This window comes from Dipodomys spectabilis, unplaced genomic scaffold (assembly GCF_019054845.1).
Source record: "Dipodomys spectabilis isolate Male_0828 unplaced genomic scaffold, ASM1905484v1 ptg000002l, whole genome shotgun sequence".
In the NCBI taxonomy this organism is placed as follows: Eukaryota; Metazoa; Chordata; class Mammalia; order Rodentia; family Heteromyidae; genus Dipodomys; species Dipodomys spectabilis.
The window spans coordinates 50,461,254-50,598,932 of record NW_024870679.1 but is presented as its reverse complement, the minus strand read 5'-3'; the positions used below and the strand labels follow the sequence as shown (position 1 = coordinate 50,598,932).

The 137,679-nt window shown below is 50.3% G+C and overlaps 8 protein-coding genes across 15 annotated transcripts in view; 1 reads left to right on the top strand and 7 right to left on the bottom strand.

The window, feature by feature from the left end:
• The first annotated feature begins 19,397 nt into the window (after positions 1-19,397).
• Positions 19,398-53,698, top strand: Slc6a9 (solute carrier family 6 member 9). Its single transcript, XM_042682645.1, has 14 exons — positions 19,398-19,640; positions 27,436-27,551; positions 40,847-41,003; positions 41,518-41,649; positions 42,082-42,352; positions 47,551-47,683; positions 47,865-47,999; positions 48,089-48,192; positions 48,667-48,904; positions 48,985-49,119; positions 49,233-49,332; positions 49,419-49,519; positions 52,183-52,353; positions 52,462-53,698. Exons 2-14 carry the CDS (start codon positions 27,522-27,524, stop codon positions 52,654-52,656), a joined length of 1,902 nt encoding a protein of 633 aa, XP_042538579.1. The 5' UTR covers positions 19,398-19,640; positions 27,436-27,521; the 3' UTR covers positions 52,657-53,698.
• On the bottom strand, positions 53,162-57,684 carry Ccdc24 (coiled-coil domain containing 24). 4 transcript variants are annotated; one of them, XM_042682651.1, is made up of 8 exons: positions 57,369-57,684; positions 57,003-57,190; positions 56,752-56,868; positions 55,766-55,843; positions 55,012-55,066; positions 54,535-54,604; positions 54,351-54,429; positions 53,162-54,261 (listed from the first exon to the last, which is right to left on the bottom strand). In XM_042682651.1, the coding sequence occupies exons 1-8, from the start codon at positions 57,651-57,653 to the stop codon at positions 53,988-53,990; spliced, it is 1,146 nt and encodes a 381-aa protein (XP_042538585.1). In that variant the 5' UTR covers positions 57,654-57,684; the 3' UTR covers positions 53,162-53,987. The 4 variants fall into 4 exon arrangements, with proteins under 4 accessions (XP_042538585.1, XP_042538590.1, XP_042538597.1 ...); XM_042682656.1 differs by having other exon boundaries at positions 55,766-55,840; XM_042682663.1 differs by having other exon boundaries at positions 53,942-54,265.
• A 432-nt stretch (positions 57,685-58,116) lies between these two features.
• Positions 58,117-70,704, bottom strand: B4galt2 (beta-1,4-galactosyltransferase 2). Of its 2 annotated transcripts, none has more exons than XM_042678502.1 (7): positions 70,610-70,704; positions 68,745-69,100; positions 68,300-68,535; positions 63,876-64,066; positions 63,536-63,658; positions 63,324-63,428; positions 58,117-58,991 (listed from the first exon to the last, which is right to left on the bottom strand). In XM_042678502.1, the coding sequence occupies exons 2-7, from the start codon at positions 69,046-69,048 to the stop codon at positions 58,841-58,843; spliced, it is 1,110 nt and encodes a 369-aa protein (XP_042534436.1). In that variant the 5' UTR covers positions 69,049-69,100; positions 70,610-70,704; the 3' UTR covers positions 58,117-58,840. The 2 variants fall into 2 exon arrangements, with proteins under 2 accessions (XP_042534436.1, XP_042534437.1); XM_042678503.1 differs by lacking the exon at positions 70,610-70,704 and adding an exon at positions 70,096-70,126.
• Positions 70,705-71,744: 1,040 nt separating this feature from the next.
• On the bottom strand, positions 71,745-74,811 carry Atp6v0b (ATPase H+ transporting V0 subunit b). The gene is made up of 8 exons (XM_042682435.1): positions 74,646-74,811; positions 73,951-73,999; positions 73,691-73,774; positions 73,491-73,568; positions 73,254-73,323; positions 73,068-73,119; positions 72,651-72,841; positions 71,745-72,053 (listed from the first exon to the last, which is right to left on the bottom strand). The coding sequence occupies exons 1-8, from the start codon at positions 74,710-74,712 to the stop codon at positions 72,027-72,029; spliced, it is 618 nt and encodes a 205-aa protein (XP_042538369.1). The 5' UTR covers positions 74,713-74,811; the 3' UTR covers positions 71,745-72,026.
• Positions 74,812-77,448: 2,637 nt separating this feature from the next.
• Dph2 (diphthamide biosynthesis 2) lies at positions 77,449-80,531 on the bottom strand. Its single transcript, XM_042678328.1, has 6 exons — positions 80,257-80,531; positions 79,921-80,033; positions 79,469-79,692; positions 78,611-79,288; positions 78,355-78,531; positions 77,449-78,275 (listed from the first exon to the last, which is right to left on the bottom strand). Exons 1-6 carry the CDS (start codon positions 80,401-80,403, stop codon positions 78,151-78,153), a joined length of 1,464 nt encoding a protein of 487 aa, XP_042534262.1. The 5' UTR covers positions 80,404-80,531; the 3' UTR covers positions 77,449-78,150.
• Positions 80,532-83,812: 3,281 nt separating this feature from the next.
• Ipo13 (importin 13) lies at positions 83,813-106,256 on the bottom strand. Its single transcript, XM_042681006.1, has 20 exons — positions 105,432-106,256; positions 102,963-103,699; positions 95,798-95,938; positions 95,551-95,692; positions 95,287-95,453; positions 94,959-95,079; positions 94,726-94,873; positions 93,917-94,098; positions 93,809-93,835; positions 93,463-93,597; positions 93,175-93,318; positions 91,744-91,824; positions 90,380-90,517; positions 90,125-90,221; positions 87,039-87,091; positions 84,882-84,948; positions 84,735-84,793; positions 84,497-84,586; positions 84,064-84,245; positions 83,813-83,980 (listed from the first exon to the last, which is right to left on the bottom strand). The coding sequence occupies exons 1-20, from the start codon at positions 105,513-105,515 to the stop codon at positions 83,884-83,886; spliced, it is 2,892 nt and encodes a 963-aa protein (XP_042536940.1). The 5' UTR covers positions 105,516-106,256; the 3' UTR covers positions 83,813-83,883.
• A 930-nt stretch (positions 106,257-107,186) lies between these two features.
• St3gal3 (ST3 beta-galactoside alpha-2,3-sialyltransferase 3) overlaps positions 107,187-137,679 on the bottom strand; it is a 193,256-nt gene continuing 162,763 nt past the window's right edge. For 2 of the 3 annotated variants that reach the window (XM_042681871.1, XM_042681883.1), the window contains 3 exons: positions 127,582-127,728; positions 127,222-127,368; positions 122,434-123,444 (listed from right to left, as the gene is read on the bottom strand). In XM_042681871.1, coding sequence (XP_042537805.1) covers positions 123,355-123,444; positions 127,222-127,368; positions 127,582-127,728 — 384 coding nt within the window. In that variant the 3' untranslated portion in view covers positions 122,434-123,354. Of the gene's footprint in view, positions 107,197-122,433; positions 123,445-127,221; positions 127,369-127,581; positions 127,729-137,679 lie in introns of those variants that run through there. The other variant, XR_006147704.1, reaches the window with a different exon arrangement.
• Positions 117,127-119,646, bottom strand: Artn (artemin). 2 transcript variants are annotated; one of them, XM_042681904.1, is made up of 4 exons: positions 119,537-119,646; positions 118,189-118,253; positions 117,683-117,821; positions 117,127-117,605 (listed from the first exon to the last, which is right to left on the bottom strand). In XM_042681904.1, the coding sequence occupies exons 2-4, from the start codon at positions 118,249-118,251 to the stop codon at positions 117,127-117,129; spliced, it is 681 nt and encodes a 226-aa protein (XP_042537838.1). In that variant the 5' UTR covers positions 118,252-118,253; positions 119,537-119,646. The 2 variants fall into 2 exon arrangements, with proteins under 2 accessions (XP_042537838.1, XP_042537830.1); XM_042681896.1 differs by lacking the exon at positions 119,537-119,646 and having other exon boundaries at positions 117,683-117,848; positions 118,189-118,327.

Genomic DNA, 137,679 nt, shown 5'->3' with positions numbered 1-137,679 from the left:
TCATTAAGGCCACTGTTATCATTTGAATGGCTTTGTGTTCAGAATTGGATGGATAAATGCCATTATCACAGATCAGGTTAATCATCAGAGAAGGGAATTAGTTATCCTAGGAATGGGTACATGGTAAAGGAACAATTCACATGAAATCATTTGTTATATATAAGACAGTAAGAAGACCCTCACCAGATGCAACCCCTCTATCTCAGGCTTCCCAGACCCTAGAACAGCAAGCCAAACATTTCTTTCATTATAAATTACAGTCTAAGTAGGGTGCTGGTGCCTCACTGTAATCTGAGCTACTCAGGCACCTGAGATCCAGAAGATCAAAGTTCAAAGCCCCAAATCCTCAAGAGTCCATCTCTGATTGACCAGCAAAATACTAGACTAGATGCATAACTCAAGTGGTACAGTGCCAGCCAGGCATGCAAGCTGAGGGAAGTATGAGGCTCTGAATTCAAGTCCTGGAACTGGCCAAAAATAAAATAAAAACATAAATTACTAATCTGTGGTATTCTATTACAGCCATCCCCAAATGGCCTAGATTAGCCACTCAGTTAGTGATGTGGCCAGTGGTAGCCCTAGAAAGTCTACTCAGAAGAGCTAGGGTACAGTTTGGTTAGAAAGGGGATAGGCCAGGGGATGGGCTTTTGAATGATGTATGTTGATAGCAGATCAGCCTCTCTGGCTTTCTTTGTTTCCTGTCTGAGGTGAGCCTCATTTTACTACCTGCTCCTGGCCATGATGTTCCACCTCACTGCAGCCCAGAAACAATGGAGCCAAGTGACTGTGCTCTGAAACCATGAAACCAAGAGCCCATATAAATGCTTCTTCCTTTAACTTTTCTCCAGTGTTTGGTCACAGTGATGAAAAATCTAAGCCATGCATGTTCCTAAAAGTCAAATTTCTGTATCTATGCTTATACAATTAGACAAGATTATTGTTTTCCAAAATGGTGGTTCAATTTACACACCCACCATCAATGTATAAGAGATCTTTACCATTTTCATTGGAAATGATTGTCACAGTTGTTTGTTGTTTGTTGTTGTTTTATTTTGGGGGGGGTGTTTGTTGGCCATAGGGCTTGAACTTAGGGCACTGCCCCTGAGCTCTTTTGTTCAAGGCTAGTGCTCTACCACTTTGAGCTACAGCTCTCCTTCCAGTTTTCTGGTGGTTAATTGGAGATAAGAGTCTCAGAGACTTTCTTGTCCAGGTTGGCTTTGAACCACAATTCTCAGATCTCAACCTCTCAAGTCACTAGGATTACAGGCGAGAGCCACCAGCGCTCGGCAGTCAGAGTTATTTTTTGCCAGTTTAATGCATGTAAATGGTACTTTGTTCTACTGTTCATTTGCTTCTTTGATTATTAATAAAATGGAACTTTTTCATCGATTTATTAATCATACGTGTTTCCTTTTCCAAGACTTGTCTTTTGCCAGTTTTTCTATGAATTACTTCCTTTTTTCATACTGTTTTATAGATGATATTTATATATGCTAGTTATTAGTGCTTTATTGGTTTTATGGTTGTAAATACTTCTCCTTTCCTGCAACTTGTATTTTTATTTCTTCTAAGGGGTTATAAATAAACAGGACCAATATAGCCATTAAAGATTATTTTATTGATGCTATGAATACTATTATGCCAGACAATTTTATAAAGATCAGAATTATGATATACTATGATCACCAGTATTCTGATTTACATTATTCAAATTGTAATAAACACTCTTCTCTTTAAAATAACACAAAATTCTTCTTAAAATATCTAAATACCTACTGAACATGCTTTCTCTTAAAAATCCCATGCACTAGGGCATGTAGCTCAGTGATAGAGTACTTGACATAGCTCAAAGTCTTGGATTAAGCCCCAAACCAGATCACATTTACTTTAAATACAATAATTTTATATTCAAATATTCTAAAGTTCTGGTTCAATGCTTTTTTTTTTGGTCAGTCACGGAGCTTGAACTCTGGCCTTGGGCACTGTCCCTCAGCTCCTCAGCTCTTCAGCTCAAGGCAAGTGCTCTACCGCTTGAGCCACAGCACCACTTCCTGTTTTCTGGTGGTTTATTGGAGATAAGAATCTCATGGAAATCTGGGTGCAGGTGGCTCACGTCTGTAATCCTAGCTACTCAGGAGGCTGAGATCTGAGGATGGAGGTTCAAAGCCATCTCAGGCCGGAAAGTCCGTGAGACACTTACCTCCAATAATCCACTAGAAAACCAGAAGTGGCGCTGTGGCTCAAGCGGTAGAGCGCTTACCTTGAGCTAAAGAGTGCAGGGACAGCACCCAAGTCCAGAGTTCAAGCACCATGACCGACCAAAAAAAAAAAAAGAATCTCATGGATTCTTGCCTGAGCTGGCTTTGAACTGTGATCCTCAGATCTCAGCCTCCTGAGTAGCTAGGATTACAGGTGTGAGCCACTGGCTCCCAGCTTGACTCATTGCTTTTGTGCACACAAATAGCAACTTTTAAATAATCATTACGATAGCATTTTACTTCTGAACTATTAAATATATGGTTAAGCTGCGGGCTGGTGGCTCATGACTGTAATCCTAGCTACTCAGAAGGCTGAAATCTGAGGATCCTGGTTAAAAGCCAGTCTAGGCAGACAAATCCATAAGACTCTTTAGCTCCAATTAACCAACAAAAAAACAGAAGCAAAGATATGGCTCAAGTGATAAAGCACCAGCCTTGAATGGAAAAACTAAGGCAGTATCTAGACTCTGAGGTCAACCTTTAGCACCAGTACAAAACAAAATATTATTTATTTATTTATTTATTTATTTATTTTGGGGTCCGGTCGTGGGGCTTGAACTCTGGGCCTGGGCGCTGTCCCTCAGCTCTTCAGCTCAAGGCTAGCGCTCCACCACTTGAGCCACAACACCACTTCCGGCTTTTTTCTTATGTGGTGCTGAGGAATCGAACCCAGGGCCTCAGGCATGCAAGGCAAGCACTCTACCACTGAGCCAACTTCCCAGCCCCACAAAACAAAATAAAAACAAAAAAAGGGCTAGGGTCATCCATAAATCTAAATGACTACACATTGTACACTAATTCTGATTATATGAAGTTCAAAACTAGGCAAAACTCCTGTGTATAGTTAAAAGTCAGGTGAGCAGTTGCCTAGGGAAGAGAGGGAGGATAGTGGTTGAAAGATGATACTAGAGAGGCATCCATCATTCTGGATGATTATTGCTAGGAACTTCCCAAAGCATGCATGCTGAGGCCTGTTCCCCAGTATGATCGTATTAGGGAATAGTGCCATTGGGGTGTAAGAGGTTACATGAGTTCATGAGGGAGGCCCTTATGACAGCATTAGTGCCCTTACACAAAGAGGCCCAGTCTGCAGGGCTTGCTCATTCATTGCCTTTGATGTTTGAAAACCCAATGAGAAGGTAGTTGTAAGCCGAGAAAATAACTCTCTTGCTCCAGGACCTAGGCTTACAGGCACTTGATGTTGGGACTTCCAGGCTTGAGAACTGTGAGAAGCAAATGCCTGTGGTCAGCCATGGGGCTTGAACTCAGTACTTGGGTGTTGATCCTAAGCTTTTGTGCTCAAGGCTAGAGCTCTACCACTTTGAGCCACAGCTCCACCTCTGGTTTTGGGGTAGTTAATTGGAGGTAAGAGTCTCATGGACTTTTCTGCCCAGCTGGCTTCGAACTGTAATCCTCAGATCTCAGTCTCCTAAGTAGCTAGGATTATAGGTGTGAGCCACCAGCACCTAGCCGTGTTATTTAAGCCATCCAATGAAGGCATCTGTTAAAGTAGCCCCAACAGACGAAGATAGCTAGGTTTATTCAGATGTGTCCAAGTTGCAATGATGCATAATACGTATGATTAATGTCCTTTTCTGCATGAATTATTTACTACAATATAGTTCATTAAACTAAGGTCCTCCTAAGTTATTTGCACACAAAATAAAAAGTTCCCTAATCACAATAAATCAACTTTTTAATGTGTCTAATTGGAAGATAAATCTTACTGTGATTCATAAATTAAACACATTATATCTGACCAAACATCTAGGCAATTTTTCCAAGAGAAATTTAGGTTAAGGAAAATGCAATTGCTTTTAGGTACTTAGGAAAAGTAGTCCAAGCAAACCCCTGATACTAATTTTTAACCAACTGCCTCTAATTTTTTTTTTTTTTTTGGGTCCGGTCGTGGGGCCTGGGCACTGTCCCTCAGCTCTTCAGCTCAAGGCTAGTGCTCTACCATTTGAGCCACAGCGCCACTTCCGGCTTTTTTCTTTTTGCTTATGTGGTGCTGAGGAATCGAACCCAGGGCCTTGAGCATGCAAGGCAAGCGCTCTACCACTGAGCCACCTTCCCAGCCCCTCTAATTCTTATCATATCAAAGAATATGATAAAAACATTCACCATTAACAAGAAACCTTTAACTCACCCGTTCTTTTGCTCTTTATCCCCTGAGCTGCTGGGGGATCAAATCCATGACTGCTAAGCTACAACCAGCCTTTTTGTATGTATGCTGATCCTGGGGCTTGAACTCAGGGCCTAGGTACTGTCCCTGAGCTTTTTTTTTGCTCAAGGCTAGTCTTCTAGCACTTATGCCACCACTCTATTTCTAGCAGTGTGTGTGTGTGTGTGTGTGTGTGTGTGTGTGTGTGTGTGTGGTTAATTAGAAATAAGAATCTCACAGACTTTCCTGCCCAGGATGACTTTGAACTCTGATCCTCAGACCTCAGCCTCCTGAGTAATTCACAGGTGTGAGCCACCAGCGCCCGGCTAAACACCACATTTGGGGAGGGAGCATTCCTGGGGCTTAAACTCAGGGCCTGGCTTGAACTGGGCACTGTTCCTGAGCTTCTTTTGCTCAAGGCTAGCATTCTACCACTGGAGCCACTGCACCACTTCTGGCTTTTTCTGCGTATGTGGTTCTGAGGAATCAAAGCCAGGGCTTCATGCATGCTAGGCAAGTCTGCCACAAAGCCACATTCCCAGCCATCACACAGCATTCTTTTTTTTTTTTGTCTGTCATAGGGGACTCTGGGTCTGGGCGCTGTCCCTCAGCTCTTCAGCTCAAGGCTAGCGCTCTACCACTTGAGCCCCAGCCCCACTTCCAGCTTTTTCTGCTTATGTGGTGCTGAGGAATTGAACCCAGGGCCTCATGCATGCAAGGCAAGCTCTCTACCACTGAGCCACATTCCCAGCCCCTTACAGAGCATTCTTATGAAACCGTTTTCCACTCTATTTTATTGACATATATTAGTTGTACAGAGAAAATTTCATTGTGGTGTTCTGCTTTCCTCTCTAAATGCCAAGTTCCTGGTAAATAATGTTCCCTTGGATTGGTTCAGCCTACCATAATCTGCCTCAGCCTGATTGATAATGCCTAAATTCTCAAAGCCTCCATGAGAGGGCACTACAATCCCATGTCTAACACCAATTGGTGGCAGAATGGGTCTGAGCACTCCCCTAGGGAATCTTCCTCTTCCTGTCCAGCCTACCCACATGTTTCCAGATGATTATGGCTTCTACTAGTCACCTAAGAAGGAAACAGGTGACACAGAAGAGGAAGGAAGTAGCACCCTATCCAGTGCCCTCCTCCCCTGCCCCCGACCCCAGGGCAGGATGTTCCCACGATCTAGGCATTCTTTCATGATCACAGATGTGATCATGGCAGATGTGTCAGTGCAGTGGATTTGATGGCACTAGACCCTGCTAATGCTCCGGGGAAAGTCTCAAGGTTGAGTTGGATCGACCATGGCAGCCTCATCTCACGATCAGGTCTTGTGTAGATCTCTCTCTCTCTCTCTTTTCTCCCTCTCCCTCTCCCTCTCTTTCCATCCCTCCCTCTTCTCTCTCCCTCTCTCTCTTTCTCTCCCTTCCTACCTCCTCTCTTTTCTCTCCCTCTTTCCTTCTCCCTCTCTCCCTCCCTCTGCCCCCTCTTCTTTCTCCCCTTTTTCCTCTTCCTCTCCCTTTCTCCTTTTCCCATCCTTCTCTCTCTCTGGTCCAAGTCTGGGACTTAAACTCTGCCACCACTTTTGCTCCTTGGCTGACCCTCTACCTCCTCAGCCATGCCTCCAACCCTTAGACCTACTTCTCCTGGCTTCATCATCTCTACCTCTTCTCCTCTCCCCTGTCCTCTTCCTCCCTCCCCACCCCTACCATCCTTCCCACCCATCCCACCCTGGGACCAGCTGTTACCACTTTCATTCCAAGGCTGTTATATCAAAGGCATCATTAATCTCCGGTTCAGCCACTGTAGGGAATGGCATGGGGGCTCAATGCTTTCAGCATAGCTACTTTATCTTAGGAAAATAATCCATATGTCAAATACAAATAACCCAGTGTTCCTCAAACCCTAATTCAGCCACATGCATTGCCACTTAGGTCCTGTGCTATCTAAAGTCCCACATCACCTACCAGTCTGTGCCCTCAAGACTATCAACCATAGCCCTGACATCAAGACTTCTGTGATCTATTGTCTAGTGGTGGCCATGCCTCTTGGTACCCACAGTGTCTTCACAGAGCTGTTGGCAGAGACGGGAAGTCAGAGAGAAGTACAGAAGCATGTACTTAAAAGTAGAGGGAGTTGGAGGGCTGGGAAGGTGGCTCAGTGGTAGAGCGCTTGCCTTGCATGCATGAGGCCCTGGGTTCGATTCCTCAGCACCACATAAGCAGAAAAAGCCGGAAGTGGCACTGTGGCTCAAGTGGTAGAGCGCTAGCCTTGAGCTGAAGAGCTGAGGGACAGCACTCAGGCCCAGAGTTCAGGCCCCATGACTGAAAAAAAAAAAAAAAAAGTAGAGGGAGTTGGAAAGCCCACGAAAACAGACTCACAGGCACCAAGAAGACACAAAGGGCTGACTTCCCATGGCCACCACTAGTTGTGCTAAATGGGTCACCAGGAACCCACCAAGGCAAGGCTCATAAGCTGGCTGTTGCCTTCAGCACCCCCCCCCCCCCTTAGATTAGGCCTGGGAGGTAGAGACGCTAGATTCTGAGGGTAAGGAGCTTAGATCCAACGTGACAGCTAATCACTCACACAAGGTCTTTGTCTAGGTCACCAAGCCCTGAGCACCCAACCCCCACTCACCCCCTGTCTCCTCTGTTCTTCCCACCAGGTACTCAATGGACAAATCCCTAACCCAGTAGACCACCAGGCCCACAGCCTGGGGTGAGCAGAGGAACCAGTATAGACTCTTCCAGACCCTCTCATCACCACCTACCAGAATGGTAGGAGAATACTAGGAGGTGAAAGACATCCAGCAGGGGCTAGGATGTCAGTTGGCTCTGGAGGACTGGAGAAATTGAACTTCCCATTAGAATGTCTGAGGAAAGCTCTGTCTGATGCCAGAGAAACATTCTCTTCCTTGAGTTGGGAGGCTTCGTAGGGGACAGTGGTCCCTCTTTCTCTGGACAATCTAATCTATATATAGGACCCCTGAGAGTTATCAAGAGAGAATCAGGACGTGTTTTGGAGTAATAAAAAGACTCTAAGAAGCCCAGCCACACCCTCAAGCTAGCCTGCGTGGTTGCCATGGGGACACCCCAGCGCCTCCAGAGGCAGCTGCTGAGCTTTGAAGTAGGGATGGCCAAGGCAATGATCCTTACAGCCAGGCGGGTTGGGGTGAGAGGTCAGGGCTATGTGGGAACATTCCTATGTGGGAACAGGGCTGGGGGCTGATGGCCCTGAGTTCTCTACTCCCACTTGCCTGGCTCACCCCTGACTCCACCACTCCCTGGCTCTCCCTGGACAGAGTCAGTGTCAGGAGCCAGTGGCACAAGTAGGTAGGATCCGCTTGTTCCCTCAAAGGAGGGCTCACGGAGGTTCTGGTGAGGGGGACAGGTGTGAAGATTTGGTTTCAAAGTTCTGGTGGGGAAGAGTCCACACTCAAGTGTAAGGGTGCAGGTTTGTCTACCCTAAACATGACATGAGGCTTTAGTGGGGCTAAGGAAGTAAGGACCCAAAAGTAAGGGCTCAGGTAGAGATTCAGCTCTAAGGGACTAGGGATAGTCCAGATAAGGGTTTGGGATCTGTACTGGTGTCTACCATTAGTGATGATTTATTACTAAGAACAATTGTTAAAGTACTAGGCTTCACATGAACTTCCAGGAACTTTGTGTGTGCTAGTACTGGGGATTGAACTCAAGGCCTAGGTGCTGTTCCTTAGTGTTTTCATTCAAGACTAATACTCTACCACTTGAGCTATAGCTTTACTTTTGACATTGGAGATAAGAACCTCACAAACCTTCCTACCTTGTCTGGCTTTGAACTGTAATCTTCATATCTTAACATCCTGAGTAGTTAGGATTACAGACCACCAGCACTCAGCAATGAATAACTTTTTAATGTATAAATTCAAAAGGATTTGAAGCTGCCTTTACTTTTTGTTTATTAATTAAAGAAGACTTATGATCAATTACTTTCTGACTCACCTCTTGAGAGGTTGGGTTTTTTTGAATCTATAAAAAAGGATATAATAATAGGATCTAGCTCATAGTCATTGTGAGGATTAAATGAGAAAAGAAATGTAAAGTTTTTAACATAGAAAGTACTTGTTAAATAATAGCTTTCTAAAAAGTAGGCTTAGAGGCCAGGTGCCAGTGGCTCACACCTATTAATCCTAGCTACTCAGGAGGCTGAGATCTGAGGATCACAGTTTAAAGCCAGCCCAAGCAGGAAAGTTAGTGAGACTCTAATCTCCAATTAACCACCAAAAGGCCAAAAGTAGAGCTGTGGCTCAACTGATACTAGCCTTCAGCACAAAAGATCAGGGAAAGTGCTCAGACCCTAAATTTAAGCCCCAGGAAAGGCGCACACACACACACACACACACACACACACACACACACACACACACACACACACACACACACACACACACACACACACACACACACACACACACACACACACACACACACACACCAGAAGAAATAAAAGGAGGAGGAGGTGGAGGAGGGAGGAAGGAAGGAAGGAAGGAAGAAGAAAGGAAGGAAGGAGGGAAGGGAGGGAGGGAGGGAAGGAAGGAAGGAAGGGAGGGAAGGAAGGAAGGAAGGAAGGAAGGAAGGAAGGAAGGAAGGAAGGAAGGAAGGAAGGAAGGAAGGAAGGGAAAAAAAGAGATAGGCAGGGTGCCAGTGGCTCATGCCTGTAATCCTAGCTACTCAGGAGGCTGAGATCTGAGGATCTTGGTTAAAGCCAGCCTGGGCAGGAAAGTCTGTGAGACTTTTTTTTTCTCAGTGGTGGGGCTTGAACTCTGGGCTTGGGCACTGTCCCTGCGCTCTTCAGCTCAAGGTGAGTGCTCTACCTCTTGAGCCACAGCGCCGCTTCTGGTTTTCTAGTGGTTTATTGGAGATAAGAGTCTCACGGACTTTCCTGCCCAGGCTGGCTTTGAACCGAGATCCTCAGATCTCAGCCTCCTGAGTAGCTAGAATTACAGGCATGAGCCACTGGCACCTAGCTACTGTGAGACTCTTATTTCCAATAAACCACTTAGAAAACTGGAAGTGGGCCGGGCGCTGGTGGCTCATGCCTGTAATCCTAGCTACTCAGGAGGCTGAGATCTGAGGATCGCGGTTCAAAGCCAGCCCGGACAGGAGAGACCGTGAGACTCCTATCTCCAATAAACCACCAGAAAACCGGAAGTGGCGCTGTAGCTCAAGTGGTAGAGCACTCGCCTTGAGCTGAAGAGCTGAGGGACAGTGCCCAGGCCCAGAGTTCAAGCCCCACGACCGACAAAAAAAAAAAAAAAAAAAAAACAGAAAACTGGAAGTGGTGCTGTAGCTCAAGAGGTAGAATGCGAGCCTTGAGCTGAAGAGCTGAGGGACAGTGCCCAGGCCCAGAGTTCAAGCCCCATGACCAATTAAAAAGAGAGAGAGAGAGAGAAAACTAAGCAAGATCACCAGGAATTACATAGAACCAGTGACCAGCCAGCCAGTGTATTCTGTTCAGGACCCAGTGGCTCTTCAGGGATGGATCTCCTTCTTCCTTAAGGGCTGTATGGGGAGAAGGAAACATTCCACATGGGAGAGAAAGAGAGGATGCTGCCCATCACACTGTCTCCATGCTAAAAGCCTGCAGCTCTCAAGCTCTGTAGTATAAGCAGTAAAATCAATTTGTTCCTTAATTTTGTGTATTTGTTTGTGTGTGTCTGTCTGTCTGTATGTGGGGGGAGGGGTAAGTATGTCTGTGTATGTATTTTGTTGGGTTTTTTTTATTTTAATTTTAATTTTTATTGTGAAAATACTGTACAGAGGGGTTACAATTACATGAGCAAGATAATGAGTACATTTCTTATCAAGCATTGTAGCCTCCTCCTTTGTTTCCCCTTCCCATCCGTTCCCATCCTTCCCCCCCCCCCCGAATCCTCCCCCCCCACCCCCACCATGTGTGTATGTATTTTGTGCTGGTGCTTGGGCTTAAACTCTGGACCTGGGCTCTGACTCTTGACTTTGTCACTCATTCAAGACTTGAGCTCTACCACTTGAGTTATGATTCCACTTCTGGCTTTAGTGGCTAATTGGACATAAGAGTCTTATAGACTTTTCTACCTGGGAAGCTTCTAACTGGGATGGTCTAATGTGCATATCTGCTTCTACACTCAGGCTGTGAGATATTTGTTTTGTTCTGAGATATATAAAAGAAATTTAGGGGCTGGGAAGATGGCTCAGTGGTAGAGTGCTTGCCTAGCATGCATGAGGCCCTGGGTTCGATTCCTCAGCACCACATAAACAGAAAAGGCTGGATGTGGTACTGTGGCTCAAGTGGCAGAGCGCTAGCCTTGAGCTGAAGAGCTGAGGGACAGCGCCCAGGCCCAGAGTTTAAGTCCCACAACTGACAAAAAGAAAAGAAAAGAAAAGAAAGTTAGCTTCATAATATATGTAGTTGGAAAGGTAAGTAGCATTAACAGTGATTTCACTTAATTGTAGGTTTGGGTTTTGGGGGTTTTTGTTGTTGTTGTTTTTTAACAGGTCCTGGGGCTTGAACTCAGGGCTTGGGTGCTGTCCCTGAGCCTCTTTGTGCTCAAGGCTAGCACTGTACCACTTGAGCCACAATGCCACTGCAGGCTTTTTCTGAGTAGTTTATTAGGGATAATAGCCTCAGGGACTTTCTTGCCCAGACTGGCTTTGAAACACAATCCTCAGATCTCAGCTCCCTGAGTCTCTAGGATTACAGGTGTGGTGCAAGTAAGGAATGTAGTTTCTTCAAGATCAGTTATAGTATTATTGACTTTTCATATGCTATTACATTAAAATCCATTGGTCTAGATAGGTGTTTTTCAAAAGAAAAACACTATTGATCTGTCTTGCATGTTGTTATTTCTTTTTCTCCCTTCCTTTTTTTATTTGTGGGCAGCATTATAACTAGCTCTTTGACCCAGAAATGATTTTTTGATACCATGTATTGGTCATTTGAAAGCTATCAGTCTAGCCGGGCGCTGGTGGCTCATGCCTATAATCCTAGCTACTCAGGAGGCTGAGATTTGAGGATCGCAGTTCAAAGCCAGCCTAGGCAGGAAAGTCCATGAGACTCTTATCTCCAATAAACCACTAGAAGACCGGAAGTGGCACTGTGGCTCAAGTGGTAGAGCGCTCACCTTGAGCTGAAGAGCTGAGGGACAGTGCCCAAGCCCAGAGTTCAAGCCCCACGACCGACACATACACATACACACAAAGAAAACTATCAGTTTATTGAGTTATGAAAATCTTTCAAATGCTAACACTCATTATATAATAACAAAAAAGTGCATGCATGCATGCAATAATGTCATTACCAATCTCATCAAAATCAGCAGATAAACTTTTTCTAATTCTAACTTTTTACTAACTTACAACGAATATTATTATTATTACTTGGTGCTGGTCCTGGGACTTGATCTCAGGACTTGGGTAATGCCCTTGGACTTCTCTGCTCAAGGCTAGAGCTCTACCACTTGAGCCACAGCACCACTTCTAGCTTTTTCTGCTTATGTGGTGCTGAGGAATCAAACCCAGGGCCTCATGCATGCAAGGCAAGTACTCCACCACTGAGTCACCTTCCCAGCCCCGGCAAAATTTTTTTTGAACTTTCAAATTTACTTGATTCATGTTTGAGAAAAGGTTGTTGGGTATGATGGTGTATGCCTTTAATCCCAGAATTTAGGAAGCAAGGCAGGAGGATTGCAAGTTCAAGGTTAGCCTGGACTATAAAGCCAGATTTTGTCTTAAAAGAGAAGGAAGGATAAAGGAAGAAAGGGAAGGAGTGAGTCATATACCCAAGTCTGAATAACTACAACTACAATTCAGTATTTGTTCTTTAAATAAAACTGATGTTGGGCTGGGAAGGTGGCTCAGTGGTAGAGTGCTTGCCTAGCATGCATGATTCCTCACTGCCACATAGAAAAAGCCAGAAATGGCGTTGTGGCTCAAGTGGTAGAGTGCTAGCCTTGAGTAAAAGAAGCTCAGGGACAGTGCCCAGGACCTGAGTTCAAGCCCCAGAAATGGCAAAAAACAAAAACAAAAAAAAACCCTGATGTTTTGAGAATTCAACTCATGACACAGTAATGTGTTTTCCCTTGAGCTAAAGCATACTTCCCATTTTATCACACAAAATATTAAAAGGAGTGGATGCAGAGTTAGCATAGCTAATAGTTTTGCTGCTTTATCAAGGACATCTTAGAGAGAAACTCTCCTTTTTGTTCTTTTCCCCCTGTTCATTACACAGTGGCAGAGGAGAATACAAAGACTACAATGCACAGAGCCCTGCTTAGATGCCAGCAGTTTTGCTCAGCCACTCATGTCATAATACAAACAACAGGTAAAAATGACAAGCTAATGCTGTTGGCTCAGGCCTGACATATGTAATCCTTGTAATCCTAACTACTCAGGAGGCTGAGATCTGAGGATCACTGTTAATCAGGATGGTGGCCATGGGGGTGGTAAGAGGTGATTAGCTCAGTGATAAATTTTTAAAGTACAGCAGTAGATTGGACAAAAGAGAACCAAGCAGAGCGCTGGTGGCTCATGCCTGTAATCCTAGCTACTCAGTAGGCTGAGATGTGATGATCTTGGTTTGAAGCCATACTTGGATATCATCAATTAACCAATAAAAAAATCAGAAGTGGAGCTGTGGCTCAAGTGGTAGAAGACTAGCCTTAAGCAGGGAAAAAAAAAAAAGCTCAGGGACAGTGCCTAGGTCCTCAATTCAAGCCCCCAGGACTGGCAGGAAAAAAAAAAAAGCCAAGAGGGAACACCCAGGCCCTGAATTCAGGCCCTAGTATTCACACAAAAACAAAAACAAGGAAGGAAGGAAGGAAGGAAGGAAGGAAGGAAGGAAGGAAGGAAGGAAGGAAGGAAGGAAGGAAGGAAGGAAGGAAGGAAGGGGAGAAAGAATGAAAGAAAGAAGGGAAAAAGAATGAAAGAAGGAAATAAAAATAGATAAAAAGTATTTTTTTTGCCTTGTAAGAGTCTTAGTGATCCTGAGGAATCTGCAAACACCTTGAGATCTGATGTTCAAATTAATGAATTACCATTTCGTGTTTATTTATTTTAATTTTTTCTCTTTAAATGACACTTTCTTTTTAGACATCCCTCAAAGGCATGTAAAATACTTTCACAAATATCTCATGGAAAAAAACAAAGACCAACTCCATCTGTAGTACTATTTGCTTTATTTCCTCAAAAACTTACAAGGGGGAGGGGAGAATGGGAACTGAGATGGGCCCATGGGAGTGTATCAGGCCTGTGAAATCATCCATCATTCGGGTCATGGTGAGCACACAGTCCTAGGGCAGCAAAGGCCAGTGGCTCTGGGAACTCAGGGCCCTCCATCACCCCCCAAGTCCCATTAGCTACAGAACCTCCAGAACACAGACAATAGTCATAGTTTCTCTCTCTCTCCCTCCCTCCTTCCCTCCTTCCCTCCGTCTCTCTCTCTGTCTCTGTCTCTGTCTCTCTCTCACACACACACATATACATACACACATACACACACACACATACACTGACATGGTTAATCTCATAGGACAGCAGTAATGAGCCTAACCATGGGTACATTCACATAACATTCACATAATACAATCATACAGCCACATTTAAATCTACAAAGTACAAGTAGTATTAACCAAAACTTTCTGGTACCCTAAACCAGTTCTCATTATTATTTTATAGTCACAGCTGGAGAATCTCAACAGCCACACACTCATTCATAGTGACATCCGAACTAGCAGTATGGTTCCTATGGAAGACAACTACAGGGCCAAGTGGCCACATACACACACATCCTAAGCCGCCTGTGCATACTATGAGAAGAATAGGAGCTTAGGTTTTGGAGACATGCCAACCTGGGTCCAAGCTCTACTACTGATTAGTTGCATAATGGTTTAACATGCCTAGCCTTAGTTCTAGAAAATGGAGATAATCCCTATCTTATACATTTGATATGATGATGACATAAAATAACCACATGACAGCGACTTGTCTGACCCAATATGACCTAGGGAACCAACTGTGACTGCCATGTATAGCTTCTGTCACCAGAGGGCACCAGGGTTCCAAGGTGTCTGTGGGTGAGGAGTGTTGAAAGAAAATATACCAGAAAGACTAGGATTCCTGAAGGATTTAGGGTTGAGTGTAGACTGAATAGATATAGGAATGTCTGGTGTTAGGAAGCCTCTGGAAACCCTAGCTATCCCCAATATCCTGGGCAGGCCAGTATTGCCCATATACCAGGCCCCGTCTGGGACTATTTCACACACAGTAAATCCTTTAATCGCTGCACAATACCAGGACTGGTAGTCACTGTACTCCTCAGGAAAACCATGGAAACCTGTTCCCAATTTCACATTCCTATGAAGCAGAAGACCTGTGATTACAAAGCAAGAAGCCTGGCTTCAGTGCCCAGGCCCGCAACCACCACCTTAACGTCATGGGTTTTCACAATGACTCCCTCACCCCCCTACCTACCCATTCCTGGGGTTCTGCCAGCATTCTCTGACCCTGGCTGTCTTCCCTGGACCTTAGCCAGCCCCAGCTGGCCCTTTCCCCTCTTCCAGCTCCCACCTGTTCCCTGGACCAGACCATGCTAAGAGGCTTATCAGCCTTGTGTGGGGACTAGATAAGGCAGGGCCCCCCACAAGGCTTATCTGGCCCTGCCATCCCAGCTGCTAGGAGTTGCAGGGAGCTGCCAACAGATAGAACCCCACCCACCGAGGCAGCAGGCCACCATGCCTCACCTCCTCAGGCCCCTGGTATCTTTCCTTGGGGTGTCATCCTTCCCCAGTGATGTCATCATCTGTAGTGACATCATTGCTTTGTCCCTCTTTCCAGTCCAAGAGGACAACTCAGTCAGGAGTTGGGGAAGTGGAGTCAGGGAAGAGGCCCATCCAGGCTCCTGGTCAGCAGCTGGAGTGGGATTCTGGAGAGGTGTCACAGGATAATCCCCATGGCAGATAGCTATTTTTGGTATTGGCTCTTCCTCCTCATAGTCACCCCTCTTCCTGTCTTCCCAATCCAAAGAAGCTCTGGATCCATCCGGGGTAAGGGCAGAGGAAGAAACCTACATCCTTCTGCAGGGCAGCTCTAGGGGTTAATTTTAGACCAGATCCAAGATAAGAGCATCAGTAAAGCAAGGCTACTGCTGCCAGCACTGTCCCAGCCCATTTCAGTCGTGGCTAGTTCTGAGATCATACCAATTACTGGAAGGATCTTGGTCATGCTGAGCTGCCCCTCCCCCCTCCTGCCCAGTGAATTAGGACACTGATGCCCTGAAAATTGGATATTAGAAGCACTGACTGGTCTAGATGTTTGGCATCCTAAGCATTAGGCCCCTTGAGAGTTGGGCACTAGAGACTCTGGACACTGGCAACTCTGGGTTTTGAGTTCTCCATGGTGTTAGAAACTGGCAGTGTTGGCTTTGGGAATCCTGGACTTCACAATAAACTCAAAGGTATTTAGGAATCTGGACGATTGTACTGACGATTGCAACAGCTCCCCAGGCAAAGCCAAAGTCATCGCGTCCTGTCTGTCTGGCAGGTTACCGGGGAGGGGGGCGTCTCTGAAGTCCAGCCTGGATTAGCTTGTGCTAGGAACACTAAAGGATGAGGCAAGATGGCTGGAAGGACACTTAAAGTCCCAGAGACAACTGTTGGATCTGATACCAATCTAAGCTACTGCCCTGTTTTGGGTTAGGGAAGGGAAAGTGTCAAACACTGACCATTGGGTGCCAAGTTCAAGAAAGGGGGAATCTGAGAAGCAAGCCCAGGCAGGGCATTCCTAACAAGGCTTCTGGGCCTCTAAGGCTGGGGCTCCAAGGAAGTGGAGATCAGGCCAGGTTCCAGTTCACCCAGCAAAACCTATCTTCTCATAATTTCTCAGCACCCCTCTAGTCAGGTGCTCTGTCAAAGTGGTTCAAGTTTGGCATTCTTCCTGCTCCCACACCTGACTCTCAGTCTCAACACTGAGGACTTGATCCTGCTGGCTGATGAAGACAAAGGAGGGAACCCAGCCAGCACTAGGAGATCTGATGTTGGGCACAGCTCTCCCAGGAAATAGCACTGTAACTAGAGGCTTCTAAGACAGGCCTCAGCCAGCAGTGGGTGGGCCCAGTGGCTGCCTGGCCTCTTGCTGTGCTGGTCCTGGAAGACACAGGCCAGCTGGAATGTCTGACCCTATCAGTCCTCCTGTCTATCTTCAGACTTGATCTCCCTTCATTCCCACAGTGGCACAGACTGACTATATTCGCTCTCCTTGTGGGCCAACTGCCCAAGAGGAAGCTCACAGCCAGGCATTAAGGCCATCACAGCTCCGACCTGGGCTAGGCCCAGACCTGCCTCCCCTGGGACTTCATTCTAATGGGGAGGGGGGGGGGGGACAAAACACAAGCCACTCCAGTTCCTGTCTATAGAGACAGCTTTTCAAATCAGAATCTTTGTCACAGCCTCTCCTCAAGACTCACTCACTAGGTGGCTACCTGATGCTCTTTATAGATGAAAGTAGGCAAAACTTATATAGCTATTAACTTGTGTACACTAATCACTTTGTGCTATGTCACTATTAGGCTAGCAAAATCCTCATGGTCAACTGCTCCAATTTCCCCAAACACTCCAAGGACTATCTTCTCTTTTCCCTACTTTATGAGCTAAAGTCTTAGGCTGCCTCCCTATCCCCACATGAATCTCAAAACTGATGGGGGAGAGGGGGCAGCTCAACTCTGAATACCTTTTCTTTCTTTTCATCCAATCTCCCCAGGCCCTGAGAGCATCCTGCCCCTGCCTCAGTTCACCTGGATTCCTTAGAGTAATTAGAAAGTTCCACTTTCCCTGGGGCATGAAAATTCTCCAAACTTTTGCTGAGTGTTCCCAGAACCTTCCTAGTGCCTTCTAGGCTCACCTCTACCCCCCTCCCCATTAGAGGGGGGGTCTCCTCCTCCCACCCCTCTCTGTCATCCTCTTTTTAATTCCCACTCTGCTTAGAGGCTAGTTCCAACAGCCTCCACTCTGCCTTCCCTGGGAATGGAGCATCTTTTGACAGGGAGGAGGAAGGGAAGAACAGATCAGAAACAATTTCTGGGAGGAATTTAATCCTGGCAGGAAAGATGAGGAGGACTTGGATCCTACCTGCTCAGACCCAGAAGTTGGGCACACATACAACTACACAGGCCTGCTAAAGTATCTACAGTCATTCCTCTGGATGAACCTGCATACACTCACTGTCAGGAGCCACCAGCACAACAGATTGCCCAAACACCCACATAAGGTTCACAGAATATTAACCTGAAAGAGATTGTATTTGATGAGAATCTCAAATGATGGGAATCTGCTTTGTCCTCATAACTCAATGTTGCTCCCAAGGCTTGGACCCCCTTCCCCAGGGGACCTTCCCAAAATTCTCCAGCCTAGAATCTTAATCTATACATGAAAGCCCACTCCTTCACCACCACCACCCCCAGGTAATAAGCACCTGAATTCCTCTAAGCAGATACAGCTGAGGACTAGCTCAAACTATAGGTTCCCCAAGCCAGACCTGTGCCCTAAACTTCGGAAACTCTTTGCACTCTCCAGCAACCTGTGCTGCGACCTTGCCCACAACCATTATCCTTCTTAATTCCCTCCACCCCTGCTCCATTACACCTCATGTCTCCTGACTCTCCTCTGGTCACCGAGGCATCCCTCTTCTACTTTCCATTGATCTCGTCTGTTGAGTTCACTTTCTGCTCTTTCTTTATTCTAATACTCTCATGACTAACACTATTGTCCTAACAGTATTGGCTAGGTTTAAGGACAAAGTAAAAAGGGGTATAAGTGTCTTTGCAGAAGACCTGATTGTCTCCAACAGCGACTAGGTTATGAGTTCTAAGGCAGTGGAGAGCTGTCTGTGTGAACTGGAGCTGGGGAATAGACAGAGAGGGCACACATTACAGGAGGTGTCTGGGCAGGACACCTGTTATCTTGTTCAGGGCCTCTGACTATAAATTAATAAAGTAGAATCTCATTCCTTGATTGGTCTTGTGCAGTTTTGACAGGGATGCATCTGCTTCTTCAAGGCTGAGTGTCCCCAGAGGAAAAAATAAGACTAGTTTCTTGGCCATGGTGGTGAGGATGCTGTGGGCACAATGGAGTCAGCCTCTCCAGCCTAGGGTGTTCCCTGAGTAGATAGATTGTCCCACTCAGGCTGGAACAACAACAACAGTTCCTGTTAACAGTCCCTTTCCTGGAAAGGTGGCTATCTTCAAATAAGCAAATATGGAGGGCCCATTCCAAATTCCAGGCCCCACTAGCCAGCCAGAGAATAGGTAGGCATTTCCTTAACTAATCCTCTCCATTTCAACAGGCTCCACAAAGCAACTCGTAGCCAAGCCTCCTTTAACTGGGATTGGGGGCCCCTTGTCTGTCTCCCCACCGAGGGACTTAGGGAGCTCACGCTGATGTTTGTAGCAAGGGGGCGGGGAGGGGAGTGTACTGGAGAAAGGACTCCCCCAGCTCTCCAACTCCAAGGAGTAGGTCCCAGGCCTTACCCAGCTGGGCCCAGTCTCTAGCGGCGCAGCTCCAAAGGGAACGGAATTTGCTTTTGACTTTTCTCTAGGGGGAACGCAGGCGCAGAAGGCCAGGGGCCCGGGCGGCTAACTTCAACCCCCCCCTCACCCCCCCTTCATGTGCCCCAGGCCTTTTGGCTTCGTTCCAGCCTAGCCCGAAGGGAACTACATCTGCTTCTTTCCAAGGGCCCCAGCTGGAGGGTAGCAAAGGCCTGGGCGGAGAATTGGGGTTACGTCGACGAGCCCCACTCTCAGGGGTTTGCGGGGATCAATCATCTGAAAGCCGGAGCGACTTGTAATTTTATTCCCTGGGAGGAGGAGTCTGGGAGAAGTCGGCACGCGGGAGGGGAAGGGAGAAGGGAGCGGAGGGGAGGGGACGGGGCGGGGGGAGGGAGGGCGGCCAGGGGAGCTGTTCGGGGAGAGGAGGGACTTGGCTGGGTCTCTCCAGCCTTCTTCACTCTTCAAACTTTCACCAAACTCTGAGCCCCCGCCTCCCCGAAACCAAAACACAACAAGCTCTGGAGGAGCGGCGAGCGGCGCGGCGGGGCGGGCGGACTCGCGGCGGCTCCGAGCCTCGGGAGGCTGATGCAACTTTCCCTTTAAGAAAGCCACCTGGGCGCACGGCGGTGCGGACCCGGCACGCCTGGGCCGGGGGCTGCAGCATGGTAAGAGGGGGCTGGGGGGCCGGGGCGCTGCGGTGCTCGCGCCGGCGGGTCCGGGCCGCGGGGCTGAGCCCCCGGGGCCAGCGCGCGCGTGCGTGTGTCCGTGTCTGTGTGTGTGTGCGGTGTTTGCGATCGCGCATGCATGCGGCATCTGGGGCTGCGAGTGTGGGTGCTCGCACTGGGATGTCTGTCTCGCCGCGGAGGTCGGGGTAGGTGCGCGCGTCTGGGTGTCACCGCTGTCACCAAGGAGCCGAGGCGGGCGGGAATCGGGAGGTGCGGGGACGGGGGGGGGGGGGTGAGGGAGAGAAGCGGCGCCGGGAGTGGAGGGGGGTGTGCTGCGTGCCGACGCCGGCTCGGTCGGGGGCGGCGGGAGGTGCGGGGAACGCCGGAACCGGAGCGTGTCGCGGTCTGTCTGGGGCGCCGGTGGGTCTGTGCGTGCGGGGATGAGGGGCCCCCCGCGGGGCGCCGGGCCGGGCGCCGGGTCCCGCACCCCTCGCCGCCGGCCTGGCGGCCGCTGCCGGTCTATCTGGCCGCTCCAGCCCGCGGCCTCCCTCATCTGCCCGCCCACTCGCCCGCCGGGTGCCGCGGGTTCCCGCGCGCCCGCGGGTCTCGGGAAGCCGTGGGAAGTCACGGGGCCCTCCGGATCTCTTTGTCCACGGGCTCCCGAGGCCACGGCTTTGGGAAGGGACCGCCAAAGAGGGGAGCTCTTTGGGGGTAGGTGGGGGGGACTATTACCTTGGGGGAGGGGGATAAAAAAATCTGCGCCCTCACCACCGGGAACCTGGTTCCGGGAGCGCCGAGGGCGAGCCCCGGCGGCCGCAGGTGAGACCGGGGGGCCTAGCAGCCCCGCGGCCCCCCCCGCGGCCGGCGCCCCGCACCCGATCGTCTCCGCGGGGCCGCGGACGGCTGCGGGGCCGCGTCGCGCCGGGATGGAGGTGGGGGGGCTCGCCCCGAGCGCCGGGCGGGGCCGCCGCGGCCCGGGGGCGGGGCCCGGGGGCGGGGCCCTCGGCACCCCGGTACTTTTCCACCGCAGGGGCCGGGGGCGGGGCCGCCCGCTCCACGCCAGCTGAGAGGCCCACACGTGGTGGCTGATGTAACGCCTGCCCCCCACCCACACACCTCGCACCCCGATTAGAGTGGACACGTCCCGCTTCAAGGAACCGGGACGCTCCGGGAGGCACCGCAGATAGCGGGGCGACCGCGCCCCTACCCCGCCCGGCCGCCCACCCGGGGCCCGAGCGCTGCCCGCCGGCCGCTACTTAAAGGAGCCGCACCCCCCCCCCCCCCCGGTCGGGCCTGCACCCTGCAGGCCACGCCCCCTCGTTGATCATTCTTAAAGGAGCCGCGCACCCAGGTTTTTGACAGCTCCCCTCACAAAGCCCAGTCTGTTTCTTATCTGAAAGACTGCTAGGAGATAAAGAATAGAGGGTTGAGGAGAAGGAGTGGTAAAGGAGAGAGGAACCTAAAAGGTGTCCCTAAAGAGAAGGGGCAATAAAAGATTGGAGAGTACTGGGTGAGGAAAATAGTTCTGGGACCAAGGAGTAACACTGAGCATGCCCATGTTCCCAAGGACCAGAGAGAAATCCACACCCTTATTCTCGAGGACTGTAGAGATACCAGCGCTGAGGACATGGAAGAAGCACACCTGTGCCCTGGAAGAGCTCTCCAGCTAGTGGGGGAGCCAGACTTGGACACCAACAGACAATCATGCTGCAATGCTACCTGTGACTAGCATACTAGAGCACACCGTGTGCTTTAAGGGGTACCACAGAAAGACTGCCAGCAACTGGGAGGACACAGGAAGTCTTGAGGACAATGGCTTTGAGACAGGTTTTGAAGATGTGTAGGTTATATATATAGGTGGAAGTGGGGACAAGTGATCAACGAAGAAGGACCTGCTGGGAATGCACCTGGGTGATGGTCCCCGGTGGTATCCTGGCTTCAGGCAGAAGGAAGCCTCTCTGTCTCCCACTGCTCCTCCAAACTCTCCATCACAGTGAACCAAGATCATACTTCCTTCTGTATCTTCCCAACAAACTGTGAAGTACTAGCAGTGAGACCATAAAAGGTGTGTACACCTGCCTGCTAGTACCCCCAAGCCTGCTAGTCAACTGTAGCTTGCCCTCTCCCCTCCCCAAAACTACAATAGCACTCACTTTTTTTTTTTTTTTTTTTGCCAATCCTGGGGCTTGAACTCAGGGGGGCTGGGCTTTGTCCCTGAGCCTCTTTGTGCTGAAGGCTAATGCTCTACCACGTGAGCCACAGCACCACTTCCAGCTTTTTCTGAGTAATTGTCAGAGATAAGAGTCTCATGGACTTTACTGCCTGGGTTGGCTTCTTACCACAATCCTCAGATCTCAGCCATCTGAGAAGCTACGATTATAGTCCTGAGCCACCATCACCCAGCTCAACCACATTCTTTTTTTTTGGGGGGGGGGTCCGGTCCTGGAGCCTGAACTCTGGGCCTGGGCACTGTCCCTCAGCTCTTCAGCTCAAGGCTAGCACTCTACCACTTGAGCCACAGCACCACTTCCGGCTTTTTGCTTATGTGGTGCTGAGGAATGGAACCCAGGGCCTCATGCATGCAAGGCAAGCGCTCTACCACTGAGCCACCTTCCCAGCCCCAGCTCAGCCACATTCTTGTGTCTGAGATTGCTACCAGCTTCTTCCCATTTCACTAACAAAGCTTGCCCTTCTCTAGTATCCTATGTATTATCAAGTCCTACTGTGCTGCCTTCTAAATTTCTCTCAGATCTGTGCTCCTTCTCTTGCTCCAACATTATCTTCCAAGCCCCCTTCTCCTCTGGCCTGACCCATTCTCAGTTTATTTCTTCTTTACTACTCTCACCTTCCGGTCCTTTCTCCATACTGTGAATAGGATGATCCTGTCCTGCCTTTTTTTTTTCTTTCTTTCTTTCACAGTTCTGTTTAGAGGAGGGATCTCCTTATGTTGTTCAGGCTGATCTCAAGCTTGTGGACTCAGGTTATTCTGCCACCTCAGATTCCCTCTGAACTGGACTGCAGGCCCACACTACCTTACTTAAGGAGGGATGCTTTCAAAAAATATTTCCGTTAATCCATTCTCCAAGTTAATCGTCTGCTTAAAAGCCTTTAATAGCCACTATTGCCGTTAGAATAAAGACCAAGGGCTGGGAAGGTGACTCAGTGGTAGAGCGCTTGCCTTGCGTGCCTGAGGCCCTGGGTTTGATTCCTCAGCACCACATAAGCAAAAAGAAAAAAGCCGGAAGTGGTGCTGTGGTTCAAGTGGTAGTGCCTTGAGCTGAAGAGCTGAGGGACAGCGCCCAGGCCCAGAGTTCAGGCCCCAGGACGGGACACCCTTCCCCCCCCCCCCCCAAAAAAAAAAAAGAATAAAGACCAAAATCCAGAGCCTACAGGCCTTCCTTGTTATGGGTCTGCCTTCAACTTTCTCCTGGGCTACCTGAGCTTTCCTTTGGATTATTTTGACTTCCTGAATGGCCCCTTCTCTTCCTTACTATTGTCACTTTGTGGAATTATCTTCTTCTGATTCTTAAACACCTCTTCTAGGACTTTCAACCCTGCTGTAGAGCATAAAGAGATCTCCTTCATACTATTTATCTCAGTCTGTAATTATTTGGTTTGACTCATCGATCTTACTCTTTTCCTCTCAGTTTATGGGCAGGTCTAGAGAGGGCAGAGACCTTTGAGTACTTGGTGCCTGGCACAGATCTGGCCCAGACCAGACCTGTAATAAGTATTTGTGGAATAAATGAATCTAGTTGTAGGCAGCCTGCTAAGCAAGTTAGGTCATATATCCTTTTGGCTGTGGTAGACTATCAAGAAGACTCTTAAGTCTCTGAAAAGGTTAATGGTGTGGAAAGGAGAAAAATGTGGAGTCAAAAATTAGGCAGAAGCCGGGCGCCGGTGGCTCACGCCTGTAATCCTAGCTACTCAGGAGGCTGAGATCTGAGGATCGAGGTTCAAAGCCAGCCTGGGCAGGAAAGTCCATGAGACTCTTATCTCCAATAAACTACTAGAAAATCGGAAGTGGAGCTGTAGCTCAAGCAGTAGAGCACTCACCTTGAGCTGAAGAGCGCAGGGACAGCGCCCAAGCCCAGAGTTCAAGCCCCGCAACCAACCAAAAAAATAAAATAAAATTAGGCAGAGGGCTGGGAATGTGGGTTAGTGGTAGAGTGCTTGCCTAGTATGCATGAAGCCCTGCGTTCGATGCCTCAGTACCACATAAACAGGAAAAGCTGGAAGTGACAATGTAACTTAAATGGTAGAGTGCTAGCCTTGAGCAAAAGAAGCTCAGGGACAGTGCCTAGACCTTGAATTCAAGCCCCAGGACTGAAGAGAGAGAGAGAGAGAAACCTCAGGGTTTATGAGAAAATTACTCTTAGCTCCATCTTCCACATAGAGAAAAATCACATTCAAAGAGATTAGGCATTGCTTTAGAATCATGTGCTTAGTGAGTAGCAGAGTCAGAACCCAGCCTAAGTCTATCAGATCCCATAGCCTGAGGACTTCATATATGCTGAACTGACCTGCTGCTTGTAAATGGTGGCCTATCTATGGATTGGGACAGGCCCAAGGCCTGAATATTATGAGCCTCTGATACTTAGAAGAGGGACTGGCATAGTGTTGTGGGCTTTTTCTGTTTTTGTGCTGGGGATTCAACCCAGCATATTAAGCTAATGCTCTATCACTGAGCTATACCCTAGCACTCAACTGGCACTTTTTATTAAAAAAAATTCTTTTTTTTTTTTTTTGGGTCCGGTCATGGAGTCTGAACTCTGGGCCTGGGCACTGTCCCTCAGCTCTTTAGCTCAAGGCTAGCGCTCTACCACTTGAGCCACAGCGCCACTTCCGGCTTTTTTCTTTTTTGCTTATGTGGTGCTGAGGAATCGAACCCAGGGCCTCAGGCATGCAAGGCAAGCGCTCTACCACTGAGCCACCTTCCCAGCCCTTAAAAAAAATTCTTTATTGAGATTGATTACATAAATTTCACAATACTGTGGGATAGGGATACTTAGCTAAGTCACAAACACATTTTAACCTTCACAAGGTGAATTATCAATATCATGGTCTATAAAATTTGTGAACTCTACAAACCTTCACAACACAACTATTTCTTCCAAATCAGGTGATATGTACATTTCTTTCCTTTAACTTGGTGTAAGCAGTTCCCTCTTTCTCTCATTCTCCCCTCCCATTGCTGCCCTTGAGTTGCTTAGTTCACTTTCGTCAACGTCCAGTGCAGCTAATGGACCCCTCTGCTGTATTTTTATCACCTGTTTCCTTCTGATTCTGTCAACTGGCACTTTTTGATTGGATAGATAGGGCCGTTACACAGAAAGGCAGGAGAAGCAGCAGAGAGTTAAACCAACTCATTCTCCTGGTCTAGTCACTAAGTGTTCTTGCTCTAGTAATCCATAAGCCACCTAAAGGCAGCTAGCACTGAGGATCTAGCTGAGAACAGATTCTGGTGACTGCCTGATTATAATGGCTTGAGTCAGAGATGTCAGAGATGAAACTTGCTCAGTACCTCCAGGCGAGGCATTTGGCCTGGGTTGGTCTTTCCACTTGGAAGCTAGATGAGGAACTCTGAAATGACCTGAGTGAGAACACTATGTAGCTTCAGTCCCAGGACACTGTCCTCAATTTACTCACCTGACTAAAGGGAATAATAATTTCCAGCCCCTGAGGTGGCTCTTAATAACACCATCTGCTGTTATTACTATCATCATTGTCATTATTACTCCTCCAATGACAGGTTTAGGGAAGTCTGATGGAGAGTATACTGCTAGGGAGGGGCCACAGGCAGTGCCAGGGGTGAGAAGGACTAGGATACAATCCCTTTCTGAAGGACATAGCTTCCTTCTGTAACTAACTGTTACCAGAAGACCAAAGATATGAACAGAATCTTGTTGGGAGAAGACACTGAGGGGCAGAGGCAAACCCTGACCACTGGCAAAAGGAAATGGTGCTCTTCCTTTCCCATCTACCATCTGGTAGTGGGACCACTACCAAGATGCAGATTTTCACAAGGACTCTTACAGGGAAGACTGCCATGTTTGAGGTTGAACCCTTGGGTACCATGGAAAATGTAAAGGCTGGGCACTGGTGGCTCATACTTGTAATCCTTGCTACTTAGGAGGCTGAGATATGAGAATTGTTGTTCAAAGCCAGCCTGGGCAGGAAAGTTGGTGAGACTCTTATCTCCACTTAACCACCAGAAAACCATAAGTGGCGCTGTGGCTCAAGTGGTAGAGCACTGGCCTTGAGTTGAAGAGCTGAGGGACAGCGCCCAGGCCCAGAGTTCAAGCCCCATGACTGACCAAAAAAATATATATATAATAATAATTAATAAAAGAAAGGAAGGAAAAAAGAAAAGAGATGAAGGAAGAAGAGAGAGAAGGAAGGAGGAAAAAGTGGTTCACATAGTTCTTCACTTACTTGTTTTAAAGAGACAAGTCCTATAAGAGATCAGATGATTCAAGGCAAAGGGCTTAATGAAGTCAAGGGCTTATTTGCAAAGGTAGTTTTCTTGCTTCTCCCTTATCCTTCCGGGGATTTCCTGTGGGTGAGAGGTAGTAACTTTCATAGGTAACTTGGGTGAGGCTGAGTGACCCGGAAGAGCTGTGGCAGTGAAGTTTGCTCAGGGAAGGTCTCAGAAGCACAGCCAAATCAACCTTAGGGTAGGGCACTGTGGAGTTTGAACCTCTTCATCTATCTGACCCAAGACTATCCTTTCATGAGAGAGTTAAGGCTCTCTGAAGGTTGATTTTTCTCCTAAGGCCTGTCAGAAATGATTCCTTTTTCATCTCTATTATTAAACCTATAATGCATGAGCTTTGCCACGTGGCTTGATCCTATCATTTATCTGCACACCTTTCCAACTCATCTGGCCCTGAGGGCTCTTCGATGTTTCCTCGGAGATCCTATGCTAAACCAGACCTGAATTCCAGGCCCCTGTCCCATTGGTTCCCCTTCATTTCGACCATTTCAACTATCTTATTAGCTCCAGCACAGTGTTGGGTGCTAGGCCCAGAAGAGTAAAAGAAAGCCAGTCCCAAGCCCTCAGGGAACTGGCTTGTGGTTGATGGACTTCTAGGCAAATATGTCTAATATGAGATGGTGAGGGCACAGGTTGAAGTCTGCATGATCCAGAAAGGAGGAAGCAATTTGTTCATTCTGGCAGTGGAGTGCTAGGACAAGCTACAGAGTGAAGAAAACAGGTTAAAGGACTTGGTTAAAAGGACTTGCAGAATTTCACCTAGTAAGCCTGCTGTAAAACCAGGAAGGCAAAAAGATTTGGCTACACCTGGTGAATCTGGCATGTGCAGAGCAGCAGAATGGCACCAGAATGGGGCAAGACCATCGTGGCTGGTTGGGCTGAAGTTGGGGAGCATGTGCTGATCCAAGCTGACTCCCCTCCTGGGCAAAGGCTGTGGCCATTCACACAGACGATGAAGGACTTGGACTCTGTCCCAGTTCTGTGTTCATTTTCTGTCTTTTATAGGATTGGGCATCTGGAGAGTCAAAAATAGACCTTTGCCCATTGGGACAGGAAGCCTGGAGAATAAAGGACCCAGGAGAGGGGTTGGGGGAAGAACTTGGAAGGGGCTGGTCCTCCAGGGTCATCAGAATTGAGCAGGATGCAAAATGGCCAGGCTGAAGGAGTAGGGGGAAGAGGGACACAAAGACCTCCCAGCTGGTAGTGTGGGGCTCTGTACTACCTGTTCTGGAGAGTTCTGAGGGCCACTCCTAGCCTGCCTGGGCCTAGGTCTCACCTTACTTTCTATTTTCTCTACAGCTCTTGAGGTCCGTTGTCTGAAAGGCACTGGAAGCAGAGCCTGCGAGTGTGATCCAGGTCTCCAGAGCCCCCCACCCACTGCCACCATGGTAGGAAAAGGTGCCAAAGGGATGTTGGTGAGTACAGGGGCCAGGATGATGGAGGTAAAGGGCACACACAGCCCTATATGATGTCCTACCAATTACTTGCTATGGCACAAGGGAGGGTATAGGAGGCTCTATTAGACCAGGGCTGGCACTGCCCAATTACCAGGGCTCTCCCAATCCCCAGGCAGGCAGCCCCTCACCCAGCAAGTGAGACAGCACCAAACTCCAGGCTCACAGCTGGGCAGGTTCCACCAGAAACCCTGCTGGAAGGCACACTGCCTGTCCTGGTGATAGGTGCTCTGGAGAGGACACAGCTCCTCTTGTTAGGAGGAGAGGAGAACAGCCAGGACTGTGCCATGGCTGCACCTGGGCAGCTCCTACCCACCCAGTGCTGTGCCTTAGGGCACATTCAAGTATGTGCTCATCAGGGATTCTCTGACACTGGTTTTTCTCTACTTCTCTGGTGCTTTCTCATGCAAATTTCATTAAAAAAAAAACTTTTGGGAAGCTGGGATGGTGGCTCAGTGGTAGAGTGCTGGCCTTGCATGTATGAGGCCCTGGGTTCGATTCCTCAGCACCACATAAGCAGAAAAAAGCTGGAAGTAGCACTGTGGCTCAAGTGGTAGAGCGCTAGCCTTGAGCTGAAGAGCTGAGGGACAGCGCCCAGGCTAGAGATCAGGCCCATGACCGACCAAAAAATAAAAATAAAAAAACAAGAAAACCAACTTCTTCTGAAATCTCCTCAATAATCTTCCTCCCCTTCTCCAAGCCATGGCCCCTCCTTTGTCCTCTACTTCAGAGCATAGGAGTGGTGCTGGGAAGGCCCTTCAAGAAACAAGAGCCTGGGGAATGGTCTTGAGGGAACAAGACTCATTGATGGATGGAGCAGGTTGGCACCGGAAGCAGGAAGCAAGAGAAAGAAGCCAGAGCCTATCCTGAGGGCTATGGTTGTATTTTTTGTCTTAGAATCTTGCTTCAGGGACAAGCCAGACTGGACAGCTGTCAGGGGAGGAAGCCAGTGACAGAGGACAGCCCTCCCTCAACAGCTCCCTCCCCACCAATGCCTTCTGTTGCTTCCCTCATTTAATGAAAGACTAGTTGGCCTGGGGTCTCTGCTAAGCCTTCTCTTAGCTAACCTAGTCTCTCACCAAAAATTTCTGGGATTTAGAGAACGTGGTTCAGAGGAATGGTTTGGGGAAAGGTATGGGGTGATTCTGCTTCTGTCCAATCCTATTCTGAATCTCTAGCATCCAGCTCTTCAAGGAGTCTGAATAAACCAGACTTCTGAAAGGATTTTTTTGTTGTTGGTGTTGGTAGTGGTGGTTGTGGGGCTTGAACTTGGGGCCTGGGCGCTGCCCAAGCTCTTCAGCTCAAGGCTAGCAATCTACCACTTTGAGCCACAGTGCCACTTCCAGTTTTCTGGTGGTTGATTGGAGATAACTGCCTCCTGGACTTTCTTGCCCGGGCTGGCTTCAAACCATGATCCTTAGAGCTCAGCCTCCTGAGTTGCTAGGGTTACAGGCTGAACCACTGGTGCCCAGCTGAAAGGATTCTTGAGCCAGTCTAGAATCAGTTGAGATGCTCAGGTTAGGCACAGATAGAGAGTTTATGATATTAACTCTTGCTGGGAGGTAGATCTTGTGTTAGAACCTAAGCAGGACCTCACCTTTTCCCTGGGAAATCTCAGTCCTCCCCTCTCCTTCCCTTGAGACACTAAGCCCTGTGAGCCCCTTCAAGCACTTCATGGTTCTTCTCTGGAGTGACCCTGGCAGGGCTGGCAGGCAGGAGAGCTGGCAAGCACGAGAATTGGGGTACCCATGTGGGCAGCTCAGAGAGCCTGAGTTACTAGGTCCCAGCTGAGCTTCCTGGACCGGTGCTATGCCTTCCAGCCGCCCGTGGGAGGGAATGCTGCCTTGGGACTCCCGTTCCCAGCACCAGGATGGCCTAAAGATAGCTGGGGCTTGCCCTCTGCCCTTTGCCTTCTACCCACTGCTGTGTTTGAAGCTCATAGCATCTGTCCCATGGGTACCCCCGGTGGTTACTCAGAGATTTCTATTCCTGCTTCTTGTTCAGTTTTGCTGATGACCTTGGGCTACTCTATTCTTGGGTCCCAGTTTGGAACTGAAGCTGCTCCATTCAGAGCTTGTCTCTAGGATACAGCCAGCCCCTGCCAAGACCCATCCCTGCTTACTAACATGGAGCTAAGTCAGCACTTGCTAGGTGTTTGTGTCTTCCTAAGGCCCAGTGGCTGAGGAAGTTCCTTCCAAATGCTACATCACTAGATGCCCTCCTAGGTCAGAAGAGAGGACGATGAAGATGTGTCTGTGAGCTGATGACGCCGAGAACTTCCTGGTTTTCTGTGGCTTCTATTACACTGTTTGTTTCCTGTTATCAAAGAGTTGGACAACTAGCCTCTACCTTGAGGTCCTCACTTCCACTGCCCTTTACCTCTGGTTTCAGGTCTCTTCAGTATCAACAGATGCCCTGTATCATCACAGGAGCTTCTTCTGGGCTCTCAGGCAGGTGCCCTAGAGAGGAGCCAGCCATTTCCCAGCACGTGCCCAGGCCCACATGCTTGTTGCACGTGTCTCTACCCCCACTCCCAGCCCAGATGGTCTCTGCCAGGCCAGCTCAGCTGCCTCCCTCACGCCTCAGTGGATCTTAGGACAGGGCCTTGCGAGGACCCAGCTGGCCAGGGTACCTCCAAGCTGGGAGCAGCTGGGATGCTCGGGGGCACCGAGGGTGGGTGGGATGGTCCTTCCACGGAGGCCCAGGGCCTCTGTACACGTGTAGGGCAGGACTGTCTGGGTCTCAAAGGACAGATGCTGGAGGAGGGGAGCTCAGGAGAGTAGGCAGAAGAGTCTTGACTGGCTTAGTTTTAACCCTACCAACTCACACCAAGCTCCCAGGCTGGCCATTTCAATCTCTTCCCCTGGCCTGAGCCAGGTTGGCTTCTTCCCATGTCTTTGAACATTTTGATTGAGTCATCCAGATACCAGGACGGTGGGTGTCAGAGCTTCTAAGTCCCAGAAGACTCTGCAAACACCTGGGCCTGCCCCACCCTTCTGCTTTGACTTGAGGATTTGGAGACCTCTTGTCTGCAGCATTCATCACGGGGCCTAGAACACAGTGAGTGCTCGTGCATCCAGTCCAGTCTTGGCATGTAGCAAGTGCTCAGCTAGTATAGGCTTGGCATGTGTTGGGAATTCACCAGGCACAGGGTTTGGCACATGTTGAGCGCTCCCTTGGTAGAAGGCCCTATCAGCCCTGGGCACTCAGCACAAGTTGCAACATGTGGGAAATGCTCAGCTAATACAAACTTGGCACACCCTGAGCACTCAGTGGAGAGCCTGCCACCCAGTGGATACTCATCTAGTATGGTGCCCAGTGCACAGTGGGTGCTTATTCAACTCAGAGATGGGCATTTTCACCTCATGTGAAGGACTTAGCATACCACAGCGGTTCACTTGACATGAGTTGACACACGGAGCTCTCAGCTTAGGGCCTGGCACATAGTGGGCCCTCTCTTAACACAGGACCTGGCACATAATTTGTACCCTTCCAGCATTGGATTGAGCATTACTCTGGTAATGTGGGTGTTCTCCTGACACACATCTAGCATGCAATGTTTTTCTCTCAGTATTGGACCTGACACACAGTGGGCACTCTTGCTGATACAGCTTCTGGCATCTAGTACTATTCTAACCCAGGTGTTGGCACATAGTAGTACTCTCCTAGCTCAGTGATGGCACACAGTCTATAAGAAAGTGCCCTTCTATACAAGACAGCTTAAGCAATGATTTTCTGATGGTTCTAGATGTGCGAATACTACTTCCCTGGTGAAATGGAATGTCCAGATCCAGAGGAAAAGGCCCTGCCTTCTTCAGGCTTCTTTGACTCTAAGACCCTGCTTTCGTAGCCTACATACTCAGTCCTATGGCCTCATCTTCCCGTACACAGCTTCCCCTAGTCATCCCCATGTCCCTAGCACTCTTTAATACTAGCTCAGCAGGACCTTCCCTCCAGAGTCACAGAGGACAACAAAGTCCCTAGAATCTTTGCCCTTCTGGAAGGATGCCCACTCTTATTAAGAAAAGTCAAAAGGCTGGGGCTAGGGGAGTCAGCCTTGCTAAGTGGGGCTGGAGCAGCTGGATCCCACTAATGAGGCCTCATTACAGCCAGGGCCCAGCTGGGCTACTGCCGCCTCCTGTCCCCATAGCCAGAGCCAGGGAAAGCCATCCAGCCAGGGCTGCCTGTTCTGGGAACCCAGCCCAGACCAGGGCAGCCAGAGCCCACCCTGGGTGGAAGTGAGCCTTTGGGCATCATGGGTGACTGGGCCTTCCTGGAGCCAGTGGCCCGACCAGGGCCTTGGCCCTTAGACTGTGCCCAAAGGAATTCAGGGGAGTGTGTCTGGGGCCTGGTTGCATGAGCCTGGCCCATTGAGTAGCTAAGTTGGAAAGGTCTAAAGCTATACTTAGGAGGGAGCCCAAAGGCCCATGCAGCCATCATGGGACTGTTAGGAGGACTGAGTTAGTATACATGAAGTGTTTAGGACTCACAGAAAATGCCTAATGTCTATTGTCTCTTATTGTTATTACTAATGCTACCTATATTCAGTGGTTGGTAGATATCCCCTATTTAAAGATGCAGAAATGGACAACAGACATGTTAAGCAACTTATTTAAGGTTGTATACGGTGAGAGGCTGCCAGACCTTAGATTTGAACTCAGGCCTAACTGACTGTGCCATTTTTCAAATATTAAATTTTTTTTTTGTTTTTTATTTTTGCCTGTCCTGGGGCTTGAACTCATGGCCAGAGTGCTGTCCCTGAGCCTCTTTGTACTCAAGACTAACACTGTACCACCTGAGCCACAGCACCACTTCTGACTTTTTTTTTTTTTTTTTGGTCTGGTCGTGGGGCCTGAACTCTGGGCCTGGGCGCTGTCCCTCAGCTCTTCAGCTCAAGGCTAGCGCTCTACCACTTGAGCCACAGCGCCACTTCCGGCTTTTTACTTTCTGCTTATGTGGTGCTGAGGAATCGGACCCAGGGCCTCGAGCATGCAAGGCAAGCGCTCTACCACTGAGCCACCTTCCCAGCCCCCACTTCTGACTTTTTGTGTGTGTGTGTGTGTGTGTGTGTGTATCAGTCATGGGGCTTGAACTCTAGGCCTGAGCGCTGTCCCTCAGCTCTTCAGCTCAAGGCTAGTGCTCTACCACGTGAGCCACTGCACCACTTCTGGTTTTTTGAGTGGTTTATTGGAGATAAGAGTCTCATGACTGGGACTGGGAAGGTGGCTCAGTGGTAGAGCGCTTGCCTTGCATGCCTGAGGCCCTGGGTTCGATTCCTCAGCACCACATAAGCAAAAAAGAAAAAAAAAGCCGGAAGTGGCACTGTGGCTCAAGTGGTAGATTGCTACCCTTGAGCTGAAGAGCTGAGGGACAGCGCCCAGGCCCAGAGTTCAGGCCCCACAACTGGACCCCCCCCCCCAAAAAAAAAAAAGGGTCTCACGGCCTTTCCTGCCCAGGCTGGCTTTGAACCGTGATCCTCAGATCTCAGTCTCCTGAGTAGCTAGGATTACAGGCATGAGTCACAGGTGCCTGGCTTCAGGTATTTTTTAAAGTGTTATCTTTCCCTAGTCAGTCTTCCCTATATTCTCCAAACTCACAGAAAAAATGTCCTTCCAGCAGAATTCATGTACACCTCATTTGACAAGTGTTTACTACGCTCCTGCTGTTTACCATTCCTTCCTCTACCATCTTACCAGTTTCCAAAGGGACTTAGCCCTTCCCAGGTCTAGAATACTGGTCCCACCTTCTTCCTAGCCCACTTTCCTAGCTCAGGCTTGTGTCTGAGTGTCAGCTAGGGACTGACCAGTGAGTATGGCCTCAGGGGAGAAGGGCTGGATTGGATGACACTCCACTGTAGTCATGGGGACACTGCTAGGATCACCCAGCCCATATACCACACTCTCAGACCTGTGTATCAGGTTCTGGATGATGCAGTACAAATCCCTCTGAGTCCTTATTCCATCCCTCCTTCCCTTTGGACTCAGTAGTGACCCTGTCTTGGTTAGTACCATCTGTCTTTGGACTGGTAATGGCATGGTTCTTCACATTCTCCTGTGAGGACACCCCTTCAGTTATCTTGGCTGAGTAGAGAGTCCCCAACTCCCAGAGAAAGATACAGCTGCAGGAACCAATATCTCCCAGTCCACACCACTGGAAGAAGACGTTTGAGATGCCCTGGTACTGCCCTGTGGACTGAGCCTTCACCACCAGGGCCCCCACAAAGCAAGGACCATCAATCCTTGGCCACCAACTACCTTACCCCAGGGGCCCACCCACAGCTGTGGGAGGGGGTGGCCATCCTCTCACCCTGTCCTACACTCCTTCTGCCCCACTCTGGGAAAGAGAGAGAGAGGGGAAAAAATTGAGAGAGAGAGGGAGGGAGTATGTGTGTTTTGTTCTAACAACTTGCTGGGAACAAGGGAAAAACACAACAAACCCTATGCCTCATTCTCTGTGGAGCTGCATGGGGACTGGCCGGAGGGGGAGGGCCAGGGCAGGGGGAGGCAGAGCTTCGGGAGGAGGTGAGGTGAAAGTAATTGCTGCTGCCCAGCCCGGCAGCGGGAGAGGCAGGGGATGCGTCAGTGTCGCACTGGAGCTGGCAGAGGTGTGAATGAGCGGTGGAGACACGCGGCTTGCTCCCAGCGCTCACCCCAGGATGGCCACGGCTCATGGACCTGTGACTCCCTCTCCCCCAGAACAGGTCAGTCACTTTCCAGAAGATTGAGCCCCCTTCCTGGTGTCAGGCAGGCTTGGGAGCTCAGCTGGCAGTGGGGCAAGGGGCTGAGTGGTTTGTGCCAGGGAGGGACAGGCACAGCCAGCCAGTGAGACAGACACCAGCCGAAGTGACCCAGAAAGTTGCAACTGTGCAAAGGAGTTCAGGAAGAGTTAGCTGTGTGGTGGGGGTGCAGGGGAGGCAAGTTGGGGGGGGTAAGGGCTCCCCCAGCCCAAGGACCTGCTGAGAATCTGCTCTGAGTATCAAAGCTGCATTGTCCCAGCTCCCGGGGAGACGGGCCGGAGGTGCCCAGGAATTGTACTAATCAATACAGCTTCATTGTCTGTGCCACGGCAGTTACTCCTATGGGGAGAGAGGGTGAGGCGGCGGAGAAATGTGGTACATGGCTCGGTGGTGGGGGTGGGGGAGGGGAGGGGACAAGACTCTCAGCTGGGAGGAGTAGGGGACCCCCCCCATCCCCCTGTGGAAGGTTTGCCAGTGTCCAGGACAAAGTGCCCATGGGGATGGGAGCCATGCGTCCTTACCTCTTGAAGTTAGGACTTGACAAGGATGCCAGGCACAATGTGGCTGATGGCAGTGAGGGAGAGGGGACCAGGAAAGCTGCCCTTCTCCCCTGTAGGACATCCTGACTTGACCTGCCAAAGACAAGAGAAGAAATGTCCTTTGAGGCCATGTGGGTGGGGTTTGGGAGACGTGTTATGCACCCGTAAACCTCAAGACTGTTAGGGTCAATATCTAGAGCCCACTTTTCCCAGAATGCCACCATGCTGCCAACCAAGGAGCCAGAAGCTGCCCACAGCTGCCCCAGTGCAGGCTAAGACTGTTGCCCCTGGCCAGGAAGGTGAGAGTACGGGCAGGACCTAGCCAGAATCCCTTACCACTCTCCCCAGAGTCTAGAGTGGAGCCTAGCATGCCTAGGTGCCAATCATCTGCTTGCTGCCCACAAAATTGGCAACTCACTCTCTGCCACTCAGGGCTCTGTGACAGAACACAAGGTATATCCTTGCCTGGACTCTGAAGGCAATCTGGGAGGAGTTCAGGGAGGGGCCCTGCCCAGAGCTTTCCTGAGCCAAGAGGAGGATGGCAAAAGGGGGATGGAGGACTAGATTTTCCCACAATTCTGTTCCTCTACCTACAGCTCCTGACTCTGCCCACATCTGGATGCCTGAGGCCAGAGATCAGGCCTGTCTTTGGGTCTTCCAAGCTACCACTCAATGTGTTGCCAGTAAAGGATAGACAACCTCTGTCACTGTATGGCAGATGCTGCCCAAGAGCCACTTTAGCTCCTGGCCTAAAGGGAGAAAACTCCAGTAAACAAACCACCAGTTCAATGCTAGTGGCTCCTGCCTGTAACACTTGCTATTCAGGAGCCCGAGGCCTGGATGATCATGGTTTGAAGCTAGCCTAGGAAGAAACGTTCTTGGGACATCATCTCCAATTAGCCAGCAAATGCTGGGCTAGTGGGCATAGCTCACATGGTAGAGTGCCAGCCATGAGCAAAAAAGCCAAGTGAAAGTACAAAGCCTGGAGTTCAAGCTCTGGTACTAGCACCAAAAAGAAAAGAACCAAGGGGTAGACGTGGGATCTAAGACAGCACAGTTGGCTGTAATGGCTGTTGCACTCGATTTCCCCACTGGAGCTCAGAGAAACTTGCCAGTGATCTGATTTGGCTCAGTCAGTCTGGGATGTGAGGTCTTGCCTGTTCTCGTCTATAAAGTTTGTCTTGGATAGGACTTCATCCCATGAGCAAGCCCTGGGGCCGGAGAGTCCGAAACAAGCAGCCTGCTGGGTCCCTGTGGAGCCCGCCCTGCCAGGGCAGCTCCAGGATTCCTCTGTGTCCACTGAGAATGGGAAGGAGTTCACAATTCACAAAAATACCCACAGGACACTGCGGGGATGGCGGGAGTCCCCAACCGAAGCAGAGCCAGAGTGCAGGGTTGAAGGCTGGGTCTGTGTTCAGGCATGGTAGAAAGGAGGGAGTTCTGTCTTTCACTCACTGTTATCTCTAGGGTAACAGCCTGGCCACTGTTTTCTTCTTTATGCTTTTCTGGACTTCTCCAAATCGTGTGTATGTGTGTGTGTGTGTGGTGTGTGTGAAGTTTTTACAATCAGAAGAAAATGTGTAAATACTTTTAAAAAAGTAATCTAGAGAACTAGTAGGAACAAAATGGGAAATACAGGGAAAGTTAGAAACAGCCAAGTTGCAGGTAGGATCACCTGACCTCTCTACCCTGGTTTCCAAGATGGGGGTGCTGAGTGGAAGTGACTTGCCCTTGGCTACTGGAGAAGCAGGTTCTAGAACATCTGAGTTCTAACCCTCTGTACTTCTTACCACAGTCAAGCTCGGGGTAGAGTAGGAGATCCAGATTCTGCCCTCAGAGCTGAACAGCCTTAATTCCAGTAGCTTGTCCAGGACACCAAATAAGCCAGGCAGAGGGCTATGTAAAGGACTTACATAAGTGACTGCTCAGTGGGGCTTAGCCAGCCAGGCTGGGTCAGACAGGGAAGGAGGCTGTTAACCCAAGAAAGATCGTAGTCTTGATACAGGAGGGGCACCAGGCCCTCCAAGGCAGGTTTTGAGGATCAGGGAGCTTCAGATACAGGTGTGTGTGTGTGTGTGTGTGTGTGTGTGTGTGTGAGAGAGAGAGAGAGAGAACACACATACATGTGTATGGCAGTCAGCATTCCCTGCTCAGCTATAGAAGGAAAGCTCCCAAGCCTGCACTCTGCACTCTTCCCAGTCTGGGAGAGCTTGGGTACAGGTCAGGGAAGTCTCTTTCCTGGAGACTACCCAGCAAGCTCATGGCAGTGGTGAGTGGGACCAGCTTGTGTGACTGTAGTCTCTCATGGCTGCTGGGAACGGTGGCAGGACACAGGCAGGAGAATCAGAGGAGAACCTTCCACTATGTTTTTATTTCTCACTAAGGTGTAAGCACATGAGGAGGGGATGCAGCAGACAGGATGGCATGCAGTAGGCAGAAGCCTGGAGCTCTGCCTGTCCGAGCCTCAGGCTTCGGCAGACTGTAGACAATCAAATTGTAAGCACGGAGGAGTGTTTTTGTGGGCATTGTGGAGCTGATGCCCACTTCAGGTGCAGTTAATATCAATGATAGAACTGTCCACCCATCAGATCAAGAAAAGCAAGAGTCTTAAAATGGGAAAGATAAAGGTAAGGTGGGGAAAAAATGCCGCAACATTGAAATCATTACCCCTAGGAGGCTAGGACAGGGAGGAAGCCACAGCAGAGCTGGACAAGGAGTAGAATCAGAGCACCCAGAAAAGCCTGCAGTGAGGGAGCATTTGGAGATTGTTCCTTTGGTTTGCTTGCAAAAAGGAAGTCTTGGCTGTGTCTCCACTGAAAGCTGAGGAACCACTCATCCCCACCCAGCCTCCTAAATCTAGATTGCAGTGGAATTGAAGTCAGGGGCCAACTGGGCAAGTCTGGAAGTCAGGGCACCCCTGTGAGGAGATTCAGGGCTGGGCTGGAGGAGATGGGTGCCCCTTCTGTGGGGAGCTTTTGCACCCAGCTGACCTCTAATGTCATTAGGCTCTCCCTGCCAACCCCATTCTCGTCCCCGTCCTGCAGGCGCTGGCGTTCTGCATTGTGCGCACGGCTGAACCAGTTAGCACATGGCTCAGTGGTGTGCGATTCATTAGCTGGCTCTTGAGGGCTTGGGCAGACTGCTGCTCCCTGTGGCACGTGGCTAGGGGCATCACCATCCTTCCTTCCTGTCCCCCTCCGAGCCTAGAAAATGGTGAACCTGGAAGGTCTAGGTCTGTTCCTGTTGTATGTGGTCGGGGGACCCAGCTCAGTTCCTTCTTACTGCTCGGCCAGGAGAGAGGTCTTGAACTTTAAGCCTTGGAGAATTCAGTCTCTTCCAGGGACCTTGACCTTGATCTATCCATTGGGTCATGTGGGGCCCTCAGCTGTCCCTTTTACATTTCTAACCACTGCCCTATGACCCCACCCACAGACTACAGCTGCCACAATCCTACATTGTGCCCCTAAGTAAACAAGCCTGGGACAGAATAAAAGTGTTATTGTAGAGCTACTTGTTTGGGAATGGGTCAGGCCTTGCACCCTCCCTCTGAAAATGGTCCCTTGACTCTGGTTTGCTATACTTGTCCCAAAGAGGGCCTTTGGAGGTGGTGATATGCTCAAGTAAGATTCCATAGGGGAGCCACTCTCTCCCACAGCTTAGTGTGCCTCTGCGTCCCCTCACCAGGAAGGCCTTCTTTGGCCTCACTCTGTCCTCCTCCCTTGCTCTTATAACTCTGGCGGTGTGCCCTTTGCAGTCACCTGGAGGCTGCATCTTAACTGATGTATGTAGGCTGGACATCAGTGGCACATGATTATAATCCCAGCTACTCAGGAGACAGATCTGAGAACCGTGTTTCAAAATCCATTTTTGGTTGGTCAGTCATGGGGCTTGGGTGCTGTCCCTAAGCTCTTTTGCTCAAGGCTGATACTCTAATACTTTGAGCCACAACACCACTTCCGGTTTTCTGGTGGTTAATTTGGGCGCTGTCCCTAAGCTCTTTTGCTCAAGGCTGATACTCTACTACTTTGAGCCACAACACCGCTTCCGGTTTTCTGGTGGTTAATTTGAGATAAGAGTCTCACAGACTTTACTACCTGGGCTGGCTTTGAACCATCATCCTCAGATCTCAGCCTCCTGAGTAGCTAGGATTATAGGCGTGAGCCACCACCACCCAGCCTCAGAGTGCTTCTTGAAGGACCTCTCACACCGTTTTCCCATGCTGTCCAGGGGTATGAGGGACAGCTTGGCTGCTGGAGCAGCCTTGAGTTGGGTGTGCAGGCTGGCCCCTCACAACCTTGTCTGCCAGAGGTTGGTACGCTTGTGTTTATATTCCCTTGTGGACCTTTCCAGAAGTTTCTAGGGCACCTGTGAAGCCATTTTTGTCTGTCTGCCAGTGTCACAGTCTGACAGCATTTCAAAGTGGTGGGCCACCTTGCTTATTATTGGCCAAGCAACTGTTGTCCTGGCGATATCTCTTTCAAGCTGAGTGTCAGCATCATGCTGCTGTCTCTGAGGCCACATTGCTCCATCTCTGATCCAGGTGTCCTTCAGAGATTTCTGTCCCTTCCTCTCACAGGAGCATAGCTCATGCTTGGCCCTTAAACACTGCATGTGTTTTTCATCTGGTGCCTCTCAGGGTCTTTATTTTTTTTGTTTTTTATTTTTGCCAGTTCTGGGGCTTGAACTCAGGGCCTGGACATTGTCCCTGAGCTTCTTTTGCTCAAGGCTAGCACTCTAACACTTGAGCCCCAGTGCCACTTCTGGCTTTTTCTGGTTATGTGGTACTGAGGAATCAAGCCCAGGACTTCATGCATGCAAGGCAAGCACTCTACCACTGAGCCACCTTCCCAGCCCCCTTTATGTCTTCTTAACAAGACTCTTCAGCCCCTGGGTGCAGAGTGGCTATCAAGCCAGAGGCCTCTGTGGAAGGCGGCTAGGAGTGGTGTGGTCCAGAGAAGGGACACATTCCCTTTTACTAAGGGACCTGCAGCGCTAGTTCCAACTCTGGGACAGAGGCTGCCCATGAGCTGTCTGTCTTCAGTGGAGCCCTGGGCCACCCAGCCCAGTGTGATGGCTCCAGCGGGCAGGCCCTGCATTCTCCTCCAGCGCACAGCCCTCCATCAACGTTCTCCACCTTGGGACTCCATATTCTTCAGGCAACTCTCTTAATACACCCAGACTCTTCTCCCTTCCCTGCTTTTCTAGAACTATGGTTTCCCCTAGCAGAGTCTGTCCTCAAAGTCTAGCATGGTGCCTCTCACTCTGGTCTCTTCCCCTGACTCATGGCCCAGCAACCCTAGCTGTAACCTCAGTCAGCTTCTCCCGAGCCCCCTCCCCAGCTGTGGGCACTATGGAGTCTCCCCTGGATCCTCTCACATGGAGCCTTGCAATGTCCTCCCTAGAGCTGGCCCAGCTCAGCTGCTCCTCACTTCTCTCCAGACATTTCCCACTCTATACCCTAGGAAGAAGCCTTCAGCTGGGGGAGGGGTCTTGCCAATGACTGCCCATGGGCAGCGTGCTCAGCCTGGCGATGTAGTAGGCAGCCCGGCGGGGGTGGGGGGGCTGTCTGGACACAGGCCCCTTTGTGCCCAGCCTGACTTGGCTGCTTGGTATGAGGTTCAGCTGCTCCCAGATCCGTACCCCGAGGGGAGAAGGAGGTTTGAGAGAGGTGGGAAGATCTCATCTCTGCTCCCCCCTCAGTATCCCACTCCCAGTAGTGAACAGCAGCCCTTCAGGTGTGCGTACACACCTGGCATCGGCTGCTGGGGCTCAGTAAGGGAGGCTCTGCTGGGCATCCTCTGGCAGCCACTGGTCCTTGCTCCCCTCCTCCGTCAGGTCTGCCTGCAGCTCCTGCCAGCAGAGGGAAAGCCCAGGAGGAAGATGCTTGAAGGGTCCAAGGTGTTCCCACTGGGGGAGGCTCAGAGGGTCAAGCATGGAGGACAAACGCCTTGCTGATGGTGACTTTTCTCCTGTCCCCACAGAATGGTGCTGTGCCCAGCGAGGCCACCAAGAGGGACCAGAACCTCACACGGGGCAACTGGGGCAACCAGATCGAGTTTGTACTGACGAGCGTGGGCTATGCCGTGGGCCTGGGCAATGTCTGGCGCTTCCCATACCTCTGCTATCGCAACGGGGGAGGTACCCAGTGGACACAGGGCAGGGACCACTCACTCTGGTAGAGCCCACTCACCAGGGCCTGGGCTACTCTCTCCCTGGTTCAGACCCAACTCCAGAAAGGCTGGCCTCTGGCCCTCATCTTTATCCCTTCCTTAGCTTAAGTACAAGACTACCCTTCAACCCTGCTCCCTTGAGGCAAGGAGAAGTGAAGAAAATAGCTCAACTTCCTGGGGTTCACTCTCTTACCCTCATGTGTCAGCATCTGCTCACATGTGTCATGGTTAAACCATCCATTCCCACCCAAACATGGCAGCTCCAGGATTGGATTCTGTGGGGAGCTGACTTCCCAGGAGCCTCTGTCAAGTTCAAAGGCCGTTAGGGGACTGTGCCTCAGATCCCAGCTCCTCAGTGCCTGCCACACCCCTACTCTAACCCTATCCAATCACAGGGTTTTACTGTTGGGTTTGGAGCAAGAAGGCCAGGGGGGATTTCCCAAGCCCACCCTGAGCCACACCTACCTCTCCCTGCCCACCAGGCGCCTTCATGTTCCCCTACTTCATCATGCTGATATTCTGTGGGATCCCCCTCTTCTTCATGGAGCTCTCCTTTGGCCAGTTTGCAAGCCAGGGCTGCCTGGGAGTCTGGAGGATCAGCCCCATGTTTAAAGGTAAGACCTGGGTGGGTGGGACTGGCGCTCTCTCTCTCTCTCTCTCTCTCTCTCTCTCTCTCTCTCTCTCTCTCCTCTCCTCCCTCCCCCCTCTCACACACACAGGCCTCTGAAGGCCTAGTCCACTAACCCATCTGTATAAACACTGCCATCCCCTGTGGAGCCTTGGCCCTGACCCCCAGCCCCACCACATCAATGGCTAAGCCATAGATACCTGCTGGAGTCCATGTTTACATAGCCTCCACCCTCCTCTCCTGCCAATATACACACAAATTACTCCCTAATTCTCCTTGTTATGGCCTTGACCTACCCCTCCAGCAGCCATCCATCAAAGTCTACCCCTTGGGCCCTCAGGAACTGTTCACCTCACCTCCTTCTGCTTAGATGTGTGAGACTTCTCCCTCAACAGTGCTGATTGGTTCCCTTCTCCAGGCGTGGGCTATGGCATGATGGTGGTATCCACATATATCGGCATCTACTACAACGTGGTTATCTGCATCGCCTTCTACTACTTCTTCTCATCCATGACACATGTGCTGCCCTGGGCCTACTGCAATAACCCTTGGAACACGCCCGACTGTGCTGGTGTTCTGGATGCCTCCAATTTCACCAATGGCTCCCGGTCCTCCCTCCTTCCCAGCAATCTCTCTCACATGCTCAACCACACCCTGCAGAGGACCAGCCCAAGTGAGGAGTACTGGAGGTGAGGCCCCCCCACTGGAGCCAAGCCAGAACGGGACCTGGAGGCAGCCCTCAAGCCCTCCTTGTCCCCATTAAGCAACCGTGTGCAGACTAGATCGGGTTTTCTGACCTCAGCTGTGTTAAGGTGGGTAAAGAGGCTGACAACGCAGAGAGCTATGGAAGATGGCGAGTTGGGAAATCCTTACAGAGTAGTAGTGAGAGAGAGAGCTCCAGAAATCTGACAAGACTACAGAAAAGAATTCAGACAAAGGAGGATGGCATGCTGGTGAGAACAGCATAAGCAAAGGCTCTGGGTCCCAGATAAACAGAGGTTGATCCTAAGGCTGTGGGGAGACTACCATAGCCTGTGGAGGCACACTGTGTTCATAGAGAACTGACAAGAATTAGGCTTCGATTTAGTACTGCAGACCAAAAGGAGCCAAGAAATAGCTAGGGTGCCAAGATCAAAACAGGCCATTCAGAGGTGAGAGACCAGAATCTCAGGACCTGCTGAAAGCAGCTATTGCTGCGAGTGTCCTTGAGCACCTTGTCCAAAGTGGTAGGTGAGGGTACTTCAAGACATCCTGGAAGGAATTTCCCATATCCTGTTGAGGAGCCCCAGGGCAGAGCATATGGGTGAGTAGACCTCATTCATTCACTCCACAAACATTCATGATGTGTGCTCCGCAGGCTCTGTGTGTCTATGGCAGGTACGAAGGGCCCAGAGCATCTGCCCTGAGGAGTTCAAAGTCAGGTGGGAGACCGATAGCTAGTCATAGTACAGGCAGGTGCTTTGGTATAGGTCCATGTATGGGGTGTGGAAACACCAAGGAGGTAGTAGTTATGGCTACCCAGGAAAAGGATAAGGATCAAGAGAGCAGAGACTAGGAGGCCTATGGGAGCGGTGCTTGTGGGGGCAACTGGAACAGAGGTGAGACCGGCAGGCAGCACATGCGCAAGAGTTCGTTGCTAGCCTGAGTTGAAGGCTTTCTCTGCCCTCAGGGAGAGCCACAGGGTTGATGCACAGGCCCCTGGGATTCTGCAGTTCCAGTGGGTCCTCCAAGTCCAGTCCAAAGGGCACAAACCTGGAGCACTAGATCCTCTGTGCCAGCCTCTGCTGGCAGAGGATAGGCCCTCAAAGGTGGGTAAGACATGGCTAACGGCCCTTAGAACGCAGTCTAGGGAAAAGAACCTGTCTTCCAGTGAGAGCTTGACAGGCCTGGTGGCTCAGTCACTGGACAAGCTGTTTAAGAGGCAAGGCAGAACAGTGCGTAAGATACAGGTGAACATTGTCTTATAGTGTTCATCCAGTGGAAGAGCTAAGCGGATATTTGCCCAATGCAAGGTGTAAACTGGGTAGCTTGATCTAGCCTGAGGATGATAAGTCCTGTTGGATGTTTCCAGAACCACAAAGCCTTCTGCTCCTCTTCTATACTCTCTCCCTATACCTTCCCCTCAACCAGGTCCTCCATAGTGCCTGTCCCAGGAAAAACTCCCAGGAGAAATCTCTGGAGGTTTTTATCTAGTAAAATCAGAGAATTGCCTTCAGAAATCTGATGGGGGCTGGGAGGGTGACTTCGTGGTAAGGGTGCTTGTCTAGTATGCATGAAGCCCTGGGCTCAATTCTCAGTAACACATAAACAGAAAAAGCTGCTGTGGCTCAAGTGGTAGAGCACTAGCCTTGAGCTAAAGAGCTCCAGGACAGCACCCAGGCCCAGTGTTCAAGCCCCACAACCAGGGGAAAAGAAGAAGAAGAAAATAAAAAGAAAGCTGATGGAGGGTGGGGGGGAGAGGGGAGGGCACTGGGTGACCAGCTGAGCCCTGCACACAGACCTAGGTTGTACCAAGCCTTCCTGAAACCAGCGCTGTCTCTAGCTCCATAGCTTCCTGGTAGAATAGCTCCTTACTGCCACCTCCTGGAAGTCCTGGGAAGTGACCTGTCACAATAGCCTTTGAGCTGGTTTCAGGAGAGTTGCCCCGGACCCCATATCCTGAGCATCTACTCTGTGCAGACATATTATTTCAGTAGACACTGTTATCCCCAGGTTCAGATCTGGAGGCTGATATTCAGAGGTTAAGTGGTTGCCAGTAACAGGGCCATCTGGTCAGGGGGGCCTGACAGATGTGGTCAGCCCACAAGAACCTTTGAATAGTGGCATTAGAGTGGTTATGATAGCCCATTACAACTCTGTGTTAGGTAGATTATGCAGGTGTAATTTTCAAGATACCATTTTATGGGGTTGGAGGCATGGCTCAAGTGGTACGGTGCCAGCCAATGAGAGAAAGCATCAGATACGGAGTTTGAGTCCCAGTCTCAGACACCAAAACAAACAAAAAAGTTACCATTATATGAATTAGGAAATCAAGACCAAAAAAAATTTTTTTATGGTTAGTGGTAGATAGAGTGCTTGCTGAGCATGCAAGCGGCCCCCTTTGATCCTAGCAGCGTAAAAAAAAAGATACCTCTAATATAAGGTAAGTCCAGAGGGCAGATTTCTGAGCTACATCTGCTTCTTGCCTACCCTTCCCACTTAAACCCTCCTCCGCTCTTTCACCATTTCCTTCCACCTGACCTTCACATTCTTATCTGTGCTGGTCTGAGTCCTGCCACCAGGCCCTAGCTTCATGACCAGGCTTTCCCAGCTCCACAGCCTCTGTGGCATCCAACACCTGATACCCAACACAGTAATCCTAGCCCACCTTCCCCCTCCTCCTGGCACCTCCACCCCATTCAAACCTTGTCTCTGCCACTTATGTCCTCTTTGGTCTTGGGAAGTCATCCAACCTCATGTATTTACCCTTCAGAGTGGTTATGATAGCCCTTTCATTGGTGTGTGTGTGTGTGTGTGTGTGTGTGTGTGTGTGTGTGTGTGCATGCATGGGCATGCATGCGCATGTGCACATGCGCACGCCAGAGCTGGAGCTTGAACTCAAGGCCTGGGCGCTGTCCCTGAGCTTTTATGCTCAAGGCTAGTTTTAGTGCCTTATTTCTTGAGCCACAGCTCCACTTCTGGCTTTTTTGTTGTTAATTGGAGATATGACTTTCACAGACTTTCCTTCCTGGGCTGGCTTCAAACCTTGATCCTCTGGTCTCAGCCTTCTGACTAGCTAAGACTACTGACATGAGCCACCAGTACCTGGCTCCCTTATTGTTATAAATATGACATGAGATGCTCTAGCATAAACATCAAGAACTATGGTGTATGCTCAGTGGCCATAGCCATAGCCATGACCGGATGAGTGACGACCGCAGCTATGGTAGCTCTCTTATGGCCTTTTAGATAGATAGATAGATACGTACATACATACATATGAAAAATAATAAGGCAGAGGCTCAGAGTTTGGAGTAGAAACTCTTCTGGGCCCACTGGTGGTAATAAATTCAAGTTCTAAAAGAAAAATAAATTAGAATAATTCCATAGAGCCACTTTGTAAATATGTTGTGTTCCAAAAGTTCTTAACTGATCCCAAAAACACATGGCCTAAAACAACAACACACTTAAATATGGTGCCATCTAAAATAAAGCTAGTGTTTATTCTTTGGTTCTCAGGCTAACCTTCTAAACTCTTTAATTTCTAGTATGGTAACGCTATGTTCTTGCAATACAAAGTAACATCACATACTACCAGTTTAAAGATGGGCACTGGGGGTTCACAACTGTAATCCTAGCTACTCAAGAGGCTAAGATCTGAGGATTGAGGTTCTAAGCTAGCCTAGGCAGGAAAGTCTGTGAGACTCTTTAATCTCGAATTAACCAGTAAAAAGCCAGAAGTGTAGGTATGGCTCAATTGGTAGAATAACAGTCTTGATCAGAAAAGCCAAATGAGAACATGAGGCCCTGAGTTCAAGTACCAGTTCTGGCACACACTGACAAATATACACACAACTACAGTATTTAAAATCCTTTAAACAATAAAGGGTTTCTTTACTTGAGTGCTGCTGCTTCGGGAAAGCATCTGTTGAGTGAAGCAGAAGAGACCAAGCTTCCCAGCACTGATGTGTCCAGTATTGGAGTACCCAGGCAGGAAGGGCCTCCGTGCTTGGGTAGTCCAGAGCCCCAGCCTAGCTGCTCTCAGCTGTGAGGGACCTCGTCTGTTTACCTCAATGGACCAACACATACTTTTGTCTGTGTGTGCTGTGAAGGAAGAGACAGAAGAGCACTGTTGAAGGGGACCAGGAGCTTCTGCTGTTCCTCTTCCTGTTGTCTGTTGGTTCCTGGGGCCTGAGAGCCTGGAAATGGTCCTGAAAGTGCTTGGGGTTGATGCTGGCAGACTAGAGAAAGAGGGAGGGGACGGAGAGGGGGAGAATGCACCCTCTGCAGGCCATATTGTGAAGAACCTGGGTGGAAGATAGACTGCCAAAGGATCATGCATGTTAGTAGGCAGGCCTGCCAAGCAAACATGTATGCCTGCCTCTCTTGTACTGTTCCTCTAACCTGGCCTGGCCTCCCTGGTCTCTTTGTCCATCTCTTCTCAACTCCTTACCACCAAAGCTGCAACCTGGCTTATTCTGAGAAGCCTTCACTCTGAGGCTCTCCCCACGAGAGTGTCACATCCCTGCCTATGGCACTTGGTCCCATCTTTACCCCCTTCTTTCCTTCTAAAGCAGTCCTGCTTCTTTCCTCCGCCTTCTTCCATGAGGAAGAAGCTGCTCCATGCAAGTCTGGATGCCCAGTGGCCTGGCCCACAGCCTGGCATATGAATGTCCTGTTGATTGAAAGAGCACAGCTGGGCCCATAGGGAGGAGTTCAGGTGCTTAGCACCTGGCTGTCTTCCCTTACTTGGTGGGAGATGGAGAAGACTAGGGTGAAATACTTAACAGAAGGCTTCCTGGAAGAGGTGGCTCTGACAGGATGAAAGAGGGATTCCCAAAGGGCAAAATGCAGAGGCAAAGGGCAAGTGCCTGTGGGGGGCCCAAGCAAAAACTGGGAGATGCCCATGCCCCAGGGGAAGCCTGAGCCTCAGATAACTCCTTGAGGCCAGGACACTGAGTCCTTGAGGGTCCCAAGAAAGGCTGCATGGCAGTGGACTTGTGTCAAATTGTCAGGAGTTGCAGTTGGCTGCTAGGGGCTGGGCTGGCTGGGACTGGGGTCCTAAATGTGGCTCCCGTCTCACACAAACAGGCTGTTGTGGGAGAAAGGGGAGCAGCTAGCAGGCCCATGGGGTTTGGGAACTGCAGCACGGAGGCTGGCCGTGCAGTGACAGCCTCCCCTTCCCCAGGCTCTACGTGTTGAAGCTGTCAGATGACATCGGGAACTTTGGGGAGGTGCGGCTGCCCCTCCTGGGCTGCCTCGGTGTCTCCTGGGTGGTCGTCTTCCTCTGCCTCATCAGAGGGGTCAAGTCTTCAGGGAAAGCAAGTACCTTCCCCGACAGGGTCTGGCCCTTCCTGGGGGGTGGGTGGGTAGTGGGGAGGGGGTAATGATGGGTCATGGGAAAGAAAGAAAGGCCAGAGCCCAGTGGCGGTGGGGGTGGTTTGAGAGGTAGTAGCAGAGTGGGAAGGGGGGCGAGAAGTCCATGGAGCCCTGTCCCCCCAGGTGGTGTACTTCACGGCCACCTTCCCCTATGTGGTGCTCACTATCCTGTTCATCCGCGGAGTGACCCTGGAGGGAGCCTTCACGGGCATCATGTACTACCTGACTCCACAGTGGGACAAGATCCTGGAGGCCAAGGTGGGATGCGGAGGGGGACCCCAGAGGAGTCAGCGTGGGACCAGGGTGGTTACCTCTGGCCACATCACCTCACTGGCCACCCTCTGCAGGTGTGGGGCGATGCCGCCTCCCAGATCTTCTACTCGCTGGGCTGTGCCTGGGGCGGGCTCATCACTATGGCTTCCTATAACAAGTTCCACAACAACTGCTACCGGTAAGAGGCCCCGACCTGCCTGGAGGCTACCCTGTCCCCTGGTCTTTCCATAGCCTGATCACCCAGACTCCCAGGCTCTGCCCTGCCAGGGGCCTTGCCTCCCATTCACAGCTCCAAGTCTTGACAATGCTGTATCTGGATGGAATCTCCAGAGCGGGAGGAAAAGCTTTGGCAAAGACAGAAGAGATGAAACAGCTATCAGGAATCTGTGAGGGCTCAGGGGCCTACGACTCACTTTCACAAGGCCCAAGAAAAGGGGTAGGGGGAGCCTTTGATTCTAGAACTTTCCATGTCTTCTCTCTTGCCTCACATCAAGGAGTGGGGAGCAAGCTAACACCCTATGGACTTGGGTCCAAGTTCTTCTTTTTTTTTTTTTTTGGTAAACTCCATCTTTTCCATTAGTCCAATAAAGGGATTTGTCAAATATAGATCTGCTCTTCTCTTGAACTCTGCCCCCGTTTTCCCCTCTCTCAGGGACAGTGTCATCATCAGCATCACCAACTGTGCCACCAGTGTCTATGCAGGCTTTGTCATCTTCTCCATCCTCGGCTTCATGGCCAATCACCTGGGTGTGGATGTGTCTCGCGTGGCAGACCACGGCCCTGGCTTGGCCTTTGTGGCTTACCCTGAGGCCCTCACACTGCTGCCCATCTCTCCGCTGTGGTCCCTGCTTTTCTTCTTCATGCTCATCTTGCTGGGGCTGGGCACTCAGGTACAGGTGCAGGGTGAGCTGGGGGATTGGGGAGGGAGAAGCAGGGCTCGAGGTCCCGCTCTGATAGCTGTGTCCTGCAGTTCTGCCTCTTGGAGACACTGGTCACTGCCATCGTGGATGAGGTGGGGAATGAGTGGATCCTGCAGAAGAAGACCTATGTGACATTGGGTGTGGCTGTGGCTGGCTTCCTGCTGGGCATCCCCCTTACCAGCCAGGTAAGAACCACATTGAGTTGGAGAAAGGCTGGGCTGCACTTGCCAGGGTACATGGGAAACAAGGGAGCCTGGGGCCTTGGACCCTCCTGGCTCAGTTGCCTGCTGGCCCACAGGCAGGCATCTACTGGCTGCTGCTGATGGACAACTATGCAGCCAGCTTCTCCCTGGTTGTCATCTCCTGCATCATGTGTGTGTCCATCATGTACATCTACGGTAAGTGCTGCACTTCCATGGCCCTGCCTGTCCATCCCTGGCCAGTCCTGCTGGGTCTGCTGACCCATCCCCCACCCTTTCTCCAGGGCACCGGAACTACTTCCAAGACATCCAGATGATGCTGGGCTTCCCTCCACCTTTCTTCTTCCAGATCTGCTGGCGCTTTGTCTCTCCAGCCATCATCTTCGTGAGTGCCTTGGGGCCCTCCCTGCCCCCTACTGGCCCTCAGCCAAGTGTCTACTTAGGAACCAGCAGAAAGGGAGCAGGAGTCCATCGACCTGGCCAGAGCTCTACACCCACAATTCTGGCTTCTGGTGTCTGAGGGAAAGATTGATCAGATAGGTGTAAGCCACCAGGCCTTGGCCTTGGCTTAGGAAGGAGATGTTGAGCCTCATATTTGACTGAAGGCAATGTCCATGCTTGAAGGGGACAGTGGCCGCAGCAACTCCAGTGAGTCAGCCCCCTCCCTGGTGTGTTCTGCCTGGCTTCTTCCGAGGGGGTTTCAGGAGGCTTTGCGATTGATGTCACTGCTGTCACTCAAGGAAGGAGAGGCATGGCAGGATCAGGAATGGTGGAATGTCCCAGAAGCATCCCCTTTTGATGCCAGTTTGAAGGAGTCAATAGTTCTGCTGTGGGGGCAGCTTTCCAATCTACTAGGAACTGGGTTGGCTTGGGGGGTGCTGTCCTTAATTCTACAAATGCTGAATGGAGAGCAGAACTGGTAGGAAGACCATTCCCTATTCCCCTCCTCCCCCCATTACAAGGAAATAGGCACTTCCTGAACAGATTCCCATACCACCACCCTCCAGGGGTGATGAGGAAACCAAGACATAGGGATACTAAGTAGTGCCCAAATTACCTAGCTTACAAGAGGCAGCTAATAAAGGTCATGGTGTGGAGCAGGTAGCCTAGTTTGGAGCCAGCCTGCTGGGTGACCATGACTCTAGAAATCATGCCATAGGAAGGAAGAATGGCCTGTGAGTCTGAAAACCAGATCATTGGGGTCAGAGGCTGGGGGCATGAGTTGATAGTATAACAGTACACAGAGAGTCAGAGAGGTCAGCTAATGGTAAAGCAGCATCTAGTCAGTTTGGTCCCGCTGAACTTCTCAGTGCTACAGGGAACTCCACACTGAACTTCCACTCTGGCTCATATTTCTAATAAAAAGGTCCCTGGAGGGCAGAGGCCTCCACCACATGCGGTATGGGGATGTTTCCCCAGCTTGGCACAGTACCAGCTCTGGCCACTGGCCCAGCTTTGAAACAGGAGGAGCAGACGTCTCCTGTCAGGAGTTGGAGGCCAGTGGAGGCAGGTGCCACCACCCCACACCCGAGCCTCTTGGGGCATGGCACTGACCCAGCTTCTCAGCACTCAGGGTGGACTAATGACTGCCCTGGGGAGACCTGGGGGTACCTCTCGAGGGCAGGAGGAAGAGACAGACAGACAGACACAAATAGAGCCTATGAGTGCAGCCTCAGCCTGGGTTGTGTCTTCTTGAGACAAAGGGAATAGTGCATCTCTGGGCCCAGAAAGCCAGGCTGGAGGTCCTTTGAGGAGAAGACTCCAGGCTCTGTAGAAACATCTGGACTGTCATACTCTTGTATGACATCATCAGGTGACCATATTCAGGGTACCAGGAAGGGACCCCTGTTGTGGGTCAGGGAAGGCCAAAGCAGCCAGAGTTCTAGGACGCAGCTGAAAATCTCAGAAGCAGGGCGCCAGTGGTTCATGCCTGTAATCCTAGCTACTTAGAAGGCTGAGATCTGAGGATTGAGGGTTCAAAGCCAGCCTGGGCAGGCAAGTCCATGAGACTCCAATTAACCACCAAGAAACCAGAAATGGTGCTGTGGCTCAAGTGGTAGAGCACTAGCCTTAAGCTGAAGAGCTAAGGGACAGCACCAGGCCCAGAGTTCAAGCACCAGGCCCAGATTTCAAGCCCCAGGACAAAAACAAAAAACAAAACAAAAAAAACCCCAAACCCTCAGAAGTCACTGAGCCCTTCTGGCAGGCCAAGGTTCAAGCTTTCCAGGTGGAACCATGAGCCACCTGCCCAAATCCCAGATCCCATTCTTTTTAGCTTCTCTTGCTGTAGACTTGGCCTTTGCTTTCCATCACACACACCTCGTTCCCAAGAGGCTCCCTAGTGTGTCCAGGGCCTGACCTTTTTAGCCTTTGGGCCCTCCCCCAGCTGAATGTCACTTCTTCACCACCACAGCAGGGCTTCACACTCTTCACACCGCTCTCCCTCCTCTTCTCCTTCCCCCTCCCCCAATCTCTTGGCACAAATCAGTTTAATCAGTCAATGGGATAATGACAGGCACTGGAGACTCAGAGCAGATGCAATCCCAGGAGCTCCCGGGTCCTGGGAACTCCTAGGAAATAGGAAGATGGATGGGAACTACCACTCAGGAGTCTTCAGAAAGGCTTCCTGAAGGAGGTGTCTTAGGGTTTGGCAGTGGAAGATACAGAAGCTGCCTCCCCAGAATGAATGGACAGAAGCCGAAAAGTTCTGAGAGTTATGGAAACCCTCAGGCAAAGTCTTGGAGCCAGGCAAAGGCCTAAAGACCAGGAATTCAGCCCTACCTCAATGGGCAGAAGGGAGCCATTTCAGCTCTTGGAGTGAAACCTGACTGACTTCCAAAGGGAGCAGCAACTTGGTTGTTCTTCGGCTAGTCTAGCACACTGGGGAAGATACAGCTTTTCCCTTCCATGGCGCCTACCATGCCCTGTGCCTTGGTTCTGCTTGCTTCATTCACTTCTTGACCCCAACTATTCCTAGCTTGGGAATTGGAGAGGGCTTAGGAGAGGTTCTAGGCCCACCTCATGCCACCCCTATCTCTACCCCCACAGTTCATTCTCATCTTCACGGTGATCCAGTACCGGCCAATCACCTATAACCACTACCAGTACCCAGGCTGGGCCGTGGCCATCGGCTTCCTCATGGCCCTGTCCTCTGTCATCTGCATCCCTCTCTATGCCCTGTTCCAGCTCTGTCGCACAGATGGGGACACTCTCCTCCAGGTAAGGGGTGGCACAGCCCGGGGCTGTGAAACGGGAAGTTGGGGGAGGGGGTAGATGGATGAGGGCTTCCTTCTGATTGGCCCTGCCCACCCTATCTCCTGCCTACAGCGTTTGAAAAATGCCACAAAGCCAAGCAGAGACTGGGGCCCTGCCCTCCTGGAGCATCGGACTGGGCGCTATGCCCCCACCATAGCCCCCTCTCCTGAAGATGGGTTCGAGGTCCAGCCACTGCACCCGGACAAGGCCCAGATCCCCATGGTGGGCAGTAATGGCTCCAGCCGCCTTCAGGACTCCCGGATATGAGCACAGCTGCCAGGAGAGTGGCCCCACCCCACCTCTGCTCCCAACACAGAGACTGGGGAGGCAGAGACAGGTGTCACCGCCTGCCCCGCCCCGCCACGCCCTGGCCAGGACGGCTGCTGTCACCTTGACCACCACTGCTAGTGCAGTCATTTGTGCTCGTGTCCCCAGTGTTTACATGTCCTTTGGATGCCAAGATGGCAGCTGGGGTTGGGGAGGAAACAGGAGGATTGTTGGAGGGTCCCAAAGCACTTTGGAGGGGTCTTGGGCCAGGTCCCCAAAGGCCTATCAGGCTTCCCATGGCCCCTGACTCCCTCACACTCTGCCCCAAGCTGAGGTTCTGAGGTTGGCCTCCAGCCTCATGACCAGTGTTCCTGCCCCCAGAGCAGACGCCACCTCTGCCCAAGCAAATTTGGATCTTTCTACTTGGGGCAGGGTGAGGGGCTGGGGGCTGCACAGTGTTACTTGTTCAGACTGTACCACCTAGCCCTGTTTATCTGTGTAATTATTTTTGTAAAAGTTGTATTATCTGTGGTTGCCACCCCCTGCCCCAGCCTCGGTTCCAATTTGTCTTCCAGGCCTGCTTGCACCTCACTCGGCCACTCCTGGGTCTCTGCCCCATTCCAGCCCTGGCTGTCAGGCCCAGCCAGTTGAGGCTGTGACCCAGCATCCCCTCCCAAAGCATTTGTTTCTGGAGGGCAGGGATGGAGGCTGCTCAACAAGAGCTTTGAGCCCACAGCCCTGGGAGCAGGGGACCCTGCACGACTTCCTCTTGCCTCCTCCTCCACTAGGCTAAAGGCCCAGTCTTCCAGATCTGCTGCCCTTGTTCACGTGCCAAATGGCCCCAGCCCATGTGCCCATCTCCTCCTCCAGAGCCCTGCAGTGTTCCGTTTGTCTGTCCCCTGTGCCCTCTGTGCAGTGACAGCCCTGGCAGAGCCGCCTCTAATCCTCTGTAGCAATAACGGTGGGCTGCCCGCCCCTGCCCATTCGTGCACCACTAGGATTTTAAAGTCCATAGATTTTAATGAAATTTCTATTCCTGTCACTGAGCTGCTGCTGTGCTTTGTCTGGGTCCCCTAGGGGACAAGAGTCTGGCTGGGATAGGACCTCTGTTGTCCCTTTGTGGAGTCTTGGGAGGAGAAAGGCCAAAGGCTTTGATGGTTAGGCAGACAGGCAGCTACTCACCCCTAGATACAAGGGGCCTGGTAAAGGGGTGGGGCAAGGACCCGTTGACGAACAGCCTTGAGGTTCTGGCAAAGCTCATCCAAGACTAGACCAGATGCTGGCAAGCCATAGCAGCCGGAGGTAGCCACAGCAAGTAGGGGTGAATTCCATCAGAAGCCTGCTTCTGTGGCCAGCCCTTCAGGTTGGAGCTCCAGGTGGAGCCCGGGGTGCTGCACTGGACACAGTTGTGGAAGCTGGTCCTTTCCTGGGGCTGCACCGAAGCTGTCGGCCCCAGCGGCAAGTGGCAGGCCGGCCTCCAGGCTGGGGACAGCGCTCCAAAGGAGGTGCAGGCTGATAGCCTTGGAGAGTTCCAGACCAGACTCTGGTCGTCCCAGGGTGACAAGGAAAGGGTCTGAGACCCTGAGTGGAGGACTCTGAGGACTGCTGCCTGGATGAGAAAGAATGGCTGTGAGGAGAGGTCACAGTCTAACCCTTCAACCCTCCCTGCCCACCACCTATGTTCTTTGATATACCTGTGCATAGCAGAGGGGCAGGGAGGCCTGAGAGAGGCCTTCAGCTCCTGTTCCATGGCCTTCTTCTGTTCCTTCAGCTCTGAGGGAGGGCACAGTTGAGACAGGGACCAGCTCTCCTAGGTGATGTACAATGTGGGGCTGGGATAGGAAGTGGGGTGCTCTGGGGCCTGTTCAGGGGTCTCACCTGTCAGGGTAGGCTCTGGGATTGTCTCAGAGAGTTGGCAAGCCCGTGTATGCTCCACTTCCAGGCAGCACTGCAGGGAAAGCTGCTCAGTAGCCCTGCCTGAAGGCAGTGGCCAAGATCCCTAGAGCTGGGCCTGGAAAGCAACTCAGCCAGCTGCCATGAGGGTATGCCCAGAGTGAACACCAGCCTTGCTGAAGGTTTTGGCAAGATGGTGGTTGGGCTTGTAAAGTCTTAAAAGAAAAAGACAAGAAACCTGGGCTGTCTGGCAGCTTAATATACAACTGCTGACCTTGGACTTGGGGACTCCGCCAGAATCCTGAACTAGGATTTCATATACAAGTGTGCACACATGAGAAATGGATGCAAGACTCACCATGTTGATGTGCACTTACATATGCAAACAACACACGTGCCTGGAGAAGCAAGTGAGTCTCTGCTGAGCAGTAAACCTAGAGGAAAATCCAGGGCTGTGCTCACCTGCAGAGTGGAGATCTCTCTCTCCAAGTTACGACAGTCCTCTTCCAAGAGGGCCCTGGAACACAAAGGAGCATGTCAGAAGCAGGGAGGCAGGAGCCCAGGAGCTCCTCCTGATTCCTTTTTGAGCAGACACTGCCCTCTGCCTTCTAGGTTAGACCCCTTTCTAAGCAGGATGTTGTCTCCTGGCTCACCCACAGCTCCCACACCAGCAGGCACCATCTTCCTCTTTGGGCCTGTGACTTACCATCCCCATCCTCCCCTCTATTATAGTCCTTTCCCTGCTTAGGACCTTGCTGGGCACTGGTGGCTCACACTTGCAATCCTAGCTACTCAGGAGGCTGAGATTTGAGAATTGTAGTTCAAAGCCAGCCTGGGCAGGAAAGTCCGTGAGACTACCAGCAAACCAGAAGTGCAGCTGTGGCTTAAAGTGGTAGAGTGTTAGCTGTGAGCAAAAGAACTCTGGGACAGAAACCAGGTCCTAAGTTCAAGGCCCACAACCAAAAAACAAAAGCAAACAACAACAACAAAAAAAATCCAAGGACTCTGGCATCTCCTGGTTACCTCCTGACAGCAGCCCACTACTATCTCTACAGCAGCAGCTCTGCCCTCCGCTCAGCCCTGCATAGGGAGGGTCTGCCTCCCCCAATCCCATGCTGTCCCCCTTTCCTCTCATTAGTCCCAGGCCCTCAAGAGCCATCTACTGTCTTTTGTCCTGTCTGCCACCTATACACATTCAGATGCTCCTGGTCCTCACCTCAAGTGTCCAGCAACCTGGTCAATGCCGGACACGTTCAGTTGGTCCTTGATGACACTGAGGGTCCTTTGACTGCTGCTGACAGATAAAAGTCACTATCACCCTCCCCATATTTCACACAAATGCCACACCTAGGTTAATTTTGTATCTTTTCTCACAAAGTCAACCTAGGTGACAGTAGGAATTCTAGAACCCGGGCTTGCACATGGACACTCTTCCATGTGTGACTCCTGACATATTGCCTCTTCTTTCTGAGCCTTACTTCCTCATCTGTAAAATGGGGATGTTGTCTACCTTACGGAGCTGTGTGAGAATTCACATAAGAAACTGCTACCATCCACTTCTTCCAAAGTGGTCCCAATCCTTGATCACATTCAGCCCTCAGCTAGAAACACCTTGTGCTCCTTCTCAGCGCCTTCTGCCTAACTCTCACTCCTGTTCCCTAGTCCTGAGAACAACTTTCCCTTGCACATGGCCTCCTGTCCCCTCTTCTGGAAAAGCTCTTCTATCTGCCTCATTCTCCCAGGTACAGATCAACCTAGTCACTCTCCAGCAAGCCTTGCCTGAAGGCTGAGCAGGTGTCTCCTCAAGACTTCTGTGGAGCAGGGTGCTGGTGGCTCATGCCTAGTAATCCTAGATACTCAAGAGGCTAAGATCTGAGGATCATGTTTCAAAGCGAGCCCAGGCATGAAAGTTCTGAAGACACGGGAAAGTGATGCTGTGGCTCAAAGTGGTAGAGCACTAGCCTTGAGCAAAAAAGCTCAGGGACAGTGCCCAGGCCCCAAGTTCAAACCCCACAACCGACAAAAAAAAAAAAAAAGAGACCCCCAAGAAAGGACTTCTGTGGCCCTCATGTACAGACCCCTATCACAAGCAGCTATTAACGAGTCCCGCCCCAGCCTGGCAGCTACCCTGTAGAGTCAGGTGGGCTCCACCATTTTCACTAGGACCTTCTGGCAAGCCCTCTTCCTCTGCCATCACTTTACCTGGGCTCCACCACTGTCCCTTGAAATTGCTCCTGTTCTGGAAGGTCACACGTAGGCTCCTCCAAGGCAAAGCGAAGGACTTTGGGGCTATATTGGGCCCAGGCTTGGGCCTGGTCCCTACAAAGAGGTACACACGGAGGGAGCTAAGGGGTCCTGTCAGGAAACCATAGAAAAGGCCACCCTGGCTCTTGTCAGGGGTGGGGCTAGCCCACGTGGTGTCCGAGGGCGGGGCCCAGGCCTGCCATGCCCACCTGCCCTCGCAGATAGCCTTGTGGCGGAGACTTTGGAGCAGCTGTCGCAGTTCCTGGCGCACAAGGTCCCTCAGGAGAGGCGGTGGTGCCAGAAGGGAGGAAGGGTCAGAGATGGGGTGGGAGCCAGGGGCTCGGGAGGATCGGGCCTCTTGGAGCAGTGCTTGTAGCATCGCCACCTGCAAGGAGAGCTGGGACACCTTGCGACCGGGCAGGGAAGAGGTGAGAGGGCGGGGTGGGGCAGAGTCGAGCAGGAGAGGACCAGGGCGCGCTGGCAGGTCCCCGGGCAGGGCCGGACGCCGAGGAGGTGGGGGAAGCTCCCAACGCCTGGGGCCGGCCCGGGGCGTGGCCCACCTCCCCGCTCCCCACCTCCGCTCGCAGCTCCAGGTTCAGGTCCACCACCGCCTCCCCCAGAATCCTCTTCACTTCGGGTCGCTCCGGGAGCGGAACGTGCTCCTCCACCAGCTCCCACAGCGACGGGGAGTCCCAGGGCATGGCCCGCTCGGCCGCTCTCCCCCACTCCGACCACCGGTCGCCCGAGCTGGAGTCACGCCCCCCGGCCCCGCCCCCCTGGACATCACAGGTCCCGCCTTGTTCTGTCGCGGTCCTCGGCGCTCTCTCTTCCGTCCTGCTTCTGGAAGGTCCCAGGGCCATCCGCAGTGCTGGCCACGGCCACCCGGTGGGAACCAGGTCCTGGCCCCGCCCCCTCGACACAGCCGTCTCTCGGGGAACCGCGCACGCCATAGGCCCCGCCCCCGGGAGGTCCCGCCCCCAAGGCCTTGCGGGTGGAACCCTGGGAACCCCTGCTGTCGACCTAATTAGTTTGGGTGCACGGCAGGTGTAAAAGGGCCAGGGAGTGGGCGCTCCACCCCCGGGGCTGTCCACAGTGCCTTGGGCTCTTTCCGCCTCTAGGCAGGTGGAAGACAGAAATCTGGTCTCGAGTTCATTACTTCACTGGCCTTAGGCAATGACAAGTTAAGTTTGCAAGTCCAGTGAGCTGGCACGAAGCTGGAGGGGGGGGGGGAGGGAGGGGGGGGGAGTGTCCACGTCCCTGTGTGCTGCAGCTGACTGAAGTCCCAGGACCCGTGTCTCTCTCCCCAGCAGACACAGAGGACGTTCCATTCACGTTTTTTACTAAAGCACCCACACAAGTTTCTGTGCAATGTACAAACATGAGCCGGCCTCTGGGGCTTCTGCCTCCTCTCTGAGACAGGGAGGCGGGAACTATAGACTAATCCAGTCCCCTTACCCCCCCATGCAAAAGCCAACCCCAAGGTCCCAGGCAGCAACACAGCACCCCCTCTGGTCCCCTCCTGGGGCTGCTCCTCAGCAGGAGGCACACCAAAGATTGCCCCCTACAATGTTGAATGAAAAAGGTTTCCCCTCCCCTGGGAGCATGGGGGAGTCTCATGTCTGAGAATTCCCCCTGGAAGAGACACTGCCCCCTAGTCATACCTCCCATCCTTCCAGGCCCTAGGGGACTCAAGGGGGAGGAGGGAAACTTGAGGCACAGAGAGGTGGAGTGACCTAGCCCAGGCCACTCCGCGAGGCAGTACAGGGGCTGGCCGGACCCTGACAGTGAGGAAGGCTGGGCTAGGGGAAGTGGGGCAGAAAGAAGGGTTGACCCCAGAGAGGGCCACATTTGAGGGGCCTGCCCAGGCCAGAAGCCCCTCAAAGTGGGTTCTGGAACTTCTAGGTCCAACTGGCGGTCTCTATAAGACCCTCAAACATAACCCACAGCTCAGTCCTGGGGGTCGCCCATTGAACAGATGCCCGAGCCAGGCTGTAGGTCAGTCCTCTGGCAAGCAATCATTGGCACCAAGAACTTTTGTCTATTAATGTCAGCCCCTAGGGGGCCATGATGGGGGTCGACCAATGTCCACTGTGATGTTGGTGAAGAGAGGTTGCCGAGACACCTCCAAGACCCGGTATCGCACTGACCCAATGCCATCCCGTTTCATGGTCAGCTTCGTGTTTTGAATCTTGGTAAACCTAGAAAGAACGGAAATGGGTGCAGATCAGTGCTAATTGCCAGGCTCAATATGGGATCTCTAGGGACTAAAGCTCAAACCACCTCACTCCTGCCAGGGGTAACTCAGAAATCCTCTGTTCTTGCATCTGCCCTCAAAAAATGAGATCTCACCCCCTTCATTCATCTTTGCGTGGGGGTGGAGGGAAGTCTGGTCAGCCAATGACTCCTCCATTCCGGTCCCAGAAGTACCTGTGAGAAAGTCTCACAAGTGTCAGCTCATACCTCTATTCTAAGCTGTAGACCCTGACACGAGGCCTCCCATAGGCGTCTCCAATGCAGTGTGTCCAATGTCAGATGTGTCATCTTTACTCTGCAAACCTGTGCTGTCTTCTGTTCCTCATCCACTTAGTGAATAGTCTGTCCCTATGTGCTAGGTTATGCACTGAGCATCAGAGATACAGCCATGAACAGCACAGGTGAGGTCATTCCTCTCCTGGCAAGTTTGTCACTAAGAGACAGGTAACAGGCAAAGGAATAACCAGCGGGCTAGGCTGATGAGGTACAGCCTTGAAAAGAGTATGTGAGGCTGAGAAGGTGGCTCAGTGGTAGAGCGCTTGGCTTGCATGCATGAGGCCCTGGGTTCGATTCCTCAGACCACATAAGCAAAAAGAATAAAAACCAGAAGTGGCGCTGTGGCTCAAGTGGTAGAGCGCTAGCCTTGAGCTGAAGAGCTGAGGGACAGTGCCCAGGCCAAGTTGAGGCCCCACAACCAGACCCCACCCCCACCCCCCTCAAAAAAAAGAGTATGTGACATGAGTTGCAGGCAGTAGGGAGAGCAGCCCCGGCAGCAGAGGTGAGAGTACATGCTACCCCTACACTGAGAACAAGATTTTGCACAGCTACATGGCTAGAACTTTGTGTGTGAACAAAAGGGAAAACAGACTATCTGTAAGTCAGAGTAAGCAGAGTAAGCAGTTCATATTCTATTTTGTGAGAAGTTACTGAAGGACTCTTAATCCGTGTGTGTGTGTGTGTGTGTGTGTCTGTGTGATTATATAAAGACATGGAGGAAGCCCGTGTGTGTGTGTGTGTGTGTGTGTGTGTGTGTGTGTGTGTGTGTGTGTGTGTGTGTGTGTGTGTGTGTGTGTGTGTGTAAAGACATGGAGGAAGCCCATGCAGAAATGTAGGCAAGTACCAGAGGTCAGACTAGAGGTAGAAAAGGGGAAAAAAAGATGGACTCAAATGTTTTTTGTTTTTGTTTTTTGCCAGTTCTGGGGCTTGAACTCAGGGCCTGGGTGCTGTCCCTGAGCTTCTCTGGCCTCCTGGCCTGAAGGTTAGCACTCTACCAGTTGAGCCACAGCACCATGTCCAGCTTTTTTGAGTAGTTTACTGGAGATAAGAGTCTCATGGGGACTTTTCTGCCCAAGCTGGCTTCAAATTGCTCTCCTCAGATCTCAGCATCCTGAGTAGCTAAGATTATAGGCATGAGCCACCAGTATTGGCAAGAGCTCAAATGTTTTTCGGTGGAACTACATGACTTGCTGATAGTTTGGGCAGGTATGGTGAGAAAGAAATCTACAACTAGATCTGAAGCAAAACCGGTAATAGAACCATCATTCAGAAATCTCTTGCTACTTGGCCATTTCCACACTCAATCAGGCATCACTACTTGACTGCACCAGATGGGACCAAGAGCCCTACTCCTTCCCTCCTGCAGGCCTTTTCAGCTCGGCTCAGCCCTCTCTCTCTCTCTCTTTTTTTGGGTCCGGTCGTGGGGCCTGAACTCTGGGCCTGGGCGCTGTTCCTCAGCTCTTCAGCTCAAGGCTAGCGCTCTACCACTTGAGCCACAACACCACTTCCGGCTTTTTTTTTTCTTTTTGCTTATGTGGTGCTGAGGAATCGAACCCAGGGCCTCAGGCATGCAAGGCAAGTACTGAGGCCACCTTCCCAGCCCCCCCCCCCCCCCCCCCCCCGGCCTCTCTTTTTGTTGTTTGTCAGTCCTGGGGCTTAAACTCAGGTCCTGGGCACTGTCCCTAAGCTTCTTTTGCTCAAGATTAGCATCCTACCACTTGAGTCACAGCGCCACTTCCGGCTTTTTCTGTTTGTGTGGTACTGAGGAATCGAACCCAGGCCGTCATGCATGCTAGGCAAGCACTCTACCACTGAGCCACATTCCCAGCCCCATCAGCCCCCTCTCTTTAGGGTCTCAGTGTACTTCCCCTCGACTGCCCTGAACCACTTGCTTTTTTCATCAACTTCCTGGTCTTTCTGGGGCCTCCTGCTTTGGTGAAACTCCAACCCCACATCAGTGCATAAATTCATTTACCTCCCATACTCCTCCATCCTGGGTTCAAAGCAGAAATGCTGGGAAAACAGTAGTTCCCTAGGTCCTCACCCTAGCATACTCCCTGCAGCTCAGCTCCACCCATTTCTTCCAGCCCTGCCAGTGTCCATATCAATAGGGCCAGCCTTCATCTATCCCCCTGAAGCTCAAAAGTCTTTCAAATCTGGTCCTGCCCCTCCCTGCTCTAAGCCCTTCTAAGACTTCCTACTCCCCCAGACCCCCAGGCACAAAAGCTAAAACTCTCCACCTAGAAGGTGCTCAAGACCTCAGACACACAGCATTGCCCCCTATTGTCTCTCCCAGCCTTAAGAGTCTCAATATATGCCATGCATGTTTACATCCTATACTTATTAAAAATACACCTTCACAGGGAGAGAGCAAGGGAAAGGGTGATGTTGTCCAAAAAGAAATGTACTCATTACCTGATTTACGTAACTATAACCCCTCTGTACCTGATTCTGTCTGATTACTCTGTATATCTCCTTTATAATAACAATAAAAATTTAAAAAATAAAGTCAAATAAAATGAATTTAAAAAAAAAACCTTCATCCACACTGGCTTCCTCTGTTAGTTTTGTTGTTTGTTTTTTGGCATCCTGGAGCTAGAACTCAGGGCCTGGGAACTGTCCTTGAGCCTCTCTGTGCTCAAGGCTAGCACTCTACCACTTGAGCCACAGTGCTACTTCCAGCTTTTTCTGTGTATGTAGTATTGAGGAATAGAACCCAGGGCTTCATGCATGCTAGGCAAGCACTCTACCACTGAGCCACATACCCAGCCTGTAGCTTTGGTAAATGCACCACTGTGCCCAAGGTGGGTATAGGACAACTATTTGGTGAATGAGTAATTCTTTTCAGACTAGCAAGTTTCCCCATCACTCCACTCCCTCTTCAGCTCTGGCAGCACTGCCCTCAACACCTGGAGCTGCCTGTCCCCTTACTTATAATGAGCTTTGTGTAAGACAGCAGGGCAAGGAATGGGCATGACCAAACCTGTTCCCACCCTCAGGTTTGATGCAAGTCACAGATAAGTGTTAGGACATCCAAGAAGTCCTCGTTGGATTGCACATACCCTTTAAGCCCTTCTTCCAGCCAACACCAGACACCCAAGAATTCCCTAAAATTGCGACTCCTTCCTCCCATGGCAAAGGGGTTTGGTACATCTTTCTACTACTTGCCCCAAACTGCTCCTTTGATACCCTGGAGCTGTATCCAGTGCCAACTGTCTCATCCTCTCTGCTCCCACAAGGGCAGTAAGACACACAAGTGAGATCTTTGAGGACACAGAGGGGAATGCATTTTACTCAATGGCAATATGAACCCCGACTTTAAATTCTGGTCACCTCTAGGAAATCAGGCCAGGGTTGAGAGATAACTGGGAACAGGGAGTAGAAGGAGCAGGGATTAGGAGTTCTTGGAGTCACCTTTATGAGTCAGAGGTCAGAGGCCTTGGATTACCTTCACGGATCAGTGGCCTCTGAAGTCAGGAGTCAAAGATGCTCCTAGAACATCTCTAGGGGTTCAGGAATGGAGGGCAGGTGGGATCAAGAATCAAGGAAGTAGGGGGGAGGGGGGAGGCTGGGAAGGGAGGTGAAGGGTAAACAAAGGAGGAGGCTGCAATGCTTGGTAAGAAATGTATGCATTATCCTGCCCATGTAATTGTAACCCCTCTGTACAGTATGTTCTCAAATAAAATAAAATAAAATTAAAAAAAAAAAAAAGAATCAAGGAAGTGGAGCTGGGAAGGTGGCTCAGTGGTAGAGTGCTTGCCTTGCATGCCTGAGGCCCTGGGTTCAATTCCTCAGCACCACATAAGCAAAAAGAAAAAAGCCAGAAGTGGCGCTGTGGCTCAAGAGGTAGAGCGCTAGCCTTGAGCTGAAGAGCTGAGGGACAGCGCCCCGGCCCAGAGTTCAGGCCCACGTCCGGACCCAAAAAAAAAAAAGAATCAGGGAAGTCCCCTCTAATGATAAAGAATTAGGGGTGCTTGGGGCAGGGGTGCCAGGGAAGTCACCTCTGAGGGTTGGGCTCATTATGCTTGTCCCGGTCATGCTTGATCATGCGGTAGCGGCCTATTCGGATGTCTGGGCGGGAGATCTTCATCCCCGTCAGGGAGATCCTGAAGATGGAACAGACAGCCTGGAGCAGGCACCAAGCAAAGCCCACCCAATCTGTGCCTTACCCGCTGGCCCACTCAGTCTGCTCTTGACCCAGACCCCTACTCACCGGTTGAAGATGTCATCATCCTCGCCACCCCAGCCCCAGTACTCGTTGGGAAATCCATTGATCCTCAGAAACTGAGTCTTACTCAGGCCTGACACACCTCCAAAGTAGCCAGCATAGGGCAGCCTATAGGATGGGAAGGCAGGGTGTCAGGACCACAAGGGGATTCAAGTTGAAGGACCAGGGATAAGGTGTGGGGGAAGATATTCAAGCAGAGACTTAATGGGGAGCTGGCTTAGCCAGAAGGATCTGGGCTGGGGTCTAGCAGGGTACCAGGACTGAGTGAGGGCCTAGGTGAAGTGGGGTTATGGAGGTTTGGGCCTTGCTAAGAAAAACACCTCACCGGAAGCCGAACTTATCCATGGCGATGGCAAAGTGGCGGGGTTGGTCACCACAACGGTATAAATTGCGGTCATCCATGGGGACCAGGTCCACGTCACTGAAGATGAAGCAGTCATAGGCAGCGTCCTCCTTCAGTGCTTCTAGGAAGCCCACATTGAGCAGCTTGGCCCGGTTGAAGGTGTCCTCACCATGCTAGGAGAAGGGTTGAGGGGAACGGGATAGATCAGCTGTGGATCTGTGGCCTTCAAGTGCCTGCCACTTCATTTTCCAGAGAAGTCCCCCGGGGAACCACCCAGTCTTTCCTTCTCTGCATGGCACCCTGGGAAACTTTCACAAAGAACTTTCAAAATTTAGTTCCAGTATCCTTTCTGACCCATTCAGACCCAACCTCAACAAGTACAGAACATACAACACTCTAGATTCTTTTTTGTCTCCATGCTTTGGAAATAACAGATCCGGCTAGATCAATCTATTCTCCTTTTTTTTTTTTTTTTTGTCAGTCGTGGGGCCTGAACTCTGGGCCTGGGCACTGTCCCTTAGCTCTTCAGCTCAAGACTAGCGCTCTACCACTTGAGCCACAGTGCCACTTCTGGCTTTTCCTGCTTGTGTGATGATGAGGAATTGAACTCAGGGCCTCATGCATGCAAGGCAAGCATTCTACTACTGAGCCACCTTCCCAGCCCTCTCCTCTGCTTATTATACTCATATCTGGAAAGATACTCTGGACTAAACCTCATAGCCCAATATAATTCGTCCCTCTCTCTTCTGGTCCTCTTTTATACACCAGTGTCCACGAAAAAGATATTTAGAGCTCTCATTCATTCACTCTTTCAAATATGCCCTTGTGGCCTTCTCCTTTGTGCCAGCAGGGATTCTAGAGACACCCAGCTCTAGTCTTGATCCCTGCTGAGCATACAGTCACGAAGTGAGGAATGCCCCAAATGACCAGTGTCTGAGATGCAAGCCACGAGAACTGACCCACAAGCTCAGGTACCTCCTAGGCAGCCTCTGAAACAAGGATTGGACTGAGCTAGATTCACCTGTCTCTCCAACTAAGTGACAAACAGAGAGCTATAGGTAGTCACATCTCAGTAAACAGAGGAACCCTAAGAAATGGGGCTACAGGATAAATCACCAAATTCTGGACAGAGGAAGACAGATTAGATCAGAGTAAGTACTCTTTTTGGGAGAGGAGGAGAAGAGCTTGAACTTAGAGTCTATGCACTGTCCCTGAGCTTTTTTTCTTTTCTTTTTTTTTGGGGGGGGGTCTGGTCATGGGGCCTGAACTCTGGACCTGGGCGCTGTCCCTCAGCTCTTCAGCTCAAGGCTAGCACTCTACCACTTGAGCCACAGTGCCACTTCTGGCTTTTTTCTTTTTACTTATGTGGTGCTGAGGAATCGAACCCAGGGCCTCAGGCATGCAAGGCAAGCACTCTACCACTGAGCCATCTTCCCAGCCCTCCCTGAGCTTTTTCTTTCTTTTTTTTTTTTTTTGTCGGTCATGGGGCTTGAACTCTGGGCCTGGGCGCTGTCTCTCAGCTCTTCAGCTCAAGGCGAGCGCTCTACCACTGGAGCTACAGCGCCACTTCCGTTTTTCTGGTGGTTTATTGGAGATAGGAGTCTCACGGTCTCTCCTGCCCGGGCTGGCTTTGAACTGCGATCCTCAGATCTCAGCCTCCTGAGTAGCTAGGATTACAGGCGTGAGCCACCAGTGCCCAGCTTAAAATTTTTATTGTTTTTTTTTTGTTGTTGTTTTTTCTTTTTGCTTATGTGGTGCTGAGGAATCGACCCCAGGGCCTCAAGCATGCAAGGCAAGTGCTCTACCACTGAGCCACCTTCCCAGCCCTCCCTGAGCTTTTTCTAAGTCTAGTGTTCTTCTACTTTGAGCCACAGCTCCATTTCTGTTTTCTGGTGGTTAATTGGAGATAAAAGTCTCATGGACTTTCCTACCCGGGCTAGCTTCAAATCCAGATCCTCAGCTCTCAGCCTCCTGAGTAGCTAGGATTACAGGTGTGAGCCACTGGTGCCTGGCTAAGAAGTACTCTTGACCCCTGCTTTCACTATATTTCATGTCGGTATAATTTGTGGAGGGGAAGGGGAAAAACAAAACAAATCGTTTAAATAGGAATACAGGTGGACCCATTGCAACAATGAGATGTACAAGTCTTTATGTCGAAAACGAATTTTACAACTTTGGTGCAGGGGTGGGGGGAGGACTGGGGGGGGTGGGGGGGGAAGATGGGAAGGGATGGGAAGGGGAAACAAAGGAGGAGGCTACAATGCTTGATAAGAAATGTACTCATTATCTTGCCCATGTAATTGTAACCCCTCTGTACAGTATTTTCACAATAAAAAAAGAAGCAAAATAAAATAAAATTCAAAAAAAAAAAAAAAGAAGTACTCTTGACACCTTACCACACCTAGGCTAAGGCTAGAAACTGCTGGGGAGGGGAGTCTGTGAGTGGGCCCCTCTATAAAGAGAGAAGAAATAGAGGACCCTCCTCTACTGCAGCCCAGCTTGAGTCTGATGGGTAGAAAGTTGCCTTCCCCTCCTACTACTGAACTTCTCTTCCACTAGCCTGTGGAGGTTTCTGTCCATTTCCCCCTGGCTCATGGCATTCCTTCTGTTCTATCTCACCAGCTAGAGGCCTTAGGTTTCCCCCACATGGCTCACAAACATGCTCAATTCTCTCCCTGGAGAGAGAGAGAGAAAAAGCAAACCTTCTTCCTGCCATCACACTATACCTTTTGCCTTTCCTTCACAGCAGAGAGTTTTGTTTTTTTTTTAAGGAGTTGTCTCCAATCAGTTATTTTGTCAAATCCAATTCCTTCCTCAACCCACTGCAATCTGCTTCCGCCCCCACCATGCCCCTGAAATGGCTCTTGCTGGGCCCACCTTGTTGCTAAATCCACTGGACGCTTCTTGGTCCACATGCCTCCTCACTCCCCCACAGTGCTCACGCAGCTGCTGCGTTTCCTTCCTGACACCTGCTGGGCTTCTGGGACACCCGCTCTCCTGGGTCCCTTGTCACCCTCTAGCCCATGTTCTAGGCATCTGTAGCAGCCTCCTTCTCTTCACCCATCCTTTCAGGGCTGGCTTTCTCCTTTTACATCCAGGCACTGTGAGCATGTTGATGGTGGTTTGAAGAAACCTCTACAAACTGGATTTCTGGATCCCTTTCCTACCTAGGCCCAGACTTACCATCTGACTGCCTGTATTCCCTCCTGCCCCTTCCCCAGCTCTCAAACTCCTAGCAGGTGAGAGAGGTTCAGAATCACAATCTTCCCTAGTCCTGGCTCAGCTCCTGTGCGCCCCATGTAATCCACAGGTGCGGCCATCCACACAGCCAACAGCCAAGACCGAAATCCTCGCCTTGTCTTGACATCTCTCTTTTGTCACAAGGACTGTCCTAGACCCACATTCACCATCTCTTTCCTGGCCACTGTAACTTCTTCCTAAATGGTCACACTGCCTCTTGCTTCCCCCTCTCTACCATTCAAATGTCTTTCTAAAAAGGCAAATACAGGAGTTATTCCCCACTTAACACAATGGTGCCCCATTATCTCCAGGTTGGAGTTCAACTGACCCTTCTTGATTTGGCTTCCATCAATCCCTCCAGTAATCTCTGCTACTCAGCTATACCTCAGCTAGTAGTTCCTAAACACAGGAGACCAGTTTTCTTACTGATCCTGGCCCACCAGGTCCCTTTCCTTAGAACGCTTGCCTCCGCCAGCTGCTGCCTATTCATCCCTCAAGATTCATCCCAACAATTGCTTCCCAGCATCAGGGCTGGCCCAGGCCCTCTGTGCTGCCAGAGCTCCCGCTCCAACTCCAATCACACAGCATCCTCATGGAGTCAACAGGGATCCACATTCAAGTCCAGGAGAGGGCCTACACCAGATCTGCTCTGAGACATTGTCAGCCTTGCAAGAACTTACATGCTACTTTCAGCCCTCTGGCCACAGCTGTGGCCAAACACATGCACCTAGAGGCCCTAGGCTTTGTCCTTCTCTGAGTCGACCTTTCCCTCTCCTTGGAGCTCTCAATACCTCCTCCTATCTAGTCAGTGTACCCTAGGCCTCTCCTACCATGGGGTGGGGCCTGCTAAGGGCAGACAGTAGGGATCAGCTCCTTTGGTGGTCATGCACTTGCTAGTGTACAAGCGAGCATTCATGTGCACACACAGCCCTTTTGCACATATGAATCTTCCTGTGCACACTGTGTACACTGACACACGGGTAATCCCTCCATGCCCATGCACTCACATACTGACAACCGTGGCAAACAAGGACCCACAGATGCCTACCAACCCCTGTATATACAACTAGGCATATGGGCCCCTGCATTCCTGAGCAGGCATTCCCACAGGTGTGTATGGCCTCCGTGATGGCTCAGTGCCCAGTAGGGTGCCACAGACCACGCACCTGGTTGATGACATAGATGCCGTAGCGCAGCCGCTGCCGCCTCAAGATGGGGTGTAGATAATGGAGCCAGTAGCGTAGGTGATGCTCCCGGTGTCTAAAGGGGATGATGACGGCCACTGTCTGGGCTGGGGTGCAGTCAGGTGGAGTATAGCGGCCGCCCAGGAGCACACCTGGGTTCTCCCTCTGCACCCGCTCCAGGGGCATGGGTGAAGTGAACTCGATCAGCAGTCGGCCCACTGCAGGCAGGACAGTGTTAGGAATCAGGGCCTTCGCCAGAATCCAGGGACACTGGCCTCCTGGGAATGGGTGATGGAACCCCAGGAATGACCCTTTTTCAACAGACCTGGACCCATGGTACCCCCATGGGTCTAAGACTCCATTCCCCTGTCACGTTGGTAGGACCCCCTTCCCACCCCTATATACAGGCCCTACCCTGCAAGCTCACCAAGACCCTGTGGCAAGTCAGGACAAGGTGGCAGGACAGGAGCTGTAGGGCCAGGCTTGGCACTGGGGACCTCAGGGAGCCCAGAACTGGGGGCAGTGGCGTTGGGCCTTGAGCAGTTGGTGCTGCTGCTGGCTGCCAAGTGGAGGGCACGGACGGAGCCACGGGCACTGAAGCGGCTGAAGAAGGCCAGGTGCTGAGCGTAGACGTCAAAGTAGAGGATGACAGCCACAAGGAAGTGCAGCAGGCAGAGAAGAAGCACAGCCTTGCAGACCCGCTCCAGCGTCCCCCCCAGCAGTCTGCTCATCCCGCAGGCGGCCGCTGGCCCGCCCGATGGGCCGGGGCATCCGGCTGCCGGCCTGAGCAAGGAAGGAGAAAAAGAGACCCCACAGGTCAGAGAAGGATGGGCAAGGCTGCCTACCAGCCACCAGCCCAGTGGTTCACACTCAAAGACCCATATCATACTCAAAGACTTGCCTGCTCACACCACTTGACACTCACAGAGTCACATTCTATCTGCAAACACTCAGTTGGCAACTCAAGGCTCATTTACGTTCAGGCACACTTCAGCACTAAAGCACATGAACTTACATACTGCCGTCCTCCCTGATCCTTATGCAAACACAAGCAGGTACACTTCCTATTGCACAACTACATATATACTTCTAAGGAATGAAGACACATCAACTCTGAACACACAGGTTTATATCTAAGCATGGAAACACACTTACAGACCCTCATGGGTCTTAACTCAGGGCTCACGGCTTAGGAAGGGGGAGCATTCACTGAGTACCTACCATGCACTGGTAGGCACATGCAGCAGCACTTTATACTCATAACTTTTCGGTCCTTCCAGGAGCCGTGCTGGGAAGTGATTCACTCATTCAGGTCCCAGTGGCAAGCAGGCCAGGCCAACTGGGACCAGGTTGGGAGTGGCCCTCAGCATCCACTGGGCCCAATGCAGACAAGATATTTACATCATCCCTTCCCACAGGAGTGAGAGGTCATGTACAGGGTGGGGCAGGAGATACCCTCACCAGAGACCTCAAAGCAGCTCTGGATCTCACCCAGCACAGCTGCTTCCAGATTCTCAGGGGAACAAAAAAAACATGTTTAGGCCCTAGAGAAAGGGTATAGTTCACTGACTAGTAGGGAGGGGTCTTGTCTGACCTCTGGTTCCAGCTGTGGTTTTTCAGCAGAACAGCAACCACTTCTGGCAGTGCTTCTAGGGGCACTGGTCTCAGAGAGAAAAACACAGGCACCCCTGATCCCAGCGGTAGTTACCCACACTCAGACACCTCAAACTACACATAGTCACAGACACACCCCGGTCACTGAGGAACCACACACTCACCGACAAAGCTGGCTGTTCTGGGACTAATACAGCCATACAGGCAGACTCCTGGACAGCTCACACCCAGACCCACGTGCAAGCATTCCCACCCCTCCCTCTGGAGCAGGGGTTCTGGGTCACGCTGGCCACCAAGCAGAGGGGTGCGCCTGGGCGGGGCTGAGAGGCTGACACGTGGCACCCCGGGACAGGGTGGTGGGTGTGGAGCCTGGGGGCGAGGGTGGAGTGGGGGTGTGGGGGGCGGGGGCCGAGGCACTCGGGAGACGTGAACAGCGCGCCTCCCCGCGCCACGAGGCTGGGGCGAGCGAGGACAATAAGGGAAGCTGGCTGGGGGCGGGCGGAGGAACCCAGGCGGGGGAGCGGAGAAATGGGGGTGGGGTGAGATGGGGTGAAGCCAGGCCGGGGGCTGGCGGCCGGCGCCTCTCTCACCGGTCCTGGGCTGGGATCTGGGGCCGAGCTTGGGCTGCCCCCGGGGAGGCCGGGGCCCGGGGTGGGGGGCTGCGCGCCCTCCTCTCACCCGGCGCTCGGGGCTCAGCAGGGGACGCCGCTCCAGCTCCAGCGGGGCTCCTGGCTCCGGTGGCTGCGGACGGCTCCGTCCCCCATGGCCCGGCCCCACCGCCTCCAGCCACCCGGTCAGGTCAGCGGGCCCCGCGGCCCCCAGGCCGCCTCCCGCCGCCGCTGCTGCCGCGGGCCATGGAGCCGAGCCGCCCCGGGGGGGCAGGGCGGGGCCGGGCAGCCCCACCGACCGGCGGACCGAAGGACCACAGCGCCGCCGCCTCCCTCCCTCCCGCGCTACGGCGCCTCGGAGGGGCAAGGCCGGCCCGGCCGGCGCGCCCGCGCCCGCGCCCGCGCGCGCGCTCCCGTCCCCGCGTCCCCCGCCTCCAGCGCGCCCGCACGCGCTGCGCCGCTCCACGCCCGCCCCGCTCGGGGACGAGCGCGCCCAGCCAGGCGAGGCCGAGGCGGGAGGGGCCCGCCAGCCCGCCAGCCCGCCACCGCTGGCTTCCGAGGTGGGACGAGAGAGGGCGCCAACTGGCCTAGCCCCTTAGCGGAGAGTCGGGGACTGGAGGATGGACGGAGGCAGCTCGGGGGCTAGGGATTTTGCAGCCAGTTCCTGGGAGCCTGTGCAGAGGGGGCTGCCCGTTGGGCATTCCCTTAAAGGCATGGATGGGGGGGAGGGGTGGCTGAGGTTTCTGGGGAAACTGGAAGTTGGGTAAGATTAAGAGAAAATCAGAGATTGGACCGGAGTGGGCGGAACTGAGTCAGGGCCCTGAGAATTGGAACTAGAATAGGGGTTGCCGGGAAGGAATGGGCTCAGGAATAGGACTGTCAGAGACAGAAGAGAATTGGCTGGGAGTCCCACCATAGGGGGTGATGATGCCTGAGGAAGGAGCCAGCTAAACAACTGTGTCAATTTGGGCCTAGTGAACAGGGCCACTGAGGACATAGGGATAGGAGAACTCCAGAACCCCGGGCTCTTCCATGAAGACCTCCAGGATTAGCCTAGCACCTTTTCCTCCCCACCCAAGAGCTAGCTAGCTTAGTCAGCAGTGGAGATGGTGTGTCCAGAAGGTGGCAAGATGAAGTGGAGTCATATGGGCCCTTTACCCTTTCTCTGTGAAGGTGGCGCAAGATGGCAAAGAAGCTGCATTAACCCAGACAAATAACACGTTTATTTCACAACAACGGAAAGATGGGTAAGGGTGGAAGTTGGGGCCACAGGTGCACAACTGTACACAGTCACCATCAACAGCCCACTTCTCACACTGAAGATGCAGCCTGGACTGTGGTGCCTCTAAGTCAACAGGCAGCAAAAAGGTGAGTGCAGAAGGGCCCTGAACACCAAGGCCCCTGGAAGGCTAAGAGGTACAGCTCCAGCTATCCCAGGAAAAACAGCAATAAATAAGAGCAGGGCATGGCCCCACCCACCAGATCATCTAGTCACCCATCTTCACTTTGGAGGTCTGAAAAAGAAGAATGGGAGAAATCAGACAGGGGTAGAAGACCATTGATAAGACAGTGAACAAGACCTGACCCAGCAAGTCTGTAACCCAATAGACAGACAATAGATGATGACCAGACAGCAGACAAATGAACAAGGACAGCCAGATAAAGAGTGTGGAACAGATAGATGGAGCGAAGTGGCATATAGTGTCAAGTCAACGCAGTCAAGCACCTCATCATTTGGCCCCTCAAGCTGATCCTTTAGGTCATAAGACATACTGTCTTGACAACCATGTCAGACACAGATACAGGCCTTGAGAGAAACAGGTCAAGACGCACTGACATAAAACAAGATCCCAACCCAATCCAGACCACAAAGACATCATCTGTATTTCCAGAGTCAGCAGCAGACAGGAAAAGGATAACAGATAAAAACAGAAAGAGGGTCTAAATGAGAGAAACACACAGCAACAGAGACAAAAACAAGGAGAAACAGGAGACTGGAATGAGGTGGTGGAAGCTGTTATGGGTAGAGAGGGAAGCACTTTCAACTCCTCTGTAAGGAGGGTAAGGCTGAGAGGGGGTAAGGACAAAGACTCCCCAATGGGATCTGGCACCTGAAGGATTGCGACGATGACCCCAAAGAGGCCGATGGCACTGCCAAAGATCTCCACGATGAGAACTTTTACAAAGAGGCTGGGGTTCTGTGCGTCGGCCAGGGCGGCCCCACTGCCCACGATGCCCACGCAGACTCCACAGAAGAGGTTAGACAGACCCACTGTGAGGCCAGCCCCAAACATGGAGTAGCCTAGGGATAGAGAGTTGCTCACTGAGACCAAGCCACATACAGGAGGGATGAAGACAGGGCCCAACATGGACTAACAGGACCAATCCCACCCCAACTCTGCAAAGCAGACCAAATAGCTGAGAGAGTATCAAAATGGGAGTCCAAGCTGGGAGGCAGGAGCTCTTTAGCTCTTTAGCAGGTATGAAGGCCCAGCTTTTCACCTTTAGACACCCACCCACCTACTCACCTGCGTGGTAGTTTCGATAGCCAATAGCTTTGGGGTCAGTAGCACTGAAAGGCTAGGGGAGAGCAGGCAAAAAAAAAAAAAAAATCAGAAACCATCCCTTATGCACCCACTTCCCCTCCCTGCAATCTCTACACAATGTGTAAAACACTGGAATGGATAACCACCCCTCACCCTGGTTTTCCTTACCTCAGCCATGTTGCTAATGACAATCGCCATAATAATGCCATAGATAGCCACAGCCTCACAGAATATGATACTGGCAGTGGTAAAGGTGGGTGAAGAAGAGAAGAGAAAAATATAAAAAAACAGCCTCCTGAAAGTCCTCAACCTTTCTTCTACTCACATCCCACCCTGTTGAGAGACTCATCAGAAGCAGTATGCCATCAAATCAACCACAGCTCTTCCTCCACCAAGGGCCCTTACCTGACTAGGTTCTTGGTCTTGATCCTGGGGGCTTTCACCCCTCCGCCAATGATGGAGGAACCAGTAATATAGATACCCCTGGTGGAAGGAGAAGCAACTAAGGAAAGGCTAAGACACTGCCCCGTGGATGACTAAGAACCAAATGATACCATTTGCAATGACTCAGCCCCTCCCCCCAAGTCCACCATCCCAACACTCACCAGGCTGCCCCAACCACAGACAAGGAGATTGCTAGGCCAATGCCCAAGTTCGACCACATGAAGGGGGAAGTCTCAGTCAGGAACCTGGTGTCGAAAAGGGAAGAATAACTCAGCTCTTGTTGGAAAGGGGACACAAACCCCACCAGCTCACAAGCTGCAAAGATAGCTTTCAATCTCCTGAAGGCCCATGGTGTGGGGCAGGGGCTCAGACCACAGAGAGAAGCCGCTGTTAGGGGAATCCACTCCCTGCCCTCCCTTACCATGCCACATCGAAGCGGAAGCCCAAGTCAAAAATGGTGTAGCAGATTCCTGCAGCAGTGAGAAAAAGGATGAGGGACTGCTCTCGGGAGAAGCTCCCCAACCTAGAGATGGACTGTCCAGTTGGCGACCATCTAATCTACATTCAAGACAAGGAAGTGCTCGGGCTAGCCCCCAAGTGAAACATATCCTTCTGCTCAGTCCTCCGTTTTTCTGCCACTCCCTCTAACATAGTTCCCTCAATGTCACAAAGACCCTTCACAGACGCGTAGGGCAGGTCTGAAAACCCTGGAGGCCAGGAGGGAGCAGTAAGTGTGGGCCAGACTCTGCCAGACCCCACCGGATCCCGCCGGCGCCGCTGTTTACCCAACATGCTGTGAGGAATGACAAGGGGGAGGGGAGACGGTGTAAACGATGGAGAAGGGGAACCAGAGCGGCCGGCTGAGACCCAAGCAGGCTGGTCGCGAGCAAGAAAAGGGACGGAAGCAGTACGATGCTATGACAGGACCCGTGGCTCCCACCTGCCACCGCCCGAACCTGGCCTCCACAGCGGTCGGGGGCTCCAGCAGGTGGAAGGCAGGTCCGGGAGGCCAGGAGAGAGGCGCCGGGGCCTGCTGCTCCTGCCACCGCAGCCCCGGTGCCTCTAACCGGTCGGCTCGCCCCGCCGCTGCCCGCGCCCGCCCGGGCCCGGCCTCACCCACGACAGCCATGCAGGCCCAGAAGGCCACGAAGACCCCGGAATACAGCAGCACTAGCCCCGACATGGTGGCAACGACGGCGGGGGTAGGACTGGTGCAGCCAGAGCTAACCCGAGTCCCAGCGTCCACCTTCCACCCGCAGTCTACACACCCGCCCGCAGCGTCACCTGACGTGCCCACGTGACTCCGCGGCACCACGTGACCTCCACCGAGCCCCTGCGTGCTGCGTTTCGGGCTAGAGCTTGGCGGCGGCGTCCGACAGGCGCAGAGCATTGTGGTACTTGTAGTTCCGCCTCAGGGGCGGTTCTGGCGCCCTCTTGCCAGGTTCCAGCTCCTGTGGGTCTCTGGCCACCATCGTCCTTTTCAGTGTTGGGCTGTTTCTTCTGTGCGCAGCCTATTGCCTGGCTAACACCAGCTGGTTCTCAGTTCTTCCCTACTGGCAGCTGTGTTGGCACCCAACTGTATATATCCCTAGTATGTACTGTTAACACTCAGTAGTGATCTCCGTGTGTCAGCTCTGAGTTCCCATTATGCCCCGAGATCCTTGTAAGGCCTTGTCACTCCTAGCTGAAATGCCCGAGCATTCCCATTTCACTTACAAAAGACAAAATATTAACATTCGCCCGGGTGCTGGTGATTCACACCTGTAATCCTAGCTACTCATGAAGCTGAGAACTGAGGATAGTGGCTCAAAGCCAGCCCGGGCAGGAAAGTCCACAAGACTCTGACCTCCAGTTAACCACCAGAAAACTGTAAGTGGCGCTGTGGCTCTGGTGGTAGAAGGCTAGCCTTGAGCTGAAGAGCTCAGGGGCAGTGCCAAGAGTTCAAGCCCCATGACCAACAACAACAAACACAAAAAAACAAGATTCTATCTATATAGCGTCCCATGCTCCCACCCAGGGTGGGAGTGAAGGTGGGGTACTTTGGGGTGAGTTGGGGCACTGTGGGGTGATCTAAGGCTGGAACCCAGGATTTCTGGCATGCTAGGCAAGCATTCACCACTGAATTGCTTCCCTGGGCCCCTAATACTCCACTCTCTGTGGCTGCCCTCTTGCCTCAGCTACCTGTTATCATACCCTACGTGTCCTTGCATCTGTTCTCTCTGCTTCTAATTAGCCATCTGGTTTTTTTCTCTGTGACTTCTAGTCTCTGCTCACTTTCAAAGGCTTTATCTGACCATCCTATTTAATACTGTAATGCCCATCTCCTTGAACACTCCTTTTCTGCCCAGCTTTGTATTTCCTTGGATGGCTTACTTATCACAACTGGCTATACTAAATATTGTATTCTGTCTACCTCTCCTGAAAGAATGTAAGCACCGACACAGTGGGTCCTCAATACATTTGTAGAACATGATTGATGCCCACTTTGTTCCAGTTTCCACAGTTAGTACAGTTTGTCTACCATTAGACAAAGTCAGGGAATTAGATTTGGACAATGCTAGCATATAAGAAGATTCTCAAGAAAAACAGAGAAGAATCAGTCATTTTTTTCACTTCACTTTCTCAAATTTTATGGTCTAGCAATTCTTTTTTTTTTTTGGTCCGGTCGTGGGCCTGAACTCTGGGCCTGGGCGCTGTCCCTCAGCTCTTCAGCTCAAGGCTAGCGCTCTACCACTTGAGCCACAGCACCACTTCCGGCTTTTTTCTTTTTGCTTATGTGGTGCTGAGGAATCGAACCCAGGGCCTCAGGCATACAAGGCAAGCGCTCTACCACTGAGCCACCTTCCTAGCCCTAGCAATTCTTTATTTATTTATTTTATTTTTTTGGTAAGTCGTGGAGCCTGAACTCTGGGTCTAGGCACTGTCCCTCAGCTCTTCAGCTCAAGGCTAGCACTCTACCACTTGAGCTACAGTGCCACTTGCAGTTTTTTTCTGCTTATGTGGTGCTGAGGAATTGAACCCAGGGCCTCATGCATGCGAGGCAAGCACTCTACCACTGAGCCATTTTCCCAGCCCACAATTCCACTTTACTTAAAGCACCCACCATGTCAGTTGATGGATGCCTGTAATTAAGCCCAAATGCTTTTTATTGTTTTGGGTTTGGTTTTTTCCCCCTGGCAATTATTATTATTTTTGTTGGTTGTGGGGCTTGAACTCTGGGCTTGGGTGCTGTCCCTAAACTCTTCAGCCCAAGGCCAGTGCTCTTCCACTTGAGCCACAGCACCACTTCTGGTTTTCTGATGTTTAGTTGGAGATGAGAGTCTCACAAACTTTCCTTACCTGGCTACCTTTGAACTATAATCCTTAGATCTCAGCCTCCTGAGTAGCTAGGACTACAGGTGTGAGCCACTGGTGCCTGGGTCTCCTGGCAATTATTTTTTACTCTACAAGAACCATCTTAGCCTTGCCTGAGTCTTCATCAAATGCCTGCTATGAGATCCACCTACACCTGGGATTCCCTCTTCACAGATATACTGTTTCACTAGTTGGTCACTGCCTATTTAATTCTCTCTCTCTTATTTTTTGATTGGTCATGGGGCTTGAATTCTGGGCCTGGGTGCTGTCCCTCAGCTCTTCAGCTCAAGTCTAGCACTCTACCACTTGAGCCACAGTGTTCTGGTTTTCTGAGTGGTTTATTGGAGATAAAGAGTCTCACAAACCTGCCCGGGCTGGGTTTGAACCATGATCTTCAGATCTCAGCCTACTGAGTAGCTAGGAATACAGGCCTGAGCCACTGGCTCCCGGCTTAACTCACTTCTGAACCACATTAAGGCAGGAATCTAGTTAAATAAAATTCAAATCTGCACCCATAGGATCTGTACATGGCCTGACTATTGGATGAATAAAAAGAAACAGGAGAAAAAGTATTTGGCTTATTTGAGTTTCTGTGATGTCCCTGGGAAAACAAGCTTTGAGTCAAAGTAGACCAGCATTATCCAATAGAACTTTCTGTAACAGAGATGCCCGTTAGCTGTGCTGTCCCCTCATGCAGTTATTTGAGTACTTGAGATGTGATTAGTGTGACTGAGAAATAGAGGTTTTAATATATTTTATTGAAATTAAAATGGCCACATGTGTCTAGTGAATGTTATTCTGGACAGTATAGTCCTAGACCAGTGGGAGATCAGTAGAGGCATAACTACTGCTGGTTATGTCCCTAAAAAGGACATTCCCATTGTCTGGAGACACTACCCAGACTAAAATGTCAACAGTGCTTAGGTTGTGAAATCTTGCTTTGAACCATCTAACACATCTGTCCCTTAACAAGGGCAGATGGTCACCTGTAGATGAAGAACTGTGTGTGACTGGCTAAAGGTCTTATGTTGTGCTCACAACAGATGGGCCCAGAAGGCCTCTGGGAAACCCCTAAGCCCTTTTCCCCATCAAACAACGCATTTACTGAGCCAATATGAGCTAAGCCTCTCAGTACCAGGAGAAGAGGACATGGATTCTGTTTTCAATGAGGGACCATTGACATCTCTCCATTCAGGCTCCTTCAAGGATCTTGGAGCATTAAAGATCCCAACAGAGACTCTTAAGTTTGTGTGTCTGGTCTACAGTATCAACTGCTTCCCTCATTCTCATAGGCAATGGCAATCCCTCGTCTTCCACTCACAGCTTCTGTCACAGGAGTCTGACCCAGGCATGGCTCCAGGCCCTGCCAGCTCCGGGAATTAAGGAATGAGGCTGTAGAGAGAGGGAGCATAGTCTAAGTCAGCTGGACTTGGGGAAGAGCCCAGCAGGTGGTGGAGAGCTGTACACTTACCTGCAGGGCTGCTCTCAGCCAGCTGCAGTGAGGGCCGAGGGGTCAGGGCAGAGCACCCAGGATCATTTGATGACTTCCAAGAAGGTGGGGGTCGGAGCTCCCCAGAAATGAGTGACACATCTGGGGTGTCCCACAGCTCTGACTCAGGTGGTGGGAGAGGCACATGGAAAGGAGAGCCTGGAAGGGAGAAAAGAAATCAATACTGGTTCCCAGACTCTATATCCCAAGTTTCTGTCAGGAGTGTCCCATCACTCACCAGGTAACAAGTCTGCATAATGTGTGAGGTATGGAGTCAGGCCTGGAGGTGGCCAAGCAGGGTTGCAGGCAGCCTCCAACTCACATGGTGTCAAGATAGGCCGGAAGAAGCTCTCAGAAGGATACGGGGCTAGGGCACCCAGAGGACAAGCCAATAGCACAAAGACATCCATCTCAGGGAAGTTGGCAAGTTTGGCAGGGGTGGGCCGTCCCAGGGCCAACACATAACTACGTTTGCCTGCAGCCTGAGTCAGGTTCCTCAAGTGTGCCAGTGCTTCACGGTGTCGGGCCACACCCAATGTGCCTACCAGCAGCCCTACCACACGGGCATCTCTGGCCCTCTCTACCAGATACCGTCTTCGTGCTCTTAGCCGTCCAGCCCGGGCACTCTCATCCTGTATCTGTCCTGTGTCTGGGCAGCAGGAAGAGAAGGGCTTCCCTGGTGCCCACCCTAAAAGCAGCCTGCTCAGGTCTGGGTCAAGATCAGGGTTGGCCTCAGAACCCCCCACATAGAAAGCACCATATTCTTCCAGTCTCCTCCCTGGGGCTAGAGGAAAGTGACGCCCAAAACACTCCAGAGGCTCAGACTCTGGATTGGAAGCCTCAACTGGCAGATGAAGAGCTGGACTAGAGACAAGCAGATCTTGATACTTTGGGCGCAGGAGAGTGGCCAAGGCCTCTGGAGGAAAAAAAGGAATGTAGTATCAGGGTTGAGGCCTAGAAAAATACAAGATCCCTTATCCCCAGGAGACTGGTAAACAAAGGCTAGGCCAACCCATGTCAAGAGCTCTACAGGAGTGTACTGAAATGGGAAATTTCATGGCCTATCTTTCCTTTCTATACAGGCATAATCTCTCACCCAGGGCATGGGCACAGGCTGGCTCGCTCAGCAGTACCACAGGTGCTGTGGGGTCTGGGTTCTGGGCTTCAAAAGCCTTGGCACAGAGCTCCAAAGCCACAAAACGTTGACCAAGGATGAAGGCAACAGGCAGTGGTCGAGCTGGAGGGCTTAAACAGGCAGGGCCAAAGTGTACAAGGGCCTGAGCTCCAGCTTGCTCGGCACCCAGCACATCCACACAGCAGCTGCAGGAGAGATACCATCGTGAGATCTGTTCCCACCCCAGATAAGCTGTCACCAATGGGAACTATGGTCAGTGAGAGGAGTCACTGTCATTATCCTCACCGTCATCACCACCACCACCACGCTATTCATCATCATTACCATGTTATTAGAGGCAAACGCTAACTAACATAGCAGGGAAATCCCAAACCTGGACTGCAGGCCTACCCCATTTACGCCCAAGTTCACACCTGCCATAGGCGGTATCGCCTAAAATGAACATCTTCGATCCAGTGGTCTCTTCTAATCGTGCAGCCACGGCTCCTGCATCTCCCAGTAGTTGGTCAGGGAACTGCAAGGCCACCTTTAAGCATAAGCCGTGGAGTCAGAAACAGCTTCTCCCGCATCACAGAAAACCTCTGGGACTCCCCCCACCCCTTTCTCCACCCATACTAAGCTTCAAAGATCCCAGAGGAGCCCTCGTCCTATCTTGTCCTCAGAAAATCTCCCTAAGATCCCGATCCTCTAGACGACACATACTCGGAGACGAACACCCCACCACATACATACCGTAAGTCGGCCCTTACCCGCTGACATTGCCGGTCTCGGACAAATCCAACAACTCTCTCCAGCTCGTACACTCGGTCGAGGTCCGCAGAAGGAGTGAGCAATCCTGGGACGCCCGCCTCCCTCTGCAGGGCCACCTCTGCAGGGCTGCTGAACGTAGACTCCATTAGGCACAGCTTGCGTGTCCGGACTCAACGGGAACAGTTTGGGGGAAGTTGTGTCTTAAAAATAGCTCTCGGAAGGGTAGGGACAGAGATGTTTCGCTGAGGGACAGAAACATTCCCTTCAAACTCGTTTCTCCACCACACATGGGTTTGTGGGGCGATTACTTCCGGGTTTGAGGCGTGGCCTATGGCAGCCTCACCAATCCTAGGCTAGCACTGTTACTATCTTCCAATCACCGCCTAGCACAGAGAGCCAATGAACAGCCTATGCTGAGGGCAGGTCGGAAGTGCCTCCGTGGGAGGCGTGATGCATACTGGGTGTTGTAGTTTCACTGGCTCCTGGCCCCCTCTCCCTCCTCTTCTAGAGTGCTTCTATCAGCCTGCTGCAGGCACTGGCACTCCCCTCCAGAACACCGGCCCCCTAAGTTACTACCGCAAGTTGAGTAGCGCCTACGTGCCGTTCATGTTAAGCAGCTGTGCACACACTACTTTTTTTTTTTTTTTTGCCAGTCCTGGGGCTTGAACTCGGCCCGGGCACTGTCCCTGAGCTTCTTTTGCTCAAGGCTAGCACTCTACCAGTTACGCCACAGAGTCACTTCTGCCTTTTTCTGTTTATGTGGTATGAGAAATGGAACCCAGGGCTTCATGCATGCAAGCACTGTACCACTATGCCACATTCCCAACCCACATTGTGTAATTTTTATCTCAGTGCAAACTGCCTGGATCTGAAAATTGTGTTTGGCTACTTATGAGTCTTACAGGAATGTCGGTGCCAATTTCCTTATCTGAAGAATAGGTGGTTTAACAACAGTACTTCCTGATGGGATTGTCTTGAGGGTTAAGTTTATTTATAATATGTTGAGGTAGTTATTTACATCTCATTTGCTATTATCCTCAGTAGTCTGTCAATCAGGCATTGAGCAGTACTGTTCACCAGAGACAATTTTTATGTGAGTCCTGGGCTTGAATTCAGGGCCTGGGCTCTGTCTCTGAACTTTTTTGCACAAGGCTAGCATTCTACCACTTGAGTCATTTAGTGAAGTTCATTGGAAGTTAAGAGTCTCAAGGACGTTCTTGCCTGAGCTGGCTTTGAATCATGATCCTCAGATCTCAGCCTCCTGAGTAGCTAGAATTACAGGCCTGGACCACCAGCACCTGTTGAGACTACATTTCTAAGGGTTGTTGTTTTTTTTTTTTTTTTTTTTGGGGGGGGGGTGTTTGTAAGAATCCTTAAGACAAGGAAACAGAGAATTGAAGACTCTACTTGTCTAGCAGTATACCATAGGTCTACATCCAACACAACAGGTCAGTGGCACAATAAACTTGAAAGCCAGTTCTTCTGATTTCAAAAGCTCTCATTTCCTACTTTATATACACTATATTTGCCATGGGAAGGGTAGGGGAGGTAGAAAACAGCTGGATGCCATGTATTAGAACTAAAGGACCAAAAGTATGTATATCTCTGCATGCACAAAAGAGATGTAACATCTCTGCGTAGTACAGATGAAGAGTTAGTTGATAAGAGGATTGAAGGGAGGGCAAATTATAATAAAGTGACTGATGCTATCTGGTGCAGGAAGAAATTGAATGAGGAAGAATGGAGAACACAGAACTCATGCAGAGGTCAGCAGTGGCTCAAGTCTATAAGCCTAGCTACTCAGGAAGCTTAGATCTGAGAATTGAGGTTTGGAATCAACCAAGGCAGACAAATAGGAGACTAAAAAAAAAAAAAAGTAAAGCAGTGCACAAGACCCTGAACTCAAGCCCCAGTAAGTATTAGAAAAAAAGTGGAGGAGGGAAGCCGGGCGCTGGTGGCTCACGCCTGTAATCCTAGCTACTCAGGAGGCTGAGATCTGAGGATCACGGTTCAAAGCCAGCCCGGGCAGGAAAGACTGTGAGACTCCTATCTCCAATAAACTACCAGAAAACCGGAAGTGGCGCTGTAGCTCAAGTGGTAGAGCACTTGCCTTGAGCTGAAGAGCTGAAGGACAGCGCCCAGGCCTAGAGTTCAAGCCCCACGACCGACAAAAAAAAAAAAAAAGTGGAGGAGGGGATGTGGGACACATGGACATAACCTCATCAAGGGACTCAAACCTCATAGGTCAGAATGGGGAGAACTGGGCCCTTCTCTCTAGATCTTACTGAGAAGGCTGTGGTGCTGGAGAGGGAGCCCAGATGTATCTATGGCTGAGGAGGCTGAAAGTGGGGCAATTCTGCTAAGAAGGAAGAGTAGACCAGCAGCTGTCCCTGGTCCTAAGTGAGCCCTCATCATGTGCTATAGATACATAAAACAATACTAGGTCCTGCCTTTCTCCTCCTTCAGAAGCTTGCAATGCCTTTTCCTCTCCCCTATACTTTTTTTCTAGCCGTTTTCAACCATGTGTAAGTTGAGGTGCTACAAAACCTTACACTGGCCAGGTGCCAGTGGCTCATGCCTGTAATTCTAGCTATTCAGAAGGCTGAGATCTGAGGATCATGGTTCAACCAGCCCTGGGCAGAAAAGTCCATGAGACTTTTTCTTTTTTTGTGGTCGTGGGGATTGAACTCTGGTCCTGGGTGCTGTCTCTCAGCTCTTCAGCTCAAGGCTACCGCTCTACCACTTGAGCCACAGTGCCACTTCCTGGTTTTCGGAGTGGTTTATTAGAGATAAGTCTCACCAACTTTCCTGCCTTGGCTGGCTTTGAACTATGATCTTCAGATCTCAGCCTACTGGGTAGCTAGGATTATAGGTGTGAGCCACCGACGCTTGGTTCCCTGAGACTGTTATCTTGAATAAACCACCAGAAAACCGGAAGTGGCTCTGTGGCTCAAAGTGGTAGAGGGTCAGCCTTGAGCTGAAAAGCTGAGGGACAGCGCCCAGGCCGAGTTCAAGCCCAAAACCGACCAAAAAAAAATCAAAAACCCAAAAAACCCTACACTGAATACCCTCTGGGAAACTCAAAACCCCATCCATTTCTTCCTTTCCAAGTGGATCTACCCAAGGCCCCAAGTCTTGTGCGTCCTAGGCTTCCTAAGCCTCCTATTCCTATAATTCAGCCTTCAATCCTGTTTGCAAGGCATAGCATGATAGCTATGAACTCTATCAGTCTTTGTTTAGGGCAGAGCTAAAACATAGTTCTCAGTACTAATAATTTAAAAACGTATGCATGCATAGCACACTTAGGCTAATTTAATGGGAGTAAGAGTTGCCAATACTGCCGCATTGCTCCCACTCCAAGGGCAAAGACAGCCTTTTGAACGACTCCAGCCTAAGCAGGTGGCCATACCTGTACCCTCTATTACCACAGGAGCCAGAGGGTGTCCCCATAACTCCAAACCAAAGCCTGGGTCTAATGTTCCCCCCATCCTTCTCAGGTCTCTAGACCGAGGCTTTCAGTTAGGTGATAGTGACAGCAGAAAGGAAACAGACAAACAGTGTGGGTCTAGGTTTACTCTTTGGGGACAGGAAAGGGTGAGAAGGGGTACAAGGGATAAAGACACCCCTCAGTAGTCAGCTGTGTAATCTGTGCCATGGAGCCCCCGACACAGCAATGTGAACTCCTTCACCATCTCCTTCACCCGCCTCTTGTTCACTCGTTCACTGGTGGAGGGAAAGGAGAGCTAGTTAGCACCATCCACTAACACTGTCACTTCCTCCCTACCTGAGCCCACTGCTCTGCTCACCGAAGGATCTGTTGGCTGAAGGTGTCCTTCTGTTCAGGGCTGAGGCGGGCGGAGGGAAAACCAGGTGGCTGTAGCGCCTCCTTAATCCACATGCTCAGGAGGCTGAAGCAGTGTTTGTTCAGGGCAAACAGGATGTCGGCAAAGCAGTCCATGAGGCTGCGGGAGGCCTGGCCCCCAATGGCCTGAGGGAGAGGGGCTCTCAGTACACCAGGGCCTTGCCTCTTCTGCAGCCAGGAGACATAACCATGCTCCAGACTCTCCCAGACAATTCTGCAGCCAAACTACACAAGTAAGCCAGCCAATCCTCACAGTAATCTTAACAACCTTCAGCCATTTTAATTGGGGAAGAAACAGAATCTGAGAGTTAGGGAATCAAAGGCAAAAGCCCTGCAGAACACTGTCTTCGCAGTGAGGGTCTCCCCGTACCATTTACCTCGAGCACTGCTATGAGCAGCATCCGACCATCCTCCTGCACCACCTTTCCCACCGGTTCTACTTCCCCACATCGAGGCAGCAGCTCTGTCTGCAGAGGAAGGAAAGGGCTGTCAGCTTCCCCTCTTTCCCACCTCTTTCTAAGGACAGGATCCAAATACCATACCCCTACCTTCTAGAGTCCTGGGCAGGGCAGGGCAAGGAGTAGGGGGGAGGCCAGGGGTCAGCATGGGACTCACAAAGAAGCCACAGGAGGCCTTGACAGTAGGTGCCTCAGGGAACTTGAGGGCCAGCACAGCTGTGGGAGAGGCAGAGACAGATGGGATTCGGCCTAAGGCTCCTCCCAGGGAAGCCCCAGGCCCACCTGTCCACCTGCCCCCACTTACCACACTGGAACACAGCTTTGACATCCAGTCGTTCACACAGGAACAAATCTGGCTTCCGCTTCAGAGCCTGCAGGAGGTGCAGCTGGTAAGCCCAGCCCCAGCCAGCTCCAAGGACCATCCCCCCCACTCACCTGCCACCCGAGTCCCTAACTTCACTCATCACAGGTAGAATATGCTACCCAGTCATCTCTGGGGAAGCCAAACCACCCCACAGTTCAGCTGGTCAGATGAGGAACAGGCCAAGGGATGCTATGTACATATAGTATGTACATGAATCCACGGGTGTGTATGCAAGAGAGGTTGTGGGTAGGAAACACAATGCAGAATATTTGGGTCCCAACCAAGTCACTCTCTGAGTAAGCACCTTCCTATCTTCCCTCCCCCAGACTCTAGGCAGACAGTAGTGACATCACTTCCATTCACAGAGGCCCTCTGGGTTTGTGAACAGAGCAGCTAAGAGATGGCAGCTGGACAGTTAGCCCCCGCTCAATAACCCCCATCTCATGTCCTGCCTTCATTCCTCAGGCTCCCTCGAGCTGCTGTTCAAGAGGAAGAAAAATAGGACAGGAGCCTTGGAGCCCCAGCCCCATCTTCCACCCAGGAAACCATGTGGTCAGGGCCTTTTTAGCCATTACCCACCCTAGTAATCAGTGCTATTATGTGGGGAGCAGAGTACAAGGGGCAGATGGTCTGCCTCAAGTGGTACCAGACATGGCTGGCACATCCTCAGGTCACAGAAGATGCTTGGCTTAGCTCCAGCACCCCTCAAATGCTGCTGTTCTCCAGTGATGCTCCCAGAGCACACCACATAGACCCCCCCACCCTTTGACCCTCACATACCCTGTATGCCCATGTTTCCTCCTGTGCATACCCTCACATGCACCCTCACTTGAAATTCCCTACTTACATCCAAAATTATCTACACACCCACTCTACATGTCCAGTCTTCCAGCATAGCACACATATTCTCTCTCTCTCTCTCTCTCTCTCTCTCTCCAACATCCAACATCCCCTCAAATACACCAATACCCTCCCTGCCAAAGCTACATCTTCACAGGTACCCACATCCCCATCTTCATTCCTCACTCTTCCTGCCCACTCTCAACTAGACTGAGTTCAGGAGGGCAAGAACCATGTCTACATTGTTCATCATTCATCTAGCAAAAGAACAAATCTGTATTATACACTCAATAAGTATCTATGGAATGATTAAGCAGAGCAACACCATTTTCAGGACCCCTTCAACCCACAGGAACCCCTAATGCACAGAACCCTTTATCTAACTACGCCTCCCAGTCAGCATATACACCTGCCAAGCCACACTCACTTTAATCCAGACACATCACCACGCTCCTATCCTCCATTAAAAATATATCCATATATACCTCCAGTACACATCCATGTTCGACATCCATCAACAAACGGCACAGAGCACACAACACACTAACATACAACATGCATCAGTACACATGCTCACACACCAGCTTCACAGTTTTCTCAATGCTCAACACAGTACACGTAGTACTTACACCAGGTGGTTTCTGTTCCCTTCCCAACACCCAAACTTAAAACATACAAAATAGGTGCAACGCACATAAACACATACCAGACACAAACACATCCTAAAAAGGTCTCACAGTGAGGCCTGTACCCCACCATCCAGCAGCAGCACAACCTCTCCACCAGGGGCTCTGGGCTCCACAGGACACATTCACCTGCAGCCCCTCCCTTTGGAGCTGCTCTCATCGTACCTCTCAGAAGCAGGCTGGGAGCACTGAGGCAGGCAGTTCCCGGCAGGAGCACGGGAATAGTGAAGCTCAGACTCTTCAACTCCAGCCCTACTCCTGATTGTCCTGGGCAAGCCAGCCACACAGGGCCTGCTGGGTACAGTCACCACCCCCACCCTTCTTCATTCCCTCCCTTCAGGATCAGCCTCTCCCTGGTCTTTGACGAGACTGAGCTACTTGAGGCAAAGGGACACTAAAGGAGGATGTTAGGTTATCAACTTCCACGGAAACAGATGAAGAAACTCTTTTCAACTGAACAGAAAAAAAAAATTTGTCAACAGAAAGCTAAAAATAGGCTTAAATTGAATTTCAACATAAGAGAAAGAGAAAGAGAGAGAACAGAACGTGAATGAATAAAACTAAAACACACCTGTGCCAGGAGTTGCATAAATGAATCAACAATATCAGGATGATCCCTGGGCCCTAAAATATAATAAAGATGGAACTTAAGAAAAAATTATACAAACAGCAACTCAACCTCATATAGTTATGTGGGACTGAGAGCCTGCAGGGAGACAGCGTGGGGGCACATGAGCAGCAGGAAGCAAGATAAAGAAACAAAACATACAAAAACCATGAACTGGGAGAAGCCCAACAGAAAGAGACGGCAAAGTGAAGGACGGGCCTGCCCCAGCTCCCCCCAAGGGGCCTTGAACCTATCCCGGTTCCTCCTCAGGCCAATCCCCCAGTGATCCTTGGTGCTTGAGCAATTCTGAACTCCAAGGAATGAAGAAATGGCCCCCACACTTTCACCTTGGCCTTCAATAGGCTGGGTAGTTCTACATATAGACTTCCCCATCACAGCCCTTGAAGCAAGAGGGCAGGGATGGTAGGAGTTGGCTCTTGGCACCTCCTTTTCAGGCTTGACAGATGATCCAGAATACCAGGAACTGAGGAATATCCTCTCACTTCAATGGCCTTATGGCTTTTTGGGCTGGCCCAAGCAAAGATTCTATTCAATCTGCTTAAACTAGAGGACTTCTGATTAGGTAGGGCACAGCCCTGTGTGCTGTAGCGCTGGCAGGGAATAAATGGCCTCATAAGGCCAAAAATGTGAGCCCTACCCCAGCAAAGTTCCTCCAAATGAACACCAGATTATACAGAGAGCAAAGCTCAGGGCCAATGACCAGCTCCCACCATCCGGACATGCCAGAAATGAGGGAAACCAGTTCATGTGGCATCCCATGGTCCACTGGAAGGCAAAGCCTGAGGAAGCCTAAGGCTGGGATAGCATAACAGGGATGGGGTCCATCCTGCCAAACAAGACAACAATCCCAAAAATATGATGTTGAACCCCTTGGTTTCTAGTTCTGATAACTCCTGGGTTGAGAACAAGGCATGCACCTGGAACTCCTGCCAGGGCTTCTCCACTCTCAGGAGGGTGCATTGAGAAAACATCTGCCTAAGACACCACTAAGTAGCTGTGTGATCTTGTGCAAGCCACAAATGCTCTGTTTCACCTCCTGTAACTAAAGTAATCATCTCTGCCATGCTTCCTTCAAGCTACTAGGAGCCACTGTCTTTTCGCATTTCAATCCCTCAGTTACTTAAATACTAGAAAGTAAGGGCCAATGGGTCCCACTGTAGAACATCAAGTTCCATATTCAGCAACCTCCCTGTTGAAGGTATGCCAGACAGTGAGGAAGAAAGGTTCCAAGGACAGGGAGCCTTCATCATCCTTTATTTGTTTAACAGTTACTGAGGCTGGCCTTATTCTGGACACTGGGGATGACGACAACAACAAGTGTAATAGACATGAAGGCTGTTTGTTGTGTATGATGTTCATGATGTGGTTTCTGCAGACTTAGAAGCACCCAGTTCTGCCTCAAAGTCATTTTGCTGAAGACTGATGCAGCCTTCCTCTTGTCTGAGGCATGAAAAGTGAGAGCATGCCCAATAAAGGGCACAGAGCATTCCAGTCAGAGGAGCAAGGCATAAGGATCAAAAAGGACATGGCAAGCAAAGTCAGTGTGTCTTGAATGCTGTAGTCACCTAGACACTGGCAGGGGAGGACCTTAGAGTCCTGCCAGTGCTGTTAAATGGATGAGAATGGGGCAACAGCCTGAGAACAACAGGTAGCAGTGAAAGCCAGGGAGAAAAAATATTCAGATTAGTGTTTTTTGTTACTGTTGGTTGTGGGGCTTGAACTCAGGGCCTGGGCATTGTTCCTAAACTTTTTCGCTAAAGGCTAACACTCTACTACTTTAAGCCGTAGCTCCACTTCCAGTTTTCTGGTGGTTAACTGGAGATAAGCATCTCATGGACTTTCCTGCCTGGGCTGGTTTGAACTCAGATCTCAGCTAAGTAGCTAGGATTACAGGCATGAACCACCAGTACCCAGTACTCAGAATAGTGGGGGGGGGGGGGGGAGGTTGTTTGTCTTGTTTTTTTAAAACATTATGATGGCTGTATGCAAAATAGACTGGAGAGATGGACAAGTGTCAAGCAGAAGTTTGTGGAGTCAATTCAAGTGAGACCCTAAACTAAAGCAGGGATCATTTTGGAGGGTAGGGAGGAGGGGTACTTGTCATGGTGGAGAAGGTACCAGGAGTAATACAGGTGGAGCTGAGATGACTATACCAGGTTCTGGCTCAGTTTTCCCCCAGTTTGGATCTATCCCATGCCCACAGAACAGGAGACCAGGACTATGAGACCAGACACTAAAGATACCAGCAGACAGCACTCTGGCCTCCAGCTGATCTGGTGGGTTTCAACCTGGGACTATAAAGCCACATAAGCTTCATGAAGCTGGAAGAATAATGCTGCTTCATTCCCAGATTAAAACCTGTGTTAGACAGAGGGGAATCTTGGAGGCCAGCTCTCAGTGTTCTCGGGCAGAAAGCCACAAGTGAGGGCTAGGACTGCCACCAAAGGTACTTGGCTTTGGATCTCCAAAAAGGACTACACCTTGACATGGGGAAAGGAATCAACACTCTGAGACCTTCATGTACAAAAATCCAAGCCACGCACCCAAAGTGAATGACTTGAATACCTACAGCAATTCTGTTAAGTATGTGACATCTCCATTTCTTAGATATGGAAATGAGGCTCAGCCAAGGTAAGTGACTTGCTCAAGGTCACACAACTAGTTCGTGGTGATGAGCTTAGCATCTACTACCTAGCTCCAAAGTCCATGCTCTTCCCATTTCTCATTATATCCCAAAGGAATGGAGCCAGCCTACTACCCCAAGTCCTTCAGAGTTTCGCCCAGTTTCTCCCATATCCAGGCTGGCCCTGAGCCAGGCAGGCCAGTAGAAGACACCATTCACCCTCTTATCCACTTCAACTTGAAGTGTCAACTTTAGGTGGCAACTGTGCTGTATTTCACCCCACAAGTTTCCCATCAAGTCCCATGTGTGACTTGGGACAGAACAGAGTGGGCAGCTTTGGCTCCCCAGTTGGGGAAGCGGAGGCAGTGGCAGTGGCGGCAGCACACGAGACCCTGTTGGGACCTACCTTGCTGGAAGAGAGTGAGTGTGACGGAAGTGACGAGCAGGAAGAGGGCCTCGATGGGGGGAAAGTGGGCAGGCTCATGAGCAAAGATGTGGACCAGCTACAACAAAACAGGGGATGCTGGTCAGCTGAGGGCCACCTCACCAAGACAGACCTGGAACGCAGGTAGGGACAACAGCCATGACATTCCTCTAACCCACCCCCATGCAGGATTAGGATGCCATCCAGGACACTAGCCACCCAAAGCAGAAGGCCTACCTGTCGAGTGAGGTCAAGAGCAGAGGCCTGGGGTATAGTGCTGTACATCCGACCCAGCATCTCACACAGCTGTGGCACCATGGGGGCAAAGTCATCCAACAGTGTCTTAACAGACTTCTCAAAGATAGCACATACCGCCTTGAGAAGAAAGCAAAGAGATCTTGTTCTAGCTAACAGGTGACTACTACTAGCCGGAACAGGACTGAAGCCCTGCACTGAGGGAGCCTAAGAAAGGACCCTTCACTAGAAACCTGGCTTCGAGACCTACAAACATGGAAGGGAAACAATCTGACCCTAACTCTGAAAGGCAAGAAGCAAAAAGCATCTTCTCAGAGGCACACAGGCCACAACTTTGTTACTTAACTCCTACAACCACCATTTCACTCGGAGCAGCAACAGCAACAGAAACCTGAATTGAAAAGGTGTTGTTGACTCTTGACTAAGATCCTAGCTACTCAAGAGGCTGAGATCTGAGGATCTCAGTTCAAAGCTAGCCATCACTCAAGGGGTAGAACCAGCCTTAGGCAAAAAAGCTAAGAGACAGGCCCTGAGTTCAAGCTGTAGTACAATAAAATAAATTAAAAAGTTCAATCCCCTCCCAATAAAAGAAAACAGACCAAAGGTAGGTCTCTGATCTTAACAGATATCTCGTTGTCCCTTAACTATCTTTTTTATTTTTTGGGTCCTGGGCCTTGAATTTTGGGCCTGGGAGCTCTCCCTGGACTCCTTTTTGTTCAAATCTAGCACTCTACCACTTGAGCCACAGTGCCACTTCTGGCTTTTTCTGTAATTAACTGTAGATAAAAGTCTCATGGACTTTCCTGCATGAGCTGGCTTTGAACCATAATCCTCAAATCTCAGCCTCCTGAGTAGCTTAGGAGTACAGGTGTGAGCCACCAGTACCCAGTGGTCCTTTTAACTGTAATATTATGGTCCTTTCACTTAGTACTATTACAGATATTGGGTTTTGAATGTCTTCGCTAAAGATTCTTTATGATTGGGTGCAATAGTGGCTCATGCCTATAATTCTAGCTACTCAGGAGGCTGAGAAATGAGAATCAGAGTTTGAAACCAGCCCAGGCAGGAAAGTCTGTAAAGATTCTTATCTCTGTTAATCAACTTGAGCTGTTTCCCCAAGTGATAGAGCACCAAGCTTAAGCAAAATAGCTAACAGACAGCATGCAGGATGAGTTCAAGCCCCTGTATCAGTACACACATGTACAAATAGAAATTCCTTGTGTTTGTGGGGCAAGATTTCCTTCTATTCTCTTCAGATCATTGTTCAAGCCAAAATGGGGCAGCAACTCCTGCTCCATCTGTCAGTAAAATCATCATAGTAGTAGAGAAGAAGGATCAGGGCTCACCTCAACTACTTGGGCATCATTCAACCACTTGCTCAGCACCTTCTGGATAAGCTGGAAGACCTGCTGCAGCACCACCACCACCTGAAGATATAGGGAAAAGTGAGGTACCCTACCATCACTGTCACCCACCTGAGGAGGGACAGGTAATAGGCAATAGATGAGTAGTTCAAACCCATTACCCCTGACTGCATATTGAGGTTTCAATGGATGGGACCCCCAGAAATAAAAGAGAAGAAAATTCTCAACTCTTAAGAATCATCTCAAAGGAGGATCATGGTTCAAAGCCAGTCCAGGCAGGAAAGTCTGTGAGATTCTTATCTCCAATTAAGCACTAAAAAGCCTGAAGTGGAGGTGTGGCTCAAATGGTAGAGCACTAGCCTTGAGCAAAAAAGCTCCAGGACAGCACCCCAGGTCCTAAGTTCAAGTCCCAAGACTGGTATAACAAAGAAAAAGAAAAAGAAAAAAAGAACAGGCTGTGTCAGGTGATGGCCATCCAAGCTTGGTCTGAAGACAACTGAAATTGCAGTGTTGAGTTGAGCAAAGGGGCAGAAAACCCACAAGTTTTCTTTTCTTCATTAGAAAACCTAAAGGGTTCAGGGACAATGACCAAAGCAGTCTTTCATAAAGATCTTTACAATATGAAAACTATTCTCACTCAAGACTGTATCTATAGATACCGTATCTATGTGTGAGAAAAGGGAGTGATGGAGGAGGGGATAGGAGTTTTTGCATATATGAACTATATATATATATATATATATATATATATATATATATATATATATATGTAGATATATATATATATATGAACAGGTCCAAATGAAACTTCTTATATAATTAATTGATGCTAATAAAAAAATGCCAATGAAATGAGCAAGCCAGGTATTCTGATGTTTTTAGTTTTAAGTGGGAAGTTGAGGCTTGTCCCAGATTAAACAGCTTATAGAAAGTTACCCCAAACCCCTGTGTCCAAGTTCATCATAGTACCTATCACACTGCTTTGCAGCATTCTGTGTGTTTTCTCGAGACAAGGAGGACCTCAGGCAAGAGTACTGTTATGTGAGAAGTATATAAACATAATCAATGTTTTCAAGGACAAGTGAATTCTGTAGAAGTAGAAGGCCCCAAAGAGTTAGGGGTTGAACAAAGGCCCATAATAACAACTCTTTGGGGTTGTAGCATAGTATCACAGGAGGATAAATGAACCTTAATGACCATCATACCAACTGAGCTGGGGAAAAGCAAAGTGGGGTTGAATCAGACAATGACATTGATACATACAAAGTAGAGGACAATATGTCATTTACAGGGTCAGAAGACCAAATACATGGCCCCTCTAGGGCCTGGGAAGCAATGACATTACTCAGAGTTGGGGAATGACAAAGACATTCCCATGGGGGAGGGGAAAATGGCAAAGACAAAGTCACCCACTGGGTTGGGTCCCTGTGGCACTGGCAGCTTCCGGAGCTCAGAGCCTTCGTGATCATCCTCATGATGACTGACATCCAGCGTGGTAAAGAGGTTGGAGAGAAGCCCCAAGATGTGGACAATGGCCAGCTTGTTGGAGGGATTCGGCTACGGAGAGAAGTGAATCAATCTCCAGATCTTACAACCTCAACTCTGAGTGCCACTTTCAAATCCTATTTCTCAGCAATCACTAGTCATAAAAGGGAAAGCCCCAGAACTCAGCATTGTCCCTGCCCTCCAAAGCTCACTCACTATCTCCTCTGCCAGTTTCTCCAACTGCTGGATATAGGGCGAGATGAGCGAGTGTAAGTTCTTAAGAATCTCCTCCACTTGCAGGGCTGACAGCAGGAAGCCCAACGCCTGCATCAGCCACATGCACTGGCTTGTCTGTGGAGCAACAAATAGGGATGGTTTGTCCTGACCACACCTAGTTGTGAGTGGGAAAGAAGGGTGAGCCTCTTTGGAGAAGGCTCCAAGAATAGAAACTAAAGGATAGGAGACGGGATAGAGAATAGAGAAGAAAGGATTTGGGGATAGGGTAAGGATTCCTACAACCCTCCCTTCCCAAGGGACCAAGCCAGAAACTTTTGAGCCCCACCTTGTGGATCTGTTTCATCAGTACATCCTGGAAGTAGAAAAGAGGAACATGGTTTGAGCAAAAGAGAACGCACACTGAGGTCCAGCACCACCCAGGGCTGCTTCCTACCTGGGAGACAGCTACGATGTTGGCAGCATAGGGTGGTAGGTCATACTTGCACTCTCGGCAGATCTTCTTGAGGGTGGACACTGAAGAGACAGAGAGCTCAGGATTGCCTAACGCATGTAGTACAAGGGGCAGAACACTGTTGATCATGACAGGGTGATCAGCCAACCATTCAGACAGAGCTCCTAGGAGAAGAGGAGAAAGGGAAGGCTCTCTGAGACAAGCCACACTGGCTTTATACCATGCCCCAGAGGCTGCCCAGAGCTCCTAGCAGGGTCAAATTTCTATCCCAGCGCAGAAGAGTGCTCATTCAGAAGATCAAGTGGGCAACTATACATACAGAGGCTCAAACATGAGCCTCCCAGCTGAGAAACAAAAAAGTTACTCAAGGGCTGGGAAGGTGGTTCAGTGGTAAAGTGCTTGCCTTGCATGCATGAGGCCCTGGGTTTGATTCCTTAGCACCACATAAGCACAAAGAAAAAAGCTGCAAGTGTTCACTGTGGCTCAAGTGGTAGAGCACTAGCCTTGAGCTAAAGAGCTGAGGGACAGTGCCCAGGCCCAGAGTTCAGGCCCCACAACCAGACCCCCACCCCTCCACCCCCCAAAAAAAGTTACTCAACAGAGGCCTAGCCCTGCTATTTCATTGACAGTGAAATAGCCTCACTGAAATGCAGGATCCCAAGACCTAGGACAGTCAGTTGGCTGTAACCCTCATTGTGTATGGGAGCTTATATCTCTCCCAGCTTGGACAGATCCCAGCAGGCTGGCCATGGTGAAGGAATGTGCTCATGGATATATACGCTAGGTCTCACCAATGGTGAACATGACAGTATCTGCCAGCTGCACATTGCTGATGCTGATCCGTGGGATGAGCCCAATGAGTCCAGGCACCACATCAGAATAGTTGACATCGATGGTCTCGGCGATGGATTGGAAGCCATAGAGCAGGGCCTCTGTGTGCTGGGGAAAGAGAGTGCCACTGGCTTGATGAGGAGGAGGGTGTAACAGGTCAGGGAGGGCTGGGGGAATCAGGTGTGGGAAGTACCTGCCAGGAGTAGGGCTCCTCTGAGCTGGTTAGCAAACGGCCCAGTTTGTCATAGAGGTTACTGAGCAGCTCAGCCCCCAACATCTCATAGACATACATGAGTGTGTCTGAGATATCCACCCTGAAAAGCAGATGAAGGCCTTTCACTATTGGATTCTGAATCCAAGACCAAGGGCCTGCCCCAGCACCCTCATAACCCTGTAAAATTGCCTAAAGAATAAGAGAAAGGAGCCCCAAAAGTCAGAAAGCCTGGCCTTGGGCCCCTTCCCTTTTTGAATTTATTATTTCAGGGCTCCATTTAGAGCTAGGGTTGGTCTGCCACCATCACCTGTAAATTCGGAACTGCTCCTTCTCGTCTGAGGACCAAAATCCATATTCCTCATCAGAAGGGAACTGGGCCTTGTGCAGAAGCACATCCACCAGCTGGAAGTAGACCGGCCGGTACACCTGCTGGTACACAGCCTGCTTCTCTGCCTCAAAAGACAGAATGTCATCCTGAGAGAGCCAGGGAAGACAGTTAGCCCCTTCAGCAGCAGCCCATGATCCACCTTCTTCCATGACAGCCCAATCCTACTGGTGGTAACAGACACACCTGCAGCGTGTACCAGAAGGTAAGCGTTAGGGAGCTGGTGGTCTCGTTGACAGGATAATGGCCTGGGATGCCGGTGCAAAACATGATCATGTTGACAAGTGCCAGGAAGCTCTGCCAGTGCTCTACTTGGTCTAGCAAGGCCCTGGGAAAGAGAAAACAAAATCATGTTCATTGTATTTTTCCAAGGGGGTTCCATAACTCCACCTCTTAGAGGGCCGTGCTATCCTACCAGCTCCCCACTCCTTACCGAGAGTGGTTCTCGCCCAAGGCTACAGCAATGCGACAGATGCCATGGGAGGTCTCCATGTCCCCATTCTGCACTGCTTGTCGTAGTTGTTCCTGGAGCCCCAGCACCAGTGGGATGAGTTTCAGAAGTGTGTTCACATACCTAAAAGCATGAGATGAGGATGCTAATCAGAGATGTCTGCCTGCTACCCACAAGCATTGAGAGAAAGGCACAATTTCTCTGCCTCCTCCTATCAAATCTAAGCAAAAAAAGAGATTAGAGCCTTTATGGTATCTTTGATATTGCTCATGTTGAGAAGAATATTAGGTCAAAGATCTCCAAGAGGACTGTGGGAAGGAAATATGAAGTCAGTGTTACAGACTGAATGACAACTGAAAGCTAATGCTAGAATGGATTGACTTTAGGGGAGGTTAGTGTGAGACACACACACACACACACACACACACACAGTCACAGCAGACTATTGTAACTACACCTCTATTCCAGCATTTGCTTGTTATCTGGAGATAGATTTTTTTTTTTGGGGTCAGTCATGGGGCTTGAACCTGGACTTAGGCGCTGTCCCTGTGCTCTTCAGCTCAAGGTGAGTGCTCTACCGACTGACGCACAGTGTCACTTCCAGTTTTCTAGTGGTTTATTGAAGTCTCACGGAGTTTCCTGACAGGGCTGGTTTTGAACCACGATCCTCAGATCTCAGCCTCCTGCGTAGCTAGGATTATAGGCATGAGTCACCAGTGCCAGGCTTGGAGATAGATTCTTGCAGACTTTCCTACTTTGTTTGGCTTTGAACCACAATCGTGTAGACCTCAGCCTCCTGAGTAGCTAGGATTACAGGCATGATTCACCGGCTCCTAGTCCCTAGGAAATTCTTATTTACTCCCTTAGCTTCAATTTCTAGATATTAGCTGATGACTCCAGAATCTATGCATCCTGCTTTAGCCACTGTGTTGGCTTCAAGGTTTTATATCCTATCCTATCTTATCCTAGTCTGTTCTAGTTAGTGAATTACTGGGCTTGAACTCAAGGCTTTTCTGCTCAAGACTAGTGCTCTACCACTGGGAGCCATAGCTCTAGTTCCTTTTTTTTTTTTTTTTTCAGGTGGTTATTGGAAGTTTCACTGACTTTCCTTCCTGGGAGAGCTTCAAACCCTGATCCTCAGATCATAGCCCCCTGAGTAGCTAGGATTACAGGTGTGAGCCACCAATTCCTGTTCTTTATAAACATCTTTATTTGCATTCCATGCCCAATATTGACTGCTCTCCTCTACCCTCCCCTCAAGGTCTCAGAAGTAGTTTATCCTTTACTTAGTTGTCCTTGATTTTTGCCATTTTTATATCTAACCAGTCTCCCAGTGCTGTCCAGTTTGCTTCTTAGCTCTCTGACTTCAGCATATACTTCTCTCACTTCCTCCTGCCACCAGACTTCACAGGAGTTGGGATTTGATGATAGAGGGTGGGCAATGGTGCTCTCATTAGTTGTTGCTACTTTCTAGAGTCTTCTGTAAGAGTTCCTGACAGGCACATTCTTGTCCAGTCATCCTTCACACTGATTTCTTAGTTTCCCAGGGCTTCCGTAACAAAATACCACAAACAGGATGGCTTCAAAAACCTAGATGTCTGAAATGAAGTAGAAGGTAAGGCTGTGTTTCCTCTGAAACCTAGTAGAGACTCTTCCCTTGCCTCTTCCTGGCTTCTGATAATTTGCTGTCAGTCTTCGGTATTCCTTAGTTGCAGCTATGTAACTCTTGACTTCTACCTCTGTTCTTACTTAGCATTCTCCCATTATGTCTGTCTTTACATGGTTGTCTTGTAAAGACATCAGTGCTACTGGATTAGGAGCACTCACTCCAATAGTATGATTTCATCTGCAATGACCCTTTTTTGCAAATAGAGTCACATTTTGAGGTACTAGGGGTGAGGACATCAACATATCCTTTTGGTAGAGATATACTTCAATAACAATTTGCCTTCTAGTTCCCCAAATTTTATGTCACTCTCACACACACAACTGCCCCAGAGTACGAAGTATTGACTAAGAGGAAAATGTTCAGGTCAGAGCCCATAATCCCTGAAGAAGGAACAGAGAGCTGGGTGCTGGTGGCTTATGCCTGGAATCCTAGCTACTGAGGAGGCTGAGATCTGAGGCTCACAGTTTAAAGCCAGCCTGGGCAGGAAAGTCTGTGAGACTCTCATCTCTAATTTACCACAGTGGCACTGTGACTCAAAGTGGTAGAGTGCTAACCTTGAGCAAAAAGAGCTCAGGGGACAGTGCCTGGGCCCTGAGGTCAAGCCCTACAACTGACCAAACAAAACAAACAAACAAACAAAAAGGAACAGAGAAAGACTGAAAGAAAACTAGCTCTATACTACTCTTTGGGGTCCAACTAAGCAGAAGAAGCCATACTGTCAGGGATAATCATGCTTGGGACCCCTCTATAGTCAGTCATTGTGTCCTCACAGCAGTTTAGGGAGGGATGAAGGACTGAGGATCCAGGAGTTATATTTTTCCTAAGTATCTAGGCAATAGCCTCACAAAGATCTACTTGTTCCTTCCTTGCTTCTTTCTCCACATGCCCATTTTGTTAGGAAAAATCATCTATACCAGGACACCTTAAGCCAGAGACAGCTGCAGAGGGTGCTGTCTGGAGACAGCTGAGATAGCTTCAATCCCATGACCCTGACACGGGCTGCACCACTAGACAATGGGCACCTTCAGGCCAGGCTCTGGCACAAGGAGCAGGGGCAGGGCCAAGACTATTGCCCACAAGCGCCTCAGTAGCTGAGTTGGAAGCAGAAGGTGGTACCCGAATTCCAGAGCATCCCACTGTATTTCAAGTACCTCTCCTCCTGCCAAACTTCATGAAGACCTTCAATGAAGGCGCCTGATTTGTCTCATCTTATCCTCATAAAAAACATTGCCCAGAAGAGTTCAGAGTATTACTCAAGGTCAAACAGCAGATGCCAGGTTGAGATAACCCCTTAAACTGGAATCAGTTTCCCTTTCAGAGCCCAAACAATTTCCCCAAAGGACCTGTGTGATCTCCTTCTAGATCTCTCCAGTGCTTACTGGTGGAAGCCTGCAACAGCCAATCTAATTCATCTCTTCTCCCCATCCCCCAACTTTCTATGAAAATCTATTCCTGGATTAAAACACATCTTGAGGGCGGGGGGAGTACATTTCAAAGGAGAGTGAGGAAGCAGCAGTAGCTGTAGGGAGTGATTGGAGTGCAGACTTAGCCAGATGTCAGGACACCTGAGTAGGGTGGATGCCTGGATAACCTAGGAATCAAAACCACTGAAGGTGACCTTCTCAAGCTAAACAGTAGAAGCTAGGTCAGATACATAGAGCAAGGCCAAAGCTCTGACTCTGCACTGTTTATAGCCCATCCACGAAGGAAACTGCTGCATATATTCCCTACCATCTGAGTATACATTCCTGTGACCTGTGTGCAGACAGAACAAGCCTGAGGCCCCAAGATACAGAGGAGGAAAACTGGGAAGGTATCTAAAGATACCATGGCTATGACTGGGTTCAAGAGGCCTGGCTGAGTTGGTCAGTTCAAGCAGCCGGGCCAGGGCTGCTAGGGACTCCTAAGCTGTTGGCTCACACTGAGCTCAGCCCAGACCTGCAATTAGAGAGAGCTAGAGGAGAAGAGCTGAGAAAATGGGAAGAGTTGCTAAGCAACCAAGGGGCTGCAGCCAATGGGCACCCAGGAGGCTGTGGGTTCCCTCACCAGCTCCTTGCTCGTTCATTTGTTCAGGAGAAGGGGGCATCAATTACTTGCTAAAGCCCTTGTTACAGATTAGGTTGAGTAAACTTGGGTATATCTACGGGTACCCCATACTACCCAGGAACTTGCCTTGATTAATTTTTCTTAAACACCAATTGTCTGAGCTCTGAAACCACCTGACATTTGAGCTTCAGGCTGCCATGAGAGACTTCTCTTAGGACTCGATATCCACCTTAGGCTGAAAAAACCTGGGAAGTTGGGGGACAGTTTCTCATACTAATTGCCAATGCAACCATAATACCCAATATTAGCAAGTGTTGTTTATTGAGTATAAAGGAACCAGGCTACCCACTTCTGATTCCTTTATTTAATTCTCATATTAAAACCAACCCTAATATTTTAAGTTCAAAAGGCAGTGACTAAACACATATTGCTTCGCGCTCTTGCTTTCTCTTTCTCTTTCTCTCTCTTTCTCTCTCTTTCTCTGTGTTCTAGTCACTGGTCAAATAGACCCACTGTCTAATGCATACTTCAGTTTCTACTTTTTGACCAATTCTATTCTAAAAGTAAAAATCCTTAACTGGTTTAATAGTAACAAGGTGTGTTTCTCTTTAAAAGAAAAAAAAGTTACTATTAATCATATCACATGATAAAGAAATAGAACACAAGCACACAGTTAATTTAAAATTTAAAAATAATCTATATGTACAAATAGGAGCTGCTGATTCCTCTGCCCAAGCAGAGGCCACAAAAGAACTGCCCTATTCTGTGCACCCTATCTTGGTTACAGCTTCCCATCATGTCTACTGATATGATCATCTCCATTTTGGCTCAGAAATCAAAGTCTCAGATTTAATAAGTGGACCTCTGGGATTCAAACTCAGACATGACTAATGGCACTCCTCTTTCTGTGGCTTTCCCCTCCAACTCTGCTAAGGATTCCCAGAACTCCACCTCTAAGATGTCTCCAAGTTTTGCATTTTACAATCCAACTTATACCAAAAACCTTAGCTGACCATTTTCTCCGATTAAAATCCTTTAATAACTCTGCACTATCTACTCAGCATAAAGATCACATCTGAAATGTGGCTGACAAGGTCCTTGCATGATTTGGTCTTAGATCTCCTGCAATTCTGGACCTTAAACCTTACTGTCTAATCACAATCAGTTATGTACAAATCACCACTCATTAGGTTTTCTCACATCCTCCTCTTACTTGGGCTCCTTTATCTGTCTGGAATGTTCTCCCCATATCTATTGCTTCTCTTTGGCTAACTCTTATGCAGCCTTCCAAGCATAGCCTAATTGTTACTTTCTCTGGGAAGGCTTTCAAAACTCTGACTGGGTTAAATGCCTCCCTTGGGATTCTACAGCACTCTGCTTTCCCCAGCAGTCTTCATCACATTGATGGTACCAGCCTACTCTTATGCATACACGATTGTGAGTGTCTGACACATGGCCCACAGAAGTCAAAGCACTTATGTATAGGCTCCTAGTGCCCAGAAAGGGCAAAGCTGGAAACATTTCTTCTCCTAGCCCAATTTCTCCTACTCTCTTCAGCAGGCAACTCCTACTTTCCATTCTTTCAAAAAAAAAAAAAAAATGCTGAAGGCACAATGAGATGAAGTAAAATGACAATGTCTCTTTCCTCACAGGTTTGAGTGGATAATGTGGAGACACACATTAATTTATAATGAAATAATAAATTATGGGCTAAGAATATGACACAGGAAAAATACTAAGAGCTCTGAGATAATGTAACAGAGAAGATTAGGCTTCAAAGTTATTGAGGTCTTTTCTATGGAAGTGGAAATTGAGGCAGAGGTAATGTGTCAAGTAGATATTCAAAAGCTGGAGGGAATGTGGAGCATAAGGAAGTGAAAAAATAAAGAGTGGAGAAAGCAAGGAGAGTGACATAGATGAGGCCAGTGTTTTCCATATTATGCAGCTTCTTTATGAATACCTTAAAGATTATCCTAAAAGCAGAAAAAAAAAAAAAAGCCACTGAAGGATTCTGATCAGCAAGGAAAACAAGATGACTCATTTTCAAAAGATCACTCAAGTTCTAGGACAATAAAGGGTATAAAGATAAAAACCAGCTTGGCGCCATTGGTTCATATCTGTAATCCTAGCTACTCGGGAGGCTGAGATCTGAGGCTTATGGCTTGAAGCTAGCTGAGCAAGAAAGTCTGTGAAACTCTCACCTCCAATTATCTACCAAGAGGTCAGATATGGAGCTGTGACTCAAGTTGTAGAGCGCTAGCCTTGAACAACCACCACAAAAAAAACCTCAGGAATAGTGTCCAGGCCCTGAATCAAACCACAAGACTGACAAAATATTAAGTAAATAAAATAAAATAACAATAAAAACTAAGGGACTAGTCAGAAAGTTTTCCTGAAATCAGGAACAGAAATGATGACAACTTGGACTCGGATGGTGCAGTGAAAATTGAAAATAATAGATTTGGAATATGGTCAAGAGTAGAACAGCCAGGATTAGCTGAGAGAAAAAGAAGGGTCAAATATTTTAACTGGATAATTTTCTAGATGATTAGTTGTTTAATATCAGCCTTGCTCTGAACCATGAGCACAGAGACCATGTCTTATTTGGTTGCTTGGTCCTAATGATCAAGATACAATAGGTACTCCATTAATTGTTTGCTTTTTGTGTATGTGCCAGTATTGGGACTTAAACTGAGGGCCTTGTGCTCTTACATAGGTTAGTGCTCTATCACTTGAACCACACCTCCACTTTCAGCTTTTTTTTTTTTTTTTGGTTGGTCGTGGGGCTTGAACTCTGGGCTCGGGCACTATCCCTCAGCTCTTCAGCTCAAGGCAAGTGCTCTACTGCTTGGGCCACAGCGCCACTTCAGGTTTTCGAGTGGTTTATTGGAGATAAGAGTCTCACGGACTTTCCTGTCCGGGCTGGCTTTGAACCTCGATCCTCAGATCTTAGCCTCCTGAGTAGCTAGGATTACAGGCGTGAGCCACCAGAGCACGGCTACTTTCAGCGTTTTTGATGGTTAATTGGAGATACAAGAACCACAAGAATGGGGCTGAGAAGGTGGCTCAGTGGTAGAGCACTTGCCTTGCATGCCTGAGGCCCTGGGTTTAATTCCTCAGCACCACATAAGCAAAAAGAAAAAAAGCCAGAAGTGGTGCTGTGGCTCAAGTGGTAGAGCGCTAGCCTTGAGCTGAAGAGCTGAGGGACAGCGCCCAGGCCCATGACCGGACCCAAAAAAAAAAAGAATCACAAGAATTTGTTTGTTTGAATGGTTTCAAACAAAGATCTTCAGATCTCTGCCTCCTGGGTAGCTAGCATTATAGGGGTGAGCCACCAGTACCTGGCTTCCACTAATGTTTACTGAGCAAATGGATGGATGTGTGGCTGTCCAAACAGGTTGTTCCTCTCTGGGCAGTTCGAAATCAGCTCACCTCTGGGCATCGGGCTGCGAGATAGCATTGACAATGGCCTCCACACTGCTGTCAAAGAGCTCTGAGTCCTGAAGAGCAGTGAAGGCAGCCTGAATGAGTGCCTCACAGTCCTGCAGAGGCACCTCGAGCTGCACCCAGCTGGAGAAGCACTTGAGCACCTTCTGACGCACACAACTGGGTGAGCTGGGCTGCTGTAGCAGCTGCTCCAGTAGTGGGAAGACGGCCCCGCACTCAACAGCCAAGCTGGCCCGTACCAAGCCTTTACGATACTGGGGCAGGCGGCTAGTCTGGAACTCCTCAGGAAGTACTGTCAGCAGCTCTAGCAGGGCCAGGCATCGGCCCTGGCCATCCACCGGTGAGTCCTCAGCCTGGAAGAGTCGTACCATATCTGCCACAGCACATGGCCAAGCGTCAGGCATCATGCTGAGAGCCAGTGAGGCTAGTGCCACGCACAGCCGAGTCAGCACAATCTTGGAGCCACTGGCAAAGTGGGTAATCTGGGTGAAGAGCTGCGCCTTTAAGCTTTCATACTGGTCAGTGGGGATGTCACTCCAGTAGCGAGAGATCTTGATGTGCAGGGCACTGGCCCCAAAGTACTGGATCTCAGGTACCTTGTCAGGCTGCAGGAGCTGCCAACTGAAGTGCCAGGCTTGTGGAGAGACCTGGGCCTGCATCAGCCACTTCTGAGCCAGGTTCTTGTTCTCAATGTTGGGGTCGTAGTAGAGCTGGTGCAGTGCCTGTAGGAGAGCATAGGACTAAGCAGGTGCTGGCTACCCTGAATCCTTCCAGAGCCCAGAACAGAGGGCCCATGACTTGGTCTTGCAAGATTTTTCCCTCTTTCTGACTGAGGGGTGGGAGTGGGGGTATGCTAAGCGAAAAAGGGAGAGCTTGGAACCTTAAATGTTCCCTGGGTCCCAGGTCCTTCCTACAGGTATCTTGAGAGCCTGAATCTTACCCATGTTCTACCATATCCTCTTCTCATACAAAAACAATATGGATTCAGAGAGGAAATCCCAGAAAAACAGAAAAGAAAGGCTGAGTTCCCCACTTGGAGGCACGTGAGGGCCAGGGCCAGGTAGACTGAATGAAGCTAAGCCTTAGGGGCTCTGACTCGACCATGCATAGCCCCTCCCAACAGCTCCAACAGCTAGCTCCCTTGCTCCCCTAGGATCATCTCTGGTCACACAAATGCTGGCACCAAAGTGAGTGTGAAATCTGAGACTAAGCAAGGCAAGCCTGGGGTAGAGTCATACTAGAGGTAAGGGTGAGAATGCCCTTCAGAGAACACACAGAGGGGTCCAATAAACACTGGTCAAGACAAGCCTTGGCCATAGGCATCCCAGGCAAATACCTAAACCTGCAGCTGTCAGCTAAAAGGATCCCAAGGGCCTCAATTCTAATGGGACCTCACACAGCAGGAAAACAGTGGCTTATCTCCCTGGTAGCACATAGAACTTGGAGCCACCATGTCAACACTGCCAGCCTCAAGGGTTAGGGAGTGAGCCCAGGACCCCGGCCCCTAAACAAGTTCCAACCAACAAGGCTTAGTTTCTATCTGTACCGGATACAGCTAGTTATGGCCACTGTTCCATGTTTAGTCCCTTAGGAATACCAAGGGAGGCAGAAAACAACAACAACAAAAAAGTATTCTCCATGTTTGTTTCACAAACAGGGCTCAAACAACAACAACAAAGTGAACTTCCACAACTATCTCCACCTTTCCAACAAGGTAGCCCCAAGGATTGTCATGTATCTCTGCATTCCAGGCTGGGGGAGGGAGGGGTGGAGAGATGACAGCCTGAAGGGAAGCAGTTTAGAAAAGATGGGATTGGGTAGTATGAGTGCCAGAAAGCTGAGGCAGGGAGCCATGTGGACAGGTGAGTAAGGAAGGGCCCTTAAGGCTGCCAGCAGAGTCAAGCCCCTTGGAGCCAGCCCCACTCCTGCTTGCCCAGGACTGGTTTGGCTTCTCCCCAATAAAGGAAGGCCCCTTTCCAAAGAGTGAAAACATAACCCAGATTGTTTTGGTTCCAGATATATTTTCTGGGCCCCTTGGCTGAACCAGTCAGGTTTAGGACGGTTGGGCATCAGTGGATTCCTAAGGGGGGGATGGGTTGCACTGAGTTTGGGTGTTTTTAGTCCCCAGTTTCCTATAGCACTGTTCATGTATTTCCCATGGAGCTGGAGGACAGCCAGTATGGCTGCGTTAGTCTAAGGCACCAGCATCCTGAAGGGAATAGCCTGAGACCCTAGGGTATCAGTCCACAGGAGATCTATGCCTAAGGAAAGCCAAAAATAGCCCATTCGACACTGCACAACAGTGCTGTCCTGCCTGCCAGAGAGACAGCAAATGCCAGGTGCTCTGGGGCACTATTCTAGCAGGCAGCCAGCCCAGGCCTGAACTCCGGCATTAGTGTCAGTCGCAGAACTTCTGCTCTGTCACCGGAGTGCCCACCCCCAAAGCCCTCATACCTTCTCCACGTTCTCCACAGTGAAGTCCAAGGCTGATGCTGCTCCAGCCCCTGCAGCCCCTGGCTGCTCCTCCCGCCGCTCCATCTTTGCTCCCTCCCTCGAAAAAAAGGAGGACCCGGATCTGTCTCTTGTCCCAGCCCCTTGGCTGCTGGGCCCCTGCTAGATCCCGGCTTGGGTGCCCGGGGAACGGTGGGGTGAAGAGGTGCCCAGGGTGGGCATGGTTGCCGAGGCCTCCCCACCTCGCTTGGCGGTGGGGGGCTTGCCAGAGGTCAGAAGGTGTTGCTCTTTGGAGACCCCCTCTATGGGGCCTCCAGCAAGGGGGGCCGTCCACGAGGCGCCTTAAGACAGAGGTCCCAGGGGTAGGTCACGGCTCTGTCACCAGAATCTGAGGCGCAGACATAGGGGCGGGAGGCCTACGAGGGAAACCGGGCCCCTGGCCCGTGAGGGGTCACGGGGTCGAAGGCCTGTACCCACAACAGCCTCGTCTGAGTGCGGTCTGGGTGCTCTGAGGGGGTCACGGCGCTGGAGGATCACGGCGGAGATCCGCGGGTTACGAAGGCGTCCACAGAAGCGCCCGGGGTGCAGGTGCGCGGGTCTGGAGCGGTCGGAGTCCGTGGAGTTGCGGGGCTGTGGCAGGTCTCCTCCGGTCGGCCTAGCCCGCGTTCCGCTCTCTCCGCCCGGCTCCGGGGCCGCTACCAAAGCTGCCTCCGCCCCGGTGACTGACAGACAAGCTAGCCGGCTGGAACTGGGCGGAGACTCCGGCAAGGTGCAAGCTGTCCCAAGCGCCTGCTCCCGGCACTGACAACTCGGGCTCCGATCCCCGCCTATTCTAGCCCGGCCCGACAAGACCCGGCACAGCCCGGCACGACCCAGCGGAACTACGCGGAAACTCATTCCGGGTCCTTGGCCCCGGATCTCGCGCCTGCCAGCGCGCTCCCAGCAGGCGTCGGAGTGGCGCGCCACCCGAGGACCCTGCGGAGCCAAGGCCCCTCCGCTATGCACCCTGGGAAGTGTAGTTCTTATTGCGCCTGGCCGGAAGGCGGTGCCTGGGATGGGAGACTGGGAACACGTGGGTTTGGGGGACCAGAGCCGCGGTGACAGTTGCAGGCCTACAGCGTCGGAGACACCTGCCTAGTTTTCCCCACGAGGTGGGCTGAGGCTCAGCACTCTGGGTGGGTGGGTAGGTGGAGGTCAATGGATGGAGGTGGAAGCAGGGGTCAAGACACTCTGATGCCCCACTGCTGACAGGAAAGTGCTTCTGGGGGATGGGGGTGTCAACATCACCCAGTGAAGAGAATTAAAAAAAATAATAATGAAAATAGATGGCTGGGGACTCCCAATAAGCAACCAGGAAACTACCTACCATGGACAGTGCTCAGGTGACTCAAGAACTTTTTATGTGTAATGTGAATAAAAGTAGCTCACTGCTTAGAGCTGGTAGTTCATACCTGCAATTCTAGCTTCTAGCTATTCCAGAGGCTGAGAGCTGAGGATCGTGGTTCGAAGCCAGCCCGGACAAGAAAGCCTAGGAGTTTTGTTTGTTGATTCCTGTCATGGGGCTTGAATTCAGAGTCTGAGCGCTGTCCCTGAGTCCCTGAGCTCTTTTGCTCAAGGCTAGAACTTTACCACTTTGAGCCACAGTGCCACTTCCGGTTTTCTGGAGGCTAATTGAAGATGAGTCTCGTGGACTTTCCCACCTGGGCTGGCTTTGAACCAGATCTCAGCCTCTTGAGTAGCTAGGATTAGAGGTGTGAGAGAATCTTATCTCCAATTAACTATCAAAAAAGCAGGCAGTGCAACTGTGACTCAAGTTGTAAAGCACTAGCCTTGAGCAAAAAAACCCAGGACAGTGCTCAGGCCCTGAGTTCAAGCCCCAGGACTGGCACAAATGAAAAAAAAAAAAAACCAACAACTCACATTTGAGTACTAGGGGCAGTACTTTGCCCCTCATCTTCAATTCCCTCAACAATCTGAGCTGGGCTTATTTTAACTCATCATTTTTAGATGAGATGAGGAAACCAAGATTGGAGAAAGCTGAACTAAGGGGGCAGCATGTACCCAGACACCTGATCTGCAGGCTCCAGCCGAGGTCCCGGCCTCTCAACCTTCCAGTTGTCCTTATATCAGTTCATGCCAGTTATTCCATCAGGGAAGAAAAAAATGATTAAAAGTTGAGGAAATTGGCATTCGCAGCAGCTGCTGAGGCCTGAGAAGGTGAATGAAAGCTTCCCTGAGGAGGAGATAGATACTTGATCTGAGCTTGAAGAATGAACAGAGAAAACTGGGAAGGGGGAATACTCACTTAATTGGTCAAACAAAATCCATTAGTACTCTTTACTCATTAAGTCTTTTATCAAGAAAATGTTTAGTCAGGGGCGGTGTCTCAAGCCCCGTAATCCTAGCTACTCCAGAGGCTGATATCTGAGGATCACAGTTCAAAGTCAGCCCAGATAGGATAGTCTGTGAGACTCTTATCTCCAATAAACCACTAGAAAACTGGAAGTGGCCTGTGGCTCACGAGGTAGAGTGCTCACCTTGAGCTGAAGAGCACTGGGAGAGTGCCCAGGCCCAGAGTTCAAGCCCCACAACTGATTTAAAAAAAAAAAAAAAAAAGAAAATGTTTAAAGAACACTAGTCATTTCTGATGAGTTTAAGGGAATATTTGTGGGGTGAGGGAGAGGGAGAGGATGAGAGCCTGGAAAATAGACAAGGTGGATGCAATAGACTCTTGTAGGAGTTTGAACGCTGAAGGAAAAGTGCAATATGGAACCATGATGGGGTTTCAAGTGGGGAATGATGATTGCTCTGAGTTTCAGACTCACATCTTCAGCTGCCTCCAGCCTCTGTGCCTCCTGAAGGTGTCACTGGTACCTTAAATTGAGCATGAACAAAACTGAACTCATTAGGCATTGAACCCAGGACATTACACATGGTAGACAAGTTCTCTACTATTAAGCTCTACCCCCAGCCTGGTAGTTCTGTTTCCAGGTTTCCGAAGTACCTCCAAACTGTGTTCCATAATGACTGTACTAATTTACATTCCCAGCAACAATATGCAAGTATTCACTTGTTAATTATTATCAAGTACTTCTTATCAAATACTTGCTGTTTTTGTCTGTGATAATATCCATTCTTTATCCTTGGAAAGGGATTGATGATGTAAGAAGTTAGATTTCTTTTATGCTAATTAACCCATTAATTTTCTTTTGGGTTTTTGTACCATAAAACACATTTTTGGGGGCTGGGAAGTTGGCTCAGTGGTAGAGCGCTTGCCTTGCATGCTCGAGGCCCTGGGTTCGATTCCTCAGCACCACATAAGCAAAAAGAAAAAAGCCGGAAGTGGCGCTGTGGCTCAAGTGGTAGAGTGCTAGCCTTGAGCTGAAGAGCTGAGGGACAGTGCCCAGGCCCAGAGTTCAGGCCCCACGACCGGACCCAAAAAAAAACAAAAAAAACACATTTTTGGTCTTCATGGCCATTCACTGTTCACCAAGAACTTGACTGAGTTAAATGCTAAAGTGAGACAGTGGGACAGTGAACAAAAAGTTATTTTAAGAAAAGGAATAAAGCTCCTGGTGCTGGTGGCTCATGCCCATAATCCTAGCTACTCAGGAAGCTGAGATCTGAGGATTGTGGTTCAAAGCCAGCATGGGCAAGAAAGTCCATTGAGATTCTGATCTTCAATTAAAAACCAAAAAGCTGGTAGTGGAGGTGCAGCTCAAGTAGACCCCTGTACTCGCTCAGGGATGGCACCTAGGCCCTGATTTCAAGCCTCGTCTGGCACCCGAAAAAGGGAATAAAGTGAAAACAAACCACACACACACAAACACAAAAAACCCTGCTCCCTCCACACCTCACCAAACTGTCATGTGATAGCAATCCCATGTTTTCTTTGCCAGTCACCCAAGCCAGACACTGGACTCTGCCCTTTCATCACACCCTCCAAAATCAGTTTGTCACTAAATGATGCCTTTTGGTGCCTTAATTCTCTTCTGTCTTTACATATGCTATCTGCCCTATCTCCAGCCACCAGGGTGTGTTGCCTGCATAGCTCTACTGCCATGACTCATGGCTTTAGTTGGTCCCTGTCTTACCTCTTCTCATCCATGCTACACAGTTGCCAGTGCCATTTGAAACATGCCTTACAACCCTTGAGTGGCTCCCAGAGGTCAAAGTCTAAGCTCCTGGGTATATTCAAGACCTTATACGCTCTCCAAAGTCCTTCATCTTAATGAGTGACCATTCTCAATCCTGACAACACAGGATCTTTTTTGGGGGGGGGTCCCGTCGTGGGGCCTGAACTCTGGGCCTGAGCGCTGTCCCTCAGCTCTTCAGCTCAAGGCTAGGGCTCTACCACTTGAGCCACAGCGCCACTTCCAGCTTTTTTCTTTTTGCTTATGTGGTGCTGAGGAATCCAACCCAGGGCCTCAGGCATGAAAGGCAACCACTCTACCACTGAGCCACCTTCCCAGCCACAACACAGGATCTTGTTTCATACTTCTCTAACTTTATTCATGCTGCTGTTTCTGTCAAAAAGGCTCTGTGCCAGTCTGGGTTTAATCAGAAGGAAACCCACAGGAAAAGTCTAATATGGAGATTTTGTTTTGTTATTTAGAATTGGGGGACAAGTTCTCTTTATGTTGGTGCAGGCTGGCCTTGAACTCTCAATTTGCCTGCCTAAGCCTCCTGAGAGCTAGAGTTACAGGCACTTACCACCACACCCAACTAATATAAGAATTTTGAATTGTAATGTGATTGAATAAGATTATCAGAAAAAAATTGAGAGCACCCAGTGTCCCAAATTTAAATATCAGATAAGCAGCAAACATGTTTTTTTGTGGTTTTTTTGGTGGGGGGTCCAGTCATGGGGCCTGAACTCTGGGCCTGGGCACTGTCCCTCAGCTCTTCAGCTCAAGGCTAGCGCTCTACCACTTGAGCCACAGCGCTACTTCTAGGTTTTATCTTTTTGCTTATGTGATGCTGAGGAATTGAACCCAGGGCCTCATGCAAGGCAAGTGCTCTACCACTGAGCCACCTTCCCAGCTCCAACAAACATGTTTTTTAAAGTTCAGTCCGAATCATCACATGGGATGTTCTAAAAGGAAAATGTTCAGCCGGGCGCTGGTGGCTCACGCCTGTAATCCTAGCTACTCAGGAGGCTGAGATATGAGGATTGCGGTTCAAAGCCAGCCCGCTGAGGATCGCGGTTCAAAGCCAGCCCGGGCAGGAAAAACCGTGAGACTCCTATCTCCAATAAACCACCAGAAAACCGGAAGTGGCGCTATAGCTCAAGTGGTAGAGCGCTCGCCTTGAGCTGAAGAGCTGAGGGACAGCGCCCAGGCCCAGAGTTCAAGCCCCACGACCGACAAAAAAAAAAAGGAAAATGTTCATGTTTATCTGAAATTTAAATTTAATACGATATCCTATATTTTTATTTGCTAAATTTTGATGTAGCACATGCTTCTCACTGGTCTTGGAATTGCACAACTAGCCCAATGCAACCAGAAGTGTATATATAATGCTGCCAAGAAGCCAAGCGCTGGTAGCTCAGGCCTGTAATCTTAGCCACTCAGGAGGCTGAGACCTAAGGATCTCAAAGCCAGCCCATGCAGGAAAGTCTGTGAGACCCTTATCTTCAATTAACTACCAGAAAACTAGAAGTAGATCTGTGGTTCAAAGTGGTAGAGCACTAGCCTTGAGCAGAAAAGCTCAGAGACAGCACTCAAGCCCTGAGTTCAAGCCCTACAACTGACCAAAAGCAACAACAAAAACAACAACAAAAACCAACCCTGCAGAGATGGTGGCGGGAGGAAGATAACTGATTTCAGCGTCCCAGTCCCAGGGAAGAAGCAGAGAAAGGAAGAGGAACTCAAAAGTAGTCAGAATGAGCAGTTGGAGGAAAGCATGGAAACCAGGAGAACATGGGATCAAGAAAGTCAAAGGAATACAGGATTCCAAGGAGGACTGGCAGGGGCTGGGAAGATGACTCAGTGGTAGAGCGCTTGCCTTGCATGCATGAGGCCCTGGGTTCGATTCCCCAGCACCACATAAGCAAAAAGAAAAAAAAAAGCAGGAGGTGGCGCTGTGGCTCAAGTGGTAGAGCGCTAGCCTTGAGCTGAAGAGCTGAGGGACAGCTCCCAGGCCCAGAGTTCAGGCCCCATGACCGGAACCAAGGAGGACTGGCACAATTGAGTGTTAGGTTTTTAAAAAGAGGTAGCTGAGTAAGAACAGCACCAGCACGCACGTGGTATTCAGGTAAGGGGTAGGTTTATTCAGTAGACCTGCTGGGACCAGGCAAGGTTGGCACTCCACGTGGCTGGGAAAGGCCTGGGAAGGAGAGAGCTGGGAAAGAGAGGAAAGAGCTAGAAAAGAGCAGAGAGAGGGGTAAGAACAGTAGCACTCACGTGGTATTCAGGTAAGGGGTAGGTTTATCCAGTAGACCTGCTGGGACCAGGCAAGGTTGGCACTCCACGTGGCTGGGAAAGAGAGAGGGAAGAGCTAGAGCAGAGAGAGAGCTAGAAAAGAAGAGCAAGAGCAAGAGCTAGAAAAGAACAGAGCGAGAAAAAGAGAGCTAGAAAAGAAGAGCAAGAGAGCGTCTGGGCCTGGGCTAGGCCTTATGTAGGGTATGGGCGGGGAAAGGTGTGGCCACATCAAATTCAGATGTGACCTCAGCGGATGCAGATGTGACCTCTTCCAGGTGTCCCAGTTGCCTAGGTAACGCAGGTACTGGGTGGAGACTTTGCTGCGAGGAGGGTGGAGTCTGCTCGCCATCCAGGAGCGGACCTTACATTGAGCATTCTTGAGCATTCCAAGGACTACAAACTGAGAAATAGACTTAAGGTTTAACAGGTGAGGCTGCCAGTGAGCATGACAAAAGCTCTTTCAATGAAGGACGGGTGCAAACAGACAAACAGACATATTCCCCCCACCACCCTCTCCCTCTCTCATCATAACATCAATTTTTTTGTGTGTGCCAGTCCTAGGACTTGAACTTAGAGCCTGGGCAATGTCCTTGAGCTTTTTGCTCAAGGCTAGCACTCTACCATTTAAGCTACAGTGCTACTTCCGTTTTTTTCTGTTTATGTGGAACTGAGGAATCAGACCGATAGGGCTTTATGAATGCTAGACAAGCACTCTACTACTAAGCCACATTCCCAGCCCATAACATCATTTTTTTTTGTGCCAGTCATGTGGCTTGAACTTAGGGCTTGTGCACTGTCTCTGAGCTTTCTTTTTGCTCAAGGCTAATACTCTGCCACTTGAGCTACAGCTCCACATTTGGCTTTTTGGTGATTAATTGAAAATAAGAGTTTCATAGACTTTTTTGACCAGCTGGCTTCAAACCACAATCCATAGATCAACCTTCTGAGTAGCTAGGATTATGGGTGTGAGCCACTGGTGCCTGGCACAACATCAATTTTTAAGTGATGGGATGTATTTGAGCCAGTATAAATATGGAAGGAAAGGAGATATAAGATAGAAAAAGATTGAAGAGTGGATAACAGTAAATAATGGGAGCCTGCCTGAGTACAGATGGAGGAATCAATCCAGCTACATGACATTGACTATAGATAGAATAAGATATCAGTATATGAGGGCTATGAGCTTCAGAAAGCCTATAGATGTTCCTAAAATTGTTTACCAGACTTATGCTTTAGTGACCTTTCTGACACTTTGGAGGGAAGGTACATAGCTTTCACTGAGTGCTTGAAGGACCCCAAAACTCCAACCCAGATTGAGACCCACTCTAGTGGACAATAGGCCATCACCTGACACAGATTCTTTTAAACCTTTTTTCTGATACTCGATCTTCTACCCAGCTTTTTCTTTCCAAGCTGAGACTTCAGTCAATAATGCTAATCCACATAATTTGTGTCACAGGGCTATCTAGATGGAGACAAGATGGCAATCTCAGACAAGAAAGAATGTCATTGACAAGAGCATCTGTCAGTCCCAGAAGCTTTGGGCAGGGGCAGCAAGTGGAATCTGGAACTATGATTCAATGAATCCATCCAGACGAAGTGGACTGAGAAGAGAGGTTGAGGTGTTTCCTGTAGATAGAAAAGCAGTCATTTCTAAGTTGCCTATAGTTTTCTGTCTTGTAAGACGGATACCCTTTTGAAAACCATGCCCTAGTTCTAGACCACTGAAGAGGAAATATTTGTGGTTTCACAAATATGAAACAGAGACCAGTGTGAATGGCACTACCAGATTCAGGACCCCATGGGCATCCTGACGTGATCATGTAATAGGTTACTCTGTGAGGTTGGACATGGTGGGGCAGCTCTGCAGTCTGTTCCCTTTGAGGGCTCTGGATTGTTCTGATTTGCAAACAGGCTATTTCTTGTGCAAATGCATTCTGGGAGAGGTTGTTGTTTTCCTCTAGTACTTTGAGATGTTGAGCACAAGCTCTCCAGGGCCTACAATGTATCTTTGAGTTAGGGATAGACTCAGGGACTGGCAATTTGGCCAGTATCAAGAGCCAGCACTTGGAATGGCCTCTCATCTGACCATCTGTGAGCATTTTCAAAGGTGGCCTCCATCATTCTCCTTGGACTAACTCTAAGAGCAGCAATGTACACTGACTGGCAGGACCTAGAGGATGTGGACACGAGGCTGGGCTTCAGTGTCCTTGGCTGGGTGCTCCCTAGCCCAGATCACTCCAGAATTGGTGGAATGTTCTTGCCAGCCCCAAACTTGCAAGATTCTCTTTTGGCTTATTGTATTATTATTATTATTATTGGTGTCAGTTCTGGGGCTTGAACTCAGGGCCTGGGCACTGTCCCTGAACTTTTTTTGCTCAAGACTAGTATTCTTCTTACTTGAGCCATAAGGGGAGGGGAAAAAAGCTGGCTTTTCTGAGTAGTTTAGAGGAGATAAGAGTCTCACCAACTTTCCTGCCCTGGCTGACTTTGAATCATGATCCTCAGATCTAAGCCTCATGAGTAACTAGGATTACAGGCATGAGCCATGAGCACCTGCCTATTTCCCAGAACTTTTTATGCCCAAAGATAGCGCTTTACCACTTGAGCCACAGCTCTACTTCCAGCTTTTTTGGTGTTTAATTGGTGGTAAGAGTCTCACAGGGGCTGGGAATGTAGCTTAGTAGTAGAGTGCCTGCCTTGAGCTGAAGAGCTGAGGGACAGCACCCAGGCCCAGAGTTCAGGCCCCATAAAAGACAAAAAAAAAAAAAAAAAAAAAAGAATCTCAGGGATAGTGCCCAGACCCATGAGTTCAAGCTCCAGGATTGGGCTAAAAAAAAAAAAAAGTCTTGCAGACCTTCTTGTCTAAACTGACTTCCAGTTGAGAGCCTCAGATCTCAACTTTCTGAGTAGGATTACAGGTGTGAGCCCTTGGCACTCAGCTTTATTTTTATTTTATTTGAGATAAAGGCTCCATATGAAACCCAGACAGGTCCTGACTCAAGATCCTCCTGTCTAAGTCTTTCCAATATTAGTATTATAGGTTACAGATGTGTGCCACCATGTTTGGCTACATGGTGTTGTTTTCTTTGGTGTGTGTGTGTGTGTGTGTGTAAACTTAGGATCTTGAATCTGAGGCAGTGAAGGGACAAAGGAGGAAGCACAGGCAGGCAGCTTACCTTCTTGACCCCAAATGGGCCTAGCCTTCAGAGCTCCTGCTGCTCCTCACTAGCTTGGGTTATGGGGCACCTGTACCAAAGCAGGCAGGCTCATGGAAAGACGGGAAGAAATTCGTCAGAAGGATTTGTACCCTACCCTCAACCCTGTTTCACTCTGAGGATGCTCTCATCATCCTTTGACCATGGCTTCTGTGCAGATAGCTCTCAGATCCATGCTCAGACCTCCCTCCTCCACTCCAGCCACCACATCCTACTGCCTCCCAACAAGAAGAAAAATCACATGGGTCTCTCAAATACAAATGCAAAGGGCATAGGGAAAAAAAACCCTCAATTGGGCTGGGAATGTGGCTTGTGGTAGAGTGCTTGCCTAGCATGCATGAAGCCTGGGTTCAATTCCTCAGTACCACATAAACAGAAAAAACCTGAAGTGGCACTGTGGCCTAAGTGGTAGAGTGCTAGCTTTGAGCAAAAGAAGCTCAGGGACAGTGCCCAGGTCGAGTTCAAGCCCCAGGACTGGTCAAAAAAACAACAATCCCAAAACTCTCAGTGCAATCATTTGGTCTTTGGGAGGTGACTGGGGACTGAAAGACCAGGGTCAGCACTAATATTCCACGTTTTTTTTTTTGTTGTTGTTGTTTTTGTTTGTCAGTTGTGGAGCCTGAACTTTGGGCCTGGGTGCTGTCCCTCAGCTCTTCATGTCAAGGCTAGGGCTCTACCACTTGAGCCACAGCACCACTTCTGGCTTTTTCTGCTTATACGGTGCTGAGGAATTGAGCCCAGGGCCTCATGCATGCAAGGCAAGCACTCTACCACTGAGTCACCTTCCCAGCCCCAGCACTAATATTCCATTCAGATGAAAGTGTGTACCTCTTACCTTTCCGTTCTTTTACATACTATTCATGAAATTGTATTTAAATAATTATGCACAGGATTACTTGTCTGTCTCTCCTTGTAGGATTATGTTCTTTTCACTTCTGTGTCCTTAGTACCTACCCAGTATTTATTGGATGAATAAATGAGTATCCTGTTTATCACCCAAACTGTAGGTCCCTTGGGGCCCTCTGTTCTTTCCTGCCTTTGTATCCTCCTGATAAAGCTCTGTGCTTCATTATGCTACACCAGTTTTCCAGTGTACCCTCTTCCTACCCTTGGCCTGTCTTCAAATGCTTTCTTGCCCTGGGCTACTTCATGGAATGATGGTAGTGAGCTCCCTGTGCAGGACCATATGCAAGCAGAGGGAGTGTTTGCACTGGTCAGGTGCCTTCAAAACAGTTCCTTGGATGGTAAGCCACTAATCAGTGACAGTGGGGAGAGGCAACACGTGGTTGTCTGTGTCCTCACAAAGCAGGGTCCTCAAGAGTACAACTGCTCACAGAAGGCGCTGTGGTTTCTTTTCCCATGGGCAATACAGAACCTAAGTGCAGAAGGTATGGGGCGGCTTGCAAATAGACCTCTGCTACCCACTCGGCTGCGTTCTCAGCTTCCCATCCCAGAGTGGGGGCTGAGGCAACAGCAAGAGATCTGGGCCAGGCCTATCGTTGCTGAGTCAGTGTGAAATGTGACATTGGCCAAGTCAGGGCACATCTCCATCCAGCCCCTCCTACCCATCCCTCGCGCCCAGAAACAGATCTGACAAACCAGCAAGGTAAATAAATAACTTAGAAATAATAATAAATAGGGGTCCAGTTCCCACGAGTAGGTACAAGCACCAGCACACCAGGCACTTTCAGACATGTGACTGCAATGTGTCTCCTGGAGATTCTGTTCCTCTAGGGCCCGGGGCCATTGCTGAATTCTCCTGAGGATGTGGGTTCCAGGTCCAAGGCCTGACCAGTGCCAGAGTCTGTAAGAAGTCTGTCCTTCGGTCTCCATAGCTGAGTTCTCTGGTGTCTGTAGGGCTGGAATCGCAAGGTGAGCGCTTTGAGGCTGCAGATCCATTGTCCCTTCATCTCTCCAGGGCTGGTGTCTGTCCCTCACCAGGCTGGAACCTCAGCTCCGAGGCCTCCCATGCCTAGCTGCTGGCCCTGGGGAGTCGGGATCCCAGGCCAGGCGGATGCACGGGTGAAGGCTGAGTCTGCAGGGCCTTGGAGAGCGTTTTTAGCCCAGGCAGCCGCAGGCGGTGGCAGAAAGGCGGTCCACGGTCCTCCAGGTGCTGTTCACGTCCATGAAGGAGACTGCCTCGTAGCGAGTGGGCCGGCAGCAGGGCTGGCTGAGCGGCCGGGAGCCGGGGGGCGGCCGCAGGGCGCCGGCGTCCAGCAGACTGGCCAGGCTCAGGTCGTGCGGGGAGCGCGCGCGGCGGCACGAGCCGCTGCAGAAGCGGAATCGCACCAGCTCGTCCGAGCTGTGGCCCAGGCCGAGCGCGCGCACCGGCACCAGCTGCGAGCGCAGGCGGCAGCTCCGCGCCCCGGCCGCCGGCTGCCGGGCCCCCCGGGTCTCCGCTCGCGCCGCGCGGCCCCCTCGGTGGGCAGCGGCGGGAAGTGACTGCAGCGGGGACTCGGGCGGCGGCGGTGCGGGTTGGGGAGACTGTGGCGGTGGCCGCCGGGTTCTTGCGCCGCACAAACGCGCCGAATGTCCCCCTGGAAGGAGATTGAGTCACACGCGGGGGCCCTGGCCCAGCCCCATCCCTGGGCCGCCCTCTTGCGCTCCTACCTACCCGGGATGGTACCGGTGGGGGGCGCCAGCACTGGCGCGGGGCCTTCACGGGTGGCAGGGCTACGGGGTGCAGGGTCCAGAGAGGCCTCGGTGACGCTGCTCAGTAGAGCCAGGGCGGCCAGGGTTGGCCACAGGGCAGGCTGCGCAAGAGACCAACCAAGTGGAGCGTCAGGGAGGAAGAAGATGGCACCGGGCCGGGGCTGCGGAGGGAGGAACTCAGGGAGTCGCGATCAGAGATGGGCGCGGGCTCCTACTTGGGTGGCCGGAGTCCGGGAAGAGCTTAGATTCAAGAATAATGGGTGCACCGCTTCTTGGAGCCCAGGGAAAGAATCGCCTGGACTCACGGCCCTTCCAGAGAAGCCCTGTTCCTTCTTTGCGCTTCGTTCCAGCCTCCTTGACTATTTCCCCTCTCACATCTGACCCCTGACCAGGTCCCATCTTCTTCCTTCCCCAATCAAGTCACCTTCTCTTGATACCAGCTGGGATTTGCTGGGAAAAATCACTCACCTGTCGATTAGGCCAGGGACAGTAGGGTCTCCAAGCTGTGTGGTCTCCAAGTCCAAGTTCCATCTCTAGCAACACCAGGAGCTCCCATCAGCCTTTGTTGACATGTTTCCCAACCCTCCATGTGGTTTGCAAACTGAGGGATGAGTTATCTTTTGGGGAGATCATCCTTCCACCTAAGTGTCTCTAAGCTAGGAGATTTGGGTAGCTAGATTCAAACTCAGCAGAAGTAGTTGCATTGTGAACCTTACTTATGTGTAACATGGAGCTATTTCCTCTTTCACAACTTCATGGGGTAAATGGTTTAATTTCTTTTTTCCAGATTAGCAAACAAGACTAGAAGAAGGTCAGAGATTGTCTAAGGTCACAAGTGTAGAGCCACATAGCTGTGATGAGAGGGGATCTGTTTGCCAGAACATTTCTGCTCTGTGGTGTAGGCCTGGAGCTTCCAGGACTGGCTGGAGGTAGTAGCTGGCCATTCTAGGTCCTACATCGAGCCATTACATCACAGGGCAGGAAGCAAAGGCCTGGGGAATTAAGAGTGTCTGATGGTCACTCTGAGGGTTATCTAATGGCAGTAAGGCCTGTGTAACTTGCTCCTTTGTCATTTCTATTCTGGACCACTTCTGCCCTCTTTTCTAATTACAGATGTCTCTTAGAAGCCAGATTACTGGGGTTGATGGTCCATCTGAAAACACAAGGACTGTGCCATGACTTCTGATGGCCACCAGGGGGCAGAGCCTGCCAGTCCGTGCAGAACTCAAAGGGGGAGGTGGGCTTTAAAAGTACCCTCAGAGCTCTCAGGTCTCAGCCTCTCCCCCTTCCTTTCCCTCCCCCACCCCAGAGAGCCAGCCAACCCTCCGTAGCAGCCTGGCTGTAAAGCTGAGTTACTCTCAGAGCTGATTTAGGCCTGCCCTCTCCTTCAGCCTCCTGTAGGGCCCAGCCTTGTGCTTCGTTTCCCCCACCAACCATCCTTCCCCATACCAGCTAGCCTGCTTGAGTGCTGCCAGCTTTTGTGAGCCCCACTGGCCTGCGCTCTCAAGCCTTGGGGACCCCCAAGCCACGAGGCCTCCTTAGCTAGCCTCCTCCTTGTGGGTCACAACACATAGAATGGCTGCACATCTGTGGGACATACCGCCCACTTCCTGTAGTAAATGGTCCCCCAGGGCCAGGTGCGTGTCTGTTGGCTAACTGGACTCAGGCCGGGGACCGGCCTCAGGGATGGAGGGCAGGCCCGGCCAGGCAGCCTCTGCGCTAGGGGGCGCCCAGGAGCACGGCGTTCTTCCTGCCTGCCAGGCCGGCTGCCGGGTCCTCCCGCGGTTGCCATCCCGCTCCCCGGCCCACTACTCACCACGGGGGGTCCCGCACGAGGTTTCTTCTAGGCGCCTTTCCTGGGGCCAGTGCTCGACTTCCTCCGGCAGCTCGGATGGCTCATGCCCAGGGCTGTGCACCTGGCGGCACCTCTTCTAGCCCAAAGTGAGGCCGCGGCAGCCGGTCCGTGCCCTGCAGTGGCAGCGGAGCAGCAGGGCTAGCACAGTCTAACCCGGGGACTGGAAGGGCTGGGAGGGGCGGAGGGCTGTGCTGAGAGGGCCCGGGAGAGGGAGGATGAGAGCGAGAGGAGGAAGGCCGTCCTGTCCCTTCCCCCGGCCCCGGGAGCGTCCACTTTAGGGGTGGGCAAACGGCGGGCTTACCTCGGGCGCGGGGCTCCGAGCCCCAGTGGCAGCCAGGGCTGGGGCCCGAGGGACTTGCTGCTGGCGGGGCCCGCGGGCCGTGTCTGGGGGCCGAGCCCAACTCCATCCCTTAGCAGCCTCCTGCCTGCCGCCGTCCGGTGTCAAATTCCAGCGCCGGCGTCACCGGATCCCGGGGTGGGGCCCCAGGGCGCCCCCGCCCCGCCCCACCTTTCAGGGCTCACCTGGCCTCCTCACCCACCGGATCCGGCCCCCACTGGCTGGCCTGGGTCCCCCGGGTGGGAGGAGAGAGACCGCGGGCGGCCGCGAGGCACGGAGACCGGGAGTTGGGAGGGAGTTTGTGGACTCGCGAAGTAGGGGGGCCCGTGCCCAGGGCAGGCCGGGCTGGCTGCCGCGCGGACCGGGGGTGCTGCCCGGCCGGCTGCCCTGCAGGACGGCCGCGCTCCCGGGACCCCCCCCCCCCCACGCAGCGCATCTGACCCCCGCTCCCCGGGCGGCCCATCTTTACCAAGGTGTACTAGGGCTTTCCGGGTTCGGGTCTGGTTGTCCCGCCGCCCCGAGCCAGTGGGAGGGCAGCGGGCAAGGCCACGGTCTCTGCGGTGTAGTGAAGGCGGCACGGGTGGGAAGCCGGAGGCCAGACAGCGTGATCTCAGGCAATGCAGCAGGTGTCTGGGGGGTTAGCGGAGTACTGTGGCCCTGAAGGGCCCACCAAGGAGTCTGGCTCTTATCCCAAAGATGCTGCAGACCACTGAAGAGGTCTGAGCAGAATGTGGTCAGACATGCATTTTTGAGGTGACTGTGGAGAACAGCTTGGACACAAAGGAGACAGAGGCACCGTTCGGGAGTTGCTAGGGACAGAAGATGGAGCCTGAGCAGGCCAGTCTTCAACACACCCTTTTGGGAACTGGAGCTCAAGAGGTAGAACTGCTGCCTTGAGCAAAAAAGCCAAGTGAGAGCTCAGGGTTCCGAGTTCAAACCCTAGTTTGAACTCAGTATTCCCCTCTCCACCAAAGGAACTTAAGAGCTCAACATACTCTTTTTGAAAATTCAGCTGGTGCCTTGCTAGATGGGGTGAAGAGGTAAAAAGGGCAAAGGTGTGCCTGGGCGTTGTCCTGGGTGAACACGTGGGGCAGATGCATTCTGGAAGCCAGAGCTCCCTGGGGGGAGGCACAGTTTGGGAGCCAGAGCTTTTGAGTTCAATGTTATACATGCTGAGTTGGAAAGGCCCATGTATTCTCCTAGTGAAAATATTCTGGGAGCAGCTGAATTTTGTAGCCTGGAGCAAAGTGTTGGGTTGGTGATGCCAACCTGAGAACTGCTGACCAACTGACACATAATTGGAAGCTGTGGGTGGGGACAAGTGCTCAGGGAACGTGTGTGGACCAGCTGTACCCTGGCTATGCATGAGAACCATTGTGGATCTTGAAGAACTACCCACATCCGGGCCCCACCCCAGAGGTGAATCAGAATCTCAGGCTAGGCAGGTAGTTTTCCAGATCGGCACAGGTGATTCTGGTACATAGCCAGGGTTCCGAACCATAAGTTTTATGAGTTTTATATAGTGCCAGGGACTGTACAAGACTCCCCACAGTCTAAGTCAGACTACACAGAAATGCCGCTGCTAGGGGCTGTTTGCAGGCTCCATAGGGCAGGAGGCCAATTGGTGAGAGCTTGCTCTCTCGTAAGCAGCTGGCCAGTTGGAGCAGCTTCTCTGGGGCTTTTAAAACTCAGGATCTCTACTAACAATTATGCAGTCTAGGCCCTGCAAAATTCTAATAGAACCATCCAGGTAGGAGCTGGTACATTTGAGTTGTGAAAGAGGGACCATTTCCAGCAGAGTACTGGTACATTTGAGTTGTGAAAGAGGGACCATTTCCAGCAGAGTATGGGAGGTATTCCTGAATTTGCTTGTCACTGTCAGGGTCTTACTTCCCCTGAGCTGAGGAGGCTTCTGCCTGAAGACAAACCATAAAAACACAGTATCCAGAATGACTGGTGACTAGGACAGCTACGTCTTTTTATCTCGAGGTTTACCAGTGGGGAGACCAAGGGCTCCATCAATTCTGGGATTTACACTGGCACTGAGACCTCACTTATTGCCACAGGGCCAACATCCTGCAGGAAGCCGACTTCCTTGGCCACAGGTACAGGATGAGAGGTCAATTCCTAGGGCTCTAAGGTGAGGGTGGACTATCTTTTCTAAAATTCTCCAGGGGATGCATAGGGATGGGCTGTGTACCTTCTTGCTTGGTGTGTGTGTGTACAGGGGTATTGAGGGGCGGTGCATGCCTATGTGATAATGGTGGAGGTGGGCATGTCTGTGGGCCTCTCTGTGCCAGGGCCTCCAGCTGGTCTGTCTTCAGGCAGAGGATACAGAGCTATGGCACATAGGGAGATGCTCTAGAGACCTCTATGTGGCTACCAGGTCCTGCACTTAACATGAGATGTGAAAGAGAGCCAGGAATCTGGCTGGAGATAAGGCCCTTGGGTTTAGCAGAGTTGCCGAGGCTCTGGTTCCTATTTCTTCCAGAAGAGTCAGAGAAAGGAAAAGAAGGCCAGGTTCAGGGAAGAGCTTTATTGCTTCCGTGAGGGTTCTCTGGCATGGCTTCCAGTCTGGTTAAGGTCCTTGGGTCTCACTTCCTTTCTGGTTCAGGTTAGAGGCAGAACCCAAGGACCTGACAGTCTCATTGTGGAAACCCAGAACAACTGACAAGTTGGTCAGTCCAGGGGCAATGTCCTCTGATCAATACAGCGAGTGGGGGAGAGCCATTCCCATCAGGCTGAGCTGGGCCTCCCTTCCTGAGCCTGACAAAGTTCTGCTCTAGCCCAGGGGCTATTTTGTTGGCTCCAAGGGATGGTTCCAGGGTTTCCCTGTGGGACATCATGGGGGCTGGTGAGTGGGCAAACCCATCTTCTCCCCAAGGAAGGCCAAACATCATGGGCTGGAAGGTGCTGGCATGAGAAGCTGCCCACCTCCTTGTGGCTCCTGAGTGGGGCACAGGCTGGACATGGCACTCCTACTCTTGAGAGCTCACTAGTACCACTGCCTGATGAGCCCTCTAGAGGGCCTCTTTCTGCAAGGCAAATGGCCTACTCTTGACATTTCCAACCTTATTTAAAAATAAATTATCCCTCCCCTCCCCCTACCCAAATTCACGAAATGATAATACATCAAACACTGATTTAGAGAAATGATTCCAGCAGCAGCCATGCGGCCTTGTGTCCCGCTTCCTGCATGCTGAGCCTGCTGGGCACATCCGGGGCCTCCTGGCCCTCTGGCTTCACAGACCCAGACTAAGAGACCAAGTGCTGGTCTCTGAGGCTGGCCTTGAACAGACATAGCTCTGGCTGCTTTGCCAAGGCTTCACTGCTCCTGGGGCCCCTTGGCACTGTCCTTCTCTGGGTCTGAAGACTCAGGCACAGATGGCTGTTCCTTTCTCCTGGCGGAGCTTGAGCCTCTATGGTCAAATGCTGGGTCCACTCAGATGCCACTGCTTAGGTCAGTGATGACACGTGCTTTCACTAGCTTCCGCAGAAACTCTTTCTCTCGCTGGATGTTGTGTGTCCAGGACTGGAAGGGAAGAGACAGAGATGTGATTATGAAGGCAGTCCAGATGGCTGCTGGGACCGAGCCCTGTCAGCCTCTTCAAGTCACCACCCTTAGAAGCTCTGTGATTGTGGAAGCTTGCAGGCACACACTTGTCATCTGTTGTGCCTACAAATCAGGATGACCCTGCTGCAGGATGCCCTATCTGTCCTTACTTCTTCTTTTTTGTCAGTCATGGGGCTTGAGCTCGGCCTGGGTGCTGTCCTTGGGCTTCTTTTGCTCTACCACTTGAGCCACAGCTCTACTTCTGGCATTTTCTGTTTATGTGGTACTGAGGAATGGAACCCAGGGCTTCATGCATGCTAGGCAAGCACTCTACCACTAAGCCACATTCCCAGCCCTGTCCTTACTTCTTAAGATGCAGGATAACCCTTAGTCCCTCACTACCATCACAGCAGAACTGTGCCCTGACTTCTTCCAAGTCTTAGGCTGTCTAAGATTCCCAGTCCTCTAGGTCTCAGGAAGGATCTTGTTTCCTCATACTCCTACCCACAGCTCTGCTGGCAGTCCTTTGGTTCTAAACACCCTAAGGGAAAGCAGGTGAGTCACTCAAATCCAACAGCAAGGGGGTGTGGAATCATTCTCTGACCTGATGCAATCTCTCTAGGCCTAGGGCAACTGGTGAAATTCTGCTTCTCACAGCACAGGAACTAGGGAGCTTGAGGAACAGAGCCTAACCTCTCTGTCTCTCCCTCCCTCTTCCCCCTTCTCTCTGTGTGCCGGGTGCCTGGATGCTGTCCTTGAGCTTTTCTGCTGAAAGCTAACACACTATTACTTGAGCCAAGTTTAGGTTTTTGTGTGTATGTATGTGTGTTTTGGTGTTTAATGGGAGTCTTATAGACTATGGACTTTCCTGCCCAGGCTGGCTTTGAACTGAAATCCTCAAATCTCAGTATCCCGAGTTGCCAGGATTACAGGTATGAACCACTGGTGTTTAGTTAATCTTCCCTTTTTAGAAATTATTTATTTATGTGTTTATTTTTATTTTGGTCATTTGTGGGTCTTGAACTCTGGGCCTGGGTGCTGTCCCTGAGCTCTTCAGCTCAAGGCAAGCACCCTGTGGCTTGAGCCACAGCACCACTTCTGGTTTTCTGGTGGTTAACTGGAGATAAGAGTCTCATGGACTTTCCTGCCTGGGCTGGCTTTGAAGCATGATCCTCAGTTCTCAGCCTCTTGAGTAACTAGGATTACTGCCATTAGCCAAGAGCACCTGGCTTATTTATTTTGAGACAGGGTCTTGTTATATAGTACAGGCTATCCTTGAACTCAAAATTGTCCTACCTGAACCTTCTAAATGCTGGGATTACAGATCTATGCTACCATTCCCATAACTGTCAAGTAATAATTACATATATTTATAGGGTACAATGTAATATTTTAATATATCTATGTTGTAGAATAATTCACACATTCATCACCTTTATAACTAAATTTTTTGTTGTGAGAATACTTGACTATAGCTCACAAGAAGGTATTGCATAACAAAGTTGCTAGAAGAAGTTACTATTGTTAATGTAGACATGACAGGAAAAATGCTTGCTGGGCAGGCAGTAAGCCCACAGCTGGGTCTCTATTTCTAGCCTAAGTAGCTTTGTCTCCAGCTACTGCTCTGCATCTTCTCTCTCTTCTCATGTCAGGAGAGAGTGCTTAGCACGCAGCCTCTGCAGTCCTAGCATGCCTTCGCTCACAGTTCCCTATGGCACCTAGACCAGGGGAACTGCTCTCACCACATCCAGTCATTGCCTCACTGGTCCCTCCAGTGGCCACTTCTCACAGTGTTAGTGTCCTGTGGGAGAGACTTAGGAGGGCTCCCTAACCCTGTCCGGTGTCTATGGATGTAGTGCACAGATGGCTATCAGTGAGCCAGGAAGAGGCCTTCAGCATATACCAACTTGGTCTTCCCTTGATCTTGGACTCCCAAACTCAGGACTGTGAGAAATACATTTCTTGAAGATTTTAAAAGCCAAGTGGACTATGGTATTTTGTCATTAATAGCCAGAACAGACCAAGATAAACTATATTAAAGTTTGATAAAATATATATAGTAACTGAAGCTGTGGAGGGAGATGTAAATTTGGAGACTAGAGTAAGAAGGTAAAGCCTTAGCTAATATTGATTCTTTTCTTTTTCTTTTTTTCTGGTCCTGGGGTTTGAATTTAGGGCCTGGGCTCTGTCTCTGAGCCTGTCTGTGCTCAGGGCTAGCACTCTTGAGCCACAGTACCACTTCTAGCCTTTTCTGTTTACATGGTACTGAGGAATTGAACTCAGGGCTGCATGCATGCTAGGCAAGCACTCTACCACTAAGCCATATTCCCAGCCCAACTAATACTGATTTTTAAGGGGTAGATCAAAACGAGAAATGAAAAGGCAAATGAGAGAGGAGGGCGAATTAAAAAAAAAAAAAGAGAGATAGTAGAAGCCTGAGCAGAAAGGAGTGGTCAAGGACAGAAACAACTGTTCCTGAGAGATCACAGAAGACCAGTTCTAGCCAGGTGCCGGTAGTTCATGCCTATAATCCTAGCTACTCAGAAGGCTGAGATCTGAGGATCGAAGTTCAAAGCCAGCCCAGGCAGGAAAGTCCATGAGACTCTTATCTCCAATTTACCACCAGAAAACTGGAAGTGGCGCTGTGGCTCAAGTGGGAGAGTGCTAGTCTTGAGCTGAAGAGCTCAGGGACAGCACCCAGGCCCAGAGTGCAAGCCCGACAAAAAAAAAAAAAAAGACCATTTGTCCACTTGTGTCCACTGGATTGGGCAGCCTTGAGCTAGGCCACTGGTGACCTTGTGAGAAATCATGTCAGGTAGGAGGGGGGATGAAGGGCTGAGTGGCAGTAAGGAGTACAAAGGACCCGAAATGGGAGCCAATCAAGCTCCTTGTACAGCTTCAGCTTTCTCACTGGAGGAGGGAGGATGTCTGGGATCTTGTGAAATGTGAGGCTCAAGAAAAGTATGGTAGAGCTGGAGGGAGGCAGGTAAGGAGACTAATTAACAGTAATGAAGCAATGAGGGCTGGTGAGGACCAGAGTCCTGGATTCACAGAAATACAGATCTGCACTGATGAGGGATTTCTCTTCCAGCCACTCCAGATGTGCTTTGAAAAGCTGCTCAGGGCACCTGCCCATGATCTCTAGGCTCCAGGCTGGGGTCAGTGGGAAGCTGTGGCAGAAGTTAAGGTATAAGAGAGTTCCATTTCTATGTGGGAGTGATCTTCACTGTGGAGAAAGCTGCCAGGAGAACTGGCACCTTAGGAGTACCTATGTACGGGCAGCAATTGTAGGCGATAAATAGCACCAGGGCTTGGTTCCAGAGAGGAGGTGTGGAGTGAGGACCTTTCTGGGATGGATGAAGTGATGTTCCTTGGAGGGAAGGCAGGGATCATAGAAAAAAGGATGATGTGAATTGGTACCAAGTCTCAAATACGTTGCTAGGGTGCGGTAAGGAGGGGCCAGGTACAGGGCAAGGGCAGAGAAGGCATCATGGCAGGAGTCCAGCTCCAGAAAGGCAGTGTGGGTTTATGGGGAGGTTGGGAGTATAGGATCTTGTTGGTCAAAGTCCCGCACGCAGCATGAACTGACAGTGACTGCTTAGCTAAGGGTAGGCAGGGCCTTGGAGTTCTGGACAGCCAGAGCAACTGGCTCATCCCATTACCGTTCATGTCCGCATGCAGTCAGAGCCTGTCCTCTGTGCTGGAAGCCCCCTCCCTTGGCTCTGCCGAGGAATGCCCCCAAGCCCAGGCCCGAACCTCTTTGATGGCTGCCATGCGCACGGTCTCATAGTAGTGCAGGGGTGCATTGGGTGTGCTCATGTCATAGCCAAAGCCTGCGACAGCCACCTCATCACAGCCGTGTAGTGCCATGGTCACTGCTACACTGCCAAGGGTCGGGATGTTCTGGAGAAGGAGAGGAGAGGAGGGGTGTAGAGTTCCACTGGAGGGCTGAGATCTCACATGAGCTCCTCAGAGCTAACGCAGCTCCATTTCTAAGCCCTCCTCCCCACAAAACTACTTCCCGGGATTGCCAACCACCCTGCCACCTCTTCCTTCCTTCCTCACCTCTGCCCAGTCCTCCTTCTCCTCCCTCTTTCAAGAATCCACGCGTCTTACCCCCCGGCCCATGAGGCCATTGTTGAACGGCAGTCCGATGAGGGTGAAGGCGGCCTCTTGGATGAAATACGGGTTGAGGATGCGAATCTCTGGAGGCTCCTTGGGCACTCGAGTGGCCACAGATTTCCAGAAGCCATCTGATGCACTCTGTAGACACAGTGTAAGCGGATATGAGCCGGGCACACAGCTGACTGTGGTCCTAGGTGAGTGGAAGGAACCCAATATGTGTACAGGCAAGTGAGAAATGGGCGGGAAATGAGGCACAGAAGGGTGGTTGGGCCTCTGGTATAGGAAGGCCTTGGCATGTGAGGGGCTGTGACATGTGTGACAGAGGCATGGTGAGTGATGGTGAAGGGTGAGTATCTGGCTGGCCCAGTGTGGAACAGAGGATACGAAGTGTGCTGCAGGGCAGGGTAGGGGCTGCACGCTGTTGGGAGTGCTATTCTGGTTTGAAGGGATTCTTGGCCCAACAGGAAGACATGAAGGTCCAGCTGTCCGGCCTCCCTAGGGTAGCGGCTGGGGGGCCCACCAGGAGCCTGTCCCTCTCGCCTATCTGCTCTGCTGAACTCGCCTCCTTCCCCTCCTGCTGTCTCTCCTGGCACTCAGTCAACTTTGCTAAAGTAGACCTGAAAAATAAAGACAGAATGTGAGCTAGCACACAGGACAGCAAAAATACCACTCAGATCAGATCCTAGTTCTGTCACCCACCAGAGTTTGGTGACTTCAGCATCTTTAGCTGTAGAATGGGATCATTTCTCCATCAGAAATCTTGGTCCCAAACTGGAAAAGTATCAACTCTGAAACCTCCAGGGTCACGACTTCTCCTTTTAACCCTCTCCTTTCCTCTTACCTTGCCCACAGACACTTCGGGTTACCCAGTCCACCCAGAATGAATTCACTTCAGTACTCTGTTCTGCACTTCATAAATACCCAGTCTCTGCCCTAGATTGGGAAGTCCTGACCTTGGGGTCAAGCCATCCTTCCCCTTTTCTTTTTTTTTTTGTCAGTAGTGGAGCCTGAACTCTGGGCCTGGGCGCTGACCCCCAGCTCTTCAGCTCAAGGATAGTACTCTACCACTTGAGCCACAGTGCCACTTCCAGCTTTTTCTGCTTATATGGTGCTGAGGAATCGAACCCAGGGCCTCATGCATGCAAGGCAAGCACTCAACCACTAAGCCATCTTCCAAGCTCCATCCTTCCCCTTTTCTACTTTCACATTTGAGCTCCTAAGTAAAGCCAAGGGCTCCAACGAAACTGTGATTTCCTGCAAACTTATCATCTGCACAGAAAACACAGAAGAATTAATTAAACTTAGAGTGGTTTAATATACTAAGAGGAACTAATGAGTTATAATAATAAGAGAGTCCATTTGTAGTCTAACAACAAAGCCAAACACTTAGCAATAAAGTTCAGAAATTTGTGAGGCCTATAAGAAGAAAACCATAATCCTTTATTTTATTTATTTATTTATTTTTGGGTCCGGTCATGGGGCCTGAACTCTGGGCCTGGGCGCTATCCCTCAGCTCTTCAGCTCAGGGCTAGCGCTCTACCACTTGAGCCACAGCACCATTTCCGGCTTTTTTCTTTTTGCTTATGTGGTGCTGAGGAATCGAACTCAGGGCCTCAGGCATGCAAGGCAAGCGCTCCACCACTGAGCCACCTTCCCAGCCCACCATAATCCTTTATTGAGACAATAGACAATCTAAGAAATGCGTGTGACATGTCATATTCTTAGATGGGAAGTCTAAATATGAATGCAATACTAACTCTACCTAGTATAAGTTGTTTTTTTTTTGGGTCAGTCATGGGACTTCAACTCTGGATCTGGGTGCTGTTCCTCAGCTCTTCAGCTCAAGGCCAGCACTCTACCACTTGAGCTATAGCACCACTTCTGGTTTTCTGGTGGTTAATTGGAGATAAGAGTCTCACATCTCATTACAACAATGAGATGTACAAGTCATAATGTTGAAAAACGAACTTTACAACTTTGGCTGGTGGGGGGGGCTGATGGGAAGGGATGGAAAGGGGAAACAAAGGAGGAGGCATCAATGCTTGATAAGAAATGTACTCATTACCTTGCCCATGTAATTGTAACCCCTCTGTACAGTATTTTCACAATAAAAAAATTAAAAAAAAAAAAAGAGTCTCACAGACTTTCCTGTCCAGACTGGCTTGGAAACATGACCCTCAGATCTCACCCTCCTGAGTAGCTAGGATTACATGTGTGAGCCACTGGTGCCCAGCTAATGTATAAGCTTTAAGAACAATAAGGGGCTGGGAAGGTGGCTAAGTGGTAGAGTGCTTGCCTTGCATGCATGAAGCCCTGGGTTCGATTCCTCAGCACCACATAAGCAGAAAAAGCTGGAAGTGGTGCTGTGGCTCAAGTGGTAGACCGCTAGCCTTGAGCTGAAGAGCTGAGGCACAGCACCTAGGCACAGAGTTCAGGCCCACAACCAGCAAAAAACAAAAACAAAGAACAATAAAAAAAGATTCTAAAAACGTATCCAAGCTGAGCACCCGTGTAATCCTATTTATTCAGGAGGCTGAAATCTGAGGATCAAAGTTCAGCCAGGTCTGGCAGGAAAGTTTGTAAGACTCTAATCCCTAATTAACCACCAGAAAACTGGAAGTGGTACTGTGGCTCAAAGTGCTAGAGTGTTCGTCTTGAGCTGAAGAGCTCAGGGACAGTGTTCAGGCCCAGAGTTCAAGCCCCATGACCAACAAAAATAACAATAATAAAACATACCCAAAAGAATTAAAAGGTAAAACTAATACCCTTTAATTAAAGGTAAAACTAATACCCTTTAATTAAAAAGTAGGTATTTAAGCAGGATGCTGGTAGGTCATACCTGTAATCCTAGCTACTCAGGAGGCTGGGATTTGAGGATTATGATTCAAAGCTAGCCTGGGCAGGAAAGGCCCGGAGATATTTATCTCCAACTAACCACCAGAAAACCAGAAGTGGTGCTGTGGCTCAAAGTAGTAGAATGCTAACCCTGAGCAGAAAAGCCTAATGACAGTGCCTAGGCCCTAAGTTCAAGCCCCATGACTGACCAAAAAAAAAAAAAAGGTGTTGGTATTATAATTGTGCTTAGTGCAGCAATGATACCCATATAATTATCAAGATTACTGGAAGCCGGGTGCCCGTGGCTCACCCCTATAATCCTAGCTACTCAGGACCAGGAGGCTGAGATCCGAGGATTGAAGTTCAAAGCCAGCCTAGGTAGGAAAGTCTGTGAGACTCTTATCTCCAATAAACCCCTCAGAAAACTGGAAGTGGTGCTGTGGCTCAAGTGGTAGAGTGCTTGCCTTGAGCTGAAGAGCTGAGGGACAGTGCCCAGGCCCAGAGTTCAAGTCCCATGTCCAAAAAAAAAAAAAAAAAGATTATTGGAAGATGTTAAATAGAAGTGCAGGTTATAATAGAGCCAGATTGGCGCTGGGAAGGTGGCTCAGTGGTAGAGCGCTTGCTTTGCATGCATGAGGCCCTGGGTTCGATTCCTCAGCACCACATAAGCAAAAAGAAAAAAGCAGAAAGTGGCACTGTGGCTCAAGTGGTACAGCGCTATCCTTGAGCTGAAGAGCTGAGGGACAGTGCCCAGGCCCAGAGTTCAGGCCCCATGACCAGACCCCCCCCCAAAAAAATAATAATAGAGCCAGATCTACCATTAATAGAAACAAATGATACAGATTTGCCACCTGAGGAAAAAGATTTGCCTTGCATACCTGAGGCCCTGGGTTCGATTCCTCAGCACCACATAAGCAAAAAGAAAAAAGCCAGAAGTGGTGCTGTGGCTCAAGTGGTAGAGCGCTAGCTCTGAGCTGAAGAGCTGAGGGACAGCGCCCAGACCCAGAGTTCAGGCCCCACGACCGGACCCCAAAAAAATTTAAAAAAAAAGAAAAGAAAAAAATCCTGACATGGGAGTGTGTGCATGCAATCTGAGGTACAGGGGAGGCTAATGCAGGAGGATATTTCCTTCTCCATTGCCTTGTTTTTTTTTGGTCTTTTGTAACTTTTATGTCTTTTTTTTTTTTTCTTCCCCAGGGCTGAGGACGGAACCCAGGGCCTTGTGCGCGCCAGGCGGGCACCCTTCCGCTGGGCTAAACCCCCAGCCCCGGATATTTCCTTCTCTAATACCTTCCCCCTCTCTATCCTACCTAACCTCTGCCTCTTGCTCTTTTTCCTGACCTAAAACAAAATGGTCTAAGGTATAAGTGAACACGAACCTTTTTGAGGTGATGAAATAGGGAGTTAAGATCCTTAGTCCTGGGATGCAGCTTTAGTTCCCATCATTACTGTGTGGAGACCTTGGGCTGGGTACATAGTAGTTGCCTTATGGACAAACAGGAGCACTATTACTATTACTTGTGGCTTACTGTGAGAACTAAACAATGTTCTTCAGGTTGTGTGTACATCAGTGGTATACTATGCTCCTGTACACCACAAGGCTAGGCTACTGTTTCTGTAGTCCAGGGCCCAGCCTTGCAGGGGCAGGGAGTGGTTACTGAGGGGACATGACTCTATCTGAGGCTCCATGTTCCCTCACTGGCCTCAGGAGCAGTAAAGTTTCCCACTAGTCAGGACCTCTTTGTCTTCTCTGCTTCTGCCTCTACAGTGCCCTAGCCACTCCCTCCACGTGTTGTCCATCTCCATGGTAACATCTTTCTCTGGCAGATACTTTCTGTTCTCCATGGGTCAGCTCAAAGGATAGGCCCTTGGGGCTAACTTGGACCTCAGCCCATCAGACTGAGCAAGCAGGTACCAGTTCGGGTTGCTGCCATATCCCTTCTAAGGGTGTCTGGAAAAACGGGTGTGTGTGAGGTAAAGGTAGGGGTAGCAGAATGCAGTAGGAATGGGGGGGGGGGGCAGGCAGGGAGAGCAATGACCAAACCCTTAGGCAGCACTGGGGAGAAGCACCTTCTGAGGTGTGGCCAGCCTTGGATAGATGTCCAGGAGTGGCAGGTGCTAGCCCATGTTAAGCATAGCACAGCTTCATCCCTTCTGCAGAGCCTGGCAGGCTCCAACAGTTCACTGCCTGGGGCTCCTGCCTACGCATGCCCCCACACACCAAGGAAGACAGCACAATGGCTGCTCAGGAGAAGCAAGGAGAGGAGGAATAGGTACTGCTAAGGGCTGTGTGAGGCTTGAGGCTGGTTTCACAGGCATTGTTTATGTCTCTTTCCTTTCATACACTTCATAGGTTCAAATGAGACATGTTCAGTCGCCCAGCCTGCAAGTGTCTGAGCCTAATTGAAACCTGGGTGTCCTAGCTCCAAGACACCATTTCCGTCATTTTTACTTTCCACCTCAGGAACTAGAGGGCTTGGAATAAAGAATAAGGGACACCCCTCCTCTGCCTTGCAAGAACTCTAAGGAGAGTCAGAGGTCACTCGGTGCCCTGCCACCCATTTTATGGAGGGAACTTGACAAGATGCACACACAGCCATGAGTATTACATTTGACTCTGGAACCTGGCTCTTCCCTTGTGAGGCATCCTCACCGAAACAAACATTGTTGGCCTTCCCATAACAAAGGGCTCATATTTAACCACTAGTTGAAACTGGAGGAAATTAGCTTATTATCTCAAATCTCTTTAGGAATCTGAAGAAAGCTCCAGTGGGGAGGGGCAGCCTCCTGACTCTTCTCATCTTTAATCTTTCCTGGAAGGAGAAATGACTAGTTTGACTTGAGGATGTGGAATGTGTCTTGCTTATGGCATGAGGTGAAAGTTTCTTACACATACATACATGCAGAGACTTGCATCAGGTGCTTGCTCATTCTACACATTGAGCCACACCCCCCACTTCTGGCTTTTTGCTGGTTAATGAGAGGTAAGAACCTTAGATGTGTCTGCTAAGGCTGACTTCAAACCTTGATCCTCAGATCTCAGCCTCCTGAGTAGCTAGGATTACAAGTGTGAACCACTGGCATCTGGTTCATGCCATATCTTTTAAGTCTCAAGTTCCTCTTACATGCAATTGAGATGACAAAGACTGACTTCCCAGAGAATTGAGAGGATTACATGAGATGCTGTATGTTTCTCCCCCCCCCCCCCCAAGGGCTGAAGACAGAACCCAGGGCCTTGCGTGCACCAGGCGGGCGCCCTTCCGCTGGGCTAAACCCCCAGCCTCATAGATGCTTTTATAGTATCTAGCACAGTATTTGGTACTCAGTGAGAGCTCAATAAATCTTACCTATTATGACTGAGTCTTGCAGAAGCTCAGAGACTGAAGCAGGGAGTGTGGTAGGTGATGTTAGCCACCACAGAAAGGCCAGCACAGATTCACACCTACATGGGGCCACACCTGAACACATCCAGACCCTTGAGGAGGGGAATCCGGTTTTACATTTAGCTCCTATAGGTAGGCAGTGGGTACTGGAGGCCTTCCTGCTACTAAGTAACACTGCCAGTCCTATCCCATAAGGCTGCAAGTTCCAATGTGGCCTCAGGTCTCTCACATTTCCTTTTTCTCACCAACTGAACACCACTGGGAGGCTCCTTAGGCCAGTCAATGTTGCTGACCCTGAAGGGTCACACCTCTCCTCAAGGAAGCTGAAGGCTGCATTCCTTGTCACTCCCTCCTTCTCCAGGAATGTCTCTGCCTCAGTCAAGCATGGACCTGCTCCTCTGTGTGGATCAGCCAGCATCCTGTTCTGTTCTTGTCAAAACAGCCAGGGGTAAGAGTAGGGGAAGGTGTAGAAGGAAAGGAAGAAAATATATGCCAGGCTCCTCAGAAGGATTCTGTCCCTGAATAGGTCTGAGGGACAGATATGACCAAGGCTGACTTTCTGTGGCCATGAATAGGGCAGATATATTCACTCTTCATGTTGTTTACTGCTAGTCTTAGGATAGACCACCAGCTTTCCTGAGGTCCCTCTATCTTGCCTTCCTTGCGTGGGTCTGACCTTGACGATCTCAGGTTTATAGTCCTCAGTGGCTCTCTACTGCCCTCAGAGACAGTTTGCACTGACAGCTAAGAGTATAGGTCTGAGTCTGAACCTTGACACCCCAACAACTGTGCCCTCAGGCAGTTCTTCATGCTTTCTAAGTTTCATTATCTTCACCTATAGAATAAGGGTAATGATACTAGCTCCAACTTTATCATGGTTTTATGTCCTGACAGCTAAAGTCATGCATATAAAGTGTTTGGCTCCAAGTCAGCTCTTGTTAGTTTCTGCTATTATTAGTCTTAGGATAACATCCAAGCTCCCTGATGTGAGGCTGGCTTACAACCCTCTTCCTTCTCCCCACTATAAACCAGCTACAACACCATATCCATGTGGAGTCAGGGACAAAATTACAACTAGGTGTTCAAATATCAAATGTCTAAAACTTAAAACTCTTGGTCTTAATTAAGAATCCAGGCTGGATCCAGGGTGGCTCATGCCTGTAATCCTAGCTACTCAGGAGGCTGAGGATCATTCTTCAAAACCAGCCCCAGTAGAGAAATCTGTGAGATTCTTGCCTCTAATTAACCAGCAAAAAGCTATAAATGTAGCTCAATGTCAGCCTTGACTGCCTTGAGTGAAAAGCTAAGGGAGAGTGCACAGGCAACTCAGTTCAAGCCCCAGTACCAGCATACACACACACACCCAAAAAGATTCCAGATATCTGGGTTGTAAATGAAGTTACTAAGCTACTAAATAAAATATAATCCTAGCTTCTTTAAAAATGACTAGGAGGCTCATGCCTATAATCCTAGCTACTCAGGAGGCTGAGATCTGAAGATCTTGGTTTGAAGCCAGCTGGGCAGAAAAGTCTGAGATAGTCTTATCTCCAATAAACTATCCAGAAAAAGCCAGAAGTAGAGCTGTGGCTCAAGTGTTAGAGTACTAGCCTTGAACACAGAGGCTCAGGCCCCGAGTCCAAGCCCAGGATTAGCTATATATATATATATATATATATATATATGAGCTGGGTTAGACTTTAGAATTCTGACCTGAGACCTGTATAGGACCAAGGTAGAGTAGGGAGAGTTGGCCATAGCCTACTTTCTGCCCATGACTCCTCCCACTGTTAGAAGTATGCATATATGTAGACTCCTTAACCTCACATCTTCATATCCAAGCTCTACTCATAGCCTCTGCAAAGAGCTCTCCTGGGGCTAAAAGGTGGGCAGAGTTGGAAAGAGGGCTGGAAGATAGAAGGATGGATAAAAAATGGTAAGGTGAAAGATTTGGAAGTGTCCAGAATCTCATAATAGTCTCACAAGGGTAGATAGGCCTGGAGTGAGCATTTTTCCCTTGACCTTGCATATCATTCCATGACAAAAGAGTGTGACCAGAGGAGGGCCAGCGCAGACATCTCTCTGCCCATGTCTAGAGCAGTGGTCTCCATGTTATTCCCATGTTACCCCAACTTATATACTTTATTATCTTATATTTCACTATCTTTTTTGGGGGGGGGGCAGTTGTGGGGTTTGAACTCAGGGCCTGGGCATTGTCCTTGAGCTTTTTTGCTCAAGACTAGTATTCTACCATTTTGAGCCACATCACCATTTCTGGTTTCTGTGATTAATTGGAGAAAAGATCTGCATGGACTTTCCTGCCTGTACTAGCTTCAACCATGCTCCTCAGAGCTCAGCCTCCTGAGTAGCTAGGGTTACAAGCATGGGCCACTAAAGCCCACACTTTGCCAATGCTGTTCTCTGTGGCTGAAACATTCAGGTTCAGCTGGCCAACTTCTACAATTGGGCTGGAGGGCTAAATGCATGGCTCAAGTAATAGAGCACTTACCTACCAAGAATAAGGCCCTGGGTTCAAATTCTAGTACTATAAAAACGGGGGGAAAAGAGGTTGGACCCTGTAAAGCAGCCTAATTAGGGCCTGAACTTGGTATTGTTTATCTTTCTTTCCTTTTTCTTTTTGTTTGTTTTGGCCAGTCATGAGGCCTGAATTCTGGGCCTAGGCACTGTCCCTCACCTCTTCAGCTCAAGACTAGTGCTCTACCGCTCAAACAATAGCACCATTTCTAGCTTTTTCTGCTTATGTGGTGTTGAGGAATTGAACCCGGGGCCTCATGCATGCAAGGCAAACACTCTATCACTGAGCCACCTTCCCAGCCCTATCTTTCTTTTTTTTTTCCCTTCCTCTTCTTCCTCCCTCTTTCTCCCTTCCTTGTGTGCTGGTACTAGGGCTTGAACTCAAGGCCTGGTTACTGTCCCTTAGCTGGTGCTGGTGCTTTACCACTTGAGCCATAGCTCTACTTCCAGCTTTTAGGTAGTTAATTGGAGATAAGTCTCATGGAGTTTCCTGCCAAGGCTGTCTTCAAACAATGATTCTCAGGCCTCAGCCTCCTGAGTAACTAGCATTATAGACATGAGCCATCACTGCCTGGTTTTCTGTAAATATTCAGGAAGCCAAGAGATGGAGTGGTTGAACTCTTCTGACAAAAACTGGCATCTTTTCCTTTGTGTAAGACCCTGTTGCTCTCCCTGACAGTTACTCTTGGTCCTGTGGCTTTGCAGACGACCATGGAGTATCAAGTCTTGGGTGTTCATTGTCCTGATTCAATTCTTCCAGCAGTGTAACAGGCAGCTATACCAGCGGAAGAGCCTGGTTTCCGTTTCTAACACTGAATCCAGTTCTAAGAACGCGGAGCTTCCCTTGGATGATGGTTCTTTGTACTGATAGTTCTATCTATCTATCTGTCTGTCTGTCTGTCTGTCTGTCTGTCTCTATCTATCTATCTATCTATCTATCTATCTATCTATCTATCTCTCTATCTCTCTATTGTTTTCTTCTGGTGTTTTTATAATACAGGGCATACTAGGGAAGTGTTCTACCATTGAGATATATTCCCAGCCCTGTATTTAAGCAGTTTTTTGGAACTGTGCAACAAATGGCACCCTGTTGTCACCATGTGTGTCTTCAAGTGGGCAGATCACATCTCTGAGGCAGTTATATGATTTGTTCATCTCTTGCTCCTTAGCTACTGGGTTCTAATGGTTGTCTCGATGACTTTCATAACAGCCATTTGTCAAATTTTTTCTCTCTCTCTCTTTTTTTTTAGTCAGTCATGGGGCTTGAACTCTAGGCCTGGGCACTGTCCCTCAGCTCTTCAGCTCAAGGCAAGCACTCTCCCACTTGAGCCACAGCGCC

Bases quoted from the DNA above. Each gene is read 5' to 3' on its own strand.
- Ccdc24 (XM_042682651.1), bottom strand. From the start codon at position 57,653: ATGGCCCTGGGACCTTCCAGAAGCAGGACGGAAGAGAGAGCGCCGAGG. The intron at 56,869-57,002 runs GTGGGCATGGCA...ACCTCTTTGTAG, and splicing joins AAGGCTATCTGCGAGGGCAG to GGACCAGGCCCAAGCCTGGG. The intron at 54,262-54,350 runs GTATATCAAAGA...TCATCCAGGCAG, and splicing joins TGCCCCTCTGCTATGCACAG to CAGTCCTCAGAGTCCTCCAC.
- Ipo13 (XM_042681006.1), bottom strand. From the start codon at position 105,515: ATGGAGCGGCGGGAGGAGCAGCCAGGGGCTGCAGGGGCTGGAGCAGCA. The intron at 91,825-93,174 runs GTGGGTGACTTT...CTATATCTTCAG, and splicing joins TGCCACAGGGACCCAACCCA to GTGGTGGTGGTGCTGCAGCA. The intron at 84,949-87,038 runs GTGTGTTTTAGT...CACCTCCTGCAG, and splicing joins TTATGCAACTCCTGGCACAG to GCTCTGAAGCGGAAGCCAGA.
- B4galt2 (XM_042678502.1), bottom strand. From the start codon at position 69,048: ATGAGCAGACTGCTGGGGGGGACGCTGGAGCGGGTCTGCAAGGCTGTG. The intron at 68,536-68,744 runs GTGAGCTTGCAG...TCCTGCCTGCAG, and splicing joins TGACTTGCCACAGGGTCTTG to TGGGCCGACTGCTGATCGAG. The intron at 64,067-68,299 runs GTGCGTGGTCTG...CCCTTCTCCTAG, and splicing joins GCATCTATGTCATCAACCAG to CATGGTGAGGACACCTTCAA.
- Dph2 (XM_042678328.1), bottom strand. From the start codon at position 80,403: ATGGAGTCTACGTTCAGCAGCCCTGCAGAGGTGGCCCTGCAGAGGGAG. The intron at 80,034-80,256 runs GTAAGGGCCGAC...TTATGCTTAAAG, and splicing joins GAGACCGGCAATGTCAGCGG to GTGGCCTTGCAGTTCCCTGA. The intron at 79,289-79,468 runs GTGAGAGATTAT...TTTTTCCTCCAG, and splicing joins AGCCTGTGCCCATGCCCTGG to AGGCCTTGGCCACTCTCCTG.
- Atp6v0b (XM_042682435.1), bottom strand. From the start codon at position 74,712: ATGTCGGGGCTAGTGCTGCTGTATTCCGGGGTCTTCGTGGCCTTCTGG. The intron at 73,324-73,490 runs GTAAGGGCCCTT...TACCACTGCCAG, and splicing joins AAGACCAAGAACCTAGTCAG to TATCATATTCTGTGAGGCTG. The intron at 72,842-73,067 runs GTGAGTAGGTGG...CTCTATCCCTAG, and splicing joins CTATCGAAACTACCACGCAG to GCTACTCCATGTTTGGGGCT.
- Slc6a9 (XM_042682645.1), top strand. From the start codon at position 27,522: ATGGTAGGAAAAGGTGCCAAAGGGATGTTG. The intron at 41,004-41,517 runs GTACCCAGTGGA...CCTGCCCACCAG, and splicing joins CTGCTATCGCAACGGGGGAG to GCGCCTTCATGTTCCCCTAC. The intron at 48,905-48,984 runs GTACAGGTGCAG...TGTGTCCTGCAG, and splicing joins TGCTGGGGCTGGGCACTCAG to TTCTGCCTCTTGGAGACACT.
- Artn (XM_042681896.1), bottom strand. From the start codon at position 118,251: ATGGAACTTGGACTTGGAGACCACACAGCTTGGAGACCCTACTGTCCC. The intron at 117,849-118,188 runs GTGAGTGATTTT...TTCCTCCCTGAC, and splicing joins GTCCCTGGCCTAATCGACAG to GCTCCACTTGGTTGGTCTCT. The intron at 117,606-117,682 runs GTAGGTAGGAGC...ATCTCCTTCCAG, and splicing joins CCCCACCGGTACCATCCCGG to GGGGACATTCGGCGCGTTTG.